The following is a 142,725-nucleotide window of genomic DNA, read 5'->3' as shown; positions in this document are numbered from 1 at the left end:
CACTGTAGGTTTGCAAAGTAAAATTCCAGAGAAGTTGACATGATTTTATAATTAAATTAAAGAATTTATCATTCATAATTAAATCAAAGTTTGAGTCTAGCTCTTTTGGTCTGTATTATATGCAAGAAACTTCCATGCATGTGCAAAGAAGACCCATACATACTGTCCTGATTTTCTGCAAAATCTAGATTTTACTGCACAATCTATCCCTGGAGGTTTTCTTAATGTGGGATAATGGAATAACTGTGAATTAGGCAGAAAATCAGCTCTGAGGCACAGCCCTAATATCTATGTGAAACTGTGCATCTTCACCCAGGCAACCATAACAAATTCCAAGTTGAAATAAAGCATGGAGCTGTGTCTATATTTATATGGGTGTCTGGAAAAGACCTGATCTCATCTGACCTGATGAAACATTGCTACCGACCTCATAAGGCTCTGATAAATTGTAACTTTCCAAGGATGATTTAATTTCTCTCTAAGCTTAGTTGGAAAGCTGGAAAAACCTGCCTTATAAAAGAGAATGGTCTCATCAAAACGAAGCTCTCCCCAAGTTCAAAGACCTGAAGGAGTAACGAATTATATCTTCCCTTCGCTTTTTTAATAAATTCATTTCGTTAGAGAAAGTTTAAAGTGACAGCTTTTAAAAATCACTTTACATTCTTTGCCTGTTCTCTCTTTCAACAACACAATCACACCCCAATTAACTAACTGTACTGCTTACAATAAAGACTAATGATCTTCCACTGGCCCCCACCTCCATTAGCAGCTTCAAAATCCCACCAGAATCCCAATTAACACATTGATTTCCTTAAAAGGGAAATAGTGATCTTTGGCTGTCCATTCTACCAGCTGTGTGTTCCATCACCCAGTCTCCAGCAAGTCCATTGATTTCCTTAAAATAAAACCAGCAAATGTCCATTAATTCCCCTCCCCTAACTGCAGGGTCCCACTCATTCTTCTTTTTGCCAGAGATCACTGGGATGTTTTATCTAAGAAGCTTAAAGACTAATACGCCGTGTTTCTCTTCTGCTGGCCCATTGGCTCATCAAACTGATTTCAACTGACTGCTAGTGTGGGACTGAAGGAAAATGCTCAGTGAGGATGTTAGCTGCGTGCTGCTAGTTCCAACTTGGTGAGGCATCCGGATAAACAGGGTAAAGGAAAGGGTCATGAAAGCCTGTATGTTAAGGTTGTGTCCTCTACAATCACACTCTGATAATTAGACTTGGTAATGAGGGAAGCCCTCATTATCGGAAGCTATAGAAGGACTCCGCAAATGTTATTCTTGAGGCTGGCTGGAGGTCAGGAGGGAGCACATCCACAACGCTGACTTGCCCTGAGGCCCAGCAGAAGAGCGGCGGTTCTTGTGTGCCCAAGGGGGTCTCTGCTTAGGGATCTCTTGTGAGAGAAAACAGCAGAAGTTTGATGTCCAAGAAGTTTCCCATTTGAAAGTACTCATCATGCTGTGCAATGCACTGCAGATAGAGGTTATAAATAATTAGGAATGAGTGACCCAATTCAGATAATAAAGCCAACCTGCCTGTAAGCCCTTTCAAGCAATTGCCTTCTGCCTGGGCTGCAGTGTTAGGAACTTCTTCAGGACGTGCATGAAACAATAATGCATATGGCTTTTTGAATAAATGACACCGGGCATCTTTTGATGTTTCATCACAACATACAGACTTCACAGATGGAAAATACCAACTTCTCCTGGCCACCAAGGTACCTGTTTTTCACCGGCTGGCTACAGCGACGGAAGCTTGCTCTCCGATTGCTAACACCAATACCCACAAGACTCCTGTAGTAAAAAGTGCAGTAAAACCCACTGTGAAATAATAACCAAGTGATAAAATTACAAGTAGGAACACATAAAAAAAATCATATGCACTGCAGGAACAATGATAAAAGCCTGCCTCTCAACCTGTCTAATCTCACAAGCAAACCACACCCTTGGGTATTGCCAGCCAGCTGAAAGCAAGAGTAGGAGCAGAGTAAGTGAAACCACATGAATGTGTGATCTGCAGCAACCGTTCTGAATCCATATTATAGTGGTTTTCTTTTACTGCTTATACAAGATTTCATGGAAAGGTTTCCTCCCTGGCTGGATTTGAGAACCAAAAGTCAATGGGACATACACAGCCATCTCAGGGTATTCCACAAAATAGGGTCAACATACTATAGAGTTATTAGTGATAGCTGCATTGTGCCAGATTACTCATGCAAGAGACTGTGATAGTTCCTAAGAGAAGGGTTAGGCTGTACTTTTTGATATATCCTTCAGGAGACAGCTTCTGTGAAAGGGAGAGAACAGAAAGCATTGGAAGGGCCTACAGGCACAAGGAATAAATAAAATAACTATGGACACAAAGTACATCTTACAGATTTTATTGTAAAATACATTTTCCTCTTGCTTTTCTTACTGACTGCCCAGTCAGAAATAAAGATCTGTGTTAATTTTCAATCAGAGTTGAGTCAGTCTTGGCATCTTGCTTTAAATCTCCTGTGTCAGTATAACAGGTTAAGGCACAAACCATCCAGCAGTGATACCTTATTCTTAGTGAAGTCAACAGAAGGTTTGCTAATGTCTTAGAAGAAGTCAAGATTTCACTAGCCTTATACTCCAGGCTTCCTGAATGCAAATTTCCTTCCCTACAAGGTGATTTTAATAATGTTAACCTTCACTTTTTATGGAGAGAGCGCACTGGGGCAGGCCAAATCATATGTGGTTATTGAATTCGAAACCAATACTTGCATCAATTTTAGTTTGGTTTTGTGGTGGAGTTTTTTTCCTTTCTGAGCACTTACTGGACTTCAAATGCAAACATAGAAAAAGCACATGTAAAACCTGGCTGCATTCAGCCTTTCCATTAGAAAGATCATTCTCCGTACTGAACGAGATTAACATGCTGCAACTTGAAAATCTATGCAGCTTTTAGGTTCACTACTGGATGCCAGCATACTACTAGAGATTTGGAGATAACGACAGGGCATTAGACAGTCTCTAAATCACAGCAATTATTTTTGATGAGAATAAAAAGAAGATAAAGCTGAAAATAGCACTGCACTTTCAAAAGAGTGATTACAGGGCCTAAAACCTGGGCAGCAAGGTATACGTATGTTAGCAGTATGCAAACTGAATGCTAAGCAAAGCCTTGTGTTTGTCATCGTTGCAGCCAAGCCCGAAGCCAAGCACCCATGGCATGCACATTTTGAAACTCACCGTTTTAAGGGATTAGTGGGGTGATCATCCCAACCACATCGAACCAAATGCAGCATTTTCTTGCTTGGTGGATGAAAGTGCAGCTTCTGCTTTCTGCATTCTTCTGTACACCCTCGTCTAAAGCCTACTTACTCACCAGAGTGCCAACTCCAATTACGAAGGCCCAGCCTACCTCAGAGTTTGCCAGTATACCTGGATCTGTGTTTGTTTCCTTCTCACTCCCCCCCCCAGCGTTTCACACTAGAAAATTATTGCCAAGTGGTTAGCATTTGCAGTAAGAAAATGGTGGAGTTTAACAATTCAAGTTTTAATTCTGTTCCAAAACATGCGATCATTTGCAGAGCTTAAAAAGAATTACAAACACTAATTGTGTCTGACAGCACGTGTGTGATGGCAGATAAAGAATATTAAAGCCATTTCACTGATAGGTAAACAAAAGTAGGTAAAAGTAATATAATTTCCCCAAGCTCACGCAGAAAATCTGTTATGAGGGTGAGATGAAAACTCAGTGTTTCTGGTTGTCTAATACCATGTCCCGTGCAAGAGAAAAGCTCTCCATGAAATTGCAATCTCTAGTTATTAATTTCTGTACTGTGAGGAATTGGGATCTTGTTTTCAAAATAACATCTGCTAAAATACACAGGCTAATAGATACATCTGCATTCACAAGGAATAATGTAGCTCCACATTCGGATTTCCACATGCAAATCTTGAATTAGTCTTGTAACAAGTTCATTATGTGAACGATGTCTAATTTGCACATGCTGTTTTGGCAACTGTCTGTGCAATTTTCAACACGCAGAACTGCATGCCTGCCCTTTGGAAACTGAAGCTCTTTAGCAACCCTTCATGTAAAATTCCCTATTTTTCTTTCATCGAATTAAGCTGATCTGAGAACTGTGAGCTCTTTTTTTTTTTTTTTTTTTTTTAAATTATTATTTAAAGGGAACCAATAGAGAATATTACAAACGTCATCCTTAAAAATGAGTTAAGAGTATGATTGACTTTGAAATCACTTTAGTCATCTAGTGTTTAAAGAGGTTTATTCTGATTAACTGACCTGAATGTTAACAGAACTGGAATTTTAATTTGTATTCAGACTGTAAGAATATCATCCACTCAGATGAGACAGTGTTGTTTAATTAGGTCTAGTAGTTAACTCAGAAGAAAGTAAATGTACTGCTAGAGGTTTGGAAGACTGCTACAGGCTCCTGGGATTTGCAGGAGTTTGGAGAAGCTTAAAAAATAAGAAGTCAGTAGTTTTAGGAATTAGAAATGAGTGCTTAGAAGGTATTGGAAAGGTTTTGCAAAGTCTGTAGTCAGCATCTTTTAACCTTGCTCTTCCCATTAGCGTAATGACCTTGGAAAGATTTAAAATTGTGCAATCCAATAAATAAAGTAAATCATAGATATGTAAGGTCCAATTTCTGTGATTCCAAAGAAAGCACTCAGATATTATGATAAATGTGACATCAACCATGTCTTCCACAGGATTCTTCGTGTTTCATTTATGATGCGAATGATCTGTGAAAATTAGAAGTAATGTAGATGCTACAGACAGCAGCCATTAATAGCAACAGGATATTATCTTTACAATTATATTTTGAATCTTTGCAGTTTTTTCTATAGTTGATAAAATAAATTATACATATTCTTTCAACTTACTATGCCCACATAGTTTAATACATTGTTGAGACTTTGCTTCTGATTTGGGGAGTTTTGGTGGTGGTTGTTGTTATTTTGGAGCATTTTGTTTTTAATTGAAAGAAACACTGCAAATTAGACTCACATATTTTTGATGAAAATAACAAGGCAAGCACAAAGCCACACTGAACTGACAAAATGAGACAGAAAAAGGGAACTATTCTTTAAACTTATAAATGTGAAAATTGATTCAAGAACACTAGCTGTTTTCAATTTTTTTATTACAACATAGTTTAAGGACACCCATGTTCTTACAAACTAGAGTTTATGTTCTGATATGAAAATATAATTAACACTTAAATTGACACTTTATGTCCTGTGGAGTGGAATTTTTCTGCTCTCAAATGCAAGAAATTTGTAAAGAAACATGGTGGCAGTAAAACATCTAAACATCTTCAGTAGGGGTGCCCTCCTAGAGGAGCCCTGGCATGGGTGACTAATTTGATTTCGCTGAGTAGCTCACTTTGGGCTTGCCTGCACCTGGAGGAGCAGGAAGGGTTTATCAGATGGGGCTGCCTAGGAGGCTGAATGCCCAGAAAGGGTTGTGTGTCACCCTGCAGCAAGTCATCTGCAGATACTTGTTAAGCATCTACCTAAGGCACTTTGGGGACAAGGCTGCCGAGTGGTTGGTTGTGAGCAGGCTGACATTTCTGCACCGTTAGTTCGTGTGGCTTTTCAAACACACTGAGAAGAACAAGTACTTGGCAATGCATTTTAAGTTGTCCACTGGACTCCCCTGTCACCTCAGAAGAGTATTTGGAAACAGTCATATTTTCAAATTCACTGTTTTCCTTATGTTCATGTTTAGTCCCAGTGGTTTGCTGGCTGGGTTATATGAAAGCCTGTGTTGCAGAAGATACTTGCTAGACCAAAAGCTCTTTCTCTAACTGCCTCAAGTAAATAGAAAGACTCTCTGTAGCAAAGCAGCAGAACAAACCCCTCCAAACAAACACAGCTGTCATTGTTGTTACAGTAATGTTGAGAAGCTCAGCTAGCTGAAGTCACAAGTGAGATGTATTTCTATAAATGACACTGCAAACACCGTGCACAGCCACTCCTGAATTCTCTGTATAGAGTGTGTGCAGGGAGGGCAGGGGCTTCAGCACAGCTCATCATTTGCTGCAACAGTAATTTTCCAAAGCCAACACAAAATGTCTCTTTAAGAACTAGAAAGGTCTGGAAAAGGTATTCTTGTGGTTGCTTGGAAAGGTACCTGTAGAATCACAGAATATGGATTTCATTGCCATTACATTCTAACGTTGCAAGCTTCATTGTCAACATCTACAAACACAGTGTTCAAACAAATTACTCAGTGGGGCTCTTCAGGGGCTTTTTAGATTCAGTCTTGTAGGATTGTACAGTAGCTTCATCTTAATACCTCTGCTTAGGTAGTAGTGAAATCATGCACTACTTCCATCAAGGTAGAAAAGAAAACCTCATTTTGCTCAATAGAGCAAAGAAAGAAATCAAAGGTCATTGTTCTCAGGTGGCAACAAATTTCTACCAGCTCGATACAGATGACAAACACAGGTTTCAGCTGAGAAGGATGACCATGATGAACAAGGACAAACTGCATCCCATGCATTCAGAAGAACGATACTAACTGGTAACACTCCACACATTCACAGTATGCACTGCACCGGAATAGTGCTCAACTGTGGTCTTCATTTCCCAGATGTTTCAATGGATTGCTACTAAATCCCTCCCTTCTTTACCATATAATGACAATAATCTGATCGACATTTAAGAGATATTCCTCCCCCACCATACTGGAAAGTCAGTGCAAATTAAAGGGTAGCCAGTAGCACACGGAAAGCACAGCTGAGTGCTGAACTGTGGAAACACTGGGCAAAGCTAACAGAAATATTTCCTTCAGGGTACGCTGTGCATCGTTACTCCTCTGGGAAGCTGAGGAGGTATAACGTCTGGCTGTTTTTTCTTTGCATAAAGGGTCTCAAACATGGATGCTTTCTCAACAAAATGTCACAAAGCAGGAGACTTACATAGATGACATTCCCCTCCCTAGCTTTTATCAGCCCACGTTCGCAGAAGAAATCGCTGCTCTCCTTGCCTGTGCTAATGAGGAGTGTGAGAAGATGCAGCAATATGCTGGTCAGCGGTGCAACACACTAGGTCTAGTTCTGGAAACTTTCAAAAAATGGAGATAAAATCCCAGGGAAGGGATAACAGGAACTATCTGATATTTCAATACCATGACTGAGAAGAAAAGATTGAAAGAACCCGATTGGTTTTGTCTAGGGAAAGAAGATCAACGAAGGGCATGATAATAGCCTGGTACTATGGAGAAGGTTGATTTACAGAGGGTGATGGTTAGTTATTTCCCTTCTCCACCAGAGGTTGGACATAAGCTGAAGAAGAAATGAACTTAATTTGCAGCAAAAAAAGACTTAGATTGGATATTATGAAAAGCTTTCTGCTTATTAGTAGAGTTAGATAATGGAACAGACTTTCTAGGTTAGTTTTAGATCTTATTCTGTGAAAGGCTTTTAAGACCGTGTTACACAGGCAAAGACGACAGGAGTACACCGAGGATAATGCATGTGTAGATGTAACTTAGACTGTACAGCACAAGGAGAGGACATGCAAAATTTCCCTCGGTCCCTCTTTGTGCTCTCCTGGTCAGAAGTGGAGGTAGTTCAGCCTAGGGAAGGTATGTACAGCTGCTCAAACGTGCCACTAACCTGACACAATTTCACTGAAATTTTGGTTTTATTTCATAGAAAAATGGGAAGCGATCAGAAAAGTTCCATTTCTGGAACGAATTCTTTCACTTTTAATTTTCTTTATGGTAAATCATATGTTTTTCTACGTATTTTCAAAAGTCTGCATCAAAACATACATTTTGGGTTTATTGAAATAAAATATACAAACTGAGTAAAAATTATAGTTACCCATAGTTTTCAGGGAAATTCAGGAATTTAGGTTCTTGTTTGGAAAAGAAGCAAACCTCAGAAGTGCTAAGTCATTTGTATCTTGGACCGGCTCTGCTTTCCACAGCACTTGCGTGACCTTGGGCCCCTGGCAGCTGGCAGGGCTCCGCAGGGTGCCCGGGGGAAGTACGGGGGACCTGCACTGCTCAGAGCTTCCAGAGACTTGTGGGCTGGATTGGGCTTCCCGTCTTGCTGCCTTGCCCTCAGCATTGCCACTGCCCGCCTCTCCAGGGGACCCGTGGAGGACAGCCTGTGCACATCTTCTGCGGCTTGTCCCCTCTTCCCCGGTTTGACAAAGGCTTTAATCGTCCCTGTAGGTTTTGCGAGACTCTGTATTTCATTTAAGGGGAATGAGAGAAAGGGATGAGAATCTCAGAGGATTCTGTATCTGAATCATGGCTAAAGTTCAAACAAACTACTTCATGCACTGGAGCGGCCAGGCTGCTGCAGGCACTGCAAGTCGCAAAATGAGACCTTGGTGGGCAAAAGGTAATGTGTTCCTGAGCTGACTGACATTATGGTGGTTTAAGCAGCTTCCTCCAGAGCAAGCCCAGACTGGAGAGGTCCGTTTAAGACATCAGCCATCTCCTCATGAAGTAATCCGCTAAAGAAATAACACTGGGCAGATGAAAACCTGGGAAGGTAATAGAAGCTGGGGGAATGGAAGCTGGTGCCTGAAACAATTAAGAGTTCAGAGGTGAGTCAGAGAAAAAACAACTGCTTTTTATTAAAAATTCATTTCAATTTCATGGGCAGGCTGGAGAAGTAATTCCAGCACAGTCTGACTTCAGAGAAATGCCTCCCAGATAGCAGCATACAGAATAGCTAAACAGTACCAAGAAGACATAAGACAGAAGTATTATCATTAGAGCAAACTTGTACCAGCTAGACATGCCCCGGCCAAAGAACGCTAGAGAATTGAAGTGAAATGTCCTTGGCGCAGGGAAATTTACAGGCTCTTCTGCACAAACTCCTCTCACCAAACTCTCCAAAATCATATCAAGTCTAATATCTCGGATCCAATGATGCCCCAGGTTTGGAGCATTACATCACCCACACCCAGCTCCATTGGCTAGTCCTACCCTGCGGACAAGACATTCCTTCTTGCACCTTTTCAAAGCTGCTGCTTCTCAGGATTTAACTCTTTGAAGGCTGTCACCTAGGCACAATCTAAATTTTTGACTGATACATATATACACGTATTTAATAGAAGAGGTTTTGTTAGCCACAGCTTGAAACTCCAAAGGAGCAGCCATGTCTCTTCAGATTATTCCTCAGCCTTCACTGCAGAAAAATGAACTACGTATTTTTTGTCCTTTGGGAAAAAAAAATCAAGTTGTCAGCGATTATATAGAAAGCAGAATACGCTGGATCAAGAATACTACGCAACCTTGGTAAACAAGGAATTTATAAGGGGAAGAGAAGGGCTGCGTCTGCTGCAGTGTAACACAAAATTCCTCTAACTGGTTAATTAGATTAATCGGTGGCGCTGCAAAAAAAAGATGCTGCGGATGCAGGTTAGCTCTGCCTTGCTTGAATTTGTATTGCTCTATTTCAGTTTGCATCCAAAAATAGCTGATAGATCTAGACAGTGTTGCAGGAAAAAGAGTGGGGTACATCTGTGTGTATATATTTGGGGTGTGTGTGTTCTTTCCCCTTTCCAAATTTCCAGTTAGCCTTGTAAGTGTGAGAAATCAGTTTCATAAGATTACTGCCCAAAATCAGTTGATGAAACCCATTGCATTCTAAGTAATTTGGTTATATAACTTTAAAAAAAAAACCCACAGGGGGAAAAAAAAAAAACCCCACACACAGAAAGATGCAAGGAAGTTTCTGGAAGATCATATCTTGCCTAACTTTTCTTTCTTTCATTTTTTTTTTTTTTTTCCTGAAGAAATGTTGTTCCAGGGAGTGTCTGACTAGTTCTGCAGCTTGGCAAAAAAGCCAGACGTTACCTCATAGCTGCGGCCAGACAGCCCATTTCTATGCCAGGCAACCACTGCAGAAGCACACAGCACAGGGCCCTGCTTGATTAGCACTTCTGCTGTTTCAAGAGTCCTGGAGTGTTTTGTTCAAGGTGGGCTGCTGAGTGGGGACTCGGTGTGCTTTTGTGCAAATGAGCTTGCAGGCAGGGGGAGGCATGTGGGGCGCGGGGAGCTGGGGGGAAGGGAGGCAAAAGGACACAATAGGGGAAGCCTGCATTAATATTCCACATTCGTGTTATCTTTGGGAAACAGGATCTATTTGATCTGACCTGGTCAAAAAAAAAATAATAAAAACAACCCACAAAGTACCACATCCTAAAGGTCAGAGCAGAAGAAAGAGATGGGGAAACAAAGAGCTGTAATGACAGAGCAGGTCAAACTGAATTAAATGTTTAATTGTCTCCCTTGTGCCTCATCAAATAGCAGTCTTTAAAGCAAGAGGGATCTTTTCTCCCATCAAAAAAATTACCAATTCATCAGTGAGTTAGAAGGTGACGAGTGTTTGTAAACATTACAGGCAATATAATTTTCTCATCCTCTCCCTCGTTGATTTACCATGTTAAACTGTGCCATTTACCTAGTAAGGCTGTGTCTGTATGCTGTGTACCTTAAATTCTGGGGTCCCTGCACAAAATTACAGCTGTCCAGCATTACTCTGATGTGCTTTTTAGCAAACTGTACCATTTACACGAGAGAAGGGCAAATAACAGGGCACCAAGTGGGCAGAGATGCTCAGCCCTGGGCTACCGCACCTCCTCCTGGCAGTGTCCTAGGGTGACTTCTTCCAGCAGCTGAGATGTGGTTCAGTGCTCGGGAATGGAGACAGTCTGTGCAACGAGCTGGGACCGTGTAATAGCCCAAGTTCACATACTGGTGTCGCACGTAGCTGTGGCGATGCTGTAGGGCACTGGAGCTTCATGACCTGTCCTGATATATGGCCTCTGTTCTTGTAAACGATGGTAGACGTTTCTGTTTGGAAGACAAAAAACACATTTTAATAATTTAACTTTATTTCGCGATAACTACTAATAAACACACCCTTCAGTCTGAGAGTACTGCATGACTGTTATCAAATTTGATACTAGCCAATTTTCCTGATGAGAAAAGTTATAGATAAAGAGGTAAAATTAATTTATTTTGGTCACATATAAGATCAGCGGCAGGATCAAACCCTTATCAGCTCTTGACTCAGAGTCTTGTATTTGACCCCTAATGTAGGATGTTCACCCATGGGAGACGTGAATCAGTCCTTATTCAGGACGTCTCCTGAAACTTCTTTAAAGCCTTTTTTTTTTATTATTTTTGGGGACTTACAAAGAAAAGCATTTTCCCAGATTTTTGAGAACGTCAAACGGAAGTTGGAAGAGGAGTGAGAGGAACTCAAATGTTATGCTCATGGACCTAGGGTAAAAGTGGGATCCATCTGACCCAGTTAAGACGAAGTCCAACTGCTGTATTATAGGGCCCAACAGAATGTATCAACACCAGGGATAGAGAAACCACAGTAGGAGCTTTTCCAAGATTTATAAGAAGAGATGTGCTCTGCACTTTCCTAGCTTCACACAAGTGGGCTAACAGGCTGGTAATTCCAGTCTCTCTCCAGTTACTGCACTGGAGTACCATTGCTCCAGCCAAATCCTTCTGCTCAGGATGTCACACACAGAGATCTCCTGGAGGGCTGTGCTCTAGAGGTATTACCTAGGCTGTGTGCTTGCTAGAAACATCACAAGCTCATTGGGGCCAGAAGAGAAGGTGATGGAGATTCCACCACTACCAGCAGTTCTGTCATCACACAGCCAGATGTGCAGCTACTGGGCTTTGGGTCCGTTGGTGCATTCTTAGGCAACCTGACAGCTTCAGCTGTGGCCCAGTTTGCAAAACCAGCACCAGTTACAGCTGGGAAACTGGACTAGCCCATGAAACTGAGGAGAACAGTGAACACTCGCTGCATTTGGTTTTCTTGGGGATTTCCCAGAGCTGTGTTACTGGCTCGTAGATCATGGCCTGGCTCAAAACCATTTGGCTGCTTGGCTGCATGTAGGTAACATAGTAGTGGTGTTTGTGGGTGCAAGTGTCTGTACCAGTAGTAACCGTAGTATTACCAGAGCTTTCCTATGCTGCAGAATACAGCTGGTTCCCTGGACTCCAGGGAGTCCCATGGGGCTTTGTGGAGACTCCAGTCACAGGACTGCAAAAGAGGAAAAGAAGGAAATTGCTTTTCTCTTCCTTTTTGGCAAATACGAAGTTGGAGCAGTGAGGATTGCTGGGTGCTGTGAACTGTGCTGGCTATGTCCCTCTGCATCCCTCCCAAGCTCTTCTCCAGATCACTAAAACAAGTACATTTAAATCCCATTTTACAGTCACCATAGGACCAAATCATTTTGGGTCCAAATTCCCTTTTTAGCAAAGTTAAGTTTAGTGTAGAGTAAATTTCCTCAAACTTTGGCCTGGTGCTTAAAAACACACCCTTGGCACATGGGAGCAAATGCTAAGCCACTCCTCTCTGCTCTGGCTTTTCCCCCAGTGTGAGGGGATTTGCTCTTTCTTACGGTTTCTCATATCAATGATGACAAAAGAACGTGGGCATCCCTGCTTCCAGGGAAGCTCTGGACTTCGGGTTGTTCACGAACTCCTCATTTGGCTCCTTTAGATTTTAATCTTGCTGAGGACACCCCATGTGGAACTCCTGCCAGGTGAAACCCAGGAGGGGATTTTGCTCACACTCGGTCTGTGCTGCAGCATCCTTGCACAGGTTTGGTATAGGAGGTGAGAAGGCGATTGGTCACACCTCTCCATAGAGCACATGCAAGTGCCCTGCGAAGTGGTTGCGTATGGCAAGTGAGAGCCCATGGCTTTGTTCAAAGCTCTGTCTGCCCCCATATGACTACAAGTACCAGAAACAGCTGCAGAGACTTGGCCAGGCAGAAGAACCTCATGAGCTACCAGTCACTCTCCCATGCAGCAGAAGCATGTGCTAAGAAAATGCAGTTGGGGGAATTTAAGGTGTTGGAGGTCAAGGTACGCAGTGAAAACCTCAAGGACAGTTTCAAACCCAAGCACTAGGTTCATCTTACCAGCCTACACCACAACACAGATGGAAGGATGGTTTGTACAATTGGAGTGGGAAAAAGTAGTTAAATATATTTATGGGATACAGTGGAAGAAATGCATTAAAGAGTAGAAATCCTTGACTTTAACCAGATCCTCCCCTCCAGACAAATTGGAAGCAGTTGGTGGAGACTTGCAGGGTGATGGACAGAAATAAGAACCAGCCCTGCTTACCCTGATCTGGAATGGCAAAGCCGACTGTCCCAGATGTGGTGAGGAAGAGGTTCTATTTGTACAGGGAACGGGAGGAGGAGGACACTTATTGTTGTGTCTCGGTGCGGATGCTGGGAGTTGAGCTGTACATGTAGGCATTGCCCATTGGGAAATAGGTATGGATGGAGCTGCAGTTTCCTCAGAAGATAACAGAGGTATTAACATTAAAGAGTAGAGATTGTTTGGGGAGGAAGAGAAGGGAATGAGAGAAGAGAGAGCTATTTTAGAAGGGAAAGGATTTATTAGCCTTTGAAAGTGGCGATCTGAGAGAGGCTGGAATGGGGCTGCTGTGTCATTATGGGTTGCAGTTGGAGATGTTTCAGAGAGTAAACTAGTAATAGAAATATTTTATAGGCCACCTGACCAGAAAGAACAACTGGACTGTGAAATGACTGCGCAAATAAAACAGGCATGTAAAAAGGAGAGAGTGGTAGGAATTGAAGATTTTAACTACCCAGGCATAGACTGGAATACATTAGGGGAAGGAAAATAAGGCTGGAGGTATGTTTGCAGATCAGAGGCAGGCCTGCTTTCTAATTCAGCCTGAGCATCAATTGCACAGCTTGGGTATTACAAAGGGACTGCATGAGGACATGCACAATAGGGGAGAGCCCTGGGGAGGCAGCTTTGACAGGCTCCAAGGAAAAAAAGATTTTAAAAGTAGATTGTGAAGCAAAGGATAAAGAAAAAAAAAGAGAAAAGAAAGGAATAGTGGTTTTGGTCTGAGAGGTCTTAAAGCTTGAATTTCAAATACTCCATTTTTATTGGGCTCACAGTTCCACAGAAGCAATCAGTGCTGTGTCTGCAAGTGTCAAATTATGACCCACTAATGAATTAAATCCTGCAGCAACCCAGCTTTACCCCAGGTGAAGCTCTGTCTGCCATTAGTTAGGCCTGGGGAAATGGCACCTATAATGAAACCCTGGCCCTACTGACACCAGTGGTAAAAGTCAGACTTGATTTAACGAGGCCAAGACTTCGTGCCTGATGCTCATAATCTCGTTGGGCAGGAGGATGATGAGGGGGAGTGGGAGTATAAAGCTGGTTTGAGGAGCCAGGGAGGCTCCCTAGTGGGAAGTGTGTCTAGGGTTTCATCACCCACCATGTGTACCTCTGAAAGATTCATCAAAGCGTGGGAGACCTACCATTAAAGGTAATGATTTCAGACCACTATGAGCAAAGCTTGAGGCCGTTAGTGTCTGTGTTTCTGAGCGCACAACCAAAAGGATTTGGCAAAGATTCATTCACCAAGTACGGCTTGGGTGGCCCTGTGCTAGGTCCTGGGCCACGCGCTCCTGGAGGCACAACCATCTCTCTATGCTGAGATGAACACCTGAGCCTGGGGTCAGCTGGTGCCAGGGGCTGGTACCTACGAGGGTCTGGCTGCACGCTAGGGAGCCCTGCAGTAACCTTGCAGGGACAGCAGTGCCTCCAGAGCCGCAGTGCTGCAGCCCAGGGACCTGCTTGTGCTTAGAACTTAAAACTATCACGCTGCTCTGAAGGTGTATTGGATTTTTGTTTGGGCTTTTTGTTTGGTTGGGTTTTGGGGTGTTTTTTTCTATAACTTTGGAGACTCCTTGCTAGTTTGTTTTGCTGGCTGATTCAACGGTACTGTTACCAGCTACATATGAATATGAACGATTTTTGAACTTTTTTTTTAATCGGGGGAAAATTTGATTTCTTCTAGGCAGGGTACTGTGTATGCACATGTATCAAATGGACAAGGAATAGCTCATTTTTGAGCATTGTGAGAAAGGCTGTCATGAATCATGCACGCTTTCTTGTAGAGTGTACGCATGACTTTACCTCCCATTTCCTATCTGACTGGAAAAACCCAAAGATCAATAGCCTAGTAGGTAAATTTGAGAGGTTTTAGGACTTGCAGATAGGTCTGAAATAGCTGCAGGTATGACACATAGTAAGATATGAATTTTACTGCAACTGTGGAGCTATTGCCAAAAAATAGCCTTCCTATTTTATTCCTTTGTATTAAAAAACCCTAAAAAACCAAACAAAAAAATCCCAGTGTGTGTTTAGGGGAGGCGGAAGGAAGAGGTTGTAAAGAGTGAGAAGAAACCTCAAACCCCGGATACCAAAAGGTGCCAATGAATCACAGCTCTCTTAGTCACCATTGATGACTGCATGAATCAATAGAAGACTGACTATTAAATAAAGATTCAGTCTTTATATAAAATATTACCTGATAACCAACCATTCTGTAGTCAGTGAATGCCTCATGAAAGAGTCAGACTGAGACCTCCAAAGAGAGACAGCTCTGTGTGCAATCATTTAGCAGGAAAAGCAAAAGCTGAGTATTAAGAGCCTTTAAAAAAAAAAAAAATTATTATTATAAACAATTAAGTTTTTAATTGAATGAGAATGAGCACTCCTGTAAAATTATTTGGTGCACAAAGGCTACCAGAGAGAAAGGCAATTATATTTGTGTTGCAAATGTTTGCTTAGGGAAATGAAGTGTGCTGTGATGGGGGCCCAAACTGCTGGGGAAGCTGTGGGTTGTGAGTGATTCAGGCTGTGGCACAGAGGGTGGAAGCAGACCCTGTGCTGGGCAGCTCGGTGCCCGCGTGCGGCCAGAAACCCCGTCTTGTGCAGGCTGGCATTGCCCGAGCCCCCAGCCCTCGGTGCAGCTCTCAACAGCAGCCATCGTCAATCCAAACCCAGTAATTTGCAAACTATGTGGGTTCCTATTTGTGCACGGGAATGGGTGCTGCTAGTGTCCAGAACCAAGGACACATTCACTGTGACTACTGCTTGCAAAAATGTTGAATCAAATACAAATGCCCCTTCCCTCCTTTGGTGCCTCTCCCAAACTTTTCAATTTGGCAGACAAAAGTCACCATGTCTTGGCCTGTCGTGTCGCCCCAGTGCCACTGAAAATAGTGACTATTCAAACAGATATTTTTTTCAGTTGGTAATATTTTTTGGAGATGAGGTGATGTGCATTTTTTCATTAAAACTGAGATTTTGTTTTTCAAGAACAAGCATGATCTGTGACAATTGTCCCAGAGTTGCTAATCCATTTTTCCATCTCCTTTACTCTTTGGTGAAGAGTTTTCATATGTTCTCAATAGAGTACTCACTAAATGAATATTCTAGAAGAACCGGTAGGGTGCAATAAAGAGATTTTTAATCCCTTTTTACCCCAAACAACATGGGACAAGCAGATATTTTCAGTTTGATTCACCTGGAGTTGTTGTGGGGGCTTTTGAGAATCTGGTTGTGCTTCTCAGATCTACTCAGGATTTTAAGTGGCAGCTGATCTCCTAATTTCTAAAATATAATTTGTGACAATGCTTTTGAGATGCTTATACTTCCTAAAAGGCTTCTGACTGCTAACTCATAGTCAAGAGAGCAAGGCATCCCTGACCGGGCTGGCATGGCGGGGTGTGCTGCTGTGTGTGGTGGGACACAGGGGTGAGTGCTGTGCCAGCTGCTGCTCGCTGAGACCTAAATCCTCTTTGGCCTCTGCTGTCTGCAAAGCTGTACCTCCTCCTCCTGCAGCAGGAGCCGCCGGGATGCTGCAGTCTGTGAGAGGGCTGTAATTTGTTCTGCAAGAGCCAAATGTTGATCTGTGCTGCTGATGCTTATGATAATTAAAGAATAGAAGCAAAATGATAAATCAGGTTATTTTCTAAGGCATGGAGAAGGCTAAAGGCCTTGAGAGGGGCCACTGAATTTGACTAAAACTTAGCAGTATAGTAAAATTTTAATCAATTATTGGCTTTTTTTTTTCCTCAGGCTTTCTAACCCATCGCTTTAACTTACTGGCTTAAGTCACTCCTTACACCCACATCACATTTTGCCTTGGGCCATTCTGCTGCTCTTGACAGCTGTCTGGGGCAAAAGGAAATCACCCAACCACAAATGTTGTCTCCTAACTTCATAACAAGGGGATCTGAAGAAGTCAAACCCTTGATGGTTCAAACCTTGCTTTAAAAAGCGAGCTAAAATTAGGACCTGAAAACCAGGCATTGCCTTCTGCCACCCCAGCTGTATATCTCGTTGGGCTGCTGTGTACACAAATTAATAGCAATTAGCAGCAATTTGAAAATGGTTACCTGAATTGCTGAAGTTAAGGTGATAATTAGAAGCCAAATCATGGCCACTCGGTGCTGCTGTTTTGTATCTGTTTGGCAATGCAGATCAGTGGGGAAGCACTGGGATGTGGCTGACCTGTGCAGGGGCCAAGTGCCAGCTGCTGATGGGTGGCAGGGTCTGGGGACAGGTCAAGAGTGACAGGGCATGTGGGCAGAGCGGTTTGCCCCCTGGCACTGCCAGATGGGCAGGACAGTCTCAATAGGATGATTTCAAGTTAAAGCTACATCGTGTCTGGCACTGATCTGGCTGCTGAGCACCCCAGGGTAGGGAAAAGGGAAAAGTGCCTTTGAGCCCACCCAGCCCTTGTGGACTATGCCAGAAGATGCAGAGCCAGGGGCACACAGCTCGCCGGGGAAGCAGGTCTTCCTTGTGCAAGCTGCTTGGTTGACTTCATTGTGCACATGAGTTGTGAATGTGCCTCCTGTGCCTTGTTCACAGAATCGTGTACGTTGGAAAAGACCTTTGAGATCATCAGGTCCAACCGCTGTGTGTTTGTGTTAGCCCTGCCCGCAGCACAGCTAGTCACACTGGTGACAGCTACTCTCGTGGCACATTTTTGGATGCCTAGTGAAGATTTAAGTTCTTAAGAGTTTTGGTACAGTATCACCTCTGTACTATAGGTGTTCAGTTTGGTATGCTGTACATCTGAAACATGCCAAGGAAAGGGTGTCTGGGAGGGAGTGGCATTAAAGGGACTGGGAATAGACTCAGGCCCTGACACTGTGCTTACAGACATTACAGATCAACGATGTTCAGCTTGTGCTCAGTTGTCTGCCAATGGTCCCTACAACAGGTGGATCAAGTAATGACTGAAAAATAATAAAAACCTGCTCTGTCTTCCTACACAGACAAGCTAGCAGGAAAAGAAATGCAAAATAATGAGCTGGAGATGTTTAGGGTCTTCTGTTTTCTCTGCAAATGGGTACAAGGGAATCTTGGGGCTGCCTTGGGAAGGTCAAGGGTCCTTTAAATATCAAAAGCTTGAGGGATCCAGCTGGATCTCACTCAGATAGCTGTCTGAAGACAAGGCAGACAATGAACTGCCTTTTAATTGTTTCATGTTTTATTTAGACCTCTTCTTCCTTTGAATCTGTTTAGAAAAATGTACACTTAGTCATTTTTCCACACCCCTGTCCACTTCCACCGAGAGGAAGAATGGGGAGGTGGTTGTGGTTTTAGTGTCAGTGTGACTCTGCCTGTCTGAAAACTCGTAAGAGATTAAGCAACTTGCCCAAGGTCACAAATAATTCACTGGCTTTCCTGGTGATTTTCAATGCAACATGTGCTCCAGCACCAGTCCTCTTTGGAGAGTTTCTATTTCATTTTTATTGTGGCTACCTGTATATGATGACTTTCTGCTTTTTGTACAATTACCAGTGCACAGCCTGAAAGCCTGGTTTGAAGGAAAGTTGGTATATTATTCCTGTTTGAAAATGGTTGAGGATATGGGTCTTTCCATCTCCACTGTTCTTTCTCTAAATGTGTGTTGGAAAACCTTGAAGGGTTGTTCTTGTGGCCCTGAAATGTACTGCCCAGTTCTGATTTCAGTTTTCAGCTATGACATGTTGCTGTAAGCTCAGCTGCCCACATCCCTGATCCCATTGCTAGCTGTGTGGTCAAACTCTCTAATCTTGAGAAGAACAGTTGGAGGTTCACGGTGTTGCTCCATGGTGCATCCAACAGGGACAGAAACAAAACTGCAAAGCAGTAGCTACTGGCTATTAAAAAGAGTAATTAAAAATTTAATTACTTCAGAAAATAGTAGTGTCACTGGCTTGAATTGCAAATCCCATGGCAGGCCAAGTAAGAAATTTAGGTTTCCAGGAGGACTCTTGTTGAATGTACTTACGAGAGTGGAGTGAGAGGATGGAATCTGGGTAAGATGGGCAATGGGTGCCAGACCTATCCCGGTTAGATCACCCTCCCCAAACTGCCTTCCTTCCCTAGCAGTCTGCCTGCCTCCCATTGCTGTACTGATCTGATGGTCGAAGTCACCTACTCTTATTTACATTGCCCCCAGGGCTTGTTGGATTGGAGCACATTTCCTCTCTTGTTACAGTTGATGAATGCAGCCCTATTAAAATATCATCTCATCATCGCACTAGATTGCAGTCTAAGATAATATGTGTTTTTTCTATATCATTTATACAAGAAAGATTATGTTAAATGCCAGACCCAGTAAATATTTCAAGATCCACTGCATTGCTGAGAACAGTTTCTCCCCGGGCATATGTTTCGGAGCCAAAGAAAACTCTTTAAAAATTTCCTTCCTGTTTAATTTTTTTTAAAGGGCATTTTCCCTATATCTCTTACTGAAATGACAAGTTGTCATGTTCCATGATCTTATTACAGTTGCAGATGTAACTCAGCGGGGAATCTGCCCAAGTTTACATTTAAAATCAGAAGACCCTGATTCTGATCTTATTTTAATCAGTTTAAATCTTTCTATGGTGTAGGACTTCCAGCTTTACCTCATTGTAATCAAGATCAGAATTGCTCCTAATTATAACACTTAACTCCTGTGTAGTGCTTTACACTTTCCAGGCTCTCTATATTCATCAATTAATTAATCCCCAAAGCATTATTACATTCCCACTAAAAAAATGGGAAACCAAAGCACGAGGGTGAGAAGAACTTGCCAAAAGGTGGAGGTGACAGAGCTGGAGCTGACACCAGGGACGCAGCAGCCTGGGTCCTTCCCTGCCTCCCCCCAGCTGCCCTCTCCTGACTGCTGTCATCACATGAAACATCACCCAGAGGATCCTGGAGAGATCCCACAGTGGGATCTGGATTCCTCTGGATATTGGGTACTAGGTGACAGTTTAGAAAACCAAAAGGTTGGAAATCACATCTTTCTGGAAGAGCTTGTCAGGTGTCTCGCTGCCGCCTGCCAGTCCATGCGCGTTGCTGAGCTTTTATCAGGATGGGGCCAGGGAGGTGTCCAGGCCTAGAGAGAAAACCTCAGGCCACTGAAACCTTCCCTTAGAGAGAGATACATATCTCTGGAAAAGCACTTTTAGAAGTGGCCATATGTCTAAAAAGCTTATGGATCTGTACACCTAATGCAAGCAAAGGTGATGGTCTTTAACCTCAGGGAAACCAGATTTGTCCCCTATTTCAAGCATTTGCTCCATGCTCTGATGACCTCGCTGTCCTGGGCTGATGTTAGGCAAGGTTAATGGTAGTGAGGAGCAGAACAGCTCAGGGAGGAAGAGAACGGCCCCAGTTCTAATCCCAATGTCTTTTTGCAGTTCATTTTCCCTCAAGCCTGTACTGGGCCGATTGTCCTTCCTAGCGTGTCTGTGCAGGGAGATTCCCTTGCACAGTTGTGTCACAGCAACTGCCCTGTGCAAGCTGCACCAGGATAAATCCCTGCGTGGATTCTGGAATAAAAGTCATGGCTGCACAGAGACCTGCTTCCAGAATAAAATAAATTTTTATTCCAAAATAATATGCAGGCAGGATATATTACTGGCCTATCTATAGTGGATTAATTATTCTAGTACAGCTGTTCTGGGAAGGTATTTCCCTGTAGACAAGCCCACGGAGGGTAAAGGGGAAATGTGAGCTTGTTGAGGGATTAGGCAGAAGGGTGGGACGTTGAAAGGTTCAGCTAAACTTCAAATAAATGAATTCAAACCCTTGGAGGTTTCCCCATCACTTCTCATGGAGATCAGATCACTTTTTATCAAAGAGAGAATAAAAAGGACTGAGATGCAAATTTTTTCTTGCTAAGTTGGTTAGTTGGAGAGGGAAAAAGAAGTGACTTCAAGAAGAAAAGCAGGTTACATGGACTTTAGATTATGTGATTTTGGAAGGTGTGAGTCATTAGGAAAGAAGAGGGGAGAAAAAATAATTTTCTCTGGTCGCTATGCAGTAATGCAGAACAGTTGTTCCTGTGTTTATTTCTCTGTTTTCCAGCATGGAAATTGTTGGCATGCACCGTTGTGAGATAGGGATTGTGCAAACTCAAATAGAAAAACAAATATTCACTAATACAATAGCAGCTGATGCCAACTGTAACACCTGATGCAAATATGTTAAACGTATCAGAGGAGGGATCATTAAATGAAACAAGTATTCTTTTAACTTTCATTTCCTGAAGGGTTTTTGATTTGTTTGGGGGTTTTTAAGAGTAACTGGAACAACTGCACTGGACTGGAGGTGCACACCAAGGAAGGGCAGAGAGATTAAATCTTTGATTTCTCCTTTTCTATTAGAGTCTGAAAGCAGAGAAAAGTTCTTCATTAAAAATAGGGGCAGCAGGAGATTGAATGGTTTCTTCTTCATACAGTGTACTAATGTTTTGAATCAATATTTCATTAATATAATTCATTCTTATGTGCCTTTCTGCTTTTTCTTAAGAAAAATTGAAAATCAAACACAAGCAAAACCAGCTGTACTTTGTGTCCCCCTGAAGGTCCTCTCTCCTGTGCATGTGGGTGTTTGTCCCTTTCCCCCATATTGTTTTCTTTTTAAGCCTTGAGGCTGATAAAAGATTATTACCAAATTGTTTATCTTGTTGCCTGCACTAAAATCAGCCCTTTTCAAGGAAATTAACTTAAAAGTAGTCAAGTCTCCTGACATGGTATTGTCTGTTGAAAATGCCTCCGGTCATGGCTGCTTTTCTTAGATTGGTTACAGGTACATGAATCATTGCAGCATTTTCCTCTTGCTTTCTCTAACCTGGCTTTTTGTTTGTTGTTTGTTTGTCTTTTGGGTGTTGTGAGCAGAGTCACGCAGGACATGTTGCAGCATTAACCTGGGCTGCCAAGTAGCTCTTCATTACACACCTTGTACACAGAGTGTTCAGTGCGCAGCTGCTCCAGGCCCTGGCAGAGTTTGGATCCCTGTGGTTGTTGTTAACTGCGTGTAGAGAGCTCAGTGGCCTCCTGCCTGTGTGCCATGTGAGGCTGCAAGTTCTCCGAAGCTGGAGCAACCTCAGCACTGGTCTCTGCTGTATGGTGGCTGATGGTTTAGCCTGAGCATCCTAACACTGCCATGGCAAATCCCTGCTCGGGTGATTGTGTCCTTGGTCTTTCTTTGTTTACTTCTGTGTATGAGGGCACCCTCTGGGCAGAGGCAATCTAAAGCTCACCAGACTGAGAGATGGTTTGCTCAAGGACCTGAATGCAGAGGTTCTCCTGCCACCTGGCCCACCTCTCCCCTGTGGCTTGTCTTCCCGTTGCTTCCCTCCCTGAGGGAAGCAGCTGCTATGCAGACTCGGGCTTTGCCCTCAGGGGAGAGCTGAGAGCACAACGGAGAGATCTCAAATGTTTCTGGGTTCACCAAGTGCAGACACAGTACACAGCAGGGGAACATCTGCCTACAGGGAGTACTGTGAAAGGCTTGTAATGCTTGAATTGTTTTTGACTGCTCCTCTGGTGCAAAATGGACAGATCCCAGTACATAGCAAAGTCAGATGCTGGATTCTCTACTGGCTGAATGAATTACCCCTGACTACAGCTCCTTCCCATCCTGGAGGAAGGCTTTGCTTTGCAGACGGCTGGGCAGCAGCACGGTGCTCAGGCAGACTGCGCTGCAAAGGATCTCTGTGTGGGATGTGTGCCTTGGCGGGGTCCCGCATTTGGAGGCTTCTGACCCAGTGTGTTGGTCTGTCCCAAGTCTCGTGAGAGGGACAGGAGTGGGGCTCACATCCACTAGCATGCAGATGCTAGTCTCCTGTATAAAGAAAAAAAAACAGTGTTTGGGGAAATTTCTTTTCTTGCATATCTAGTCCCAGCCTTGAACTTTCTCCATCCCACAATTACTCCCTCCGCTAGCACGGATGTATTTGTTTTTCACTAGTCCTTCAGTACCTGCATTTCTTCTCTCTCAAAGTTTAACTCTTCTGCGACATAGGCTGAGACATGTTTTCTGTATGTTCATGGTTAGGCTAGCAGAGCTATTCAGGCAGGCTAAGAAAAGCCAGCCAAGCAGGTCAGAGAAAAGAAAGCCTTCGTATGCTTTGTGGATTGCTCTCGTGGTTGGTGAAACTGGCAGGGCAGGAAAAAAAAAAAGCAAAGCCTGTCTGTGTGTGTGTATGTGGAAACCTTTGCAGCTCCAGTCTAGACCTTCCCTGCTGTTCAGGGAATGAGGGAAACTGCAGCCGGAGCAGCGAGGCTGGGTGAAATCATAATAGTCCCATTGACATCAGCCTGTGCTCAGTGGATGTGCAGACCCAACACCCCGTCAGGGAAAATGTCTCACATCACACTGACACTGTTGTGGCTGAGGGACCCTGGCTAACACCAGTTGTGCTGCTTTCTCATGCAACAGCCAAAATACCAATCGGGACACTTCCTCTGAGCTTTAAGTATGTCCAGGAGAGCTGTAGATCAGATGTTGCATAAGTAAACAGCACTTTAGCACCCCATTTATACAGGAACATGTATGAGGTACAGTGAGAGTAGCTTTTCTTCCATCGTGCCATCAATGCTCTCCACTTCTGATGTGAGAAAATCACATACGCTACCCTGGAGACTGAAACACGTTGAGGTTGGCCAAAGATGGTGCGTTGAGCCATATGTTGACCCAAATCATCAGGAGATTCTGTGGGTTTCGTGTCCCAGCTTTGTTGCGTTCAGGCCCTCCCTTGTGTTTGTCAGGCTTCCAGGGACTGATGTCTGGCGTTCCCACCCTGTCTGTCACCCAGTCCCAGCGAGCTTTTTGCTGGAACAGGAGCCTTTGATTTTTCATTTTGAAATAACTTTGGGGCTTGCAGTTTCTTTCCTGGGTGTTCTTAAAGATTTCAAATTAAAAGAATAAAAAGGCTGTATCCAAAACAAAACCTTTTATGTTGGGGGCAAATGAAATGTTTCCTGTTTTTTCCTCCACCCCCCTTTCCTTTCTCCTAATTTGATAATGGTTTAACACACAAACCGGAGTCAACCAGAAATGACATGACAGTGCTATTATCCTCTTTTTCCTTCCTGTCCTTGGCACTGATGCATTGCACTGCCTGCATGCTGACTTCCCCAGAAGACACTTCCTGGAAGCTTCTTTTTCCTTGGAACTCCAACCACAGCTCCCCAGGTTGTTCCTGTGTGTACCAGATTAATGACATCAACTCCACCGCTCTGTATTTGTGGCTGCAAAAATCGCGAGGTGGTGACTCAAAATGAAAAGTGCTTTCCAAGTGGTTATGTTGTATTTAGTATATTAACCACCACCCCTCAGAGGAGGCGGATGAGCGTGGAGGAGGAAGAGGTTGTTTTGGAGATTTTGTGCAAAACTTCTTTTGACTGACAGCGTTCTGTGACAGTTCCCAAAAGCATGCTTTTTACTGGCTCCGGAATTCACTTATCCTTTGGCAAATCTCCTCCCCAGCCTGCTGCCTCTCTTCCTTGGGATACTGAGACATTGTAAAGAAACAACAAAGCAAACACCTGGCATGCTACCCCTGTGGCACTGGCAGGGGGATGCGGGATGAATGCTGCTCAAGAGTCAGTTCTCAGCAGATGGGCTTGCAGCAGAGCGACGGCTCCTGCAGCCTTCAGAGTCAGTTTGGCCCTGGTGACCAGAATTTTGATCATATGTCCCTGATTTTCTGAGCTCTTGCTGAATTTTAAGACCTACTGCATGGCTAACTGATGGAAAATAAAACCTTTATAAGCGCTACCGGCAGCAAGGGTGGGGGAGGATCTTGTTATGAAAGCCGTATATGGCACACTGGCTTGTGCTGTAACTGTGTATTTCAATTGTGCTCTGCAAACTTTGCCCCTGCAGACTGATGGAAAATGGCTAGATGGAGCATGGATTCATTTTCTAAAGGAAATGAGGATATAAATTCATTTAAGAAATGACATGCCAATTTTTCTTGCTCCGTTTTCCTCTCATAATAAACGGTACAGCTGCCAGGAATTTTTGTGAAAATAACACTTGCTTTCTTCTTCTTTCCTTTTTTTTAAATCCTGCTCAAACGTTATAAAAGACCCAGAGCCAGATATATGTAAGATCTCAGCAGAGGTAAGCCTCACTAAATGAGTGAAGATTGGTCCCTGTCCCCATTGACTACTGACAATGATAGTGACATAGGCTGCAACATTACTTCCTCAAAACTTGGAGAAAATATATAACCCATTTACTTAATGGACTGAGCTATAATGTCATCAGTTAAGTGACTCCCGTGAATAAAGAACAAGATGGAGTAATTGCTTCCAAAACATTTCTGGAATGAAGTAAAGCTTCACAGTGACTGGTCTCCTGGGGTCCCATTGATAACCTCCTTTGAGCAAAGTTTGTTCTTCTGTCATGCAGAGATCCTTTTCCAGGTGTTATTAAGGACTTAATTCACTAGCCAGCATTAAAGGGGGCAGCTTGATCTAACCCCACTGTGACTGGGTTTGTGGATTGCCATCTTGGTTTGCTTTAAAACACAGCAGCTGGAATAAGAGCCCCCTCTAACCACACTGATTAAAATTGTTACAGAGGCGTAGTGCCAAGTGCTGTTAAGCTTGTAAGGGGGTATAATAAAGTCTTAATGCCTCCAAAATACGCTGCTCTAATGATCTGAGCACAACTCCAGAAGTCAGGCTATTTGACCTGTGTCCCATGAGTGCTGTGCAGAGCTGGGAGGGCGTTACTGGTATGCATACCCCATGCTGACTGGCGCAGGCTGAGATGCATGTACCCTCATGAGGTTGGCACTTGCAGCAGTGTAGATCAGCACTGGAAGAGCCAGGGACCATCACCACAGAAAAGTGGCTGCTGTACCACTGGAATCCAAGCCCATGTGGGCACAGGGCTGCTGGCTTCAGCCTGTAACCCAGAGCTGTGCCGTGCACTGTGGCTGCAGCTTTGAATACTGGCCCCATGCCTCTTGCTCTTTGCTTTGCTTCCAACTCCCTGCGTGGCCAAATTCTGGGGGAGAACAATCTGAAGAGTGCAAACTGGCATGCATATACTGTATTTCTGGAGGTGATGAACACCTGCAAGTCCTGTGTACTGCAGTTACGAACATAGCCAAGAAATGATACAGCTGAGACAGTTTCAAAACAAATGAAGAAACTCTGCTGGTCTAATGTTGCAATCATCACTCCTTGACTGCTGTGGGAGACCAGCAGAAGCAAGGTCTGCAGTGTTTGCAGCTTATCTTTCACTTGGCTTTGGCTTTTTCCTTAAGAGGTAAACAAACTGTAGAGGAAAGCCTAGTGTGCCATCCCACAGCAATAGCAGAGAACTAAAGGGTTCCCTGTTACCAAGGCACTTGGCAATCTCTCTGTAGAGACCCTCTCTTTGCTCCAGGATTTCACAGGTGTTGAGCCCCAGGGATTTATGTTTAGGTCTTTTTCTGATAATGAAAAGAAACAACTGTTGGAAATGCCGTTTTTGTAGTCCACAGGACAGAAGCGTTGTTTTCCTGAATCTTTGCAGCTTTTACAGGTGACCTGTGGCAAACTTAGAAGACTAGGTTGGAAGGGACGTCGGGGGGGGGGGGTCAGCTAGTCCAACTGTCTGCTCAGGGAAGCGCTGTTTTCAAAATCAGATCAGGTCATAATCAGTTCAGCCCTTGATTATAATTTTTAGAGGTTTCTGCCTCTGTAGCCACACAAAGAGCTAATCTGGCATTTGGCACAATGAATTAGGCAGAAATTTCCAGCTCCAGAGCTAAAGCAAGACAGAGGCAAGAAACTCCTGAGGTAGGTCAGCCATGGGCAGGATAGCTCATTTCTTTGTCTGTGGCAGATCCATTTGGCAATGTTCCCACCCCTGATTCCCATCTTCCCCCCTGTCCCCACTGTCTGGCTGGCAAAGGTCATGGGACCCTCACGGTTGTGCAGTGTGAAACGAAGTGTTTGTGTGGCTGTGCGCCGGGGGTCAAAAACCTTGGGGAGCGGGGGCAGGAATGGCAATGATAATTGTTCGCCAACTGTGCTTACAAAGCAAAATTAGCAGCAGCCCTCCCTTGTTCCTGACTCTCCTTCCTTATCCTTTGCACAATGCCCCTATCTGCCCTTCTCATGTAATTTTTTTTTATTTCTCTCAGCACTTTTGTTTGCACAATGTCTTTTTTTCCCCAATGCTTATTTTTCTGGCTGTTTCACATTGGCTGAAATGTTTAGTTCTTTCCATCTGACTTAGAGGTTTCTGGTCTTACAATTACTCTGGAAAAATTTAAGTGCTTAATTAACATGCAGCTACTGGAAGGAAAGAGAAAAAGGAAATACACAATCACATTCTTTTTGTTTGCCAGAGGCGAGACCCCTGTGGTACAAAATACACAAGCCTGGGTTTTATCAAAAGATCTGGATTCTCTTCCCATCCCAGTGCCCTGTTCGATTTCCAGCCACTGCCTGATGTCTCCAAGCCTCCTTGCCTGCCTCCTGCTATTGTATCTCCTTTTCTTTCCCGTTCACTTATTTTCTGATCTGTTGAGGTGTTAAGCAGCCCAGGGCATCATCCAACTAGCACCATCCAACCTAAAAAATGCCTGTGTCAGCTAGCAAAGCACCTGCCCTGTGATCCCTTTGCACTCAGTGGGGAAGAGAGACACCTCAGAATGATTCAGATCTTAAGTGGGATAAATCACAGCTCTTAAAAAGCCTTTTTCTCTCCATTAGCTGCAGTGGGAACTACTATGTCGCCAACCTGGACAAAAAAAAAGCTGGTGGGAACCTACACAGGTTGGAGCATATGCAGTGTTTGTCACAAGCAGCTCAGCTGTAAACTTTAACACCTAGCTATAACAAATCATAATGCTAGGAAAAGCTACTTTTCCTGGGTTTCTTTCGCACAAAGAATCTTGTTGCTGAATATCACTAGCAAAGCAAGCAGAGCAGAAATTACTTGAGCTCTTTTTTTCTGAAAGCAGTGAAGGACTGGTAAGCAAAGTCAAGCAAAATCAAGCACTGTTCTTCTGGGAATAAATAAAAGAGCAGGGATCTGTGTTAGAGCAACCCTTATGGAAACTTAGAGGAAACTTAAGGCCTGATACTTTGTTGGCAAGGCGAAGAAGGACAATGAAGGTGCAGTGATAGCAGTGGGGAGTTTGCCCTGTCAGGTCATTCTTTAGTGGAATGAGCACTCTGCTTAGCTCTGGGCGATGGGCAGACTGCCTCGTTACAGCCCATCTGGGTGGGAGAGTTACTTTGGAGGGGAAAAGCACTGCATGGTGTTTAGCTACCTGGCTTCTAAATGAGAAAAACTGGTGGGATTAAGATAGCAAAATGTTGAACACCAACAAGAAGTCTCACTTGAAAAAAATAAAGAACCCCCAAGCCTCTCAGTAAGCCAAATGGTCTTTTGAAATGTGGTATTTTATCTGAGAACTGCAATAACAATGGAGCATGAAATTCCATGAGGGGTTTCTGAAAGCAGTTGTGGCTGCTGGGTGTGAGGATGGAAGAGCAGGTCTCTCAGCTGATCTGGTGGAGTCACCTCTCTTTGTCCACCCTCAAAATTTTCCATATATCCTCGCTGCCCTCCCCTCCCTGCCCTATTCCCTTTTTGCTCCCATTACAACTCTTTCCAGTTGGATTTTTTTTTTCTGATAATAGGCTTTTTCGTCAAAAAAGCATGTGTTCATGAAGATAGTATGTCATTTGCCACTATGACTGTGTGCTTTGGTTTCCTTCCTACTCTGTGTTAGGGTCATCTTTAGCTTTAGCTCTGGAAGATAGGAGGGGTTTTTTCTTCTCCTGCTGCCCTGTGCTTGTGCAGCACCTGGCACTAGGGCACTGTTCTGCTGCCATAAACCCTATGAAGAACCACTCCTGCGTGTGCTGAGTTGTAGGACTCATCAGCCAGCAATGGGTGACAGTGTCTACAGTAGCAAACAATGCCACTGGTTAGGTAAAATCACTGGTTAGGTAAAATTCTAGTAATTATTTTGCTAAAGCCTTTTCTCCTGGACAGATTTGCTGCTACAAAACTATGATTCAGGCATCACCATTTTCAGTGGTCCATTCTTCAAAGGATGAATGTTTTTCACCCAACAGGGTATTGAATCCATTCCCTAGGATGTGTTAGGTATCTGTACAAACACCATGTCGAGGTGGTGTTGTTATGGTAACTCTTCTGTATTAGTCTTGATTCCGCATATAGTGCAATTATGAATGCTGTTGTTTTAAAATAATCCAAGCTGTCTCCTGTCCAGGGAGCCAGCATTGCTCAGTAAGACCTGCACATCCACACTGAGGCAGAGCTGCTTTACCATATGTTGTTAAAATAAAAAGTTGATGAGGGAAAATAACGCATCAGAAATACTTGTGTGGAAAACCAATGGAGAAGGCCATATTTCCCTTGAACTTTTCTCCACAGCTATGAGACACCTTTTTTTTTTTTTTTTTCCTTTTAAATTAATTCAGCCTTGGTTCTCAGGTGATCACATGAGTCCAAATAAGCAAGACTGCACTGTACTAATTGAAATGATTATATAAGCTGTGAGCTTACACAGAGGTGCTTTAGAAAAGCCCACTTTCACCCAAGTCTGTCAAGGTCCAGAAACTGAACACCCGTACCAGACCTTCCTGAGGATATCCCCAAAAAGCTTGGGGGGACAGCTGGGAAGCAAAGGGGCGTGTGCAAGGAGATGGTGTTCCCGTGCAGTTACTCCCAGGGTCCTGGGGTGAGGAGGCAGGGCCAGCTGGAGGCCCCAGTAAATCCCACTGACCCCCAGCACTCCACACAGAGCGGGGAGGGATGTGCCTCTTGCCTTCTCCAGCAATGCCTGGCTCTGCCTGGGGCGTGATGAAGATCTCACAGCCAGCTCACCTCGGGAATAGCCCCCTCAGACCTGGTCAGGGAACTGTTAACTTTTACCTCTGTACTAGAGATGGTCCAAGTGGGCCCAGCGTGCTCAAGCTGCAAGCAGTTTCCTCAGATCAAAATCTGAATTTCACAGCTCTGAACTTCCTCAACAGCATCCAGCCCAAAGCCTCTTGGTCCTGGCTAGCAGCTGCCTCTGCCCCCTTGGCCATACACGGCCCCTCCTGCCAGGATCATGCTGACGCTGACGCAGCAGCCCCCCATGCCAGGGCCACCTCCTTCCCCCTCCCTTTCCAGGTTTAACGTGCTCAGATCTCCATGCAATATTAAGGACACACAAAACCGCAGAGGACTATGGCTCCAGTGTCCACAATTTGCCTCAAGGCTCCAAAACATTCTCTAGATGTTGCCCGGGGGACTATAAATCCAATTCTATCTATCCAGACTTTGAAGGACAGACATTTTCTCTTAAATAGACCTTCTCTGTTTTCATTCCCTTATTTATCTGGAGCTGACACTTCAAGACAGTAGAAGCAGCCAGGCACTAAAAACAAAGAGAAACTCGAGTCCTTGACTTCTGAGACTTGCAGCCTGTGTTTAAGAAGAAAAAAAAAAATCTAACAAACAAAGAAACTGCTTTTACAGATTTGTCTCTTTGGCTTCTCTAAAATATCAGACAGGCAGAGCAAAGATTAGCGGTTTCTTCTACTTCATGAGATGCTAAAAAAAAAAAAAGAATAAAAATATTCACAGAATAAAAAAAGAAACTAAGAAACAAAAGATTCAGTACACAAGGTGTTCCTTCGGTTTCCTGGGAAAATGTGCAGTGAGGCTCGAGATTGTCTGCATTGCAAACCTTCGCATTGAGCTTTTAGACGAATGTTTCATTTAACTAGATACTTGACCCTCTGTGTGGATAATGTGTCTCCAAAATGAAGGGAGGAAAGGAGGAGGCAAGGAAGAAGAAAGGAACTGTCTTTGCTCCTGTTATCTTCAAAGACTGCAACATTTCTGCAGGGTTTCTAGAGAAACTGTGAGGGAGAGCTCTCCCCTCCTTCCCCCCTGCTCTGGGAGATGATGTCCTCCCCCCGGCTGATGGAGGGCTCATTTCAATTTCTAACCATTTGCTGCAGCATGTTTTACCAGGCCTCAGCTGAAATTAAACCAGATTACCCAGCTGGGCTGGCCTCAGCAGACACTATTACCACTTCCAAAGACTGAAATCACGGCTTCACATTCAAGTACTGAAGAAGGCAGAAACCAGTCACAGGGGAGAATGGCAAGATGGCCAGACATCCAAAAGTGTTCCAAGCTGCGTGGGATAAACGGTGTCTCTCACTATGGTATTTTCCCCTTCTTGGGAACCTTTGGGTGGAAGTGCCCAGTTTGCTTTTGCTGGTAGCACCGCGATGACTGCTGTGGGCGTGAGCATTGCAAGTCCTGAGGGGATGCCGAGAGCAATTGCGCTACTCTCAGGGTGGGCAGCGGGATCAGAAATGAGGAGAGCAGTGAGCAGAGAGGGAGGCAGCTGCAAGGACACAATTCAGCCCCAAAGCACTTTGAAGAAGTCTGAAAAGCAGCTTGGGCATTGGTTTGGCAAACGGTGCGCTCGTCATCCGAACAGGCCTTGCCATACCTTTCCTACATCAGTGAGGGCTTTACAGTTGCTGTAAACCCCAGCCGTTTATTGAATCACTCAGATAAGGACTTGGGGGAGTTCATGTTGCAGGCAGCCAGGTTTGAAGCTCTTGGCCCTGGCCTTGAAGAGGAAAATGAAGCTAGTCCTGAACACAGAGGGTGGTTCTCACGTGGGTTTTTCTGTCGCCACCATGTGAGACTAGCGCAGGCATGCAACAGGCACTGAGCCACAGCCACCAAACACATCCAGACTGCCAGCTGGACTTCAACCAGACATCCAAAGGTGAAATCTTATCTCCATGCCTGAGAGAAAACAGGAGGAGATGCAGATGGTCCCAATAAACCATTGCAGGAAACAAAGTACACTTGATAAGGAGCAAGGGAAAAGGAGGACGAGAATTCCTAATGTCAGTGATTCTGTTAAAGACTTTGACCATGCCTTATGGGAAACTGCAAAGTTAAAATATAAATAAACTGACTTTAAAACCTCAATATTGCAACAGTAGCGGCTGAGTTGAATTTAAATTACCTTCTGTAATTCTTGGAATGTCTAATGCTCTAAGAAAGTGTGATGTTTTTCTTACCTCTTACATAACTTTTTTTTGGTCAGATTTCTGAAGCAGTGTCTTGATTTTATTTTTTTAAGGCAGAGATTATCAAGCCTGTTATCAGCTGCTTGTAAATACGATGCAAGGGCTAGGCACGTTAGGGAACTCATAATTCAAAGAGTAGGGGATTCTTCACAAGGTCTTGTCCAAGGATCCTAACCCTTTTCTCAAAAGTCGCTGAGTATTGAAGAAAGATATGGATGGAAACATATTAGTGACTGTCATTTTGGTTTATTCATCTGCTGAGTGCAGTGTAGAGAGGGAATAATTTCCCAGTTCTAAATTACTGTAGGTCCTGTCTACAGATATGGCCTAAGTGCTGCAGGCTACATTGTGCATTTGTTCTTTGCATCCTGAAAGACCCGTTGGCTTGAGAAAAAGGCAGTGGTCTATCTGCTCATAAACAGTGAAAACCAGACAGCTGCATATGTAAGATCTAATTTGAAGGTGTAGTTTTTTCTTCACCATCTGAATAGGAATGAGTATTACATCAGCAAGAGCATAGTCTAGCCTCCTCAGTGGCTCAGCATTTTGGGATAAGTCCGTGCAGATCTGCAGTATTCTGTCTTACTGATTAGAATTAATGTAATAGTACAATTGTGTCTCTACTGAACACAAAATGATTCTATAAACCCTGGTGGGCGGTTTTTTTCCCCTTCTAAAATGGTGTATGAGACAACTAAATCTACGGGACACTCTTAGACTGACTGCTGATGCATTTCTGATTCATAAAAATAAACAGATAGCAAGACATATGTCTGAGCCAAGCAGCATTTACTCTGTGGGAACATGTAAATGTAATAACACTCTTTAATGGGGTTAAACAATATTAGTCCTCTGATTTGTCATTATTAGTGTCACTAATTCTAGTTTCATGAACATCATTGAAAATATATGGCACACAAAAAACAACTACCATAATGTGAGCACATGCATCTGTCTTTCCAGAAGAAAAACAGGCTTGGCAGGGATTGCAGTTCTGCAAGGATTTGAAACAACAACTTTTTATTCATTAAAATGTGGTTATGGTCTGAAAATGGACTTGGGGGAGAGGAGGACTGAGGGAAAAAATGATCTCTCATTACAAACAGCACTGAGCCATTCCAGTTTGTCTTCCATTGGCAATCTGCACTGACAGATACAATGGCTTATTACTGCCCCCATTGAAGCAAACGGAAAAATTCCCTGTTGAATTCAGTGGGAGAAAGACCAGACCCCAAATCTGGACTGCTGTCAGCAGTGGGGAGCCAATGTCAGTCTGAACAGAGCAAATTTGGTTTCTTTTCTGCCCCATGCGTCTTCAACAAATTGCCAGCTAAGTGTTGAATCCAGACTCTTTATAGCTCTTGAGGAGAGCAACTGGTCAGGCTTTGCCAAGCTTGTGGAGTTTGAGGTTTTGTGAACCTTGTGAAATATTTACTAGCCTTGCAGAACATGATTGACTTCGCAAGCCAGTTCTTCTCTGATTTCAGGTCGGGGCTCACCTCTTTACCAGGACGCTACAGTTTTGCCTGGGTGTCCATGTGCACATGCACATGAAGGCAGCGGTCAAACCGTGGCACCTGCACAGGGACGTGCTTCCCTGAAGCCGCAGCCTGGACCAAATCTCTTCTCCAGCATGTCCCTGCCCTGCTCCCCCTCCGCTCACCTGCTGCGTAGATTGTTTGTGCTGTGCCCATGAGCCTCAGTTTGTACAAAGCCTGACGCAGCGGGGCTTCCCTTCGAGCTGCGAGGGGCTAATACCAATAAATAACAGTACCCCGAGCGGAAGAAATGCCTCTGCTGCAAATGAAGGGCCAAGCTGTGATGAAGCACTGAGCTGGAAAGACAGACTGAGCCGTCTTCTGCCCCTGCACGTGCCAAATAGGCCAGCGGCAACCGCAGCTGGTGTGGGAGCTTGGGGGTACAGGGGTACCGTCCGAGGCCGGAGTTACCCCCAGATGGTAACTGCACCCTGATGGTCAGCATTTCCCAGTGGGGAGCTCCAGCTTTTTCCCCAGCCCTACCTGCAAGAGGACAGGGCTGCTCGGGAAAGGAGGGGGGATGATGGACACCACCCCCCCAGTGGATGTCACCGATGTCTGGCTGCAGGAGCTGAGCACGGAGCAACGGGGCCAGAAGAGGGTTTCAGAGGTACATGGCCTCTGCCTCATTAACCTGTTCTGAAAGCCACCAGTGCAGACAAGGCACCGGACCTGCCTTTACACAGGCTGGTTGAGGATTTCCCTACTCCTGTATGTAGGTGGAAAGATGTTTTCCTAATGCCTGACATCACCTTTGCTGTAAATGAGGTGATTTCTTAAGGAACAAGAAGAGCAGTTGATCATCATCCTCTTTGTAACAAACTTCTGCATCTTGGAAGACTTTTATCATAACTTTCCTCATTCTTTTCTTTTCTAGACTAGACAAACCCAGTTACTACAACCTTTCCTTACAGGTCATGTTTTCCAAATCTCTAATCATTCCTGTTTATTCCCTGGCTTCTCACCAATCAATCTACATCTTTCTCAAATTATGCTGCCCAAAGCTGGACATCCTGCTTGTATTTTGCTGCTTTGGGTATAGGAGGACAGTAAGGCAAAAAGAATTAGCATGAGATGAGGAGCTGGTTTTTAATCCCCTCCATTATCCCTGAGCTGGATAGCACTGCTGCAGGGTTTTAGGAGAAAAAAAGAGCCAAATGGGAGCTCACTGAAGCACTGAACATCAAATTACGTCAATTCTAGTTATGACCAACTCTTAAATGATGCCAAATCCTAATTAACCCTGGGGTTATTACTTTGCTCAGATAAATATTCACCTGTACATTCACCTCGGGTGGGGTCTCGGGAACAGCATTTAAAGTTTGCCTTGCTTCAGCTCAACTCCTGCCAGCACCTCTGCCTCTGCCCTGCGTTCCTGCAGTCCCACTGCTGAGTGGATCAGGACAGATATTGCTGCGCTGGCTGCCGGAACAGGGGGAGGACACTGTTGTCATGTCCATGTTCTATCTGTCATCTACTGGTAGCTATTTATACTGCGCTTATCACTGTGGTGGGGATAAGCATGGGGTAATGGTAACACATTAGAGAGCCTTCTTTGAAGCAGAGAGCTGAAAACAGAAAGCCACTGTTGGTTTTTTAATGTGCTAGACTGAGTCTGGGAGGGAATAGCTACCTGTCACAGCACGGGGACTGCTCCGCAGGCAGGGTGTCTACACAGACCCACGGCCTTCCAGTGGCACACAGAATCCCTGAAAAATCAGTCTGCGCCAGAAAAATGCAAATCCCTTCAGGACCGAGCTCCAGGGCTTTAATAGCAGCATGTTTTATTCAGCCAGCTTCCCCTGTGCTGTATGTTGTCCTTTATGTGTTTTCAATATTTAAAGCCTGTTTTTCATGACAGTTTTTCTTCTAGAATTTCCACCCAGAATTTCTCTTTTGCTGTGCCTCTGCATTCCAGAAAATGTGGTTTTGTGCACTGTCCTCCTACAGTTGTGAAATCTCTGGGTGTCCATTAAGATGAAGAGAGTGACAGAAAGTTGAATTGGTTTTATTATCTATGGTAGCAGTGCTAGTGAAGAGGTGGGAGCTGTATCTGTTTGGGCTGTGTAGCACAGGTAGAGCCAGAGAGCAGGACATAGCAGCACCTGGATTATTAATTTTCATTTTTTTCTTAATTCTATTTTTCCTCTCAATTGATTTGTAAGGAACCATCATTGTCTTTTATTGTTATAAACTAAGCTGTGCAGGAGGTTTCAAATGAAACCATTTAATTTTTTAATCCTCCACTTCCTTCACAAAAAAAAACATTCCCCATTCGGTGCTACTGGTGATGGGAAATCAAGGACCATTTTTAAATAGATTAATTTCTCCAGACAGTCCTGCCGTCGACAAATCCAGTTAATAATACTATGCAATTTTAGAGAACATGGAGAAATGTTATATCTACTCATTCACCTGCGGAATAACTTAACACTGCATGTCAGCATTTAAAGTGGATTGTCTGTAATTAGGCTGCTATAAAACATAAGTATAGTGGTCACAGACAATAAAACCCAAGGAAGTATCTTTGCAGTATGTCTGAGCACAGGCAGTTATACATGACCATAACAGACTTTCACAGGAGACTTGTACAGAAAAAGAATAACATGTATGTATATATAAAAATGTATATACACGCAAGCGTACACACACTACAGAGAGTAGGTCTATCAGTTGTATTAGTTATGTATCACCTACAGGGAAAAAAAAACTTGGGTTGGGGGGAATATAAAGGAATTATTTTTGACTGATGATTATTACATCTACGTCTGTGATTGTGCAGGACACTGGGGTTTCTCTGTCTTCCTCTGCGTTTTCCCTGGAGACTATGTAGGAAAATGAACAGAGCAGAAATGCAGAGATCTGGGGCTGCTCTGGAGACAGAGGCAGCCTCTTGTGTGGCATGGGAGGGGAGAGCCAACAGTCTTCTTTCCATCGGGAGTCCAAAGCCCTTTCATAAAGACAGATATGCTGTTGCTCTGCCAGTGCAGAGGACATCCTTGAGGGCTTTGGAGTCACTCTGGACACCACTGGGCAAGTGCACCCAAAGTGCTTAACCTTGCTCAGCCGAGTCTAGCTGCAGCTTATCTACAGCGCTCACGTCTGTCAGCTGCCTGTTTAATGGCACTGCTCTCTGGAAAGATGAAATATATGGTTGGGAAATAAAAGAAAAGCTGGAAAGAAAGATTTATAATTTTCCCCTTAAGCCTGTCATTCATGTCATTAATATAGATGTGATTTAGGAGGGCAACAACTTTTTCTTCTTTTTTTTTCTTCCTTTTTTGCTAAAAGCTTTGTGTATGTACCCACAGTCTGACAACCAAATGGGTCTGCCTTTCTTTTTCCCCCTCCAATATGTGGATTGCTTCTAATTCTGTCAGTCAAATGGAGCAGCATTTTCGGGAAGGGAGTGATTAAGGCTCCCTCAGAATAAAGGACTGCATGCTGCGCCTCTGCTATTCATCAGAGCTGGGGATGGAAGAGCGATTCCAGGCTCCTGAATACCGAGACTTTTTCAAACACACAAAACACACCTTAGAAATACTGTACAAACAAAGCTCAAAATCTCCAAGTGCCATGCTTATTTTCTGTTTATTTCTTCATGCTTTATTTTCACTTTTCATCATGTGCTCCAGGACCTCCCTAAGCCCAGGTGCTTGCTCAGTGCTTGATGGCAGGCTTGCTCAGCAAAGCATTTGGCAGTTCCTTAATTTAAGTCTGTGCTTAACTCACTAAAATAAAATGAATTTAAGCTTGTGCTTAAACTAAAGCGTTTTGTTATATAATTTGCTAAAAGAAACTTCCCGATGAGATCTGAATGCATGGCTTTGGTCATTTGGGGCGGGGAGCAAAAAATGCAGAGTAGGTGATACTGCACAGTTTCCCAAACCAGTGTCAGTTTACCAAAATATTTGTGTAAGGAAAAAGAAATACATAAAAAAAGGTGAAATGTGTCTGAAGGTGTTTCTAAGCAAAAAATTTCCATTTTTTGCAAACTCTCATTTTGCAATTTCTTCCAGCGTTATTTAGAAATGTTTAAAACCCACTTATAATATGGGGGAAAAAAGCACCTTTATTTATACTCAAGCAATATCTGTAGTTGACTTCAGATATTTTCTCTTTCCTTTCTAACTCCTCAAAGATTTTTGACATTCATTTCAAGTTCCTCTGAAACAGAAATACCAAGTTGTTTTTAAATTAATATTATCAGCATTTATTATTAATAATATTTATTCTTGACTACCAGGCAAGACTTTGTTTCTTTATTTAAGCTGTTGCCATAAAAAACAAGATAAAAGCACTGGTGGTCACCCTGAAGCAGGAGCAGTGTCTGTGCACCACCCCCCCCGGCCTCTCAGGGGTGGCCAGCCCAGGTGTGCTGCGTTCCAACCGCTGGCAACTGCTGGAGGAGCTGCTGGAGGAGCTGCAAGACGAGCTGGTTGTGTGCAGTGTTTGAACCCAGAGCTGCATCTCTCCCCAAAGCCAAGGAGATGTTTCAGACTTCGTTTCAGTCTGGGAACCCTGCCGCTTTTCAGCTCCACCTCCAGCAAGCCTCCAAAAGCATTTTCCAAAGAAAAGGCAGAAGAGAGGAGCTAGTTCTTGAAGGCACAAAAACAAACACACCAAAAAAATTCAGAATTGTCTTTAGACATTAGGATTAAAGTGGGTACATGTACTGATTATTTTTTTTTTGTTTGCAATTCAGTTAAAAGATAAGCCCCATCTCGGTGTCATCAGATACGCTATTGTCCTTCAGGGGAACAAGGAGGTACCTGTCCTGGCAGCCCGGCTGGGAACGGGCTCAGGGCAGAGGAGCAGAGGCTTTAGTGACTTGTTCCGCAGATGGGAAACCAAATGGCTGTGACTTATCAGGAGAGTCAGGGAGTCTATTGCAGGGCTGGTAACTGATCCACCGTCCCCCAAATATCAGTCCAGCACCACTGTCATAATACTAACTTTTCCGTGCAGTTAAGATAAAAAATATAGATGACTAGAAATTGTACTCCTACATACCGAGTGTATCAAATGGATGGTGGAGGTCCTTAGAGACTGAGCATTTGTTGAAATGCAAGATATTCCTTCCTGATTCCCCACTATGTTTTATGGTGTGGCAAATTTATTATGGAGATAATATTCAATGCCCACACTTAACTGAGTTTAAATCCAGGAGAATGTATCCAGGTCAGGTTTTTTTCTCATCACTTTTAATGGCTGCAAACATCCTGTACATATGAGTGACTGTAACAGCATGTCGGCTGTGTTTGCTAAGGTACAATGGAGTGAACACTTCGGTACAACGTGGTAAATGTTTCATGAAAAGAGTATCAAATGGACTGTCTAAAACCCTCAAAGACTGTCTGCTCTGCACTCAAACACAGGACATTATTTCATGATTCCCTGTGATCCCTTGGCATTGTAATTCTAAACTGTGCAAAGAGAGGTGGATGAAGGCGGATTACAAATTCTAGTCCATATAAAGAACCTGTAATTATTTGTTAAACTGTTGTGTTTAGTCTCCTGTTCTGCTCTCTCCAGACTGGGCTATGCAGTATTTTCCAGTTTAACTCCCTGACTGTATTACTAGTTTATAAGAACTATTTATACCTCCTCCTGTTTTCTCACAGGCCTGCAGATAAGATTTCTCCTTCAGATCCCAGGCAGCAGATAGCCCGACCACGTCTGAAGGCGGAGGATAACTGCCTGTGGGATACAAGCTCCGGTCCCACGCTGTGCTGGCAGGACACTTTTTGACCTGACAGCAGACATTTCTGTATGAGCATTTTACATGTCTCCAGACATCTTCTCGTACATTTTTTCTTTAGCTCTTGTTTCCCCTTAGACATGATGGGATTTGTTTTGCTTCAAGATAGAATTTCCCCTAAACTGCGAGAAAGTATCTGCTTCTGTGTCCATCCTTCCTTTCTCAGAAAGTGTTCCCTGCTTCATCTGGAGAATGTGTGTATGTGTGTGTGGCTACACTTATATATATATGCATCTACCTATACGTATATTCTTTCTTACCCTGTTCCACTGTGATTTAAAATAGCAACACTTTGCCAGTCTCTTCTCTCCCACCAGAGACAGGTAGGGCTATTTTGGAAGGTGTGAGGGTTGTTTGTTTTAATTTTTCTTTAAGTCACCAGAACGGCGTTAAATATAATTTTCATGAAATGCTCCAAACCCACTGCATTTGCCTGGGTGTATTGTTTTTCAGGCTCTCTCCCACCTCTAATCAGCTATGATTCGGCACAGTTGGCAGTCTCTGCTCAGTAAGCAGACTGTCTGAATCACAACTCAGCCCTAGAAAGGACGGTCTTTCTAGGTCAGGGCTAAATATACTGAGTATGGGGGTGAGGATGGAAAAGTTCCCATTCCAGCTGCTATTCTGCACTGAGTCTGCAGGGATAAAACCCCCCACCTTGCCGGCACATTGGGAAGCTTCATTCACTGGGATCTGCAATAGGAAGACGGAAAGCCCTGCGGTGTTCCTGCCCCAGCAGCAGAGAGGTCCCCTGGGGACATGGTGTTCAGAGGGGGTCAGAGCAGCCTTGCCGTGGCTCTGAGCTGGGTGGAGAGAAGGGGGATCAAAGCAGCCACTGGTCACCTCAGCATGAACCAGGCTCATGTCTAAACTTAATACCCCTCTTTCCTAGAACTCCCAGCTGTGGTGGTAGGATGAAGAGGCCAGGGTTCACCTCCTCTTTGTGCCTAGCCAGGCAGGGTGCCCTGTGAACACGCTAGCTTGCAGGATCCTGCTTCTTCTCCAGTAGCCACCCATCCTCAGGCAGCGAAGGATAGCTACCAGATCTTTTCATGGTCTTAGGGATACTTCCAGGCTGGCTGGTCAGCAAGGAAAGCAAGCTCAGGCAACCTGGCTGGGATATGGCTGTGGTGCAAAGGGCAGGGTATGGATGACATTTAGCTGTGTTTGGATGAGGATGCCCCAGCTACCTCATGAAGCACTAACGCTGGTGGTACAGGGAGAGCCAAGTGCTTTCTTCTGGGCTGATGCTGCATGATGCTTTCTGAAGCACATCAGCTATGGAAAGCACTCACAGGATCTCCCTCCGCCCTGGTCCAGCTATTCCTCCAGCCCATGGCTGAGACTTGGCAATCTGGCTGGAAAAATTAAAGCACAAATCCATGTGCTGTTTGAAGTCAGTAATGAAACAAACTGCCTTTTCCAGGAGCGGGACTACATTTCCATTGGCCCCTTCCTGTTAATTCTGTAATACCATCTTTCATTTTTATATAACACACTAGCCTCCTGCAAGAGTTTTCTTTCCTTTTAGAAGATGAAGCTTCAAGATTGTTACAGTTGCTAGAGGCAACTATTCTGCAAAATCTTTTTATAAAATGTATTTATCTAATTAAAAATCTTTTAACAGCATCATGCCTGCAGGATCAAATATCTCATTTATACTGTGCAGGGCTGGGGCAAGTGTTTGCTGCTTCTGTAGAACCACAGATAAACAGGGACTGGAGTGGCATAAAATGGCTGCCCCGACTCAGCTAATCCTAATGCACCTTTTCCAATAAAAAAGTGGGATCTAAGATCTCTCTGGTTTATTATTGGAAGAAAAGTAATGGAGAGGGGGCAGGAGTAAGCTTATAATGGAGGCAATTCAATGTAGTTGGCAACAAGAGTAGAACAGCCTTACATCAGTGACATTTTCCAGTGAAACAAACCTGTTGTACAGAGAACAATTTTTAATTAACTCTGTATCTCATGTGTTGAGGAACGTGAGCAAACTTCTTTATGACTTTACTTTTGGCTGCAAAGTATATCCCAGTTTTTATTCTCCAAGAATAGATTCATGAGGTGAGTGGCAGGGAAGAGAGGGTTTCTAAATATGCATGTGAAACTCGGTACAAAGTAACTCTGCAAGCACTTTATTGATTTTTTTTTTATCTGTTTCTTTTACGTGATATAGAGCACGGTGTATTAAACATTAAATGGTACTCAAAGGATCTTTCAGAAGACAAAGCTTGGTTGAAGTTGGTATGGAGTTTGGAGAAACCAAACGGTTGATGCTCAGCCTTGAGGAGACAGCCCAGGAGTCTCCAGACGGTGGCACGGTGGCCCCGGCAGCGTGGCAGTGCCGCTGACCGGCCTCGGCATCTCTCACAGCTCAGGAGAGCAGCCCAGGAGCTGCCGGTGGCCCCGGGTGGACACCCCTCCGCTCTCCTGTCCCCACTGCGAGGGCAGGGCCGCCGGCAGCCTGCTGCAGAGCCTGCTCCTGTCTCCGGCATAATGAAAGGCGAAACCCATTTTTTTCTGGTGGCGTTACCCTGTCCTGTGTGTTCGGCTCCTCTCCAATGGGGCACGAAAGCTGCCTGGTAAAATGTGGGGGACAAAGCTCAGATGGGGTAGTCGGGGAGGTGGCTGGTTTCAGGTTGGGGTTGGTGTGAGTGACTTCCCAGAGGTGAAATCAGGAAGAGACTGGACGTGACTGTGCCACGGCAAGGCTTCTGCTGCAACGTAGGAGCCATACTGAAACACGATGTAATGCCTGGAGATGTTTCTCCGGAAACTGAAGCTACCAAATCACAAAATTAAACACTTTCTCTGTGTTTTCTTTAGCCTACCCTAGCAAAATAACTTCTGCTCTTAATAAACTTACCCAATCAACACCAGAAACCGATTGTTGCTAGCTATTGGCACATCTGGTTTGGCTGCATCTCTCCACGTTGCTGAAGGTGCGCACAGAGCTCTGCAGGCAAGAGCAAGGCAGAAACTTGCACTGGCTACAATCTGAACTAGTGTGCAGGCAAAAAAACAAAGAGAATGAGTTTCAAAAAGCACATAGGCATCTCTTTGGCTTTGCACATCTTTTGACATTCCAGGAGCATTGTTCAAAATACAGCTTGCACTCATGGCCGCAAAAGGAGGTTGATGATTTCCAGTCAAGCTGAAAAAATGAGTATTTCGTGGGGAGTTGAAAAGGAATTAAAAAGAACTATCTATAAACCAATTGGTTTCACTTATGGTTCTGAGGCTCACCAGAGCTCAGGTATTTGTCTCAGTGGGGTTCCCTGCTTGGCCTGTACCCCTCCCACTGCTACTCCCGCTAATGTCTATAGATTAGAGCTGCGTTGCAGACATAGTAATGGCATGTTGAACAGCATAGATCATAGGCAAGCTGAATTTGTATGCTTTAGCACAAATTAGATTGCATTTCTAAAATCCTAATAAGCATAAAGATGGATCCAGAGGGATTGTTACAAACCAAACCAGAATAATAAGCTCATCCAGAATTTACCTAATGGACAAAAGGAGAGACGGTTCTCAAATAATGGGCACATCAAATGAACGGAAGAGCATCTCAGCAAGAAGAAACATGATCCTGTTCTGGGATGCTGGGGCCTGCAGTGGGACATGGAGGAACTTTGCAGCTTGTAGCTGTGTTGGAGAGAGATACCGATGAGTGGGTAGCAGGCTCTCTCTCTTAAATACAAGAGTCAAGGAAGTACTTTATGTATGGATGAATAATTGCTTTTATGAGGCCAAGTCCTTCATTGAAGCTAATGGAAAATTTGTCATTGACTTCAATGGGATCAGCACTAGACCCGTAACAAGAAAATAATAATGGTCTTGTCTGTGATATAAAGCCAAAAGAAAAAAACAGAAACCCAACCAAAACAAAAAAGAGCCAGCATTCAGAGCAGCCAAGAGCCTTCCGCATGGATCTAGGAATACTGTACTTGGTGAATCATTTCTTTGTTGGATAGAGCATTTGTTTGGTTCCTGATTTATCTCCAAGCAAATTTAGACTACTCAAAATCGATTTGCTCTTTATAATTTTTCAGTGCCTATGGGCAAACTCTTGGCTTCTGCTCTTTCCTATTGTTATTCCCACTGAGTGGTTGGTTGCCTGGCTCATGTGGGTCTGCTCTTCCTGCCGGCTTGTGTGATACAACGTTGTAAATAGAGGGCTAGCAGAAATCACAGCTACCCGTGTTTCACAGAGGTGGGTTGGCATGGCTCTGAAGTGCTTTGTTACACCACCTGTTACACGGTTAGCCCCAAAATTCAGAGATTCTTAGGGTCACTTCAAAGCACCTGTTCTTTAAATAAACTGGGTGTACATGCAAACAGGTGATGAAGAAAAGCAAATACATAAGGCAGCAGCTAGGAAGACCTTAAAATGGTTTCCCTGGGAGAGCCACTGAATCAGGAACCTTCAGATCTCCGTTAATAAAAATTATTTTGCTGACACAGGTATTTCAGAATAATTTGATTGAGTTGCATTGGTATTTAGGAGGAAGAGACCTAAAGAACATTACTGGAAATGATCTTGGGGAGCCTGCTGAGTCTTAAGGCAACACCAGCTCAGCGTCGCTCCGTTTTATGGACACTGCTCCAGTTCTTCTAGCTATTTTCTGGGTGGGATTCAAGCAGTAGCCTGGAGGGGATTTTACAGACCTCTGGCCTTTTCTGTTGAAGCTGCTTCTTACCCAGGATCCTGTCCAAATTTTATTTAGATACTCCTATTTGGCTTCCCTGTTTACAATTTTAATTACATTTGGTTATTCTGCATCTTGCCCAATCCAGTTTTGTGCTTCACTGTGTGCTTTTCAACACTCACAATTCATTATCTACAGGAGCCCTGAATGATCCTTTAGCCTTTATCATCTTCAGTTCCTCCAAATTCTGGGGGTTTCCAGCCCTGCCTATCCCAGAAGACCTTTCACAGATGTCCCACTGCAGAAGCAGATCCACTGTTCATAACCAGTGTCAGAAGCCCTGTTCAGCTGCACTGCCTGCAAGGCTGGCTCAGGCTTAGCTTAGCTCTGTTACGTACAAGTAAGATGCGGTTTCTAACTCACACAAGTAACATACAACTTTGTCTTACATCAGAGGAAGCAGCCCACCTGACACTGGGTTTAGTGGTGAGCCAGCATGCCATTACTGGGATCCTTTGTTCCTGCAGTACCTTGTACCAAAGAAATTTTTTGGAAATGCTAAGAATTTGCATGATATTAAAATGCATGTTCCATTGGGCTTTCCAGTTAATTCTTTCCGCCCTTTTTTTTTAACAAATAGGGCTCAGTTTTACCATTGTTCAATTTTTTCTTTTATTTAAGCGAATTTTTCAGCCATTCAGTGCCTCTGTTGAGATTTTTTCTTTCATTACTTTATGGCAGATGAAAGTTAAGAGGTCCAATTACTAACATTTTATGATAGCACAGAATATTATTAAAGCACTTAAGAGGTTATTAACACCTTTTATGTACCTCATTATTTAAAAGCCTGCCATATTTAATCATTTTAGCACCATTAAATTGGCATTAACAACAACCCTATGACTTACACTCAGAAATGTCACCATTTGACAACACTAATGCAATAAAACATCTCACAGAAACCTGGGGGCACCAGGTGAACTATAATGCTTCACAAAAATCGGGCTTTTTCATGGCTTTCAAACACAGAGAGCTGCAAGGAGTGCCACGGGGGTCCCCACTTCACCCTGCTGCTGGGACAGTGTGTGTGGCAGGAGGGCTGGCTTTGGGATAGGACCATCTGCAGGGGGTGAGCAGTACAAGGCGCTGACTGAGGTCTTTACGTGTGGAGAAGCGGGAGCTAATCCTGATTCAGTCCTCCCTGGTGTCTGAGCTGAAGGTCACAGGTCTTACCTGTGCGATGTGGGTCCTGGGAACCCTTTTGTCTCCCAGCAGGTGCTGCAGCACCTTTGCTGTCCCCAGTGTCTGTGCCAGTCACGGGCTCAGGCTTTGAGGGGCCTTAATTCAATGGCTGTTGCACTCCCACCTCTGCTTGACGATGGATGAATAACTTTGACAGATAAACAAGGGAATAGCAGAAAAGCTCTTCATTCCCTGTCTTGCCAGGTCCCCTTGTTTACAGGAGCTGTTGCACATGTGCTACTCCCTCTTGTAAAGTTGTAAAATTATTTCTCCCGTGACCCCCCTCTTGGATCCCTTTCTTTTTTCCTCACTCCCTTTGCTGCAGAGGGCTGAGGCTGACATACTCTGGTGGCTAGCAATTACACACTCCGCATCAGCCTCTACCCACTGATTGTCAAGGACAAGTGGCTAAGTGGAACATCACGTCAATCAAATCAGAAATATTATTTTTACGGGCTCCTGATTATTTCTAACAACCTGCTAAAAGCCAGTTGGACTGGGTGGGTTGGAAGAGCTCTGGCAACATTGGGAGTATTCCAGCCCCTGCTTTTCAGCTTGCAAGCTGAAACTTCAGGAGCATGATTCAATTCATATAGGACTTTTTCCCAGCAAAATATGGAATGATTTGTGTTTTCTCGGTAAGGCTTACAAACAAATACCTTTCCCTGTAATCATATTCATAGATGAGCATTACTAATATATTTTGGCATTTTAAAGCACATCATTGAATTTACTCTGGCAACTGCTATACGGCTGAACACAGAATCAGGGAAATCTATTCCATGACTTATCTGCCCAGACTTCAGTAGCATTCCCTTTCTTTGTGATTGTCTAACAGGAAAAAAAATAAATGGAAAAGATCCCAAAAGCCTCAAGTTTGGAGCTATAAAAGGCCTCCTGAGATGTTTCTCAGATACTGGCACTCAGACAAGTGACTGTGTCAAAAACCCCAACAGGTCTATGTACAAAACATATCAGTCCCATCTGCTGGAAGGATGCCACCACCACTATCAGTATATTAGTTCAGCCATTTGGGAGAGTAAATGTCAGTGTTTTTAACTTAGAAGGGTCAGGGCTGTTAATGAGGCTGCCTGTCCACAGCCAAATCCCCCCTGTGTACATGATCTGCGGGCGCTTCCCTATTTCCATTTCCCTTGGAGAGATGGATTAATATTCCAGCCCAGCCACACTTGGGTTTGGTTTGCTGTTTGTATTACATCTATATCTGCAGTAGTTAAATGCTGGTAGGTCTTCAGGTCTGTTAAACAAATTATGAGAGCCTTTAACCATCATGTACTAGGCTTGATCCCCCCCCAGCCAGCATGCAGATCGCTCAGGTGTGAGCAGAGAGAAGTGAATAAGGCTTCCTGCCAATCCCCCTCTCCAGCACAGCCAACTCCCTCGTTATCTGGAAAGGCGGGGGGGTTAATTAGTATGTATTAGTGCAGGGTTTAACAGCAGTGCCCTGGCCCTGAGGATAGAGCTGTGTCTTGTTTTCTCATCCAGGTCTGGTTCCTATTTCCCCAGGTGCCTCCAATCTTTCTGGAGTTCCCTGCCACACCTTCCTGCAGCTCCCCCACCTTTTTTAAAGGCTTTTTTTTGGTGTTTTCACTAGAAAACTCCTGATAATAGATGGACTGAAGCAAGAGAGAGGTGTAACGCACTTTATTTTTCAAAAAAGCTTAGAGGTGAGTGCAAGTTTACTGGGATTTGAGCTCTTAATTAATGTGGCCCTTTTAAGAAGCATCCCCTTGCTGCCCTTTGCACAGTCCAGGGGTTTATTGAGCCTCCTGCAGTGCTGGCTTTGTTGTAACCTTCTCCCCTCTGCCTGCTCTGCTATCGTGATGGATCCAGAATGCGTCCCTGGGACCTGGGCATTGTTGCAGGATCCTGGTGAGGATGGCTGTGGTTGCCCTCTCCAGGTGCTCATGCCAGCTGAGGCGGGTGGAGAGAGGAATGTCTCTGCGGGGCCAGCAGCAGCTCATGCAGTGGTTCTAGTGGCAAAGTGAGTGGTCAAAGTGGGTGAGGACCAGGCACCAAGGTGGGGGAAACCAGAGGTGAAGAGCTGCTATCTATTTAGATACATATTATGCTGTATAATACTATTCTTAAAACGGCAAAGCCCAGGTGCTGCATATGTGAGCAGATTTTATCTGCTGTATCAATACAGTTGCAGCAATGTGTAAGTGTACTGTATTCAATGCTGTAGAATAGCTCCCATGTGCCTTTTCCTACTAAGTCTTCATTGCCAAAAGAAGTGTGAGTTTTATTTTTTTTTTCTTTATGGGCAGAGAGCTAATATGTGCTAACTATTTTCCCATAAAATCCAGTGGTGACAAGACTTAAAGGCAGTGTTGCTAGGTGAGACTAGCTATGGGCCACAGCGTTGCACAAGTGAAATGGTTGAGTCCCTGTGGTTATTTCAGACTCGCTATTGCTTTTTATCTGCTGAGTTAACTTAAAAACCTGTCTCAGCACCTGTTCTGCTTGTGCAAATGCACTTCACTGGGACATTCATCCCAGCCTGTGTAGCCAAGCCAGCAGAAGTTTCTAGTTTAGCCTGTCCTTCATCAGTCAAGGGGACCATCTCCTCAACAAGTGGAGCTAGGCAATTTGGCTGGGTTTTGCAGAGTATCAGCCCAGGCTGGTGCAAACCCAAGATCATTTATCATCTGGATGTATGATGGATGAGGTGATATGAATTGGTGGCTTTGGTCCATTACTGTTGGAACCAACTGATCTCCTTACGGGCAGCCTCAGCGGGAAGTCTGGGAAAGACTCTTTGTGCCCTGTGGCACCTTTCCCTCCTTGCAGAAAGCTGCTGTCCTTTAGTGGGGACTGCGAGCTATCAGCACGGTGACCCTTGAGATTCTGCTGCCTCTACATCCTGGAGCTCTCCTACTCTGCCAGAGCTCAGTGGATGCTCCAGGTTGCCTGCTGTGAGGCCCCAGAAGCTGGCTCCCTGCTGACTGATTGCCCAGGACCCCCAGGCAGGTGATGCAGGTCCCACAGCTACTTTCCAGCCTGAGATTTGCATGTCTGCTTAGTGGCTGGTTTGCAGCACTGAGGTATTTGCATTTGTGAGAGTGTCTTTTTTTCTGCCCCAGATCCCACAGCGAGCTCTGCTCAGAACTGCTGAGTCTCGCATGCAGCGCAGGCGAGGCTGGCTTGCTTGTGCAGCTCGCTTGGTGCTTGGCCACAGCTTTGGCATTTCAAGTTAAAGTTAGATCCCTGGCTTTTAAGGTCTATTCCAACCCATTTAACTCCTGAGCTTTCTGTGGAAAAACAAGATGGGAAATATAAAAGCTTACATCAGCTCCTTTAACTCCAAGTAAATGGGAAAGCTACAATAAATTTACAGTCAGAGAAGGAGTCATGCCTTATGTGAATTCTCACTTTGTTCAAAGACAGTTTATTATCAAATGATGATTTTTAGGTGACAGTTGTTGCTGTGGTGTTTTGTGCTGTTTTTATAATTATTACTACTTTTTTTGTTATACAGCACGATTCTTGAGCAGATACTCAAACAAGCAAGATTGGCTCATCATTTCTCTTTAATTCCACATCATGTCACTTTGGAAGGGAAATGGCTTGGTAAAAGCCAGAGAGTTCAGATGTGATGCTGGCAGATCGTTATGAAATATTCACAAGACATTTAGTTTAACTTGGTGCTAATTGAACACTGACAGCACAAGTTACTCCTGCCTGCAGCAATAGTCTATCACGTTTAGGCAAGTGGCATTCCTTCCCCTTTGATGCTCTCCTAGATAGGAGGCTGCAGGGAGCGCAGTTAACAACCATAAACACTTGGGCAGCAGCAGCAGAGACAGGTCCTGCGCTAGGGTGCAGGGAGAATCCTCCAACGCTGGCGAGAGTTTATTTGCACAGGGGCCGTGATAAGAAGACTTCAACTCTCTCTGAAAATACTCAGTATTATGTGAGGGGTGAATTGAAATTGATATCGGTATTTTATTTTTTTTTTTAATATCTTCCTTGGTGAAGGCACTTGAAAGCCAGGCGATGTGCAGATTGCCTCATGTCACTTTTCTGAACCCATGGCCCCAAAGCCCTCCTTGCCCTGGGATAAGGAGGTTTCCAAGGCAGTTGTAGCTATGCTGGTGTAACTGTATTATTTTTATTTTTTTTACGAAGACGTGGCCTTACTTACTACTTTCATTTTTATTTCTATAGCTCAACATTCTGTTTCCTGATATTTGTGAATTTGTTTATTTGTCAGCTCAGCTTCCCCATGGACATTTAATAACAGGAATCTTCCTACCATTTTAATTGTCTCTTATTCCAGAGCCAAGCAGAGTTTGAAACAGTACTGATGCCATCATTTTAGTCATCAGACATGATGTGTGGTCTAAATAGCTTGGATCAAAACTCGGTACCCAGCTTTGCCTGAAACCCTCTGCCCATCTGTGGTTTAGATGCAGTCATCTGCCTTGGGTGCCTCAGTCTCCTGGCTATAGAGAAAGGCCAAGTTGTTAATCAAGGACTTTTCTCATCTCGCCATTTGGGGGGAGTTTGCTCCAGGCTCCTCCTATGTGGTTAGCACAGGGGGCACACAGCGGGAACGTGCAGGGACGGCTGCCTCGGTAGGGACCACGCTCCCCTCTTGGCACCGCAGTCCGTGCCAGCCACATTTTGTCACTCTCAGTGTAGCTGCAGGACTAAGTGATTTCTACTTATAGCAACACGTTAGAGAAGTGACCCAGAACATTTTTAATCCACTGGGGGAAACATCCCCATCTGCCAAATTCACCTATCCCGGGGAGTTAAAACTGGAGATGGAGTCACATATGAGAAGGTGTTAATGAAGCTGTAACCGAATATTGAGGTGACAGTGCCTTAGATTATGTGAGTTCATCTAGCAAGTGGCATGGTGACATGGAGCTCTGGCATGAGCACTTGCTGGCTGCAAAAAGGCAGGCAGCGGAGCAACCACCATGACTGACCAAAGCAGTAGTACAACTAGTAGTGACCATCCAAGAGCTGCAGCAGCTCGAAGGAGTGAAGAGCCGTTGTTCAGTGCTTGTACAAATGCATCCCCTTCCCCATACTCCTGAGAGGAAGCTACAGATGGGTGTAAACAGCCAAGGAGGACAAGTTAAAATGTGAGTAATATTGCAGGGGCAGTAATCGCGCACACAGTGGTGCTGAGGCTTTGTTTTGCCCTTTTACACAGAAATCATTGGAAAAGAGGAGTGTTAAGATTTAAAGGAGGCAACTGTGACTTCTTTGAAACTTGGGGTAGGGTGAAGGATGGTCTCTAAGCTGGGCAGACTGGAAGCAGCAGCTGATGACTTACCGTTGGGGTGATCCCCTCGTCACTTACCTCCAGCATCAGGACTGGCGCCAGAGGAGAGTCTAATAGGGATCACCCCAAAGGAGGTTCTGTCTGGGGTGGGGGGCACCCAGCTGGGATTGTAGAGACGGGTGACCAGGTAAATATAAGCAACTGAGGAAAAGATCTTTTCAACAGCAGGAGATCTTTTCAGCCTAAGCAGCATCTGGATATAAGGTCACAGCGGAGCTGAAAGCCACAGAAACTGAGCTTTTCTGCCCTAGAGCGTTATGCGAGTTGGCTAGTTGCTGTAGATAGCAATCTGCTGTAAAAGCCCACCTTGCTTTCAACAAAGACATGGTCTTAAAAATATTTTCGAAATCCAAAGCTGCGATGCTGAACTGAAAGAGCTCAAGTTCCTTTCTGTGAATGCCTCCCCACTGCTGGATTGCTGAGCATCACTCTCCTGGTAACACTGTCCTTGGGAGGGTTGAATAAACTTCCAGTCCCTCTATGTCTGTATAAAACATCCTTAATGGAAGCAGTGGAGGGAGGGACATGAAATGTCCTATCCACAGAGTCCAGCTCTGACTGGCTTCCATAAGCATTGCTCTTCAGGAGGGAAAATAAATGAGGCTTTCAAAACTGTTTTACTTTATTAATTTCTTTCTGGGGTAGAGCAAGGCAAATAGACAGTGGGAGGACTTAGCTGATAAAAGGTTTTTTTGGCTTTTTTTTTTTTTTTTCCCAAGGCAGAGAATACCAGAAGATAACACAACAGCAAATTACTGCATATTTTAAACCCTTGTAGCTAAACATTCCCTTTTGGGGCTGCGCCAGGTATCTCGTGGTGCCAGTGAAAATGGGATACAGATGTTCACTTGTTTGGATGGAGACACTGCAATAATTCATGCCTCCTACGAATGATAGGACGCCTCATGCTCACAAAAGAATACCCTGATACTTTTGTCAGTAATGAGAAAATATATTCTCTACCTATATTAAGGAAAATAAGGCCAGTAAAAACTGTGAAGCACATTTTTTCAGCTTCTAAAACATAACATCTGTGTAGTGACGCAGCCTGTGCCGGTAAAAGTGCTAATGCCACCATACTAACCCGAGGGTGTCATCGCTCAGAAGGGAGTGAATCTGTCTGGGATGGGTATACAGAGTGTTAAATACCTGCTGCTAAATGTGTATGAACAGAGGACCTGAGCTTGCAGAACAGTGGGGGTTTGGGATGTTGTCTGAGACTTCACGCACTCACACCCCAACTGCAGCTTTGAATACTTGCTTATTTTTATAAGATGAATTTAGGTGCTTTCAAAATGTTACCTCCGAGTTTGAGCTCACTTGTGGTGAAAATAGTCTTGGTAAAGACCACGGTAACAGTGTTCAGGAATGTGATCTGACTGTTTTAATGGACACAATGGAAATGGGAGCTGTATACCCGCAAAATACATAGGGATGGGGTAGGGAGAAAGGCGAGCTGAGCCCATCGCGGCAACATAACAGCAGGGCTGACGCTCACCTTCTGCTTTTTCATGTGTAGCACATAACTGCAAAACTGGCATCTGCCAAAAGAATTTGTTAGAATACTTGCACCGCTGGTTTCCCCCTGTTGTGCTGCTGTCAGGAGAGGTACAAACAAACAGGTTCACACCTGCTGTATAGCTTCAGGTCGAAGGGATGCATGTGCAAATTTGGCAGGTAGAAATTGCACTCTTTAAATTAGGCTCCACTTCTTGAAATCGGAGCTCTCTGCTCTCCCTGCCTGCTGTTCTATTTTTTCACTTTCTTCTTGCAATGCCTGTATTAAAATGAAGATATTTTTTTTTTTTTAAACAACTTAGTTCATTTTCATGGTGGAGCTGTAACCACATCCAAAATCACACTTCTGGGAATCCAGCACTGATGTTGTATGAAGGTTTTAAAGGTGTGCACAATTTTTTCTCTCGCTCCCCCAAATGTTATTTTCTCAGTAATTTTTATGAAGTGGGTTTGGGCTTGACACAACTGGTACGGTTTGGGATGTAATGACTTATTCTTCTGGTTTATTTGGGAGGCGTTTAACCATTTGCTCACATTTTTCAAGTTGTAGATTGACTTTTAACTGAAAAAATCTCATTTTGAAACAAAAATCCCTGAAAATCTTTTGATTCAGTAGCACTTAAATGCAGTGTTTTATTTCTCTAATTATTTTTTTGTTATTTTTCTTGGCTTAAACCATTCACCAGCTTTTATTTTTTTCCCCCAATTTAATGAAAAGTTTGGCATTCTGAAATGGCATCTTTTGCAGGACTGTTGACTGATTGTTTTTCGCTGTTATTGTTTACTACACTGGATTTTTCACATCAGTGCAGACCATGGACAGCCCTAGCTAGCCCTATACGTTAGGGTAGTGGGTTTTTAGTCCTCATCAATATGCAGACCGTTCAGAACTTTCCAGGGGAAATGCAGGTCCCTGGATAGCAGATTTCAGGCTCCTAATAGCTGAATACCTTTTCTCCTATCTCTGTGGACCCCTTGGAGTCCTCAGCTCCCAAGAAGTTCACAGAGCACAGCTAAAAACTACTTCAGGTTCGCTCCCACTTGCTCACATAATGTAGTAGCTTAGCAAATACGCACTGCCCCACTGGTATTGCTTCAGTGGAGCTAGTCTCAGCCAGAAATAAAGGCAGGGTCTATTTTTTTCTTCTGTAAGTATGTTCAAAACATGAATTTCCATGAGTTTCCAACATAAGACCTATATCTGCATGGTAAGTAGAGTCACTTTCACTTGCAAATGAGGTTGGATCTGCTAAAAAATCTGCTAATTTGCAATAAAAATAGCATCCATCTTTGCTCTGCAAATATAGCCTCTTTGAAAACTGTCCCATTTTCAGAACTGTAGCAGCTTGTAGGATGGGAGAAAGGGGAAGGAGGAAATACCTTGCATTTGAAGTCACTTCGTATTTCTCCAGGACTATTTCACACACCTTTAGTCATTATGTTGCATTTTGTGTTGTCACATTAATTTTCACAGCAACAGACTGATATAAACATTGTGACTGCACTGCAGAAGCTGGGGAAGCTGGATTGATTGGGAGGGAGAAGGATTTGTTCAGACATAAATATCTCCTGCCATATTGAGGGGAGTTTAAAAAAAAAAAAAAAATGGCCAGCCAAGAAATTGCTTTTTTGTAGGAACGTTCTGTTTCTCTTCTTTTTTACCCCCCTCCCCCGCCCTTTTCTTTTTAATGTGTGCTTCAGTGTGAGAGACCTAGAGCAAGGAGGAACCAAGTGGCTATTTAATGAATCTGGGATGCTGAATGCAGCTGCTCTTCCGGGGGGTGAAACTGCAAGGAATGGAAGACAAGGAAGGTGAACGTGTATGCAGAAGCTGGTATTAAATAAGGAGCCCTGGTCATGTAAGGTCTTGTTGGGGAAACTGCTGACTTTCTTGCAGGTTAAATGCTTGATGGAATTGCAGAGTCAGGCTCTAAGAAAATGAGGACATACACCAAAAAAACAGCACCTCAGCACACAAACAGGTGAAAATGCCAGGTGCAGGGAAGAAAGCCAGTGCAATATCTTCTATCCCAATCCTCTTCACCCAATGAAGGATGCAGAGATTGCATAGAGAAGAGCAGGTATTGTACCTATAAAGCAATGCCTACCTGGCTATCCCTTTTATCCCCTATGTATTGCTATATGCATGTCTAGAGGGCTCCAGACTTTCAGAAACCTCCTGTGAGGGCGGGATGAGATGGATTTCTTGCAAGGTAGTTTTCCTGTTGGTGATGGTTCTTACAAGAAACTTAGTGCTCTGGGAAGCGTGTGGCACTAATCTAGGATTTCAGAGTAGCATAGACAGTGTCAGTTGTATCTTCTAAGATACAACTCTGTATCTTGGAACTCGGTCTGTAGGACCAGGACCCTCCCTGTTCTAGTACTGACATCTGCCTGGCTTGGCAATGCTGCTTTTGGCCTGCCATGGCCAGTGTGATGATGTTCCATGCAGGCTGGAAATGTTCCCAGTGCTCCCATGGCTTTTCCTTTCAGGGAGGGGCTGAGAGATGCCTCCGCTTTGGAGCTGATGATTTGAGTTCTCTGTTGCTCTCATCACTGCTGGAGTATTTTGGGCTAGAGCTTGTGGAACTGGTGTAAGAAAATAAATCCACCTGTATGGAAGAAGTATGAGGAAAATCCCAGTATCTGATCAGAGGGTTTGGCAATAAGGATGAGATGGGTGGCAGCTCTGTGAACGCCTTATTGCTCACACTCCTGTGCTAAGGGCAGCTGTAATGGGTCACACCATGCTTTGTGCAGTGTCTGAGCCTTGAACTGAGGTTTCCACCTGGTATGTCCAAGTTTCTGACACCAAAAGCCTTGAGTGGAAACTTGCTTATGTCTGGATGGCTTGCAGCAGGCACAACTCTTAAAAGAACAGCTAATTGCATATTCATAATGGCACATACAGTACTTGAGAGAAGCCCTTGATTTCTACTGTGGTGGGTCTGGAAATTCACCTCTGGCCATGCTCAGCGACATCTATCCCCAGTCTCTGAAGAGCATGGATCAAGAGGAGCTTTTTGGCCCTTTTCCTCTGAGAAAGAACCACTAATTTCTTCAGTTTGAGCACTTATTATTTTTTTTTTTAACCAAAGAGCATGATACAGCTCTATACACCAGTTGGAAGCAATGTAATTTGTGTCATGAATACTAATATGTGTTTGACAGTATCCTATAAATTCAACATGTTTTGAAGAGCGTTTACAAGAGTTGTAGGGACCGTACTTAAATTTTTCCCCTAGTTCTTTTTTTTTGTTTGTTTTGGTTTTGGGGTTTTTTTTTTCAATTAAAAGAAAAGGAAACTAGCAAGAGTCTATATTTGTATCCAAAACAAATACGGCTTGGGTCACTGCAAGACTTCTGCACGCCATGCTAGACCTGGGTCTACAGCACATTCATTGATTTTTGTCTCCATGAATCACCCTAAAGCTATAGGCAACAAAAGCTGAAGCAATGTAGATGTGATTTCTAGTTCATTTGTTGTTCATTAGAAAGATTTTCTCTCTCTCATTTGTGGCACCCCTGCTGCTGCGTGTTCATTAGGAGAATGGAATGTATTCCAAATATTTCCTAGCTCTGGCAGGGCAGATGGTGGAAAGTAATTTTCCAAACTCTTCTGGAAAAGAGGGGAAAAATATACCCAAATAACCCCACGTCACCCCCTGAACACCAGAAGAATTTGGTATTTGAGTGCAGACGCGCCGTACACTTTCTGTCTCTCTGGTTGTACAGTGCTGTGTGGTGAAGTGGTGGGAAGTGTGTATGAATGGGAATGTATCACATTACATGTGGGATGTTAGCAAGGCTGGGATTTTTTTTCACAGGAAACTGCATTTGCAAAGAGCGCACAGCAACATGCGGTACCCTAAAAGATGTATGTGAAGGAGTGAGCAAGATTCATTTCCCTAAATCTTTTGGGCAACCCAATGCCTAAGGGAATCCCAAGGAGGGAGGACAGAGCCTGGGCCATGCTCCAGTTTCTCCAGCCAGCCCTGCAGAGAGGCATGAAGCAAACTGGAAGCTCCTCAGCTGTCCCATCCCCTGCCCTTCACCAGCGCGGGCAGAAGGATGTCCAAGTGCTCAGACAATGGTGGAGGAAGCGGCTCTGGCTGCGTTTCCCTTCTGCTCCCGGGAGAGCAAACAAGCCAGGGCCAGATTTAGCTCTTGGATCCACATGAAACATCTCTGTGCCGGCTGCTCCCTTCCTTCATGCTCAGCCTCTTGTCACGGGAGTGGAAGTCGCGCACACACACACAAGGGGAGCAGAAAAGCCGAGTCAATGTGCAGCAGGCAGAGCTGGGAACACAATGCGGGTGAAACAAAGAGCAGGGCTGTATTTACTGCCTTCCCGGTGCCATTCACTTCTCGTGCTTGGAGCTGGTTTCCTCTTTTCATGAGCCTCTTGACCTGCAGATCCCTCTCCTCAGCAGACAGACCCCACATACCCTGGCTGGATCTTCACGCCTCTTCAGAACAAACCAGCAAAACACTTTGAACACAGAGCCTGAACTGTGTGTTTGCATGGAGGCTTTAAGCTCCTTGGCGCTGGCACCTGGGGTTCCTATTTGTTTTCCAACTCCTGAGGACAGCAGTGGTGCTCTCTAAGTCAATACAAACAAACCAAGAGAGGCTTGAGGCAGTGCGGTGGAGCTTACCCGAGTGCCGGCATCGCCAGGGCTGTGCAGTGCTCTGGCCTGTGGAAGGTGCCTCTGGCACCGATTTGGGCTGTACCCCCAAAATCCCACACATGGAAACCTGGCAGAATAAGGAACTTGCTCAAAAGAAGGGCAGCAATCGCCCCCCATCTGTGCCACCGAGACACCCAGCCTTGGGGAGAGGCACTTTGACAGCTGCTGTAAAAGCCCGTCAGATTTCCAAAGCCTGCTACTAGTGATGGATTTTCAAGCCCCCTCTTCCTGCAGGCACTTGGGCGTTGCAGAGCGTGTGGGTGCAGGTGGAGGTGTTGGGGCCTCTCGATTCATTCCCACGGCGGGGCCTTTGGGTGCAGATCTATGAACAAGCAGTTCACAAGCAGATGTTTCAAAGGGCACTGTGGAAGGGTGTACCCCCGAGCACCAGGCAGGAGACGCCCCTGAGCCTGCCCTCAGCTCCCAGGCAGCTCTGTCCCCTGGTGCCCGACCCTGTGCTAGGCTTGGTTAAGCATTAGTAGGGTTGCGCATGTTGTACGACGGCTTTGCGGAAGCGGGGTTGTGCAACAGATGCCTTTGGTAGCTGCCGTGACCTTAAAACCCATTGCTCAGTTGCCTCGCAGGAAAAATCCGAATTCCTTCCGAAGAGCCAAGCGCTGGTGCCCTTCGGGAGCTGGCTTTTCCTTTCTGGCTAGCCAGAGCTTCCACCCGCCGGGACTGTCTCACGGCACCGTGTCAGCTGAGATTCCGGAATTTAAGCTACATCTAATACCTATACCTGTATTTCTCACAGCCTGGCAGAGTTTTAAACTCCTGTCAGCTATGGCCAGTAGCCTTCAGAGATGAGCAGTGGCTGTAATTGATTCATCACGACTCCTGATAATTATTTTTTTTTCCTCAATTGTTGCAATATACTTGATTCCCAATTATGCTCTGGAGTCAAGCTTCTTTTAGGTAATTTACAGTGTAGCCTAGGTATGTGTAAAATATTTACCACAATTGTGGTTTTAATTAAAATGCATACAATACTACCAAAAGGAGAGAGGGGGAGGAAGGGAGGTAACCCAGATTAAGGGGGTTTTTAATTGTTTTAATAGTGAGATTTGTTTCAGTGAGAACAGGGCATATTGGTTTCCTTGGAAACATTGGCGATGTATTAGCTGTATAAAATCTAGCATAAAAGATTTGCGAAAGTGAAGCCTTTAGGTTTTAACTGATACTATAACTTTTCATTTAGAAAATCAGATTCACATGTGGCCCCCGAAGTCCCGAAAAGGTGTCTTTGTTTGTTTGTTTTCTCTTAAACCTTAAAATTAATAATTTCACAGATTATCAGAATCATTAGAAATCTAAAACTGTAACAGCAACAACAACAAAACCCCTTCAACAATTCAATATCCCTGATTCATACGATTTAATTAGATGTGCCTGTAAGTTCTCTTTGTGCTCAGGCTCAGGCAAGACTCCACGTGGTTTTGAGAAAGTACGAAGATTTGGCTTTTTAGATGTTCCAATCAAACTAGAGATTATCGATAATGGAGCAGTAGGTGCTGTTTTATATACATCCATGTCTGCTTACTTTATCGTACACAACACTGTTACCTGGCTATACAATATGCAACACACTGCAGCCAGCTTCACGTCCAGAGAATCCCTGTGGCTGCTGCTCACCATCAGCCTCACACAGAGCCTTGGATGCCTCTCTTTTCCCTGGTGTATGTCTTAGGAAGCGAGTACCCCAGACCCTCAGCCCCTGAGCCAGCACCGTGGATCTGGGGCTGCAGCACCCCAAGGCATCCCGGCAGGTCAGGGGCATGTCTTAAGGTTGTTCTCATCTGAAGTCAAAACGTTTTCTTTTCATTCCCTCTGGAAATCAGGCTCTTATGATCAGTTTTGGCTCTTTCATATTAGAAAATCAAGCCCTGTGAGGGAGGATTCAGCTGCCTGCAGTTGAGTGGGACTGAAACAACCAGCGCTAATATCTGTGATTCGCCTCCGAGGCCAAGCTGCGATGGCACGGCACATCTGGGGACCAAGTAGCACAGAAACTCCCTTTTAAACAAAAGGGGGGGGGGGGGGGGGGAAGACTGCAGATAAAGTACCAGATGTAGGATGTTGGGCTATCGGAGAAGAGAATGGATGGCTTGGTTTTAGCACATAAGACTAATCACTCAGTTGAAATTATTTCAGCAGCTGAGTAAATAGACATAGGGAAAAGGCATTTATGGGAGCATTTGTGCTCCAGGATCCACCCTCTTTCCCAGCCCTCCTGTTTGTTTGTTTTCCTGTCTCTTGGGTGTTGTAGCTTCCCAGGTCACAGGTTTATTGGGGAGCAGCTGTGCGGTGGGGCAGCCCACACGGCCCGGGGCTGCGCCGCTGCCCAGCGAGCCGAGAGCAAGTTCAACATCCCGGCCGGCAACCAAACGCCTCGCCGGGGCCCTTCGGCTGCGGCCATGGCTCGCTGCACCCGTGGCCATGGCCACTGCAGCGCGAGCTCGGCCCCGACCACACACGCGCATCCCCGTCCGCTTCGCCCCCGCCCGTCCCGGGCGCAGGCGCCGTTCCCACCGGTGCTCCCAGCGCCGCTCCCGGGGGTCGCGGCCAGGCGCCTCGCGGGTGTAAAGCAATTAAAGCCTGAAGGGAACCACCGCTCGGGGCAGGGTCCTGGCGGCGGCGCGGCCCCCGGCCCAGCCCTGCCCGCCCCGCACCGGGCTGGACCCCCGCGCCCCGGGAGGTGCCGCCGGATCCGAGCGCGCGCCGCGGGCGTGCTGCCGGCCTCGCCGCCCTGCGCGGGAAGCCCCACGCATGCAGAGCGTTTAACGGGCACCCCCCTAACCCAGCACGGCCGCCGCAGGCACCCCGGCTCGTGGCGGCAGGACCCCGGCCGCGCCGGGCGCGGGGCTCTGTCTCTTTAAGGCGGCGGCGCGGGAAGGCGCGAGCCGCACCTTTGTCACGGCCCCGGGTCACCGCGCGGTCACGGCCCCGCCCCACGTGGACTTAGAGCCCACATGGCCGGGTGCGCCCCGCCTCCCTCCGCTGATTGGCTGCCTTGCGTCCGGCCGCCGGCTCTCCCGCTGCTGATTGGCTGAGCGCGCGCGTCATTGACACGCGGGGGGCGGGGCAACGCCAGTCCGTGACAGCGGGCGCCGTCTGGGGCCGCCCCCGCGGCGTCTGGGGCGGGGGGGGGTGGATTTAAAGGGACAGAGCGGCGGGGGGCGGCCGCGGGTTTCGCCTCTGTGGGCCGGGCTAGCGGGCAGGTGTGGCAGGCTGCGACCCCGCTAGGCGCTCGATGAGAGCTCTGAGGGGGCTGCCCTGGGACGAGCCGCGGCAGCCGCGGTGTGAAGGCGTTTGCCTGGGCGTGGGGTGCGGGGCCGGGGAGGGGGCAGCACCAGGGGCCGCCGAGGCCAGCCCCCAAGCAACGAACCCCCTGTGGGAGCCCCCCACCCACGGGGTGAGGAGGGCGAGGGCTCGCCCTGGGCCGGCTCTGAAGGGCATCCCCATCACCACCACCACCCGCCCCCCCCCGGCTTCCTCCCCTTCCCCGTGGCAGGGCCACCCCGGTGGGCACCGGCCGTGATAGGTGGGCAGCACGGGGCAATAGTGGCATTTGCCCCCACAGGGCAGGGCTGCCCGGCCTGGAGCTTCCAAGGCAGAACACCACTGGGCAGAGCCTGGGCTCCTCTGGTCCCTCCTGTCATGCAAGAAACAAAACCTGAACACAGAGCAACTGGTTTTTTGCAAATACGAGTAAGTTCAGGTGGCACTTACGTGTGGTTCAAGTTCATGTATGGCACTGCGTGTGGGTGTCTGTGGGCACCGGGTCAGGACAATGCAATCCATGAACTGTTTGCAGCTGCTCCACTTCTAAACTCCTCTCCAGAAGGAGCCGGCAGTGAAGCTGCTGTGAGTGGTTCAGAGCTGGTTTTCAGAATTACTCAAGTGCTTCCTCGGATGAGATTGGAGTCTTCACTTCAGTACGTCAGCTCCCCGTCGGGGAGTCCACGGTCACCCTTGTTCGCTTTCCAGTGTGCCATTCCTCTCGCCAAAATGCCTGTTGTTCCATCAAGGAAACTCAGGGATTTTTTTATGTTTATGCATTTAAAACTCTTTCTTTAGCACTGTTTTATTTTACATCTGCCATCCTGGATTTCCCAGCACGAGAAAATTAAATGTTTTCAGCTGGGGAACTGTGAATTGAGGGTGATTATTTTTTTGTTAGTGAAGTGATACATTTCCTACCAGTGCCTCCAATAAAATGTAAAGGTAGGGTGGAGTCTTTCCAGTGACGTTAGCTGGAGTTATATCAGGCCCCAAATGAGACAGAACGGGTTGGAATAACATTTTGGTGGCTTCAGTAAAAATTTTCATTACAAATACTCATTGACTTTTTAGCCCTTCTGGTTGGGAACAAAACCTCCTCGACGGGACCCAACCCAGCGCTGTGCAGAGATGGAAAAAAGCACTTGGATGGCAGCAGTGACCTGCCGCGGGAAGGAAGGAAAAGGGGTCCTGGCCTCAGCTGGGGAGGAGGGAGAGAGCAGGGGGCTGGGGAGGGGATCCCAGCGAGCAGGAGGGAGGGCAAGGGAGGGTATTTCGCCACCATTTAGGTGGGATATTGTTCAAGATAGGCTACTGACACTGAGCAAAAGGGGTGAAGTCTCCGAAAGAAAATGATTCTGCCATTGCAAACAAGGATGAGGGCTTGTCTACCAAAGATTTAATCCACAGTATCCTGTAGACTTTAAATGGTACCTGAGATGTAGCCGTACTGACTTTCAAAGGCAAACAAACCGTTAGCTAAGACTGGCGAGCATCCGTGTCCCTGCCTGGCTTTGTTCTCGGACACAGCAGAGATCTTGTTCTAATTGTTGGGGAGAAAACGCGAGTTTCTGGTACCAAACAGTTAAAAAATATAAACTTAAATTAAGAGGTTAGTCACCAGAAAGTGGAAACCATGTCTGGAATTGTTAGAAATAAAGCTTGCTTGAAAATAAATATAGAATTATTCACCATGGTAACTATTGCCCTATTGCGTTAGTGCATATCGATTTAACATTAATCCAAAGACTAATGCTGTGAAATATTTGGTCTCTTTAATGGACAACTGTTTAGTTAACAAAGCTTTGGGGAGTTGTGGAGTTTTTTGTTTTGTTTTTCCTTAGATCGCCTCAACCACTTTTGGAAGAACATGATTTGACTTTTAGGGTTACTTATTTCTCACATGGATCTCTCTTTCCAATTACATTGTATGAATTTACCCTTAGTGCCACGCTGTAATGATTGTGCGGGGTCGCTCAGATCTTTAACTAAACTGTTGCAGTGAGGAGTAAAAGGAAAGATTTAAATGTGGCTGCCCAGGGAAATGCCTGTACTTCTGGTCTGGCAACGAGTGAAACTATATTATAGTCCAAAACCTTGCCAGAGCAGACTGATTTTTCCGTGTCGTTCAGTTTGTCCAAGGACCTCAGATGTTACTGCAGCTCCTGCGCGTCCCTTTCCATGGCTGCAGAGCCCGAGGCACAGCAAGCAGCCCCGGCTCACCCTGAAATTTTGTGGCAAAACCAGGAAGCGAAGGGAGATCTCGCAGTGCCAGCCTCGTCCTGGAGCCGTCAGAGGTGTCTCTAGGGAGAACATAAAAAGAAACTGAAAAAAGCAGATCAGTTACAGAGTACAGGAGCCAAAATCAACAAAAGTGTATTCTGGAAGTATCCCCCAGCTGAGCAGTACTTGCTGCTGGTACAAAAGAAACTCCTACAAACGGCAGCGGGCTGGAGGGAGAATAGCGTTATTACAAAGAACAGGGTGAAGTGTTTAAGTTAGCTGATGTACTTTTAATTTTTACAAGCCCATCTGGGATGACTTTAATTATTTGTTCTTAAATCATGGTGGAAAAATGCTGATTGTTCTTAAAGCCACATGAGTCGTTCAGATGAAATCGGGATGGTGGTAAACAGTGCATTTTTAAACCAGCATCAACTTGCAAACAGTTATTTTCCTTTTTTTTTTCTTTATTTTTAAAGAAGGTTAGGCAGATGTGTGAACTTGCAGCAGCCTGCATCTGAAACTGGAGCCTTTATCCACCACAGCTTTGCAAACTTGTGAAAACTCCCCCTAGAACAAGCTGGCTGATTCACGGGGTGAGGGTGGACGCCTTTTCCCCCACCAGAGCCAGCTCTTCCAGGGCTCCAGGCCCCCCCAGCCCCGGCTTGCTCAGCCCTCAGTGCTGGTTAGGGTCTGTGAGATGCCTCCACCAAGCTTCCTTCTGCCACGGCGCCCATCCCCAGCTCGTCCTGCCTGTAAACAGGTCTTTGGCCGTGGTCTTCCACGGTGCTGCCCTCTCTGCCGTTCCCTGGGCCCATGGGTGATGCGGTGCCCGGCTATGGAAGGCAAAGCCATGCGTGTTGCAGCAGAGAGAGCCCAGAAGGACTCTGTAACCCACCAGTCAAGGAACTGGCCTGCCACAGAATAATAATATATTACTTAAAGCTGCACTTACTTGCTTAAGACCATTTAAGAATGCACTGTGGCTGTGGCTTAAAATGCACGAGTTCTGAATCAAATGAACTGTGGCTGCATCCGCACAGCTGATGTGCTCGGAGGGCTCGGCAGCAGTGGCGGGGCTGGTGTCCGCCAGCATCTCACACAGCACGAGGAAGCGTGCAGTGTTCACCTTGCCTTAGTCATGACAGTGCTATGCATTGTGAGTGCAAAGGACTGTGCATTGCAAGCTGGTGGCCTCCCTTTAGCTTACAGCCACCTTTTCTGGCCAGTCAAGCAAGGTCCATTGGAAAAAGGGTCTCTAATATGCAGCTGCCAAGTGTTTGAAAAAGAAAAAAAAAATATTTCCAGCTAAATAAGAATAAAAGTGGGTTGATTGATAAAGCTATCTGAACTTTATTTATTGATAAAGCGTTAGTCTTAAGTTATGACCGTGTGCTTGCCTCACTTTAATTTTCAAGCTGGCCCTTCTGGGGCTTGCGGGCTCCCACCTGCCCGAGGCCCACAGCCCTGTAACAGGGGTGACGCTGCTTCACGTTGTCATGACCCATTTCTAGAAATTCGCCTGGCACAGAAGAAACTTGAGACTCCAGGAGCAACCTAAAGGAGTCGGCTAGAAGGCCGGTAAGAATTACCCCTCCTGTGCTGCCGATGAGGAACCTGAGGCTGGGAACAAAACACAAACGCACAACTGGAAATGCTTTGTTTCCAGTTCTAGTGTAGATTTTTTCCAAGCAATTGCCCCCCCCCGCCCCACGCTGCCAGGCCTGCTCGCGAGCCCCCACCTCTGGTGCCACCCCTGGCACCGCTGCCCGGCGTTGGGGGCAGGGCACTGGTGTGAGAAGTCACCTCTGCTCCGCACGGGGAAGCACAAACTTCTCAAAGCTCGTTTCTATCTGAGCCGCACGATCCTCTTCCGTGTTTCCTTTGGATTAGTAATTGTTGGGAGTTGCCATCTGTCAAGTGGCAAAGAGTAAAAGATTAAACAACCTGGCAATTCCTTGTTCCTTCTCTTCGGGCATTTTCGCAGGACCGGACGGGGCCACAGGAGCAAAGCGCAGGCGCGTATTCAGCAGTGGTTTGTAAACAGTCATGTAGAAGCAAATTCCATTTTTTGGGAGGTGGAAATAAAGGTTAAACCTTACCAGTGAGTGCCAGCACGCCTGACCTGGCTCCCGGCACCACCATTCTGTGGTGTGCAGAGCATTGTACAAACTGTGGGCTGGGAGCCTGTCCCCTCAGCGGTGGCTTCCCGGCAGCATCTCTTGGGAGCACAGGCCCAGCTGGGGACTCTTCAGACACTTCCAAATCCTAAATCAGAGCTATCAAGAATGATGGGAAAATATGCTTTCTTAGAAGATAACCGAAGCTGCCTTTATCTCCCAGCCACAGGATTCACCAAGGATTACAGGAGCTGCTATGCACCACTATGGTTAAGCATGTTTCAGCATTTTTATTATAAACCTCTGTTTTCACAGGTTTATTTCCCAGAGAAAAAAAAAAAAATAAAAATCTGCCTTGACTAAAACTGGGCACACCAAGCACTTGGAGAAGAGATGATGGCTTTTTCCTTTCCCCTGTCTAAAATGTGAATGGGGTCACTCATTTCAAAGCGGGCGGTTTGAAACAAACCTGGGGATTTCTCTGCCTGAATCGCTCCTGCGCCGTGCAGAAGCCGCGGGAGCACGGGCAGAATTTTCACCCGGTTCAGCCGTGGCCAAATCGACGCTTGCAGGTCACCCCCCCACCCCCCCCCCCCCGCTTCTTTTCCAGGCTTTCCCATTTTTTCCTTTGGAGCGCTGCGTTTGGGAGCGGCCGGCGCCAGGCTCCGCGGCTCTGCGCGGCCGTGCCCGGGGCCGAGGGCGCGTCGGGGGGTGCCCCCCGCAGGGCGGCCGGGCCCGGGCGCTGTGGGGCCGCCGTGCCGTGCCGTGCCGCGCCGGGGGGCGGGGGGGGGGGCGGCCCGCGCGTGCAGCTGGGCCCCGCGGGCAGCCAACGCAGCAGCACATCTGAGCGCGGGGCGGGTGGGGAGACCCCCGCCCCGGGAGCCGCCGCGGTGCGCGGTACCTGACCGGCGCCCCCGCCCGCGCGCGGCCCGGGGGGCCCAGCCTGCACGAGGCAGCGCGGATCCCGCGCGGGGCAGCCCGGGGCGCGCGCGCCCGCCGCCCCCATCCCCCCCTCCCGCCTCCCTCCCTCCTCGCCCGGCGGCGGCGCGGGGGAAAGGGCAGTCCCCGTCTGGCGCTGACGTCACGGAGCCCGCCCGCGGCTGGCGGCGGCGCGCGGCCGCGTCCCCGTGGCCGTGAATGAGCGCGGGGGGCGGGAGCGGAGCGGGAGCGGGGAGCGGGCGGGCCGCGCTCCCACCGCGCTCCCACCGCGCTCCCACCGCGCCGCTCCGCCGCGCCCCACAAAAGTGCGGGGTTGCGGCGGCCCGGCCCAGCCCAGCTGCTTCCCGGGCCGGAGGGGGCGCGGAGCAGCCGCCGAGCCGAGCCGAGCCGCTGCGGGGGGCGCTGCGCCGCGCCGCGCCGCGCTGGGGTTTTTATTTCCAATTTTTGATCGCAGCTGCATTTCCCTCCCCCCGCCCCCCCGCGCCGAGGAGGAGCCCCGGCTTTATGTGGTGCTGCCCGGAGAGCGCTCGGCGGCCGTGAAGTTCTTTGTGTCGCCGTCGCCTTCTTTCTTTTTTTTTTTTTTTCTTTTTTTTTTTTTTAAATGTATAACTTAATGGGTCTGAACAGCACGGCCGTAGCTATTCAGCCCAATGTGTCCTGCACATGCAACTGCAAAAGGTCTTTGTTCCAGAGCATGGAGATCAGTAAGTACTTGTCCTGCTGCCGCCGCGGGGCCGGCCCCGGCCTCCCCGGGGGTGGGTGTGAGGTGCGGGCGTGCCCCCGCCGCGGGCACGGAACTTTCCGCGGGGGCTCCCGGCAGCGTCGGGACCCTGCGCTGCGCTTTCCCGGCGTGTAAAGGTTGCTTCCCCCCCCCCCCCCCTTCTCCTCCGTGCGAGCTCTGATCGCTCATCTGTTGCTGGTGGGATGTCTGGCGCGGGTGCCACACGGCGTGACAGTGCGCGGCACCGGGCCGGGGGCGGGCGGGACGGGCTCTGCCTCCCCCGGGCTCAGCCTCCCCCGGCTGCCCGCGGAGCGCGGCCGCTGCCCCTCGCCCGGCATCGCCGTGCGGAACCCCCGCTCCGCCCCGCCCGGGCTCCGGCCCCACCCGCGCCCGGCCCCGGCCCCGCGGCTCGGCCCCGGCGATGCTCCGGCTGGCGCAGCCCCTGCCCCCGCGCTTCCCTCCCCCGGGGGCGATGTCGGGGACCCCGGCCCCGGCGGTCTGCACTAGCCCCGCTGTAAACCCCCCCTCTCGTTACTTGGTGGCGGGGGGACACTGCTGTCCGGACACCCCGGCTCACATTTGGGGACCTGTTCCCCTGCCCCCAGCCGCCGGGGGCTTTTCGTTGCGAAGGGCTACTCGCCTTTTTTATTTATTTTATTAATATTTCCCAATTCTCGCAGAGTAGCAGTGAGTGCAGTGCCTGACCTAAATACCCACTACTTTCCTCTTTGCTCTTTCCCTCTTGGAAATGGAGCGCAGCGAGGTGAGAGAGAATATTATTGCTGAGGCGAGAGAAGGGAGTTAATTTTTGTGGTTGTGGAAAGCGAATGGTGTTTTCTGTAAAGGGAAGGTTTTTTCAAGGCGTCTCAGGCTGGGTGGGTTCTCAGGGTTGTACCCCGCTTAACACCTTCTTCTGTGCCGGGAAATCTAACCCCAGCACAGACTAATGCAAAATGGTCCAAAATGCAAACTTGGGAAAGAGTCTGGTTTTTGCATCTATTCCTGGCATGGCGATGGGGCAGCGCTGGGTGCGTGTAGGGGAGAGTCAGCTGAGCTGCGCCTGTTCCTGCTAGTGCAGGATTTGCCCCGTTACCTCCAGCAGGGTTGCAGAGCAGTATTTTAGAGCCAGCATCTGTCCCTTGGTATTTTGGATGGCTTTTGTCCAGTGTCATCTGCCTTTGCCTTCTCCAGTTTCATCGTTCTTTAATTCAGGTGTCTTGAGTCCTGGAGAAGGTCTGTAGGCATTTGTATACTGGGTACTAAAATGCATTCATTCTGAATTTTAGCATAAACCATACCCTTTGTACTGTATGCACATTTAATCTTGATTTAATCTCATTCGTGTTCAGACAAAACTAAGCTGGATTTGCCTGATTTTATTAACACTACCGGTACTGAATAGACCATTATTCTTCCCTGACTTTAACAGGCCGGGCTAGATGTGCATACCAATAGCAGTGTATAAATAATGAAGATACAGTTCTTTTTTGTGTCAGCTGGTTGGTGAACATAAACTGTGTCCCACAGAATTGCAAGGATGAGAGACTTTACTTTGTGTCTGATCAAGGCTCATGATTATGATAAAAGTTGTGAATTAAAATGTATAATGCCTTTTGAAGAAAAAGCTTCTCTTCCTGTCCAGCTCTTGGCTTAAGGTTTTGTTGGAACAACTCAGACTTTTGATTTCATTCCTTGACTTTTCAGAAATAGTGTATTTTAGATTCCCCCCCCCCCCCCCCCCCCCCATTTTTTTCAGCGTATGAAAGGCTTGGTAGGAGGCAGGTGCCGGTTACAGATGAGGGTGTGAGAGGCTGGGGACAGAGAAGTATGCTGGAGGACACCTTGCCTGAACATGGATGGGGTTGGCGGGAGCCTCGTGCCTGATGCCATATGGCTCCCGAGGTCCTTCCCCGGCTTTTATCCGCTGCCACCACTGTGCCTGTTCCCCTGTGCCAGCCACTCGGCTCTGGGGTCCTGCCACTCAGACGCTGAGTTCCCATTAGCTCCCGAGAGCCTTGGATCGAGCTCCCTTCATGCTGCCCTTCCTTATTTTATTTTCAGATAGGTTGCTTTATCGCCGGTGTTATTTATTTATTTCCCGCTGATGGTGGGCAGCGTTAGCTCACCTCCATGCTACGGGAGGGCTTTGGTTGCACTGCAGGGGCTGTTACCTGATCGCTTCCTCCACCGGGGTTCAGTGGAAAGGATAGACTTGAGCCTCCCTGACATAAATTCATTATACAGCTTTTCCCCCCGTCCAGTCGCTTGATTTTATTTCTCTTTTTCTAATATGACTTTTGAGGGAACCTCAGAGCAGCCACCACCAGATGCTGTTTAATTTTCTAGCCAAAAGTTACCATGCAGGAATGCTTCAGGAAAGTGGCATAACTGTAAACTCTTTTAATTTAACCCTCTAATTAGGTTAACTGTACAACTGATACCCAAAAATATTTCTTTGCAGGCTTTATTCCGTATGGCAGGCTGTGGCGCTGCGGTGGAGGAAGCAGCTGGTTTCTGTGTGTGGTGCTCCCAGATTAGGATTATAAAAGGGCTTTTTGGGGGCGGGGGCGCGGAGTCTCCAATATGCCAGGCAGTGTTAAGCAGCCAGACGTCTGCAGCAGTGGTCTCTAATCGCTTCGGCTGGGTGAAAGAGGTCAGGGGTGATTGTCGTGGCGGAAGAGGCTGCAAATAACTAATTATTTGGCGCAGGGAGCGGAGCAAGGCAGCCTGCCTGCTTCCCGGGGCAGCTCGGTCCTGCTGCCGGCTGGGTGGGAGCGAAGCACCCGTGCCTGCCCACTGTGGCCAGCGCCGTGGCCATGGTGGTGGGGGACCTCACACCTACCCCAGGGTGCCTTCGCATCCCGTGGGGGCTCCTCCTGGCTGGTCTGACGCCAAGGCTGGAGGTCCTGCCTCTGCAGGCACCCGGGCATCCCTGCGGGAGGGTGGCTTAAGGTGCAGGTCTTGGCTCTGGGCTGGGTGGCCCTTGGCAGAGGCTTTGCTCGTGCGGTAACGTTAGCCGAGGCATTCGGGGGTTTGAGAGGTGTCACTGCATCTCCCCGTGGAGATGAGACCATTCCCCGTGCTGGCAGCAGCGCCCTGACGCTGGTGTCGCCGCGGCGTGCTTGGCCGGTGGCGGACTGGGGTGAGTGGACCGTGAGAGCGGGTTTCTGTCCAAGCGCGGACTTCTAGGTTTTCACATTCTTTGGTTTAATAACAAACCAAACGCAGGTGGCTCAACCAGGGATCACATCTCCTTTCCACTTCAGCCTGCCTTTTTGGCAAATGCATTTCTTTCCTGACACTGTGTCAGCGGCAGTTACGGCTTCTTCCAGGGCAGAGTGGATAATAACGTGTACTTCTTTATTCCCCCCCAAGTTTTCCTCCAGGAGGTAGGGACGTGGAGGGAAGCCAGAGCTGCTACCAGCGTTTCAGCAAGCTAGAGAGTGTTTGCACAGAGGATGTTCAGTTTGTGGCATCTCAGTTTGACTTCAGCCAAACCGGGGAGTTCCCTGTGTCTGGCTTTGGCTCTGTGTCCATGACAGGCGCTGCTTTTTGCCGAGATCAGCATCCCAAGGTACGACTGAGGAGGAGCGAAGCAGGGATGGCTTGTGCTTATGGTGGCCTGAGAACTGCCTGTGTGTGCCCTTGGCTGTCCCCAGGGACCCTGGCTGTCTGCAGTCCCAGCTCTGCTCCCGTACCCAGGGCAGCAGGGACAGTCCTAATTCCCTGAGCCTGCAGAGCACAGGGGTCGTACAATTACAGTTTATTTTGTGCCTTCAGGCAGTGATTTTAATCTTAGCGTTTTATAATCTGTGTTGAATTGGAGAATGAAAAGACACAGAGGAGGAAACGGAGGGAAAATAGTCACACTTTGGGTTTTTCCTGTGGGTGAACACCTGGGCTGTGTGATGCTGCACAGCAGGACCAGCACACATGGCAGCAGAGGTGATCCTGTATAGTCAGAGGTGACCATATATAATGTGGAGACGAGATGTGGCTAATTCTTCCATTTCAGTCAGTATCAGGGTATATTCAGAGGAGAATGTTTAACACAGCAGGTCCTGTCACGTTCTGCCAGGAAGCAATCCTCTCTACCACTTGAATAAGCCGTTGGTTTGCCTTTGTTTTATTTATTAGTATGTTTTCAGATCCTGGTTGTGAGAGGACTGGCACTGAAGGGCATGTGGGAAACAGCAACCGTGTTCCTTTCCTTAAAGCCAGGAATTCCCAAGGTAGTGCCTGGGATCACCTCTGAATTTTCAGGATACTGAATTAGCCGAACTACCTCTGCTTCCTTTGCAGATGGAGAGAAGAGTACCTACAAATGTATGTTCTTACTTCATTTGCTGTTGCTCACCAACTATACTCGTATTTTTAGATTTCCCAGGATGACAGTTGGTGGCTGGATAAATCCAGTTTTAGAATGGATTTGTAAACCTAAATTATAAATGGATAGATGTGAGGAGACCTTTCCAAGGGAAGTACCAAAATACATGGTGTCACTAATAGACAGTAATTATAATCCAGCTTCTTTCCTTAGTAACTCATTGTACAGTCATGTCTGTTGGTCTTGTTTCAGGTAATAGCAACCGTCAGAATTTGGTAACCCTAATTAGCTAAAAAAGGTCATTTATTTGCAATGGCATTTCATGTAAAAACTGACTACCAGTCTGCTAACTGGAAGGAGATCCCGTGTGTGGTTTGTCTTATCAGATCCCTCAAGTTCTCCGATAACACGGTGCATCTGTTGTTGGTGTGTTTCATCAAAGTAATAAAGTGTGGCTGGAAAGCTTGCGAGGAGAGAGGTACAAGGGCCACTTTGCTGCAATTAAGTGGAAACTTGGTTCACACCATGAGCACACTCCCAGACGTCCATAAAGCAAAGGATTCATTAGTGTCGACGGGGTTGTTTTATGCAGTGTTCTTCCTGTCTGTGTGGCTAAATTGCCAGGTGATTATTTTATAATTATTTTTTGGGTGGCAGAAGGTAGGTCATTTGGGCAGATCCCAGGTGAGGAAACACATCAGAGACCTGCTCTGGCTGCAAGCAGAACAGCCGAGTCCGGCCCCGAAGTGGAACAGGGAGAATTTCGGCACAAGGCTCCCCTCTGTGAGAGCAGGATCTGACCCATCATCTCCATCGCTCAGAGCTGATTATGTGGGCTCTTGCATTGCTGCTTCCTTGCTGCACTAAACGTAATAGTGCTCTTAGCTCCTTGAGGAGCGATGCACGAGTTGCAGGGTGTAGTGGAACAGCAATGCCGGCGTTGAGCACGGTGCTGCTGTGGCAGGAACCAGCACCTGAGCTGCTGGTGCTCACAGGGTGAGCCCATATACATACACACCCCCAAGAGCTGACAAGTTTTCAGTGCTTGAAAAAGTATCGGGGTACCGTCTGTGTGTGTGTACAGGCAGTAACACATTTGTGAAAGTGAAGTGGTTTAATAATACAAGTAAGTAGTTCAGAACGAACTGGTCAATGAAGTAGTTGGTAACCAGAGAAAGGAGTTGTGGGCTTTCGGCTTTTTGTTTGTTTGTTTGTTTTTAAAGCAGATAAATTTCAGCTGTAGGAGTTTATCATCCAAATCAGGATTTGGGGAGCTATTGAGAGTAAAGAGAGCTTTGATGGTTTGGCAAGGAATACAGCTTCTAAGGCAGCACTTTGATCTGCATTTTAAATGCTTCTTTGTAATGACAGTTTCACAATTTCTTTTCTCATTTCAAGTCAGTTTTGCAGAGGTATGTTTTGAGAGAAAATAGTAACAGCACACATTATTCTTGTTGGCTTCGGAGCCAGCTAGAACTTGTAGTTCATCCCAGATCTTTTGGCTACTACAGTAAATCTATGATTACACCAGAAAGGAAATTAGTAGAGATGTTAAATATTATCAAAGCTTTGCAAATCTTTTGAAATACCTCCAGTGTGAAACCTAAACTTGCATTGGCGTTTTTGCTGTGGTGTGCTGTACAGTATTTATCTAAGTATCCACCTCATCTTGCAGGTTCCTGATTTAGTTTTTTTTTACCTTCTAAAGGACATGTTACTCTTTAGCACATGCATCCTTTTAGTCTTGCGTTGCACCTGAACACCTCGATTCTAGTGACTCAAGCTTTCTAAAGACAACCCGGAGCTGCTGTAGTGGTGCTACTGAGAACCTTTTTCTTCCCCTTCTACCTACAGTTTATCTACATCCTTAGATAAACTCTCACTGGAGGGAGAAGGTTGTTGTTGTTGTCTACGTATTTTTATAAAAGAGAGCTTGTTTCATTAAGTTATGTAGTATGGGTAGAGTAGGAGAGAGGGTAGGAATTGGGAATGTTTATTAAGGTTTTCATTTAAATCTTGCATAGCATCTTTCATTCTTGCAGCCAGTTTGGGGTGGGGTTTATACCTCTCCTGGGAAATCAGCAGCCTTAAGGGGGGAGGACAAGTTTTCCCAAATTGATTTGGAGTTGTGTGGTAGCATTTCTGGTGCTGGTTTTGGACTCTCCTGAGCTGTGACGCTAAGCTGTACCAGGCTGGCAGCTCTCTGCTAGTGGAACCAAGGTCAGCTGGTGTGTAGAAGAGGGCACACATTTCATTTGCAAACTAAATTAGCCCATGAAGTTGGGTCTTCAGTAACATGTAAAGGGTAGCATCACTGGAAGGCCTTAGACAAATAGCATCCTGTATATATTTCTTACATCCTTTTCCAAACTGTCAGTGACTTCATTCAGTTGGACGTTTTCCTTGTTATTCTGCATATCTCTCTAGTACAGGATGCTGGTTTGGAGCATGTAAGACTGCATGGCCCTGAGACTTGTACATTCAGCTATCACGCTCAGAGATGCTACAGCCAGTGCACTGGTGTGTATTGCAGGCTCAAGTTGGCACCACGTCCACCATCACCTTTGGATTTTTTTGAATTAATGCTACTTTTTCACTGCATACAGCAAGTTAGCATGGCTGATGTCATAATTAGTACAGTAACCCCTTTTTTCTCCCAGTAGTCATACTTCCATTTTCTCCCTGATGCAAGGCTAGGCTTATGCTCTGTCTAGAAGAGGGTGTGTTTTTCTCTGTGTGGTGTGTGTTATTGTTGTCACAGGCTGTGGGGTAACGTAAAGATACCTTGCACGTCTTTTGAAACTGGCCTCGCAGGTTGTCAGTGTTGGTGGATGTCCATAGTGCTTTCAAATGGTTCACAGATTTGTGCTCAATGTGTTCAGTCTCACATGTATCTTTAATAAAATGCCTCAGACTGACTAATTTTTCACTTGCAGTATGTATTTGAAAATGTGCATTTAGAAAGACGGGTGCTTTTGCATGTGGTAGTTCTCTCATCCGTTCATGAGACCCTGGTCATGGCCGCAGTGCTGAGGAATTGTGCTGGCGTGAGGTTTGTGCTCTTCAGCAGGTGCAACAGGATTTCCCACATTTGCAAACTTGGCCCAAGCAACCCAGCAAAGCAGAATTTAGCCTTGGAGGATGAAAGCTGATTAACCCCTGGGCTTGGAGCATACCGAGAATGAAAAGACGTACTTGCACAAAAATCAATACTACTTTTCGAGAATATATGCAGGACGTGGTTTGGGGATTTTTTTCCATCTCTTCATTCTGTCCAATATGTTAAGTAGCTGGTTTGTTACTCTAACCCCCTACAAATGATTGTCAGTAATAATTCTGTAAAACTATGAATCAACTCTGCATGACTTTGTGCAAATAGACTGAGTAATTTCTTTGTTCTTTTCTTCTTACTTTGTAATTGGAGTCTGTAAAAGCCCAAAGGTTTGGTCTTGTGGAAAGCATGATTCATTTATTGGTGTCTGTGCCGACTAGTTATCTTTCAGTAATTCCAGAGTGCTGCTACAAGCCAAGAGTGATTCATACATGGCTAAGTGCACAAACAAATGGGGTCATGGCCATCTGCAGAAACTTTTCTAACCTATTTATGGTATCAGAGAAAGAAGTGGGTGTATTAAGGATGATGGAATAGGTGTCAATTACATTAGTGAATATAACCGGTTAAGTAACGCTAACCATTACTCAAAACCACATGTGCTCATTGCTAAAGATCAGTAGGTCCTATTTAAATGTTAACATAGGTCTGATATGAGAGATGGATTGAGTGCCCAGCTTGTCTGCTGAGGAGCTCACCACCGTAACTGCTATGGTAGTCTCTTCTACCTTCCTTGAGATTTAGACGTCAACTTGCCCTGTGAATGTTTGTAGTAACAAAGTCTGGCTCTTTGCTGTTGCAGACCTCAGTCATTATATGCTTTATGTGCAGAATTTGGGCTAATACTAATTAAGGTGCTGTTGATGATCAGGGGTAGGGTTTCTTACTTGCACACCAGGCAAAATGGCAGTACATCATCTTAGTAGAGACAGCGGTGGTCAGGCGAGTTGGTTTTCCTTCCAAATGCATTTTCAGTGCTTTAAAATCTCAGAGGGAAGACAACCTGCATCTTATGAGGTAGATTTCCTCTACTTTCATCCCATTTCACTAATTGAGAGAATTAGTTTTCCCCTTTGTCACTCTGATAACAAAACAGCACTGGCTGCAGCCATGTCGGAATTGCTTTGTTTGGATTTTAGTCTTTTGCTTTGGGGGAGGCAGTTTGCTCCTGCTGTGCTCGCAAGTAGGGGAGCTGGTCTCCAGGGCTGGCACTTGGGTGCCTGAGTTGGTCACGAGGAGGAGGGGGTTTGAGACTAGCAACAGAAAATAGCAGGGGCAAGAAGCACTCCTGGGGTGTATGGATGAGGGCAGGGGGTGGGCTCGCTCCCGGCCACTTTCTGCCAGTGCCTGCCCGCTCCTCAGTCTTGTGCACTGCAGCTGGTTTTGCACCTGAGACAGGTGTATCCAACAAGATCTTGCGCTTGCAGAGCGCATGGTGGTCTCATGGTGCTTTAGAAACATCCCGTGTCTGCAGGACGGATGAAGGTTCCTGCGAAGGCAAGCTGGAGGCACGGGTGGGCTGGTGCCACAAGGTTCAGGAGCGGGCATGGCCCCATCCGAGACCCCTGCGGTCACCGCTCTGTTCCGTTGGATTTCTGAGGGCTTGACTGGAGCAGAGTTCATGGATTTACATTTCTGTAAATCAAACTTAAGCATCAGTGCTGGCTAAAAATATGGAAGAATTTGGCAACATGTCGTTGTTGTCCTTGTACCGGTATTTTGAATGCTGTGACCGTTTGTGCTGCACCCGCACTGCATGTGCTCTCGTGGAGGCGGACGGGGCCCTGGCCGACACACCGAGCATGCTGTGGAGGGGGAAGTGACCCAGACTTTTGCCCAAAGGACTGATGAGCCTTTCCTGATGTCTGAACAGCTTTCTTCTTCTGCCCTTGCTTTATTTAAGTCAACAGATTGTGTAAGCCACATGCTGGATTTACCTGCAGGGCAAGTGGGAAGGAAGCAGTGCCATTTGGATGAATTCCCAAAAGACGTCTAACCGCTGAGCATTAAGACTAACATTTCCAAGCCCGAGTCCCTACAGCCATCCTCCTGGATCTGCTTGCCACCTCCTCCATCCGTGTGCAACGCACCTGTGGCCTCGGCTGCCAAGGACGAGTCCCGGGGAAGCTGCCCGCTGCAGCCTTTCGCCGGTGGGTCTGCTGCAGGTTGGGCTCCGTGCTGAGTGAGCTGGGAAATTTTCCCCCTTAGTGTTTTTTGGTTTAATACTACGATTGATGTTATTTCTTATAAAAACAAAAATCCCCCCCTGCCAAGCTAAGCTGTGACCTGAGCCTCCCTCACCTTCCCATGCTGTGTTTTCCACGGTGCTGAGGATACTGGCTGGCTGTTTGCACCGCAGGGATGAAACCCACGGCTCAGCAGCTTGAATGACCCAGGCTTGGGCTTGTTCTGGGTGCACGCTCCAGACCTGAAACCAGGCTGGATTTCCTTGTGCCCTCCACAGGTATCGGTGCAATGAGACCCAGTTAGAGAGTCGGAGAGCATCAGTACTCCCTGCACTGGCTGTGCTGCATGGGCTGAGCTTCGCTGAACCTCTGCTGCGTTCCTGGAGGAGCAGGTCCTGCTCTTTTTGTGTTTTTTTTCATTCTTTCCACCATTATCCCACCTTACCAAGGGTGGTCTCTTGGCTTCAGTAACTTTGAACAGCATATACAGACTATGCTGTTTAGCACTGAGCTCTGAAAGTCCCTTGGCCTGCTAGGTGCTGCCTTTAGGACACTTAAGGAACAACACGATTTACGGACACTTGCTTCACACAACTCTGAGCAAAATTATCTTAAATTGCAATGATTTCCCATATATTAAACAGTAATCTCACTTCTATTGTTACGCTTATATTACTGTAATGGGACTTTGCTTGAATTGGAAAATGCATTTTTGAGTGCTGTGTCTCCCTCTCCAGCGTGCTGACACACGCATGAGGTGTGTAACACTTAATGATACTGATTACTGGTGTGTGATGCAGTGAACGTTTTATATTTCTGTAGTGTGACTTATTCGTAGCAGTGTATACAAATTGCACCTTTTTCAACTTTTGCTGTGGATGCAGGTGATGGCTGTCCTGTCAACTGATGCGCCAGAGATGGGCTCAAGAGTAAGGAGAGGGGCAGAGGTCTCTGGTGGGAGTCCTGTATGCTCCGAGTGAGGCATGGAGCAAACTACGGGGTTACAAACGTGTTCTGTCTTGCCGATAGCTTTTAATCCTCATCATTCTCATGGGTTTTCTCGATAAATACTTCTCAACAACCGCTGACTTGCCATCCAGGCCTGAATTGTAAGGAACAATAAACGTAATGGACAGCCTCAATTTAATAGATTCACTATGAGCTTTTTATTAGTGGAGCTCTTCTTTTTTTTTTTTTTTTTTTAAATGACTGCATTTATTTAATTTAAGTTCAGAAAGTAGCTCTTTCAAATCTGAGGGAAGCATGCCTGAGTGGGCTCAGTTCAGCTAATTTGGTTATGCAGCAAGGAAAGGATCTGTCCTGCTGTGCAGCCTGCACAGTGCTGGCTGGTCTCGAGTGGGTTAACAGCTGCGTGCAGATGTTCAGGAATTTCTCTTTTGACTTGACCATGGGGTTTTGCTGCTCTTCAGACCGCAAGTGCACTCCAGTCACAGCAGGTTCATGGGTTAGGAGATGCTTTTCATCCTCTCCTGTTCTGTTTGCTCAGGAAGGGATCACGCTGTTATCTTGCAGCCATGCGTCTTCCTTGGTTACGCTTCTAGAGATTTGGAGACCCACATTAAGCATCTATTAAATTAAGCAAAATGGCCATTAGAAAGCTACATTTCAAGTGGAAGAAATGCTTTATGTAATCTAAGGATATGTGAGGGGACCTAAATACAGGCTTAAATTGGCTGTTACGAAAATAGGTATAATTGGGTTTTTGCACAGTGATTTTATGGCTTCTGAGTTTAATGTCATGACGAAATCCCGCATCCAGTCCTTGAGCAGACGAGGAGATGGGGGTTGAGAAGCCTGAGTAATGGGACTTGTTCTAGGAACAGCCCTGCGCTCCTTTGCAAAATTGGACATACCTGTCATATGCTGAGGCTCTGCTTTGTTTGAAAGTTGTCTAGAGCTGTGGTTTCCTCTCGCCTGTGTTTGCCCTTGGGTCTCCCTACAGCACTCAGCCACCCGCTGTCGGGGCTAGGCAGGCGAAGGGGTGTCTCTGGCTGTGGTTGTAACTACCTGCAGCTGAAAAATGCAAAAATCTTGCAGCTGTACCCTCCTAACTGTGCACATGCCAAGAGCTGCAGCTTTGTTTTCCAGCCTGATCTATGCAGTTAAAGTCGTTGGGTAATTTAGTAGCACTTCTGTAGGCTTGGTGTGAGGGCAACTGCTTTGCTACCTGCCTTGGGCAAGGCTGGAGAGGGTTTCCCTCCGAACCCGAGGCTTCCCCAGTCGCGGCTGGGGCCAGGTGATGCTGTGGGGCTGTCAGCCGGCTGTTCTGGGACCGGGAGCCTGAGGAAGTGGAGGATACCGCATTTTGACCTTGCATCCTCATATTAATCCAGATAGTCTTTCCTGTTTCTATATTTAAAGCCTTTCCATTCTTCTGTCTAGAGAGACAGAGCGTCAGCTCTCTTGGGTAAAGACTGGCCCATCCCCTTTTGGAAAGCTGGTCCCCAAGTAGCTTTTCTCCATAGAAAACAAGGCTTGTCTGAATGTTGTTGGCAGGAATTGGAAGAATGATTTTTTTGTTTGATGTATCTTCAACCAGTTAGCATTAGAGCTATTCTTTCTAGCTAAAGGTCTTGCAAGGGTGAAGAAACTCCATTGCTTTCCTGAGAGTGTCTTAGCCAACACATGGGAGAAAAGCCTGGTACTGTGAGACGGGGTAGAAAAAGCTGAGATAGGATTTGCTGCTTCTTTGAAACTATCCCTTTTTAATTGTCCAAACAGCATTTCAAAGAAAATCTCTGCTCTTCTCTATCTCCTTCCAGCATTATAATTCTATATAATCACTTTTCTTTCTCAAAAAGAATAGGGCGTGATTTATTTTTTTTGCAGAAGGAGGAAGGGATACATTCCAGATGTTGCTGGGATACACTTTTTGCCTCTGTTTAATGTTTAGTGGCTTTCGGTAAATAGGCTGTGAGAGGTGGGGCTGATGGTTTTATTCCAGGACGAATCATCTACAATAAATCCCATCTGCTGACGGGGGAGCATATCTTGGGTGTCAGGAACTGATCATGTCTTTCCTGCCTTGAAGAAAGGCAGCAAAAGCTGAGGCTGGCCCAAGTGCTCCTTTAGGGTCTTTGCCCTTGGTCCTTTGGGGTGTTTGCCCCCACCTCGCTGCTGAGCTGTGGGTGAGAAACACCGTGCGGGGTCCAGTCCCCTGCCTGTGCGGGAATGGGCGCTTCTGCTCTACAGTGACTCGCTGCTTTTTCGGGAGCAGCTCCGACCTGCAGGCAGCCCTGGGCAGGCAAGGGCTGCCATGTCCTGTGTGCTGTTTCGCGTGGGGTGCCCAGTTCAGCGGGACTCTTCTGTCTGTGCTGCCAGCAAGCTGGGCTTTCTGGTGCTGGTGTTGCAGCCCAGCAAAGAGCATCCAGGTGGCCTGCACCACTGTGTGAGGCTGGGCCCAGGAACTGGCCTCTGGTTACAGGCAGTCCTCTTCCCTCCTCCTACGGCTAAGACTTGTTGTTTCAGTGCATGCAATGCTTCTACCTGCTTTTGGAGCTTTCTTTCACACTAAGCCAAAAATAATTTTCCAGCATGTGTTGCACACAGGCATCGTGGGACAGCGTGGCAGCTCCATTCCCTGTTTCATGTTTTCACCTGTTTAGACTAAGTACATCTTTGTTTTGTTGGCAGCCTGTTGCGTTGCACAAACAGTGTAAGACAAAACCACTAGCAGGTGTTGGTCCAGCCAGTATAATTACTGGTTCCTTGCTGCTGCTGGTAGGCAGACAGCGTGAGCCGCCCTTCGCGTGGAGTCTTCTGGCAGGGCTGTGGCTGCAGGAGTGCTCCGGGCGCTGATCCACAGGGAGTGTGTGCCGACTGCTCAGCCACTCCTGCATCTCTTCCTGGCTGCCGATTGCATAAAAAAAATAAAAATGTATACATCTGTGGAGGAAGGAGGGAGAGCTGAGTGTGGCTCTGGTCAAGTTAAAGCACTGACTTTTAAGTGCAAATTCTCATTTACATTTAAAAAGATGGCAAAATGCATGGCTGAACCAAAAAGGCCAAACGTGAACAGTTGAGAGCCAGGCAAGCTCAGAGAGAGGAGAGAAGCAGCATCCTAAAATCCTGCAGGACTTGAGAGGGTTCAGGCTGGCTTCTCCCACACATCCCGGGCTGTTGGCAAAGCCGGGTGAGCTGCCATGTGCCCAGTGTGCCAGGGCATGGCCGTGCTGCGGGGCTGCCGGTGCGGCACGGCGGCTCCTTCCCACCCTTTTGGAAATTTAACCGGAGAACAGCTGATCCTGATCTGGCCAGCTGCAGGCACAGAGGCTCTTTTTCTCAACACCTGACTTCCCTTCGGACTCCCATACCTTTTGGGCCTCCCAGGCCTTTTTGGCCTCTTGCTTTTGTTGCAGCCTCTACTTTTCCTTTGGCCCTGCACCCATTTTCAGCCTCCACTTTTTCTCAGCCTCTAGTTTTCCCTTTTTGGCCTCCCATGCCGTTTTGCTCTCCTACCTGTTTTTCACCTCCATTTTCCTCACCCTCCGATTTTCCCTTGGCCTCCCACCCTATTTTGGCCTCCACTTTTTCTCAGCCTCTACCTTTCCCTTGGCCTCTCACCCCTTTTGGGGCTCCCACCCCTTTTCGACCTCCACTTTTCCTTAGCTCCTACTTTGCCTTCGGCCTCCTGTGCCTGTTCAGCCTCTCATTCCTTTAGGGCCTTGCACACCGTTTTGCCCCCCACCTGTTTTCAGCCTCCACTTTTCCCCAGCCTCTATTTTTCCTTTGCCCCCCCGCTCCATTTTGGCCCCTTACCCCTTTTCTGCCACCAGTATTCGGCAGCCTCTACTTTTCCCATGGCCTCCCAGCTCTTTCTTGCCTCCCACCCCTTTTTGCCCCCCTACCCATTGTGAACCTCCCACCCCCTTTCAGCCCCCGCTTTTTCTCAGCCTCTCCTTTTCCCTTGGTCTCCCACCCCTCTCTCCGCCTCCACTCTTCTTTTGGGCCTTTCATTCCTTTTGCCACCCCTCTCTGGGCTCTGTGCAGGAGCTGACCAAGGAGGAGGAAGAGGAGGAGGAGAGGGGGGGGTCACCATGCGTTGCTGCTTGTTGGTGTTTGGCTGGGCCCTTGGTGTTTGGCTGCCATTCCTTTCCCATGGGATTGGTGCTGGTGCCACCTGCGGCAGGGATGCGCAGGATGCTCTGGGTTGCAGGTGACGCCACACGTCATGGTCACTCTGAGTGCCTCCCGCACGCACGGCATTGATTTGTGATACATCTGAACTTTTGCTCTAAACCAGCCCGACTAAAAATCAGTGAGCTGATGCCGCGCCGGCGGATCCCGGGGTATTTAGCTGCTGCAGTAATTTACAGCGACTCGCTGAGCCCTTCGTCTTTTCCTGGGGTGAAAAAGTTGCTTATCGCTGTTCTCTTGGGTGCATGGGAAATAACTTCTTAAAGCTTTATTGGGGAGTGAGGAGCCCCCCAGCCTGCTCACCCGCGGCGTGCGTGGGCGCCCGAGGTGAGGCAGCCTGGGCTGGCGGTGCGTGCAGCTGGGAGCCTCCCTTGGTCTCCAGTTAAAGGCCACTTTTACAGGCCAGTAGGAGGCCTTTGGCATCAGACTGTGGCAGGTACTAATTAGTACCAATTAACCATTATCAGTGACAGACAGCTCTTAAGGGCTTCATAAAAACGTCCAGTACGTGGGTTGTCCCTGCAGAATCCCCGGCGGGGCTGCGGTGTGCTCACCCCTCCGACAGTGCCTGGCGGCCGCGTCAGGTACCCAGCTTGGGCCGGGGTGGTTGGGGGTCCCTGTCCCATCAGCCCGTCAGTTCTGCAGAGAGTCGCGCACAGCTCGCTGACAGGCGAGAGGGAAGTCACGAGCTGTCTTTTAATCCAAACTCTTTGCTGCTTTGAAAATCCACCTACTGGGCGTTGCATCTGGGGTGTTGTGTGAGGTGTTGCTGTGGGTCCTTCCTCTTCAGCACCCTGCAGCCCCTGCTCCCCGCTGGGGTGGGGTGTCAGGACTCCCACAGCTTTCGCTGCGGCTCAGTAGCCCTTGGGGCTCAGCTGTGTGTGTTTGCAGGGGGGCAGCCCATGGCAAATAGCCTTTGAAATGTGCAGCACTGCCCAGAGCCACGGATGGGTGGTCTAGCAGCGTTGGACGTGGCAGGAAGGCTTCTGGGGTGGGCTGAGCGATCCCCAAAACTTTGCAAACCTTTGTAAGGCTTCGGCATGTCATCAGGCGAGTTGGCCGCGAGTGCTGGAGGAGAGCGGACCCGAGGGAGCCCGTGCAGTGGCGTGGCCGGAGAGGAATGGGACCTTGTGCTGCAGCTTCTGGTGTGGGAGAAGCATGGGTTGTTACTGGGGGTCATGACACCCAGCTTGTAGTGCTTTTGGTACTCCTGGCTACTGTGGAGGTGGTGGGCTTGGGTGCAGGTGTCAACCACGGTTGGCTGTGGGGGAGCTCTTCAAAGAATGGGACCCCAGGAGGGGAGCTGGGGGGTGTGTTGCAGCCGGTCGGAGGTGGCTGCCATCACTGACGGATGCTTTCTGTTTTCTTTCAAATGTCTCCAGGCACTGAATGTTTAGGTCGCACCTTTCCAGGTAAACTGGGTAAGTGAAGTATTTCAAGAGTTGCCAAGATCTAATTATGAAGGCTGATTGCATGATTGCAGCTGCTGTACTATAAACACCCTGGTTACTCGCCTGACGGAACAGGTGGTACCTTGCCTTGCCCTGAGAGCAGCAGGTACCTGCTGTTCGGGGTGCGGACAGGGATGCAGCAGTGTCTTCAGAGGCTGATTGTGCAAACCTGATATTTTCTGTCTATCAATAGCTGGCTGCACTGTGGTAATCCTGGATGGAATTTTTTTTCTTCTGCAGTTCAATGTAGAAAGAGCTTCAAAAGCCGATGTCTTTTTAAGCATGAGCACTCTTCCATTTGCTGTTACTCTGGGAAGCTAATGAGCAGCATTACATCAAGGAAAAAAACTTTCACTGTATTTTGTGAAAGTAATTTGACAACCTGAATCTTTTTAAGACATGGCATGTTGGACTTCTGTCGAGTGTGGGGCTGCCGTGTTCAGAACAGACAAAACCAGATGTCAGGAGCCCCGTGGAACCAGGCTGCTGGATTTGAGCTGAACCTGTTTGCAAAAGAGCCGTTGCTGGTTTAAAAAGACACTGTTGTAATATTTATGGGTCTCTCAGTTTAGAATTGAGTTTATGAGAGTACCTCAAAAGTAAGGCGCCTTTGCTCACATGTGGTGTCCCAAGCCTGCTGGGGGAGAACAGACTAAATAAAGTGTTAACAAGTGGTGAATAAACGATTTTAATAAATGGCTAATCAATTGTTACAGAGCCTGCGAAGTCAATAGAGTTTATGACCTTGGCTTATAACCATGCTCAGATCTTTAATGTGCTTGTAATGCCTACAAATCATTCATTAGGCTTTTATCAAGCATCTATTAGTGAAAGTCATAATCTAAAACAAGACAAAAAAAAGAATTATTTCGGTTGTTTTATTTGAAGCCTGATGGCAGAATTTGGTTGCACAGTACCATAGTCCTTGCTTATGCAAAAAAGCCATGAGACACCACCAGTCCCACCAGCAGCGTTCTGTGGTGCAGACATCAGGCAGGGGAACAGCAGGAGCCCCAGGCTGAGAGCAGCCTGTGGATGCAGGGCAGATGCAGCCCGGGTGCTGGGACACTCGCACCAGTCTGTAGGGAAACTGTCCTGCAGCAGTCAGTGATTTTTTTGTATTTATTTTATATTAATGCCTTAAACAACAGATTTCAGCAGATAAGCTGGGCGGATGGAGAGAGCACCAGTGTCATGCTGCTCTGAGCAGCGTAGCTTGGGGTGTTTTCACTCTAGCAAAAGGTGTTTGCTGTTGCTTGACTGTTGTAAAACTTGCACCCATTTTCTTGTCCTGTGATTTAGGAAAGCGTGTGAGTGGGGATGTCCTCTTGTTGTGCTGCTCTTCCTGCTTTCCCTGGTCTTCCCTGTCTCATTTTGTGTGTATGTTTGTGCCTCAGGGAGGGAGGCAAAGATGCATGTGAGAACATGCAGTTTTCTTAGAATATAAATAACATAAAATTAAATATATTGGGGTTTTGTTGTAGAGTTGTTCCCTGTCGTCTCCAGTTGCTTGCTCCTTTGCTGAACTCCCTTACTCTTTGAGGTTTTTTAATCTTACTAGATGGATACTATTTGGAGTATGGTGTAGCACACTGTAGCGACCTTGCTGCTAGCTTACTGGTGCTCCCAGCGAGGGGCTGTCTTTGCAGACATCAGTTCGTGCCCAGAAAGTCTCCCCTGGCTTCTGAAAGCCACGGTCTGCCAGAGGCGGCTGCCTCTATCAGATGGCTTTTTGCCTCGCCTTTGTTGTCTGGATCCTTGCGTGCAGCCTCAGCCTGGGCCAGTATTGCCAGACATCGCCACCTCCACCACCTGCTTCCTCGCGGAATGCCCGGGTGCTGCCTGCGGAGTCAGGACCCTTGGGGAGAGATGTCCCTGCCCATCCCTATGCTGCCTGGGCTGAAGTCCTGCACACAGGGATCAAAACACAAACCCTGGGCAGGGAGCACCATCCGAGACCACAGCAAGGCAGGTTTAGCTTTCATTGTGTTTTTTTTTTTTCTCTTGGGTTTTTAAACTGTTCCAGCATCTTCCAGGTAACTCCTAGATGTCTCTGGTGTGGATGCCAGACTCTTGAATATCTATAAATGACTTGTGGATCTCTCTTGCCTGCTGAGAGGGGATCGGTTTGGCTGAGCACAGCCTCTGCCCAGAGCTGTGCACCAGGGCATGGTTAGGCACTGCTGTCCCCACGGGGAGCAAAAAGGGAGGCTGCGATTTCTGCCAGGTTTTGTGGTGGCTGTCCTGCTTTTTGCAGGGGGTGGCTGGGAATGAGTACGGAGGGTGAAGGGGAGATGCCCTCAGCAAGGAGCCACTCATCTGATGTAGGAGTCGTCCTTGAACTCTTTAAAATTAAAGGGCAGGGTAGAGGGTTTTCACAAAACAAAATTCATAAGGCAAAATACATAACTAGATGAAAATGCGTGGTCTGCTGATTTCGTAGAGGTCTGAGGGAATTCTGTTGGGGTGGACACACAGACCTCCCCCATTTCCCAGAAGCTGGGTCAGGCTCTGTGTTCACTGCAGTGCTCCCCTGGGAAAATGCCCATGTGCATCGTTCTTTTATTTTTATGTTGTGGGCATTTTGTTATATTAGTCTAAATGGGTTTGTTTCCATAGCTGCATTCTGCTGATAAAATCCCAATGTAGGATCTCTCAGTCTCCCAGTGCCTGTGTACCAAAAATAAATCACATGCAGTTGTCAGAAGATGAGCTGCTGCCATGGCGGGTGCCAAGCTGCGAGGAAGTTCGGGCTCAACCTCGCTGAGACTTGCAGGTGCATGGCATCTCGCCCTGGTGCCACCACGCAGCGTCCTGCTGCAGCTCCCAGCTCTGCAGGCAGCATTGGTGCCAGGGTGCCCCGGGGAAGGAGTTGCTGCAGGAGGGGTGATGTTTGGAAATGGGGTAAGAAGTGATGGAGGCAGGGGAGATGCAGCTCCCTGTCCCTCACCTGCTTTACAGGTAGAAAGGTATGGATGAGGCAGGGTGCGTTGGTGAAGGATTGGTATCAAGTGGCTACCAAGATAACGTATCTCCTGGCTTGTTCTTAGTGCTGTGGTTTTGCCACCAGCTGCTAATACTTCTCTCATCAGAAGAGAGTGGGCTTTTAATGGTGATATAAACTATCTCAGCTGCCGGGGCTGGTTTTGCTTGGCTTCAGGCTATAACTCCACAGGTCCAGCCTGGGAGGTGGCACAAGGAAGGAGGATCCCCTGCAGCTGGCTGAGGTGGCTGCTGGTTGTGCCCAGGGTTGTGGGTCCCTGTGGAGTGATGCTGATGGCTGGGGTGGTACCACAGCAGTGCCACCAGCTTTGTACACGTGGGTCACTCTGATTTTGCTGTCTGTACAGCTGGGCTGGAGCACATCTGGCAGAAAACCTGGTTTCTAAGAGGTAGTTGCCTTTCCTTTGGGAAGAGCGAAACTGATTATTTTTGTTTTGCCAGAAGTTCTGACCTACGGGTTGGTGTGTTTCGGTGTGGGACCAGCCCCGCTGCCTGCTGGCACTGCTCGGGGCAGGTGCTGCTCCCACTGTCCGCAGCGGCACAGGCAGGGCATGGCCAAGGGCATGGCTGGGGCATGGGAGCACCCCCGGGGAAACCTTGTCCTGAGGGTGCACGGGGTGCATGGCGGGTGGCTGGCCAGGAGCGCTTCCCCTTGCTGCTCTGCCAGCGGTGTCCTTAAACCCCCGGCTGATCTTTCTCCTTTAATGCATCTTTTTAAGTACTGGGTAATAGTGTTTTCGTTCTGGCAGAAAGGAAGGAGAGCTTTTAATAGGTCTTTTGTTTTCTCTCCGTGCAGTTCCCTGGCAGTAACCTGCCATTAGCTCTAGCATTTATTTGGGGTATTTGCATTTTCATCTGTGGGGACCTACAAGGCTGAGAAACCAAGGGGCTCGTCCAGGGTCACACAAGGAATACGTGGCAGAGCTGAGTTTTGGCTTCAACTTTTCTGACTGTTGAGCTGATCTATAGGTTTAGCGGAGATGGAACGTCTTGGTTTGCCCCCTTTTAAGCAAGACAGACAGAGAAAGCAGAAAATAAAGGCTCCATGGAAGGAAGCATATTTTTTTTGCTGTCTCCTGTTAGCAAGCTTCATGGAGCTGGAATTGCAGGATGGCTGCATTTGGGAGTGTGAGGATACATGGAAGCAAAGGGAAAAGCCAAGGCCAGTCATGCTGGAAGTCCAATGAGCTCCTTCGTCTCCACTGGGTCCAGCTGCACTGGGAACTGGGAGCTGCCCCAAGAGCCGTGGCTAACCCGAGCGCTGGCTAGGGAGGGTGGGCTGCCCGTGGCCTCGCTCCCTCAGCAGCCTGGTGCGTTTGGGGGGCGATGGCTGCAGCTGGGTTTGCATCGCTGCTCCTGTCCCGCAGCGCCTGTGTGCCTGCCTTGTCTGAGGCAGCCCCTCTGTGCCGGCAGCACAATACTCGCCTTCACTCGCCGTCAGACTGAAGGTCTAGACGCTCTCCCTGCCTTTTGTTATCAGGGTCACAGGTTAGGGAGCGTTCCCAGCTCCTTTTCCCTCCACTGGTCAGGAATCCTTTCTGGAATTGGGCACTCCCCTTGGGACTGCGGCAGAGCCTCCTGGAAGGAGTCACCCGACTCCCCAAATTTAAAATTATTGTGGCAGCTCCCAAAAAGAAATGTGCTTTTGAAATGCAGTCAGGATCACTGCCACTCCAGTTCTTGCAGGCACAGATGCTCAGCTGACACCAGCTAAATAGAAACCTTTTAGCCCTTGCCAGTAAGTCTAGAGCAAACTGCCAAAAAGCATCGAGGACCAAGATACAAAACGAAGTCAGGCCTGAGCAAAGTACTTAAAAATGAAGGATGGAACTGATGTGCTCTGTCTCTTGATTTTTTTTTAGTACGTTAGATGCTTCAGTCTTGGGGTTTTGTTAAAATGCAACGGTGGAATTTTAAAGGTTTTCAGCAGATACAAAGCAAATAAGTCCCCTAGCAACAAAGGAAACATTTTTTCCCTTAATGCAGACTTTTTTGACATGAAACATTTGTGAAATCCTCCCCCTCCCCCTTAAATCAAAGATAAGTTTTGCTGAAGGAGACATTTTTAATGGCTTTTAGACATATTCAGAGATGGGACTTGAACCCTTGATGTGCATCTGCTTGTTCCCCTGCTGCAGCCCACCCCGGCTGGCTGGGGGCTCCCGCAGCCTCACCCTTGCCAGGTCTGCAGGGTGCCTGCGTGCTGTGACCCCTTGCTGGGGGGGGAGGGGGGGGGGGGTCGGGGAATGGTGCAGTAAACAAGCTGGTAGCAAGTTTCATGCATGGTTTCGTCTTCTTTTTTTTCTTTTTTACTTTTCTTTTTTTTTCTTCCAGGCAAGAAGGCTTAACAAAAAATTGGCAGGGTCATACTTTTTATTATTGAATTAAAATCTGTTAAGTAACAACAGTGAGCCAAAACCTGAAATCGTTATTAGGCAGCGCTCTTGGTAAAGTGAAATGCTTCTGGATCTGGCTTGCTTCTGCATTTTGTGTGTGCTTACGTAGTCTGTGTAAAGAATGAGTGTATGAAGCTCAAATAGAGCTTTTAAGTAGAGGTGACACTGGCGGCTCCTTCTCCGTGACTCCAAGGCCATTATGTGTCTGGCTCTGGCCAACGTGAATTGCAGAGGAAGTTCATGTAAACGCCATGGCTGATTTGACAGCCGCAGAACCGTGGCAGGTTCAAAGCCTGGATGCTGTTGAGCAGAAGCAGTGACGTTTTTCTATGCCTGGTGATTTATCTCTTTGCAGAGGGTAAGGGGGGACCAAGGGAGCCCGTTTTACACCCCAGTCCTGGCACCTGTGGTGCTGCGATGGGCAGGGGCTGTTGGGCAGTGGTGGCACTGCGGGCAGCACCAGCGTTTGGTGCTCCATATCTCACCGAGCCGCTGTGATTCTGGAGTCGCCAAAAGCCGTGACAACAGAGGCACGCAGGGTGCCCACAGCTGAGCGTTCCTGCGGCCTTGTTCTATCCTTATGGCAAAACCCATGAGTTATGGTCAGGCCAAGGCTTGAACTTCTTCCCTAGAGCTTTGTTGGGTCTTGGATACTTCCACTCCCGGGTGAACATCACCGACTTGCACTGCCTGGAGGATGCAGGGGGGACGTGGGCCATCCCACTGGTGGTGGTGGAGAGCCAGGTTAGCTGGGCTAACCTCTCCTAGGACAGTGGGGCTGCTGCAGAACTCTGCTGCCTGCATCTGTGGAGGGGCTGCGCTGCGGAGCCCAGTGGGTCGGGGGGGGTGTGGGACACCCTTGGTGCCAGCTCTGCAGCCCCCAGAGGCAAACCTGCGCTTTTTGCCCTGTGGAAACCCTAGCGCGGCGTGGAGAGCAAAGCACACCTGTACGCACCGTGGCCACGGGAGCAATGTAGGGTTAATTCTGCAAACCCGCAGTGTTCCGAATGATGCTGCTTGTATGGGGCGTGGGATGGAATAATGTTAAATTACACTCTCCATAAGGGAGGAAAAGCATCCAGCCCCATTCTTTACTGCTCATTTTAGTAATTTCTTCCAGATAACCTACACATCTGTGTCAGTGCAATTAAAGCAGAAATTCTGTCTAATGAACAGTTGTAGCCCTTGGGCTATTGCGGAATGAACAGTGAAGTTGGAAACAGTCTTATTAAAATAATAATTAAGAAACAAGGGTGGGGAGACAGAGGGAGGTGCAAACGAGGTGGTGGTGGTGGGATGCTGTAGGGTGAGGAGTGGAGAGGAGCTGCAGTCAACCTGGTTTTGAACTTCCAGGGCTGACTCCACACTGTGCCCCCCCGCCCCTGGGAAGGACTGGATGGTGCGGGGGGACCCGGGGCTGGGCACACCCTGGTCCCCCTCCCTCACCTGGGCATCTGATGCTGCCATGTCACAACAAAACAATCTTTAAGAGCCTGTCTTGCACTTTGTTGAACGTGGCTGTTTGTAGGCTGGCTGTAGGCCTGCGGGCGCTTGCTCTGTTGTGGGCAGCGTTCGCTCTCCTGTGAAGCCAGATCAGTTATTTTGTGTATTTGGGTTTTTTGGAGATTTATGTTCTCCAAGGATAAAGCTCAGGAAGGGAGGAGAATTTTTCTTGTGTTAGACAGGATTACACCTGGTTTTGCTTTTTCCAGAAAACTCCTTTCTCAGTAAAAAACCCATGCTGTGCACACGCGCAGTTTGCTTTAACTTTCTGTCTTGCTCTCCCGAGTACAGTGACTGACCAGGCTGAACTGTGTCTCAGTGATGGAGACCAGCTAGTTCTCTCATGTGAGATAGTTTATGCTTTTGCTTTTAAGTAAAAATAAAAAAAATCATTTTCATTATTAACCCTTGGAGTTATAATAGTGTCTCTCCACAGGTCATCACTTTATATCGATAAATCAATTAATACTTGGAGCTGGCTTTTTTGAACTTAATACACTGCTGTTTAGAAATGCATGTGCTGCAAAAAGCTAGTGACATCTCAGATTAACAAAATAAAAAAAAATAAGCAAATGCCATTTAAAAAAAAAAAGAGGCCAAACAAATCCCACTGGAATGATACATTGGAATGATTTTAGTGGGATTTATATCTATGAGCTGTGAGGTTTTTGTGGTTTTTGTCTTTTGAAATGGTTGTGAACCAGAGTGATTACTTATCATTTTCATTTTAACTCCATCTGACAAATCGTTTTAGATGGAGAAAGCAATACTGCATCTTTAAATGGCTACTCTGTCAGCGCATCTTGCAGGGCTTTAAATGCCCTTTGTTATCGCAGTCTAGACAGGACGCAGGCGGAATATTTGATATGTTATAAGGCAAAGATGTGACAAGGTTGAATTAATTTACTGGCTTATTTAGAACTGAATTTCAAAACATTTTTCCTTACAAACTTGTCTTTCTCTATCCTATATATATTTTTTCCGAAGTTAGTACAGTATGTTTCAACTGTTTAGACTGGGAGAGGAGACATTAGCTTACTGCAGCCTGCAGTACTTTAATTGCCCTTTTTATGACTGTCTAGACATCATGCAGATGCATGTTTGTGGTGAGAAGACATTTCCCCCCTCTGGTTATACGATAGTCTGAAACCTCCACATTGCCTATCTCCTTACCCCCCTGTCTCGGAATGCGCTTTGCTTCCTCCATCTCCGAAAATCACTTTTTTCCCCCCGTTTTATTTTTTGAAGGGCGCTTCAGCCCCCGTGTTTCTGTTCTCTTCCCCCTGCATGTTGGCAAGCGCTGATGCTGTCGGGGGGCTGGAGGTATGTGGGGCAGGAGGCGGGCGGGGGGCTGCGTGCCCGGGGGTCCCCGGGCCGGGGGAGCGCAGACTTGCGGGCCGGGTTTAAGAATGAAAATATCAGCAAGGTTTGAATGGGTTCGGAGTTTTAGTTATGCAAATGAGATGCATTAATTAACCCCGTTGCTATAGCTACTGCTTTATTGTTAAATGCAGTGAAAAGGGGACAGGCGGTGTCCGTGGATAATCCGCCCCTCCGTGCCCCCCCCCGCCCCCCCCCCCCCCCAATCCCCGTCCCCCCGGAGCCGCCCTGCGGCCCGGTGCGGGGGCAGCTGCCGCGCTCCTCCCGCCGCCGCGCAGCCCCGGCCCGGGCCAGGAGCCGCCTCCGCGGGGCTGGGCCAGCTGGGGGGCTCTGCCCCCGGCCGCCCCTTCCCCGGGCCGCCCCCGGCCCCATTGTGGCCGCTGACCCGGGGGGCGGCTCTGCGCCTCCGCCCCGCGCCATCAATCTGCCGTCGCGGGGCTGCGTGGGGACGGGGTGCGGGGCACGATGGGGCGGGCGGGAGGGGCCGCAGATGGGCCAGGGGACGGGGATTGGGGGGGGTGGGGGTGGGGGTGGGAACCCGGCCCCGTGCTGCGCTCCGAACCCGACAGTGCTGAGCCAGGGCAGCCGGGCGGAGCGGCCTGGTGCGGGCTTGGACGCGCACTACCGCAAAACTACCGCAAAACTACCGCAAAACTACCGCAACACGGTGCCTTCCCGGCGACCTGCTGTGGGAGTTAGACCTTCCTCAGGCTCTTGCTGCAGCTGAGGTGCAAGTACATTTATTGCTTCTGCTTTTGTCAGATTTGGGGCGTTTTTACTCACCTCCCCCATTCGCTCTGCTGTGTGCGCGTGTATAAATATAAATATTTTTTTTCACGTCTCTGTGTGAGCACGCACATGCACTCACTCCCATCTGGTGGTGCTCGGACCGGGGCAAGAACTGAACTGGAATATTGCAGTGACCAAACACGGTGTGCGTGTCTCTGCATTTGCATGCGTTTTGCATATTTGTTTCTGCAATGCATAATTATCTCTGTAACTTAAGACTGTCCTCATTCCATGGGAGTAATCTGTCTTGTGAAAGGTCGCTCCTTTTGTAAGCAAAAGCTGCGAAATCATACGGATGATAATGGCACTTAAGAATAGGCGGAGAAGGGAGAGGTGTCCTGCTGATGGGCCCTGGGCAGGGCTGAGGAAATCCGGTGGCAGTTACAGCCCCATCGGTGACCTGTGTGGCTTTGGCCAACTTGCTTAACCTGTGTTTCGACACCCGTCTGCAAGTGGCGTGTTGTGTCCGGGCAGCCCCTGGCGCTGCTGCCCGGAGCACGTGGCCCGGAGACCCCGGGGGAGCTGCAGCGCCATGGCCTGGGGCTGGGGGCACGGCTGGGTCCCCCCGCATCCCTCCCAAATTGCAAGGAGAGTTGGTAAGCGAGGTGGTGTGGGGGGAGCCACGTATTGATTCACACAGGAAAAATGCCAGAGGAGCAGAGGTTCCCCAGCCACGGCTTGTGACGTTTAGTGGCTTCGCTGTGCTGCTGCCACATCCTGGCACTGGGTGAGAGTCCGTGGGTGTCGTGCTTGGGGCAAGATGGCATGGGCACTGCTGCTTGTCCCTGTGTCCCTCTCGGGGTGCTGCTGCTGGAGCGCGGGTCCCGCAGGACTTGCTGGGCACTATGCCAGGGTTTGGGTGCTGGCACTGGGGCACCTGAGCCGCAGCTGGCTCTGGCGGGGCTGTGGCTCACCACGCTGGGAATTGGCTGATGGATGGTTTTCCCATGAATATGTGGAAATGGAAACTTTCTAGACAGCCAGGGTGGAGGGAAGTGGAAAGGGAGGACACTGGGGAGGGAGACCTGGTAGAACTCGGTATATACTGTGTTCAGTTGGGAGAGACTGTAGTCCGTGCCGATGACAGCCATAGACCTCCATCCCTGTGCCACTGTGCCAGCGCTGCTGGCTGTTTCACAGTGGGGTGTCCCACACAGAGCGGGAGAACCTGCGCCATCTCACTGCTTTGCAAGCGAGGAGGATGCTTTGCTGCTGCCTTCCTCTCTGTGTGCACAACAAATACAGCGTATGGGATCCTTGTGACCTGCAGAATTGAAGTTGCCTTGTTCTGATGGGCCTGGTGACTAATGAAACGCATATTCCTTAGTGCCTCCGCAGCAGCAGGAGGGGGGAGCAGGTACAGCAGGGTGGGCAGGTCGGTGGTGTGCACCAGGTGACGCGGTGCGGGCGGCTGGCTGTGGCTGACTGTGAAGCTGCAGGTGCCCCGTCGGTGCGAGGCAGCTCCGTTGCAGTGGGAGACAGGGCTCAGACAGCGCTGGATTCGGAAACCCAATCCCTGTAATTGCTGTTAGCTTTCTGGAGAGGTGGCAAAGCCCTCCCTGGATGGAGCACTTGCTCTCCTTGGAGCGTCCGCAACTGGCAATTTGTCTGTCGAAACAGATGTGGGCAGCGACAAACATCTATTTCTATAACTAGAAACAAATTTGGTAATTGCCTCTTTCAACAGGACTTGCTCAAGCAGGAAATGAAATTCCTAAATGGCAGTTAGCAAAAGTATTTATAGCTAAGTTCATAAATGAGATGTGCTTTCCTTTGTCATGAGTTTCTGCTGGGTGGAAGGAAAAAAAACAACCTCTACAGTAGCAAGCCACATATTGATCAGGAGTGTTTCCAGGGTATACGAAAATACTTACTTATTAATGTGCTTATTTTTACTAGCTGTAGAAATACCCCTGACAAACAAAACCTCTTTGGTCTTTCCGGGTCGGCTGGCAGGGTTTGATCTGGATAGTGTGTACGGTGTTTTTTCACTCGCTTTTTTCTAAATTTTTTTTCTTGCTCATGCTATATGCGATTGCAAATGGTAAACTCTTGCTCCTGTGTCCCTCTCTGGATGCTTGTGTTCCAGGTGGCAGGTGACGTGCTGCCCTCACCCCAGCCCCAAACGTTGTCTTGGCCAGACACCGTGGTGCTGCCTCTTGGGGAGCAGGAGATACTCTGGTTGTTCTCAGCTTGGTGGGCCATGAGCCTTGCTCGGCATTTTCTAGTCAGCAAGCAAATTTGCCTATCTTTTAAGTGCAAAATCAGAATTACTTTATTCTTTTAATCCAGTTTAGCTGTTCTTACCCTTGGGAGTAACTTCAAAAGCAATGTACTCCTTCCAGTCATCTCAGCAGGCTGGGATCAGGCTGACTGTGTATAAAATACGTGGTCGCAAAATCCTGGAAAAGGGGAGGGTGAGAGAAATAGGCACAAAAAGGGAGCGGAGGGGTTGGCTCGTGCAAGATTTTATAGAGTCTGAGTGTCCCAAAGAACCTCGTTAGCTCTCGTTGCTCTGAGGGAGCTGGTTAATGTCTTCAGGAGTTTCTCTGAACCAGTCTCCAGTTGGTAGGTCTCTGCTCAGAGCCGGGAGGTGTCCCAGCTGAGAGAGCTGCTGACTCCAGCTCTCACGTTTGCAATTTCCATGTAAAAGTTGAGCGCTGCTGTGCTGATCCTGCCCTTCTGGCTTTTGAATGCAGGTCCCGGTCCCCGCAGCTGCCACCATGGCCGTGCTAGCTCAGGAAGGTCACCTTTTAAAAACAGGTGCGGTGGTGTGATCAGGGCAGTTACTGTGTTGGAAGGACTGAAGTATTTTCTGAGGGCTGACCAGTCTGATGCTTCGTTGCTGCAAGCATGATATGGGGGCATTTCCTTTAAAACACACAAAAAAAGGGGGTGGGGGTGCGGGATGAGGCCATCCTTTGCCAGTGACTCAGAGGATGTGATGCTTGATTACCCGGGGTGGCAAATGAAGAAAACTAACTATATGAAATGCACAGTTATGGCCCACGGATTGACGCTATGAACGTGACTTCTTGGGGCCCCATCACCCATTTTCCAGCAGTTTTTTTGCTCAAACTGGCTCCTTTTCTGAGTCCCACTTGCTCACTGCCCTCCTGCCCCCTTCGCAGCCTGCCATCGCTAGCTTGCACAGCGTTACTTCTGCTTGCTGCATCAGAACAGGCCATGTTGAACCTGGAAATGCAGTTCAGCGTTTACTGATGATGCATGAAGCAGGACCATATCCAATGGGCTCTTCCCAGCTGCCTGTGGTCACAGGCCTGATCCTGCTCTCTTTGATGCCTTCGCGTTGCTGCTGCAGCTCCAGCTTCAAGATGCTGCTGCTGCGTGCTAGCAGTGGCAATATCAGTATCAAGATCATATTCTGTGTCTATCTCCAGTACTTTCCGTGCTGCCTTGTAAACAAATACAGTTGTTGACAATCTGATGGGCTTGTGGTTTTATGGAGGTATTATTTAGAAGATAAATGTAGCAGATGCTAATGCAGGAATATTGCAGTAATGACTTCGCCTGGTCTGATTGTTTCTAAGATGACCTAACAGACAAGCGGCGGAGGGTGAGTAATTTGCCATCTGAAGTTCTTTGCTCTTTTATCTCTTCTTCCCTGACCATGGCCTCTGAGAGAGAGAACATTGGTCTCTTTAACGAGTGGAGCTCAGCATCTGGTGGATGAAATGGCCTCTGTAAACCAGGAGCAGTGTTCGGTGCTGCACCCTCTCTGGCAGCCTTTGGATTCCAGCTGTTGCCTGGAGCTGTTTTGGTTCTTGCTTAAATTAGAGCAGTGCAGATGTAATGTTTAGCATAATGGGCATGTCCCTTTTCCAAGCAGGGTGGGAAGGATGTGCCAGGGCAGAGCTGCTTGCACTGGGCTGTGTTGCTGCTGTACCAAGGTATTTTCCTCCATGCCGTATGTATGGACAGGAGAGGACGAGGAACTGTTGTCAGACATGTCCCAAGTGCTGACCCTGCTGCCTCTGCTGTGGGATGCTGCAGAGTCCGAGCCCCTGCAGCTGCTCACTGAGGAGTTGAGTTTATTCCCTGCTATAAAATCGTAGCTGAGAAGGGTGAGTAGATTCAGATGGCTCTTCTCAAATTCACATTCTTTAGCCTTGAGTAGAAAAAATGAGGTCCACTCTTTGGCTACGTTGCTTAACCCACATCCTTTTACAGAGGCTTTGATGAGCATCTGGCATAATGACCACGATTTGGCTGGACTTGATTCTGCTGACTTTAACCCTTGGGTCCTTCCAGGGAGCCACATGTTGCTCCAGAGTGTACCCAAATTTTGCTGTAACTTCTATCCTCTACTCTCTGAAAGTATGCTCGAAGCCAGCAGGCAAAAATGCATGCGCCTGGGGCAGGCAGGGCTCTAAACGGAGCACAAGGACTGGGTAGACATCAGCCCAGTTCTGTGGACCTTGCTTTGGTCCAAGCCTGCTGCAGACCGGTTCAGTAATGTCAGCTCTGGCCTTTCTGGTTCTCTGCTTGCAAAAGACGGCGTGTCGGTATGTGTAAAGTGAGGCAGTACAGGGTGTCCTCAGCTTTCATTTTCCAAAAGTGATTAGGACTTGTGTTGTGCCCTAATTATTGGGGCATGCAAGGTAGCGGTAGGCTCTCAGCTGTGCATGGCAAGGACTGTCCTTGTGCGTCTCCTTGTTCTCAGTGGTGCCTCTGGGCACTGCTGAAGCTGTGGTGCTCTGAAATGTCAGCAAAGACTGGGGAGGGGAGCAGGCCGGGCTGTCAAGTAGCTGACAGAATGGATAAGGGTGTCTCTCCTCCTCCGCCTCCTCTGCAGCACTGCTGGTGCCCAAGCCCCTGCCCTTGTTGCTGCCTTCGGCCGGAGATGTGGGTGCTGAGAACTGCTGAAAGTCAGACCCATCACTTCTAGTTTAAGGCAGTGTCTCTGCCTACCCATTGGCAATGAGTTTCGTGCAAAGACGGCAGCCCAGGTCTGTTGGAGAAAATGCTGGGTCGTATCCTCCTGCCTGTCAAAGCCCCTGGGTGCGTAGGGGAGCAGGCAGGGACCTCTGGACCAGTGGCCGAGAAGGATGCTCGCTATAGAATGCTAATGAAACAGCCCAGGTTTTGGGTGCTGACAGATATTTACTGATGCTGAAAGAAGGGGACCTTGGTCCACCCCTATTCCAAGACTAGTTTTCTATTTGCTCTTTGTGGAGCTGCGCAGACTTGTTGAGAAGCCTTTAAGGTTACTAGCCTGAAACTGTTCTTGGCTGAAATCCTTCGACATCCCTGCTTGGCATCCCACGAAGCTTCTAAGTGCAGAATTTGGGGAATCACAGACAGGGAGGAAGGATACATGGATGCTTTTCATCACCAAGCTTCAAGTTATTGCCAGTGCCAGTCTGATTTGGACACTTCTCCCCACCACCTTCCTGATTACTCTTGAATAAACTCATCTGCACGTGCTCAGTCGAAAAGTAGCGGCACCCTTATTTGTCTTTTACATGCTTTTTTTATGTAACTAGAGTGCTGCCATCAAGGGCTACAAGGAACCTGTTCAAACAGAAGATACCCAAGGGTGGGGGTGGATGAAAAGATGAGAAAATTGGGAGGAGAGGGAACTGCGGTTGGGGCTGTGTACAGCTCTGCTGTGTCTTGCTCTGAGTCATGCAGCCAGGGCAGCTCTGTGGATATCAGAGGTGTTAATGGAAAATTGGGGATGAAAGGGCTCGCTGCAGATTTGTGAACGCTTTTCATTAATTCATCTGGTTAATTTTGCTGTGTCTGGAAAGGCTCGTGCGTGTGTGTGTGTGTGTATAGAGACCTTCCTTTCTGGTGAGTGAAGGGTATGCATGGAGGACCGGGCGTTGCAGTCAGTTGAACTTATCCTAAATCCCCAAGGATTATGGAAGAAGCTGGGACATGCGGCGTGACATTACAGTGACACCATATTTAGCTAACGGTAGGCAGCAGTTCATTTACAGACCTCATAAGCTTCAGAAGCAGACATGGCCCGACTGTCTCCAGTCCCCGGGGGCTGTGCCGGAGGCTGGTGCTGCTCACCAGGCACTGCTGCGGGATTGTCCCCACCAAGGTGCCCCACGCCACGTCATTTGCAGGCTCTCGACCGGAATCTGTTGAATCACAGTGTTGAGTCACCTGCGTGAACCAGGCTCCCTAATTAACCACAGGCGCTCCATGAGGTGGCCGTGCGCGCTGAGGGGCAGAAAGTGCTGCCTCGCAGTTGGAGCAAGGCTTTGGGGGCAGAAAGGAAGATGCTTTTCTCACTTTCTCTTGAGCATCACCTAGCTCTTTGCACGGTGTCGGTAGGTCTCCTGCTGTCACCCCACAGGAGGCAGGTGTTCACCCAAGGGCTGCTCGCTGGCAGAGGGGTCACATCGCCTGTGCTGTGGGTTCCCCATTCATGACAATAGGTTTGTGCCCAGTAATTGTACCCTGATGAGCTCTTTGGCTCCATGCCTGCACCAAGGGCCATGCTTCTTCTGCAGTCCCGGGAGGAACTGTGTTCCTCAGCCAAGGCAGAGTCAGAACAGGGTCTCGTTCCTGGGCTGAGTGACCCAGGGAAAGACTTTGTCCCTCTGCGGCGGAGGGCTGGGAGCCTGGGCTCACTGCTTGGCAGCTGAGCTAGGTGCCTGGGGTCAGGGTGAGCAATCCTCTGCCTTGCTATGGTGCATCTCCTGTGACAAGCTGTGCTCCAGCTGCTTACCTTCTTTGGCTTCCTAGGGACCTTTACATCGTTCCCCACGCCAGCCCCCTATATCTGTGCATTGACTTCATCCGCAGGCTGTGGCTCTGCTGCCTGAGGCTATAATGGCTCTACTGCTGTGGCCAAAGCTTGGCTCTAAGACCTCGCTGGGGTGGTCGGGGTGCTGCAGGGGCAGGATGGGGCCAGGGAGCTCAAGGTACCTGCCATTAAAAGTCATCCTTAGCCTGGGTCTTCTGGAGGATGCACAAGACCAGGTTTGCCCAGATTTGTGCGAGACCTCATTACATCTCTTTGTACTTGAAGAGGAAAGTTAGAAAAGTCTCACTCTGTTTCTGCGTGTTTTATTGAGGCTTGTTAGGCAGCAGGAGGAATCTCTGTACAAAACGATCCCATTCGGTCTTGGTGTAAACGTTGTAAGTGTCTTGGGGAAAGTGAAGACCAGAGATGAAGGCACAATGCGCAGCGGGGTTCCTTGGCTCTTGTGTTAAGCGCTTACAGGATGTTTCTCTGGGAACGTAAGTGACATTTAATTAAAAATAGTCTCTATGTATGGTGGAAAATGGCCAATCTGGAAATTTCCATACAGCTGGGTTGCAGAGTAATGTCCCAGCATAGACAAGGACTCTCTTAGTTTGGATTGCAGGTGCTTGTGGAGGGTCTTCAACAAGACAGTCCCTGCGCTGCTGTGGGCTAAAACCCGGGGCTGGGTCAGCACCCCTCCTGCCCAGCCAGGAGCTGGGCTGTTGGGAGCAAAGGTCCGTGTGGGTGGTGGTGGCACAGCAGAGATTTAGGGGGAAATACTATTTCCACAGTTCTCTGAAACTTCTGAAATGGCACGGTCTGCATTGTTCTCAGCCCCTTTTTAGTCTCCCTGACTCTTACTCACTTCCTTTTAGATTTTTCTGCTTTTCAAGTTCACATTAGTTTCTAGACTGGGGGAAACCACTGGAGTTACCTTTCATTTTAAACCCAATATTTTGCCTTTTCTGTGACCTGTGCTGTTGCGGATGTTGGAGCAACACTGGAAGTTCCCCCATAGCAGCAGGCTGTGCCCAACCCTCCCGAAGCCTGGTGAGGGATTTGCCTGCCTCTTACCAGCTCTCCTTTCTGTCAGGCATGTGGAGCAACCTCAAAACACAGTTCTAGATGTATTTTCCCAAAGAATGCTAATGGAATGAGTGATAATGGGGCTGTGATGCTGGGGGACTGTCACAGGAGAATCCAGAAGCTGAAGTGCATATCCCATCTGTCCTGGGTAAAGGTTAACTGGTGGCTCAGGAACTCTCAGCAGCGAGGCTTGCTTGGGAGCTATCTCCTCGTCTGGTGTGAAGCAGGGCATTGGGTTGCCTCACACCAGGCTGATGTCCACCGGAGTGTGAAAGCAACAGCAGTTTTTCTTCCACACCCCGAAAAGCATATTTTTGATACTCTGTGTGAGCTTGTGATTGGCCTCATTGTGCTTGAAGTGTCCCAGCAATGTTTTGAGTCAGAACTAAGGGGGGCTTTAATGGTAAAAATACCCAGAGGAAATGAAACCGAACATAGGAGAAGCAAAGTTTCTGCAGGGGATTCTCCGCTTGCTTTAATTTTGTCTCAGCAAAACAGGCTTAGGTTTTAGTACAGTGTACCACAGAATTTATGATGACTGGCGTATTTTTTTTAAACTTTTTTTTCTTACGAATTGTGGCTAGTGCATTTGTTCAGCTTAGCCATTATCTCCTGAGTAATTTCACTTCTCCTTCTCATTGCTTCTCACACGATATGCGGTTCCAATATATATAGAAATTGTAATTGAAGCTTATAGATAACTGTTTTGATCTGCAGATGTGTCTTATACCCAGCTGAAAGCGAAGGTCATCTTGGCTGAGATCCTGTTTGAAAGTTGTTCTGTCCACTTTAAATGACAGCGGGAGTACCTGTAATTGCAGCAGAATGCAGGTGTTTGGGGTTTTTTTCCCCTCTTTATACATGCCAGTGCTTTGGAGCATTTATCTTCAGCAGTGATACTCTTATGTGGGAGGAAGAGCATTAATAAAGTTTATCGTAAGCATTTTATGAACTGTAGTTTAGCTGTAAAAAGTAAGGGAATACATTTGAAGTGTATCATAGCCTCCCCTCCCCTGGGGCCGCTGTGAACCGCCTGCGTGTGCGCAGAGGCTCGGTGCTCCCCGTGTCACCGTTGACTCAAATAGCTCTCCCTCCTTGCAGAAATGCTAATGAATTTTAAACCCGTGAGTGCCAAGTATTTTGTTCGTATGCACTTGAGGAAGCTCCGAGGTGGCACCTTGCCGCTGTCAAGCCCTGAGTGTGGTCTTGGGTGGGAAGAGTGGGGCTGTGTGCCCCAGGAGCTGTGCCACTGAGGTGCCACCGAGGTGCCCCTGCACCTCCGCCAGCAGCACCGGCTGCTGTTTGAACAGGTTTCAGACACTTCAGTCCCTCGCCGTCTTGGTGGCTGGTCATCAGCCTCCTGCCTTCCCCAAAAACCCTCTGAGCAGGAGAGCGGCCACAGCCCGCAGGCTCCGGGAAGTGGCGGAGCCTCCCATCATTCATTAATGTAACGCTATAATCTACTGTGAAACCCTCTTTCAAGGCCGCATGTGGTTTAAAGTGGCAAGTGAGTAACGAACGTGAAGAATACGACATGACAAGTGATTTTACTTGATCACGAATATCCAGTTTCGGGATTAGGAGAATCTGGGGGAAAAATGCTTAGTTGCAAAACAGTTGCACGCATGCTGACCAACTCCCAGAGCTGCAGCGTCTAGACAGAAAATACAGAAAAGCAGGTTGTGTCACTTCAATGTGATGTCTGAACCTGTTAGTTTGAAATGTGTTCTGGAATAAGAATTATGCAAAATTAAATTAGTGTGACCTTACTTTGCATTTGGAGGCTGAATATGCCCATCTTGTAAAGCCTAGTGCATTTATAACACTTCCCTTGGGGAAAATTACAGAGAGAAATGGAATGAGGTCTCTTCTAATTGAAAAGTGACAATGATTAGGAAGCCAAATACAAAATGTGTTGAGTATTTTTTTCTTGTTTTGTTGTGTGTGTTGCTTTTTTTTAAGAATACCAGTAGAATTATAAATTATGTGCTTTGCAGTTTGGCTTGTTTTTCATTCCCCAAAGGCTTTTTATTAGCATAGCAGCTGAATTGCACTTGTATAATAACGTATTAACTGAAAGTTTGGGATTTTAATGATCTTTCTTCATTAGTTTGACTGAGCTGCTTGGATAAAATCTTACCAAGTATATCCAGCTTTTCAGTGCGTTGGGGTTTGTTTCCCCCTTCTGCAAATGAAGCCCACGAAGACAAGTTAAAACAGAGGGAGAGTTGGCAGCAGCTTTGATGCCTCGAGTGGGTATGAGTCTCTTGAAACTTGAAAAGCACAAATTGAGTGTGTGGGGACTTCTCTTGGTTTGGTTTGATTTTTTGTTTTATTTTTCCAAAGGCCAGCTTGGGCAACGTGAGCATTCTTGGGATTAAACCCTCAACATACCCGATGTGTTTGCTTCTAGGTGCTGCAAGGCTGTGCTGCTCCTCGCAGGCTGGGCTTGGGGTAGAGCAGAACCCTGGGCACCGGCTGCCCTCTGCTCCTCCCTGCGCTCCTCCTGGTGCAGAGCGGAGGTTCCTGGTGGGTTTGGCCACTTCATGTATATGTACAGCATTGGGAAGAAGTTCTCATTTCAGCAGCACCGCCAAAGAAGACAGGGGCAGATACCTTTCTCATATATGGTACTTAAATGCTCAGGCCCTCATCTGTGTTGCAGGACATGGGTAGATCTCCTCCGCTGCAGCGATTGAGCTGTTTGCTTCCCCATGCTGACGAAAGAGATCAAAGAAGAGTCAGGCCGTTGGTATGAAAAGGCCAAGGTCCAAGTGGGGGGAGCTGATCAGGTTTTATCGTTCAGACACATTTCACCAAACGCATTTACAGAATGTTAATTTGCAGCTTAATTGTTCTCCCTCCTCCCACAAAGTGAGATACGAAAATCGCTCCTCTGCTGACAACGCCAGTGTGATGGCTGTAATGTTTAGACTAGATTCAGTGTTGAAGTAACGCAATTTAGAGTTTGAAGAGCAAGGCATGAAGCATGGCCAAACACTGCCTGCACCTCCTGGCCTCACCCTGTGGTCTCTGGGGGGTCCAGCCTGTCCAGGTGACCAGGAGAGATAGGGCAGGAGCAGCATCCTTGCGGGAGAGCAGTGTCCCCTTCGTTCTGGTAATCGTACTGTGACTTACCTTGGCAACTGTTCTGTAACACCCAATTACAGCAGTCCCAGAGCCGGGATAACCAGCGTTCAGGACTGGATGGGGATGGATGTGATGCCGGTGTTTTGTCCTGGATCCTGACAGAATTCCCACCCTTTCTTCTGCTTCGGGCACTGCTCATTATATGCCTGTACATGTGTGCAGGAAGCTTGGCTTAGGTCATTTGTAAATGACCCATCTTGTGTGTGCTCCTTCCTAGGAAGGAAATAGGGCAGCGATTCCTGATGGCCAAAACCTCACCTGTCACAAAGCAGCGTGCGCAGTTCAGCAAGGAAGCCAAATACAAAATGTGTTGAGTGGTTTTTTCTTGTTTGTTCATGTAAGGGACCTCTTGTCCCAGGAAAGGAACTTTCCTTTACAGCTGCCTTGGTCCTGGCTTTCTTCAGAAATATAACCTCTTTCAACAGAAAAGGAAGTTTTCCATCACTGGCTTAATTTATATTTTTTCTTGTGTTTTCTTACCGTGGCCAAAGCACATGCTGCATTTTGAGGCTAAATTGACTCATCTTCCTAAAAAACTGTGGTTGTTTTTTGTTTTGTCTTTTCTGTAATTAATTCCGCAAAAAGCTGGGTGGCTGTTCTCCAGTCTGTGGGCTCTGCTGCCCACGTGTAGGTGAGGCAGAGAGGCTCTGGGTTGGTGCCCCCCTGGGGTCTGGCTTTGTGGGTGGCCTGGAGAGCACCCAGGGGAGCTATGGCTGGCTGGGGTTCTGGGGCTTCACCCTGCTGCTTGGGTGCTGGAGGTTAGCAGGGATGCTCTGGGTGCCTCTGGGTGCAGCTGGAACTGGACGTGCCTTTGGGCTGTGCAGGGACACTCCTACGTGGTGGGGGCAACATGGGAAGAGACACTGTGCCTTTTTTTAATGGTTTTGCATCATCCTCTTTTCCCAGCCTTTTAAGTTTTGGCGCGTTTGTGTATCTGGTCAATCTCATTTGTGTCTAGAAGGAATGAGCTCCTGTTTCAGCCCATTCTTCCAGCACAGGGCACCCATGGCAGCTCTTGGGTCTGGTCACCCATTGTTCCCACGGGCAAGCTGTGCCGCCCCTTTGGGGCTGAATCGTAAATTGTTGGGAACATATTTTTTTCCAGGATCTTCCCCTCACAGTGGCATTTGGGCACCTTGCTGGGATTGCTGGGAAAGACCCAGAAGCTCCTTTTTAAGAAGATGCCTTTAGCTAAAAGGCATTTTTAAGGCAGAATTCCTTTGCGATGTTTCCTACCCCACATGCAGTCTCACAGTGTAGAGGCAGCTGCGTTTTAGGGGTGCTGTAAGGGTATGGGCTCCAAGTCATTCATACATCTAACTTTGAAGTGACAGACAAGGCTCCTGCTTTCAAGGCATAATTCTGCTTTTTGAAGGTGGTGGGCAGAGCTGGTTAAGCATTTTGGGCAATGGCAGAAATAGCTGCTGTTTAGCAGAATGAGCTCCCAGGTAACTGGCAGCGCTCACCACCTGGACTGTTGTCCTGACATTTATTTGCTTTTACTGGCACTTAAATGCCACCTGCCAGGAGAAAACTTTCCATTAAAAAAATAAAATTAAATTTGCCTGACTCAGCAGAAGCCACCCCAGCTGGTACGAGCGGTGTGATGCTGCCCTTTGAGGCATGATGTGGCTTCCGATGTATCTACAGATATATACGTGTGTGTGTCTGTGTAGATAAAATACAGATGGCAGCATCTGTGATAGCTGAGGGCACAGCTTTCCAAAACTGGATTTTATAGTTGTCCCTACTGAGAAGCAAACAAAGTTTAAATCCCCAGAATGATTGAATTTTGCTGATCTGGCTCCTCCTTTATGATGAGCACTGGAGTTGCTACTGCCCGGTCCTGGGCAAGAGGGGGCTTGAGGGGAGCAACTGAGTGGTTCAGGGATGGCATCTGCTCTCTGGGTGCCAAGTGCATGGAAATAATGACCCCAGTGCTACGTTTGCCTGCAGTACTCAATTTTCCATAGCCTCAGAGAGGTGTGAGGAATTATTTCCTTAGGAAATTTTAGGAGCGACTTCTTACTGCCTCCTGCCAAGTGGCTCCGGAGTTAACTGGACAGTCTGTTTGCTTGCTCTTGTTTGTTTGGAGGATTTTTGGCAGTTTTCCTTTATGCCAGTTCAAGCCACTCAAGCTGCCACTGTCAGCTGGCCGAGCCCTGAGCCGAGGGATGTCTGGAGCTCCGGGATGTGGCCCCCATGGGCAGCCATGTCGCACCCGTCTGGCATCTCACCAAAGAGCAGGAGGTCTCCCTGTCTGCACCCTGTGGCAGATGGGCTGGCGTCAGAGGGAGGGGGCTGCCCACGCTGGTGCCTGCTGTGCTGTGCCATGGGCTCCCTGTGCCACTGTCCAACCCTTGTGACAGAGCGGACACGTGCCTGTGCAAGCGTGTGCCGAGGAGGATTTCAGTCCGGTCCTCCATGGAGGAAAGAGTGGTGGTGATGGGAAGAGAATTGCAGAAATTTATCTTGCATTTAGCTAAATTGTTTCATCAGGATGAATTACGCCAGTTCCTGGCTCCATGGCCCCGAGCAAGGCACACTCAGCACTGAGATGCTGCTGGTTTTGTACCCGGCAGAGGGGGCATCCTGCAGACTAAAGCTGGGAGGGCTTTGGGAAGTCCTGGCTGCACAGTAGCATGGAAACACCCTGCTTTGTAGATTGTTTTTAAAGATCCCCCCTAGAGACTTTTCTGTGGCAATGAAGAAGTGAATTAATGAGTTTTTTAGTAAGTAGTTGGGTTCAAAGCATACAGAGCCCACACAGGCATATGTGAGAGCTTTATGGGGGAAGGATGCAGGTGTCATTGGTGTCTTGGCTACGTTAATTCTTGTGCTTAATTAATGCTGCTTTTTCTGGTGGCTTAAAGTGTCTCTCTCTCTCTTGCAGCGGAGTTGGAGTTTGTACAGATAATCATAATCGTGGTGGTGATGATGGTGATGGTGGTGGTGATCACATGTCTGCTGAACCACTACAAACTCTCTGCGCGATCCTTCATCAGCCGGCACAGCCAGGGCAGGCGGAGGGACGAGAACCTCTCATCAGTAAGTCACACTCTGCTCTTCCAACCCATGTTGTCCCGCGCCGTTTGCTCAGTGATGTGACACTGGGGAAGCATTGGAGCCAAAGGCATTCATTTATGGGGTGGTGTTTGCCCACGTGCCACTTGGCACTGCACAAAAAGGCACCCTCCAGGTTGGGTCTGGCATCATATTCTGTCTCTGTTATTGGGGGTGGTCGTCTCAGGGATGCTTCTGGCTCTTTAGGGTGCTGTATATTGTAATGTATGGACACCCATAGCCTCTGGCTTTGCCCTGAGCTTTGCAGTCTGGATTTCACATTGGTCAAGTAACAACATGAGGCTGTTCTTGGTGTGTCCTGTTCCTGAAACCACCACGTACCCTCAGCTGGTTCGGGTGCATATGCCTTGCCCTTAACAACCCCAAACTATTGAGTCCTTTGATGGCTCCAGTTGGAGTGTCTCAGATGACTATAAAAAATGTATTGCCTGCCTCAAAGAGACCAGGAAATCCTGAAAGGCTTTCTGCAGTTTTCACCAGCAGTGCTGCCGTTACTGTGATGCAGGGGTCAGAAAACACTGGTCAACCAGACAAGCAGAAATCTTTCCAAAGGGATGCTCAAGAGGTTCCCTGTGTAACCCAGACTCCCTGCTTCATAAAAGCCTGAGGAGAAACATGTTAATTGTACCTGTGATGGGGACCCAAGGGGAAGCCTCCCCAGCCTTAAGGCAGATGTTGGTTTATGCAGTTTCCTCAAATGCAGCAGCTCAGAGATTGACCAGAACCTACAGAGAAAAGGCATCACGTTTTCTTGGAGGGCTAGCATGTACTGTTCACCGCTGCTTACATGGCTCTGTCTTCAGTGCAGGGATATCTCGTACTGATACTTGGTTTTTTAGCTTTCATGTTGAAGGCTTTTAAAGCTCTTTAAACGATAGGGCTTCCTCAAGGTCACTGACTCACGCCCTCCCCTCCGCAGGCTTCCATGGCAGGCTGGGCGCACCGGTGCTGCCGTGCGGTGGTCTGAGTGGGGCTGTGCTCTGTTGTGTCAAATCCATGCTCACTGCAGGAAAAAGCTGAAATACTGGGATAGCTTGCTTTTTTTTTTCTTATATTTTTTCTTTTCTTTTTTTTTTCTTTTTTTGTGAGAGAAAGATATGTAGCATCTTTTATTTAATAAGTCTTCAGTACAGCACTGCTGAAGGCTGCCCAGCCAGCAGACACCCAGGGTGCAGCCTTTCCCTCTGCTCTGTAGCTGCTCTTTTTGTCACGTTACACAAGCTGGCGAAGGTCCCTTATCGAACGCTCTGTGCCAAAGTGAGGAAGACTCCTCTTGGGAAGAAGAGCTGTGCAACCCCCAAGCTCAATTCAACCACCCTTTGTTTTGTGGGTGATGGAGCATGTCTCTGGAGTGAGCTCAGCTCATGGTCATCTATTGATGCTGTGCAACAAGGTCAAGGTGCTGGGAGTGCGTGATCCTGTGTTAAACCAGCCGGTGCGAGGGTGGTGATCGCTCGAGCTCCTGCCCTCTTCGGGGATCAGAGCTAACCCCCGCGCGTCTATCCCAGCTCCTCCCGGAGTTACAGAAATCTTCTCTCTTCTTACCACCCCATGCACCCGCTTCCAACACTAGCAGAATGTTACAGGCACAGGAATTCTTAAAAATAGCAGAAAGATTGTTTTCTGCTTTCAGATTTTTTTTCACTGTCTTATCATGTTCAGAATGTTTTACTTGAACAACACAAAATTGTTTCATTTTACATTTTCAAAGCAAATATCAGATCAAGCCTTTTTTATTTTGTTATACCAATTTCTGTTTTCTGAAGTGGCCTGTTTTGTATTTTCTTTAAAAAGAGGAGAGAAGGCTAACATGGAAAGAGAAGAGAAAATCACGTGGAGATTGAACAAAAATTTCAAGTCGAATCAATAACTGTTGACTGTTTAAAAAACAATGCCTTTTTTTCTTCTAAAATTTTTTTCTTTCTAAAACTTTTTTCTTGTTAATTATTTTTTTCTTTATAAAATATCACCAGGTCAAAATTTCCATGCATTTTTTTGGCCCAGTCCGCACACCGAAACAGCTTCATTACTTACTCAGCCTTCAGACACATCAGCAATTAAATGGCTTTTCAGCAAAGGTTTCTCTCAGCACCTCTGCTGGACCTCAGTGGGGATGTGGAGTCTTCAAAACCTTCCTCAGAGCTAAGGAGAGAAACGGGAATATACCATTCTGGGGCTTTTTTTTCTCTCCTCTTTATAATTCTTCCCCTTCTCCCTGCCGCCGTCTGTGCTGCCAGCGCAGCGTTGATGGGGTGGCAGCCGGGCTTCCTTGTGGCCTGAGCACCCTCCCGGTGGGACGGAGAAGCCCCTTGTGTGTTAAGTGGGAGCTCGGTACAGTGGGATCAGTTATAATAAAGATCTTAAAGGTAGTTCCTTTCAGATTCGGCACAGCATGTCTTTTTGTAGAAAACAGCTCCAGTCTAAATAATCACTGAAGGCTGGCAGGCAGAGGCTGTGCCGAGCTGGATACCAGTTCATGTAAGCCATTAAACTTGCACTGAACTGGTGTTGGGCTTTTTAAATCCCAGACTTCATTTTGCTGTTGTGGCCATGGGCGGGCACCGGAGCAGTGTACATGCTTTTCATCTTTTGAAATATTAAAGTAGTTCATCCCATGGTCAGGACGCTGCTAGGTCTGCTGGAGTTGTCCTTCTTTGTTGTTGTAGCTCAAAAATTACAACTGAAGGAGAAGTTAATTTCCCTAAAGGTTTTTTTTAATGCGGTTCTTGCTAGCGAGGAATTCTTGTATTATGTCATGTGTTTCTCCATCACTGTTCTCAGTGTTCTCATACTCTGTCTCCTTATAACAAGTACTTTGTTTTTCCAGAACTAAGAATACTTAAGAAATGCCACTTAAACTTTTTTACAGTAAGAATGCCACCGTCCCTGCACCTTTGGAACAGTGATATCCCACTCCCCCAAGAAAAAGTGGTTTAAATGCAGTTTCCAAACATACCTTTGGCCCCCAAAATGGAAAATGTAAGTCCTCCTGAGGGCTCAGAGGCTTAATCTGCACCATGCAGCTTTACAGAGAAAATTCTCTGACATTACTAAAACAAGCGGTTCTATAAAAGTCGAAGATTGATCTGTAAAAAGAAATTAAAAAGTAATTTTAGGTTCTGCAGTGAGTCCTGGAATACTTGCGGAGGCTTTTACAGCCGTATTGCTCATCAGACAGCAGAATCTCAGCTTTCATTTCAGAAAACCATAGTCTAGAAAACTCAGCTATTGTTGAGATGAATTCAAGTCCTAAATATTCTGGAAATCAGGGATGAGCAATGAGAACCCCGAGGATGAGGATTTACAGCGGTACTGCTCCTTCATGTGCAGCGCAGTTTTGTATGGCTCAGTGGGGCTGTGTAGCCATCCCATGGCCAAAGCATGAACGCTAAACGTATGTATGTTTTCTGTCTCTGGGGCTTTGCCCTCCTCTGACTATCAATTTCCAGCAATTTTAATCCCACTATCGAGTTTTTAGGAGAGATGTGCCGTTACCCAGATGGGCTTCACAGTAGCGTGTGACGCAGCAGGTCTGTGTCGGCGAGCGTACTTGTGGTCAGTCAGCCGTGGGGATGTGAGCCTGTTGGGTCAAACCCCGCAGTCCCGGGAGAAGTGATTAATAACAGCTGCAGAGATACAGCTCCTGCAGAAAATGGGTCTGCCGCCTGCTCCTTATCTCACTGTGGATCTCATTTTAATGGTGTTTGTAGGGGTTTGCTTCTCTTGCATCCACGTGTCACCCGGAGCCTCGTGCCTGGACCTCATCTGTACAAACAGATGCGCTGGTGTGAGCCAGAGCTTTTCTTCTCCGTGCCTGGGTGGGATGTGGGGTGCGGGCTTGGGGCAGCAGGTACATGGGGGTAGGGGACTGCCTGTGTGGAGCAGCTGGGGTCGGAGTGTGCACGTGCCCTTGCCGTCGCCAGCCGCAGCGGGCAGCCCCAGGGGAGCGCAGCGATGCTCCGCACACTGGGAAGTGCCGGGCTGCAGCCGCCCTCGCGGGAGCTGGCTGACATCACTCCCGGGAAAGGGGGAAGCAGATGGGATATTGCCATGGCACTGCCCACTGCCAAGTTAAATATAAAACATCTAGCAGAAGGCAGCGGGGTACTCGCTGCTTAGGAAGTCTGCCACGGGGGCATGGCAAAGTAAACACAATTTTGGGAGTGCTTCCCGCTCCTGCCCACTGCTCCGGCATCCTTGGGGATGAGGCAAAGGGCTGGCAGGGCAGTGTGCGTGGGAACGCTGGAAACCCTCCCTGTGCCTTTTGGTGTTGGTGCTGTGGCTGAGCAGGGGGTTAGGAGCAAGGACTTGGTCTGTGGCATATGCAGTTTCTCTTGGGTCTTTTGGCTGCTGGGGGAATTTGACTGTTGACTACCCCTGCAGGCAAGAAGTACATGTAAAGCGGAGCAGACTAAACAGTTGATGCCTGTGTAAACAGTTGCATAGTGAAGTCTCAAGGTCTGTATAAAAAGCAGCCTTGCGGTGCTCAGGAAGGGCTATGGTGCTCAGGAAGGGCTATGCGGCACACAGCTCAACTGGCGCATTCATGAGCTGCAGCGGGGGATGGATGGTGCCGGTATTGCGGCACTTAACCTCTGCTGCTCCAAGGAGATGTTCCCTAAAAAACCCTGAGAAGTGGGAAGAATCTGGGCCATCTCATTTCCATATAAATCACTGTTTTCCTTGCACTGGCAACAGGACTGCCTTGAGGTTTATGTGCAGAACTGAGCTTCAAAAACAGGAACCTGATGGGATTCTCTCCATATCTGATACCGTGTGCGATGCCACAAGAGAAAATATATTCCAAAGTTGGGGAGAATAAAGAAGAAAAAGGGGGGAGGGATATAATGGGCAGACGTTTTGGAGATTGTAATGCAGGGCTGGTGCTGCGTTGTGGGATGCGTGGGTACGCAGGCTCCTGCCACAGGGCTTGGGGTGTCTCTGCCCCCAGGGCCCCCCACTCTGCCCACTGGTGGGGGCACTGCTGGGGACAGCGGCCGTGCCAAGCAGCTGCTCACCGAGGTAGCCACAAAGGTGCGTGGCAACAGTTCCCATTGCATGCCGCAGCCTGGTACGAGGCCAGATGTGCTTCACAGCTGGGTGAGGTCCAGGGAGCATCAGGCAGGCAAAATCCCTCCTGAGTTTATCGGTGAAGGTGTCCCTGGGGCTGCGGTACCATTGCAGCTCTTCACAGGCTCTCACCGCGGCACCAGGCTGCCCGCGCCACCGGCACCGTTATTGTAGAAACGGGCATTTTCATGGCAGCGGCAGTTGCGGTTTGCTCCTCAGGAGAGCCCTGCTGCTAGGCTGGGCCTGGGGATGGCCTCTGGGTGGGATGCTTTACAGGGAAAAAGGGGAAGAGAAATGCCCTTGGCATTTTTTTTTTTCCACTGGTGGTAAATACTTCTGCCTGACTCGCTGGTGCCAGAACTGGAGACTCACCTGCAAGGAAATGAGCAGTGCCAGCTATTCCAGGTCGTAATTCGGAGCCTTCTGGCTTGTTTTCCTCCAGCCCTGCCTACCGAAGGGATGTTGCTCTATTTGAATATTAGCAATATTTAAATATTTTAGTTCTGAAGGCAGAAGCATCTAGGGTGAACTGTGTACACTCAGAGTATCATCAGCAAATGGGAAGAACCTTTGTTTGTTTTGATCATGAATTGTACAGTAACCTCATGGTTTGGGGGGAATTGGCTTTGTGGCTTTATCGTGCCTGGGGTGGTTGGCACCTGGGTTCAGATCGCAGGATCAGGGTGATGCTGGCAGCAGTGCAAGGAAGCCTCTAGACCACGGTTTCTCAGTCTGAGCCAAGGGCCAGTTACCCTTTTGGGGAAAAAATACTCTAGAACCATCCTGTTGCTACAGATATTACTATTTATTTTTTTTTTAGCCAAATCAGATTTAGACTTAACATTTGGTTATTCACTCATTATCTTTATTTTCCCATGATTTCCTTGATTATGTGCATCAGAATGTGGGTGTGAGGTTTTTCTTTTTTTCTTTTTTTTTTTTTTTAATTATAATCTTGTCATTATTTCGTGGAGCATTTTCTGATGTCTTGTGAATCACCCACGGCTCATGGATCACAAATTGAAAAATACTCCTATGGCATGTTTGAACCAGGGAGAGAAACATGCTGGGTGGGCGTGGGTGAGAGGGGGGAAGTCTGCAAATGGGAGAGTGTTGTTTGCTGGTGCCGTTCTCATCATTCATTCTGCAAGTGATCTATTAAATGTAAATGGAGGTGAAAATGGAGGGAAATTTTAATCGGAAGTGTTGTTTTTGGTGGCAGTACACTAGTACCTGTAGCATATAGCCATAGGGTGCCCAGCCTGGGCAGCAGTAGCTGATGCCCCGCTGGAGCTGGCTGCCTGCCGTGGGGAGGGTGGTGCTGGTGCTGTGCGTGGCTGCAACCAGGGCACCGGTGTGTTGCTGGCGGCCGTGGCCCTGCCTTACCTGGGCTCTGGTGCAGGGTGAAACCTGGCGCGAGCTGTTTGAAGGAGTTGAACCGCTGCCCGCAGTCAGACTCACTCTGTGCTCTCTTCTCCTTTCCAATGCAGGAGGGAAGCCTGTGGCCTTCAGAAAGCACCGTCTCGGGGAATGGAATAACAGAGGTGAGAGCGATGCGGATGCGAGTGCTGCCTTCCCAGCTGTCCCAGCTTGCGGTGGCTCGTGCTTCTTGCCCTTTTTCTCATTTTTCTTTCCCTTCCAGCAGCAAATCTACACCCCGAGACCCAGCGACCGCCTGGCAGTGCCATCCTTTCTGCAGAGGGACCGATTTAACAGATTCCAGCCAACCTACCCCTACATGCAGCACGAGATCGACCTGCCACCCACCATCTCGCTGTCGGATGGCGAGGAGCCCCCCCCATACCAGGGACCCTGCACGCTGCAGCTGCGAGACCCCGAGCAGCAAATGGAGCTCAACAGAGAATCGGTCCGGGCCCCCCCCAACAGAACCATCTTCGACAGTGACTTGATAGATAACTCCGTGTATGGGGGGCCGTGCCCCCCCAGCAGTAACTCTGGCATCAGTGCGACCTGCTATGGGAGCAATGGTAGGATGGAGGGACCACCGCCGACGTACAGCGAGGTGATAGGGCACTACCCTGGGTCGACATTTTACCAGCACCAGCAGAACAACAACGGGATGCCCTCTATCCTGGAGGGCAGCAGACTCCATCATTCACAAATCAATGGCCTTGAGAGCACAACCGCGTGGAACAAAGAGAAGGAGAAACAAAAAGGGCACCCCTTTTAAAAAAAAAAAAAAAAAAAGAAAAGAAAAAAAAGCAAGAAAGTAAATGAAACACTCTGCACTTCTGGGTAAAAGAAAAAGGAGAGAGAGAGAGTTGAGGAAGATGAGCAAAGAAAAAAAAAAGCCCTTCCCCATCTCTCCATGTATAAATATTTACTTGTTATGTCTGGTCTGAATGCACAAGCCTACCAAGCTTGCAAAAACATTTCTTTATTGAGCTGTGTCTAGACGTTTAAAAAGGAAAAAAAAAATCAACTGTAGTCCATTTTTTTTTTGTTTCTAGTTGAGCTGTGTGAATGCTTTTTTTTTGTTTGATTATTTCACTTATCTTTAAAGACAAAATATTTGCACAAAAAACATTTTGTTTAAAGATCTGCAATATAAATATATAAATATATATTAAAAATAAGAGAAAGTGTATGTGTAAGGAGCAGGAGTATTTTTGTATTAGAAGAGGCCTATTCAAAAAAAAAAAGTTGTTTTCTGAACTAGAAGAAAAATGGCAATTTTTTGAGTGCCAACTCAAAAAGCGTGTATTACATTGTAAAAAAACAAAAAACAAAAAAAATCAAAAGCAGGGGTTTAGAGTTATTTATATAAATGTTGAAATTTTGCACTATTTTTTAATATAAATATGTCAGTGCTTGTGTTGGTCAAAGCCTCTATCATGTCTACCATGAACCTGTTAAGGGATATATGTCGAAGTGAAGAACAAAGTAGCTGGAGGGGGTGGAAAAACGCTGAAGTGGAGATGCCAGCCTGGGGAGGAGCGGTGAGCGAGACTGCATCTTATGCAAATCCTTAATTTCCAGAGTCCCTGCGCGTGGCCGCTGACAGTCACGGCTTTATACATTCCCTACAAAGCAAGAGGAGTTGGTGTGTGTCTGTATGTCATCTGGTAGGATTATTGGAGTAAAAAGGTAAAATAAAAACTCCCTGCTTCTGAGAGTCAGTAATGGCTGAAGCAGACAAAAATTACTTGATTTTTTTTTTTTTTTTTACAACCTCTAACTTTTTGGAGGGGGGGTGGTGGGGATGAGAATAAACTTCTGTGTCTGAAGGAACAAAGTGTTTTTTGGTTTATTTCTTTCAATGTTCAACTGGAGGGCCCTATTTGGAGCTAAAACGGTGATTATGGAAGTTAATGGGAGTAAATGGTAATGTACCCACTGGCTGCCTTTCAGCGGGGGTTTAAATATCTCATGGAAAGTGTCGTGGTGGTGAAAGTAATTTTCATTTTGTATTAACCTCCCAAACCTCTATTTGGGATAAACGGGCACAGCCATGTCTCACAGCTCGCTGCCTCTGGCCAGCACTACTTTTTATTTTACTATCCTAGCTAAAGAGGCATCAGATACAGTAGATGGAAATTAATCTGCTCCTGTGATATATTAATTAAAGGCTAAAGAAATACGCTTAATGCTTTAGAAGCAACCCCCCTTTACCTCTTCTGAAGAGCCCTCATCCACAGCAGCACGGTCCCACCTGCCCTCCCGCCCGCCGGGTGTTGTGCGTCTTTTAATTTATCTTGGTTTTGGAAGCATTTTGTCTTACTATGCTATTGTTTACATTTTTATATTGTCTGGTAGGTGTTTTACCCTCATGGTGAATTTGTATGTGATGGAGTGAGAGAGTGAGAAACCGGAGAGCACGAGAGAGAGAAAGTAAAAGGGAAAAAACCTGTTCCCAGTCCCGTCTCCCGGCTGGGAGAGCATCTCTCCGAATGTTGGGAAGGGTCGGTAGGGGAACTACAGAGAGCGAAGATTTTACAAGGGGGTGTGATTTCATTTTCTGCAGGATGCTATCTAGTAGAGTGACATAAATGAAAGATATAAAGGCAATAACTATTATTTTTAAGCAACTTTTCTATTACTTGAAAAAAAAAAAAAACAAACCATGAGAACGGTTTTGAAGTTCTGACCATTTGAACAATATTTATATATATTTTAAAGAAGATGATGAATAGCTGAACTTGAAGTTTGATCATCATTTTTGCTTTTTTTTTATTTTTGCCTAGAAATAGTCGTGTACCTTCTCAATATTTCAAACTGCTTTTCCACAGCTCTTGAAATCTTCGTAGCTTTACAGTCATGTACCCTAAATTTTGAAGACCTAAAAAAAAAAAAAGAAAAAAAAAAGTGCAAAGGAATAAATAGTTTGTCACGAAAAGGAATAATAGTTTGTCACGAAAGGTACAAAACTGATGAGTTTATACGAGTTTTTAAAATGTATCTTTCCTTTATGTAACATGTCTATTTAGTGCCTTATTAAAGAAACAGTAACCCTCCCTTTTTAGGGAGGGGGAAACAAAATCATCCTTAGCGTCACAAGTAACCAGCGTCTGGTCTCTTGCTCCTTTGGACCTTGCATTCAATTTTCCAGTCCCTTCTGTCCCCGGAGCAGCTCGATGTGCCTGGCCAGGCAGGCTGCTCCCCCTGCCACCGCGCTCCCCCGGTCCCCAAGGGAACTTGAACACGTTTATGCACATTATCCTACCTGCAGAGGTAGGAAGCTGTGGTGGATATTATAAGTGAGGTACCAACCAAAAGAGAAACAAATATAATATCTACTGCCCTCTTGAGCCAAAATGCGTGAATAGTGTTGTTGGGGTTGGGGTGTTTGTTGTGGGTTTTTTGGGGGGTGGGGGGTGTTGTTCTGTGAGCTGAACTAGTTTGTTTGCAACAAAAAAACCCTGGTAACCTCATCAGGTTTTGGGTGGAATATGCATCACACATTTAAAGCCGAGCAGTGAATATGGAGGTGTCAGTGTCATGGGGACCAGAGGTTTGTTGATAACCGGATTGTCTTTGTCGTGTGGCATTGCCTGGCCACCAAACCCCACGGAGAGCTCCGGGAGGTGGGGGGGTCTGGAAAGGTGCAGAGGGATAGTGGGAGAGGATCTAAAAATGTAGTGCAATTAAACCCAGCTCTCATGTCCTCAATATTTCAACTGATTCTCTGGGTTTTTTTCCCTGTTTTTTTTTTCTCTCTCCCCAGCCCACTCCTAGTGAGAGCTTTTATTTCTCAAGCATCACCCCAAGCATCTGCAGTTGAGTGGTCAGTTGGTTGAGTTCCTGGGTCCAGTTTCATTTACCTCTTTCTCAAGTTTGGGGGATTTAATGAGTATGAAATGAGGTGGCTCATTGACACCAAATTTCTGTTGCAAAGGATGCCTTTCCGTCCCCGCCGTGCACAAACATGCCAGGCTGCCACCTTTCCCACTGCCGGTGCAGTGCCCTGGGGGGGGAGCCGGGGTCCCAGGCAGCGGGTGCAGCTCGAGTCCACCTCGATGGAGCCAAGTTGTCACCTTTTGTCTTTCTTCTGCCCATCCCTCTGTTTTGCAGTCCCAAGAACTGTGTATTTCGAGTGCAGATACCAGATCTGGGGCCCCGATCAACTCCAAGTTCTGAATGGGTGTTTAGAGATAACGGTGTGTTCTTTTTTATTATTGTTGTTGTTGTTGTTGCTGTTGTTATTATTATTATTATTACTATTTAATGTTACTTTTTGGCCTCGGGGTCCATTTCTTCCCAATCCCCATGTCCCCGTATTGCCAGCGAGGCAGAGGATTTGCGTTGCACACCCTTGCTGATGTCTCTCCTCGTTTCCTTCTGGCCTTCGTGCAGCTCTGGAGAGGGCTGGGCTGGAAGCTGGGCTGCGGTCCTGCTCTGTAGGAGTCTCTAGCATCTTGCAGCTGCCAGCAGGGACATTCAGGCCCCTTTAGAACAATTTATTTTTAAACAAATAGAGAAAAAACAAGGCATTGCTAATGCTTAGCAACCTCTTGTCCTAGCCTGCCTTTTTGCTCAAAAGTTTAAGTCATGTTAGCTTTAAAAGGGGTTGTTAATCTTAGTTTCTTGGCATACAGTACGGCAAACAGCATCCTTATAGTGCCCCCAGATATTAATGGCCTGGGCTGAGAATGTGGGTCAGGATGGTGAGGAGGGATGGGTTTCCTTTGGGGCTGACACTGGTAAAACTTGTGTTCCCTTCGCAACCCTCGATTTCACCGGTTTGAAGATTGAGCTTTACTAATCTAGTGTGTTATTTCCGCAAGTGTTACGAAATTCATTCTGTCTTAAGTGGGGGTATAAGGAAATCTCATTGCTTTCTGGAGAATCACCCTTTTTTATGTGTATTGAACTATAAAATTGCACTAAAACTGCTATATTAAAAACCAGAAAAATAAAAGCCCAACATTTTTACTAAGGATTGGGAAAAGACGGAATCCAGATGTGTAGCATTAATAATGCTAGGCGATAACAGAATGAATTTTTAATCTCTTCTGTCTCTGTATCGCTCAGAGATTTTCTATGTACAACACAAAGCTATAAAAAACAAAAAGTTTTCCAGAAACTGCGCTTCAAATTTTTGCTGTACTATAGAAGCTCATGAAGGACAACATTAAAGTCCTAATTTGCCTGCCTTATAGACACATTTCATTGTATTAATATTTTCTTAAAATTCCAGTTGCATTGCGTTGGCTTTGGAGTTTGTTATAGGCAGTCCTGTATCCTGAGTTCTGTTCAAGTTTAAACTTATGTAAACTATTGACAGCACATGCAATGCAGTACTTATCTATATTTTGCTGTTTTAGTATGAATATGTACTCTGATGCCAATTTACAAAAATCTGTTGTAAACGCTTATTGTGTAACAGTAACCGATAGTGGCAATTATATGTCATTCTAAAAGCTGCAATACTTATACAATAAATTTTACAATACTTTGGAAAATTTGCCTTCACCTTTTGCTTTGTTACCCAAAAAATCAAAGTTTGCCAACACAATGTAATTTCAAAAGCTCTTCCAATTATTTTTTTTTTAATATTGGAAAATTAATATTCTCAGTTTTTTATATTTGTGTGGGTTTCCCCCTTCCTTGTTAAGTAGCCTTCTGAATAACAGGCCAACCTCTATATTGACACGACATGTTTTTTCCCGTGAAGCTGTAGCTGGTTCCTGGTGTATTTGCATGCTCGGTCCGTGTGTGCATGTACGATTCTGTTTTCTTTTGAGTAGACCAGGTGTCGCAGCTTTAATCCCAGAAGAAGCATTCCTGGTTTGCACCAATATGTCCAACACTTGCGCTCCTGCCTTTCAGCCAAGAACATCACTGATGGTCAGAAGGTCTTAACTTGAATAACCATCAATCAACAAGAACTGCGTAGATTGACCCAAATCTAAGCACAGATAATTTGTGTGACTTTTTTTCTTTCTGAGACTGTGGTCAAATTGCAGTGATCACATTAAAATGATTGAAAACTTAACTGCTTGCAGGGGGTTTTCTTTTGGTGTTTCTAAAGGGTGTCCCATAGATTCACCCAGACCTTGGGTTCCCTCTTGGGACTAAGGAGTGTGCAGTAATTAATCCCGGGCTTTGCTTGAAGCTGTTGGCTCTGCCTAAGCCCTTGGTCTCCCCAGCCTCCTCCCCGCCTCTCTGGCTGATCGCAAACCTCTGTTTAAGGTGGCAGCATTTTTGAAAGTGGCCCCTGGCTTTTACAAGTAGCCCCTCCCGTTGATTTGGGTGGGCAAGTGGTGGACACTTGGCTTCAATTTGGGGGCACCGTGAGCACCCGGAGGTCCTCTGGACTTTGGTGGGACGTCTGGATGCTCTGCCTGGCCAGTTACTTAGAACACAACCCCAAGCTGATGGCCAGTTGGGAAAACATCACTAGTAATAACTGAAAACAGCTTAATTGCAGCCCAGGAAGGGCAACGCCAAATCCAGCTCTCTGGTTGTGGCTCTGGAGCTGTGCCACTCACCTCCCAGTTGCAGTTTGTTTTGTGGGATGCCTGGTGGCCTCTGTGCATTGCTGCTGGAAAGACAACCAGGGCAATACAGTACTGGAAAGAAGCTGCCCTGGGTTGGAACACTGATGTTTCCCCATGGTAAGCAATCGGCTGCTTTTAATGCCATGCCATTGCCTGACTCGTCGGTGGGGCTCTCCTGGCTTCAGGGAATGCTCACCAGTAACTGACCACAGGATCTGGTGGGGCAAATACCCAACACAGTTGTTTGGAGCTCTTCTACCTTTAGACCCAGATTAGCCAACATACCTGGTACCAGCAGCTGTACCATGGCTGGGGGTGTTTGGCAGGGGACTGTCCCCACCTGCGCTCAGGGCCCTGGCAAGCGGTGGGGCTTCAAGCCTGGTACCATCCCCACGTCCCGAGGGAGCCAGGGGTTCCCGAAGAGCTGAGGTCCTGCTTGGAGGAAGAGCGCATTGCCATGCAGGTGAGGTTCATGAGCAGCATGATGGGTTGTCACTCTCATTGCCACTTTACACCCTGGGACAGCGGCCCCAGCAGTCAGCTCAGGGTGACTCGGTGAGTGATGATCTGGAGGTGCGAGTGGGCTTCTTGAGGCATCACAGAGCGCTTAGGCTGGTGTATTGGAAGCACTGGAGAGAGTGCTGTACGCAGAACTGCTCCGTGCTGCCAGCATTCCGTGCCTTCCAGTCCACTTACAAACCAGCAGCCGTTAGCCAGGAGCCTTTACTCCTTAAATTGTGTTTTAGATGAGCAGAACCCTGCTCGCTCCATTGTAGCGACTAAGCAACTTCTACATGAGTGTTTGGAGCTGACTTTTTAACCTCCTGGTCATCAAGGGTGATGCTTTGTCCCAAAGCCAGGCTCTCCAGGGCTGGATTTGTTTCCTCGTGGGATGGTACCTTAGCTCCAGCAGACTTGCGACGAGGGCAGCAGCAGCTCTGGCGGGGGCTATGCTACAGGATAGCTTTTAGGAAGCAGAAGCTGTGTTTCAGCCTGAGTGCATGGATCAAAACAAGCAACTCCCCCTGCTACATGTGTTCAAGCAGGTAATGAAGACGTGGGTTTTGCCTTCATTGCAATTTTCCTTAGCGCTGCTCCTGCCTCAGCTGCCACACATGTGCGAGCATGGCCAGGATTAACCCTCGGTACAGTGGGAGCTCCGCAGGAGCTGACAGCGCTCATGGAAACCGAGGCCCCCATCCTGAACAGACACAGATGTCTCATTTCATGCACTGTGAATAACACGGATAAAAATTCCAATGGCTTCCTTGGTATATAACAGTGAGCATGGGAGTTTCGTGGGATCAGGGCCGTCAGGACGAAGCAAGGTGAAAGCCCCCATCGCAGGGGTGGATTTGCTGTGCCAGCGCAGCGCTGCAGCTGACCGAGGTGATGCTGCGTCTGCGAGGGGCAGCACGGCCCCGCTGCCCAAGGAGCTTGGTGACTGTGGCGGGATGCTGAAGGTCCCAGCGTTGGCTCGAGTGGCTCCAAACCACTTTTCTGCCCCACATGGAAAGAAACACTGAAATACTACATTCCTGAGAGGGGTCAATGCCCCTGCCCCAACCTCAGGATCACAAGTGTCCCAGTGGGAAACATCCACCTTGCTCCGAGCGCGGTGAGGCAGGGGAAAGGGCAGGCTTTGGTTTGAATCACTGTTTCGAAATGACATTTTTCATCTTCAGATTCATGGCTGAAACCAACATCTTCCCACAGAAAATGGGAACTCAGCTGAAACCACATTTTCCAAAGGGGAATTTTTTTTAAATGGAAAAAAAATAAGCCAAGTTCAACCAGTGCAGTGCGTGGGAATGGGCAAAGAAATATTGTTACTAAGTTACCTTTCCGCAGCTAATGAGGCGATGTGGGGACACCGAAGCAGGGCTGATTGGCAAACGCACATTTTTAACCCTTTTTCTTTTATTTTTCTTTCTCTCTCTCTTTTTCTTTTTTTTTTTGGGGGGGGGGGTTGGGTTTTGTGTGTGTGTGTGTGTGTGTGTGTGTGTGTGTGACTTTTGGAAACCACAAGTGGCAAAGCCTTTGATTTTAAACAGATTTCTGTGCTGCAAATTGAATAGGACTTAAGAAATCAGATTCAGCTCTCCCCTGCGCTTCCAGCATGGAAACCCTTTTTGCAGTGCTGCTGGCCCTCCCTGGCTGCACTCGCTGGAAGGTGCAAATTCAAACTTCAAAGTGTCTGAACTTCACAGCAGCTTTTTTTTTTTTCCTTCGCTTTTTGTCTCCATATTTTATCTGTTTGTCCTAACCCAAACTCTTCCCCTCTGTCTCTCCGCCATCACCCTCCTTGGGAGCCGCACTAAACCCCACTCCAGCTCCCCCAGCAGATGATTCATTTCTCGTGTGCTCCGGGCAGCAGCTTGTGCCTGGTTTGCACCTGGAGGGCACGAATGAACCCCCCAGGGCTTGTTCATCTCCAGTGCCGGTGCCCTGGGATGGTCCCTGCCAGTGATTCCTCCCAGCAGAGATGGAGGAGGTGGTTTGGGGTGCTCTCAGGTGGGGAAGGTGTGAAACCCAGAGTCAGCCTCTTGCTTTTTAACCTGCTCTGGCTGCTTTTCCCTTGGGTTGGTTTATCGGAGGTTGTTTTTCTCCGTGGTGCTGCCCTGAAGCCCCTGCGCAGGCTGAGACCTGCCTCACCATGGAGGGTGGGGAAGCCCTGGCCAGGGACAGAAACCCCCAAGTAAGGTGACTGGGACCACAAATTCTCCCTCATGGCGAGTGTCACAGTGATGGGTTATACTGAGATTTATTAAGAAAATAACGTGCTCTCACAGGAATCCTTGCAGTCAACTATCCTGACTGTAATGGGAATTTACTCCAAACACTTGCTGCTATCCTTTTCTTTTTTCCCTCTAAAAAAGAGTCTAGAAATTTCCACAGCTTTGGCATGAAACAGGACTGTGTAATGGCGTTAGGAGCAAAAGCAAAAGACTGGGCAGGAGAAAAGAGGAAATAATTCCTGCCTTGTCCTCCTAAACATGATCAGGCTGGAAAAGCACTGCTCAAGGTTCACTTCATTTAAGGTCTGATGGGGTCAAAACTGCTTCCCCCTCCTTTGCCCTTCTCAGAAGCCCTGCAGAGAGCCCACCCCTCTCCTTGGAACCCAGCACAAGGAAGACCCAGGGGCTTTGCTTGGTGGGTGGGCAGGCAGGGCAGCTGGCCCAGCTGGGGGGCTTCGACCCAGGTGGGCACAATCCTGCCATGGCTCAGGGGGCAAATTTAAGCAGCTCCAGGGAGGGCGGTGGCTGGCTGGGGGTTGTTCCTGCTCTTTTGCTGAGGTAGGAGCTAAAGGAGGTTTTGAAGAGGGTGTTTCCTGACTGCTTTTTGCAGCTCTGCAAGGTGGGACTGAGTTTTGGTTCTGTGATGCCCCAGGTTTCTGAAGCAGCCTGGGTAGTGAGAAGGAAAGACAAATCCTCTGAAAAAGCAGCTGCTTCAGTGCTTATTCTTTTTAAGTTGAGATTTAGGGCACCCAAAACTGGGCTTTGGGGTGTTCTGGAGCCATGTGTTTGCAGGAGCTGTGGGTGTGCTGTTTCTTCCCATGTGGCTGAAAGTGTGTTGGTTGCTGCAGCTCTGGGGCCTCCTCCCTGGCTGCCCTCCCCGGGGGGAGCATGACCTGCTGTTCCCCATGTGTGAGCGGGGCTTGCTGTGTGCTGGAGAGCATCCCTTGGCTGCAGGGTGGTGGCTGTGCCGCTCCCCAGCTTCCTCCCTGGCTCTGCATATGGAGAGCCTCTTGTCAGGGAAGATTAAAAGGTTCATAAATGAAATTCAGAGCTCTGGCTGACCAGACTGATGGCTCTGGACGAGGCAGTGGACAGGTGATGTGAAGCAGTCTACAGAGTGTATTTGGAGCAGGTTTTGCAATGCAGAAATGTGGGAGAGAGCTGACTGCTGGTCAGGAGTCATTAGTTGTCAGCTCTTGGTGGGTGTTCATTCCCTCCTTGCACAGTCCTGACTCAGTTCAAATGCACACAGTTGCCTTGAGATTGATTGTTAGCAACAGCAATAAATCACAATCACAGCAGCCAGTGGCGAGTTTTGGATGCCAGTCAAAATGCATCTCCTTGGATTTATCTCTTGCAAAGGCAGGGAACCTGGACACGGAACAATTAGATCAGTGTGGCTCTGTGAAGTTGCATTTGATTAAGAGAGTAACTGAAGTACAAAGCCTAATAAGCAGCCTGGTTTTAAAAAGAGAGGCTGGAGACCGAAGTATAAAGCACGTCCACCGCATTGCTCACTGAGCAGCATGCTGCACCCAGGCAGGTGGCTTTGCACCAGGCTCCCACCTGCTCCTGGCTGCTGTGACTATTATCAAGGCACAAATTGGAGATTTAAAAGTGGGGGTTGCTGCACTGGAAGCTTGTCATAGATGTTGTATCTTGTTTCCCAATGCCATGGAAGCTGTGGGGTTACTTCAGAACACCTCTAAAATGGATGTACCTGACCCGGGGAGTGGCATGGCTGTGCCATCCTGGGGACCGCAGCAGCTCTGCTGAGTCACTCAGCAGGATGTGACAGTGGCTTTAAGTCCCAGGCAGTTGCTGTAGTGTCACAGGTGGGTTTTCCCAGTTTGCCATGCTGTGTCCCCTTTGTGTTACCAGCAGAGGATGGGCTGTGGCCACAGCTTCTGCTCCAGTATTGTAGCGTTAATATCTTCAGTACCAAGTGCAGGCAGATACCTTTTTGCAAGAGGTGTTTACAGCGGTTTAGTACTTGGGGCCATTAAGATAAGAATTGCTCCAAAATGCTTTAGCAGCTTTAAAATAGTCACACAAGACCAACCTCTTTGGGGTGCTTTGTGGTGTTTTGAGGAGAGTCTGTGTAGGTCTGGGGTAGTCAGTAGAGCTGGTGTGAGTGCAAGGGGGCAGCTGGGCTGAGTTTTGACTCGGGGTGAGTGCGCTGGTGTCTTTATCAGGGAAGATGATGAGCTGTAAGCGTGTGTTCACTCCAGACACAGTGCACGCAGCCAGACTTCTCCCCCTTGAATCTCAACCCAATGCTCTACAAGGTTCAGGTGAACAGAATCAGGTTAAAAAGTAAATGATGCATGACACTGATGGGCCCCACTGCTTTCTTTTTCCCATCTCTGTTGTCCTCTTGTGAGAGCTGCTGTTGCTCTCTGCTTTGCTGAGCAGGTCTGTCGATTTTCCTGTTCTAAGGAAGAAAGCTTGAGGTTCCCCAAGAGCCTGGCCCTAGTGCCCTGCCTCCCTGCTCCCAGGGCAGCCCTCGCATGGGCATGGAGGAGATGGAGCTAAATATAAGCTGGGGAGGGGAAAAAAAGGGGAGTGGAGGAGGGTGAGCAGGAGGATCTGTTTATTTTCCCTCTGATCTCTGAGCCCTGTTATGTTTTATTGCTTTGCAAACAGGAGGTCTGGAAAGCTTCCTTTCCTCCTGTGCCAGTGCAAGGTCAGCTGAGTGCATAATTCCTGCACTTGAAGGGAAAAAAAACCCAACCAAAAGCTAAATATGACTAGATTTATAGTAATGTTGTAAGAGTGGCATGAAACTGAAACTCTATTTACCCTCTCCAGGCCAGATTTTACTGTAAATGCCCAAATAAACTATTTATATAAACAATTTCTGCAAATTTGCACAGTGCTTGGATGTGCTTACACCCTGCTGCTGAGACCTTAGATCCGATGAGTAACCTGTGGCGGAAGAGCAACTTTTATTGCAGAAAACCCCTACGGAAGGAGATGCAGGCAGGTGCTTTACGTGCAGCAGGTCTCAAGGAAGGCGAGTCACCTTCACACACTTGCTATTTATGTACGCATAAGGATGTGGTCGCTGTTGCCTATAGCCTGGCGATGCTTCAAAGGAAACCCTTCCATTGTGGGGTGCGTGGCGTTTGAGTAGCTGTGTCAGAACAAAGGGACACTATCAAGGAATATACCCAAGATACCTTGTGGTGTAGAAAAGCACATTATGAAGCAAAAAGCAAAGCCATAAAGAAGCAACTTTAAAAAAAATTGCTCAAGTTCGCTCAGCTCTTCTGATTTGGTGAGGTTTCTGCCCTGAATCGAGGTCTTCTCAGACTGAGTCATGAGCAAATGTAACTAGTTGTGAGTAATTGCTGGAGCCAAATGTGAGTTTGGAAAACAGGCTTTGTCTTTTCTCTTAAAATCTTGGTTTATAGGAAAAGGCATCGGGTTTGCTTTGCTGCTTGAGCTTCCAGTGCCATGTGTGGGTAAAAGCACAGCCATGAGTCACTGCTTCTGTGTGTGCTGCCTGTGCACAGGGGTTCTGACACTGCAGCGAATTATGCCCATCGCTCGCTCTGTCTTGGCCTTCAGCTTCTGGCCTGACTTTAGGACTTGGGCAAACAGCAGAAATGTCATCCAGCACAGATACATGTTGCTTGTAAAGAAATTCCGCATTATCAGTCCTACACAGAAATAAACTCCAAATCCTCAGGGACCGCATCACGTCATCGCCTATCCCCATGTCCTATCTGTGTGCACTGTCTTTCTCTCTGCTTCTGGGTTCCCGTTAACCCAGAACTTTCTCAGGGCTTGAGGAACAAGGTTCAGCTGCAGAATGAGCCCAGTCTCCCAGCAGCAAACTGACGGGCAGCACTTCCCACCACTGCGACCCCTGCTCTGCCTTTCCTGAATACTCCTGTTTCTTCTCCAGATTTGGCTGAGCTACAGGGTGGCAGTATAAGACTTCAGTGGAATCAAAATTGCATTTTAATTGTAAACATTTGTCCAGAAATTAATGTTTCTGAACTAATGTTTCTCTCCAACCAATGTGTTCAGAAACAAATGGCTCTCACTAATTGATTTTTCCCTGTATAACGGGAGATGTACATGTAGAAAATCAACCATGTGTAATTGAAAAGCCCCCTCTTTCAGCAAGTATCCACACAATCACTCAGCCAATGCATTTGCTTGTCCTCCGGCAGTTATCACCTAGAAGTTGCGTGGCTGTCTGGAGGGGGTTAATTTTTCTAATTTTTTTGTTTGTTTCTTGAGCCAAATGTTGAAAAATTGTTACGAACAGGCTTCCATGTCTAGTAAGCTTGGTTATAGTCCCAAGTAAGTGTACCTATATGGGGAATCTTATTGATGGCTTCCTCCTTTGGTTGGAAAGGTAGATTTGATATCTTCAAGCCTCTGAGATCTGTAATTCCACCATTTGTCCCATTATGTAAAACAATTTTGAGCAACATCCAAGAACCTTTTAGCAACTGACCAGTGACTCCTCCACAGTGAAGGTACTTGGCTCCAAAGCCCTTGTCTCTGCAGTGCCAAACCAACTGCCTCAAAACCCCCAAACCCTAACTGGCAGCCTGAGTGGGTGGGAGCAGAGTACAAAAATAAGTGTAAAATGAGTTGTAAAACGGAAAAGCTGTGATTCATTGTTTTCCATACAAGGCAGGTAAGATCTTGCCCTGCTGCAAACCATGTCTCAAAGGTGACAACAGATTTCAGTTGCTTTAGGAGGGTAAAAGCAAGTCCTCACCCAGCTGGTGCGTAGATCAGTGTGTTAAAGGAGAGCTGCAGGGTCAGTGGCCAGCCCAGGAGCATCCCTCACTTTTGCTTTTTTGGGTGCCTTAGCCCAGCAGTGGGCTCTCCTGCCAGTGGAGGGTGGTTTCCTCTAGGACATGTAGGAAAATGGTCAAAATGCAACAGCCGTGCTTCATTTTGAGTCTGTAGCTGCTGAGTGGAAGGCAGGAAATCCTGACTGGGGAGGGAACCGAACCAAAAGAAGAAAATTGGCTTTGACACGTCCCTGCAGGAGGGGGAGCAGCAGCTCCTGGGGAGCTGAGTGGGTGGCTTGGCCCTTCCAAAGGGCCTTGAGGCAAAAAAGACCCCACCAGGCTGGCACCTGGCCAGTGCAATTTGGAAAGCAGGGTTTGCATGTAGGGAAGCCAGCTCTTTACATGAGCTGTTTACATTTCTTGTGTGATGGAAAGGGTTACAAGATGTTTGGGGCTTTCTGTGAAAGGTGCTGTGAAATCCAGGAATTAAGAGGCTGCTGAAAGCATACTTAGATGGGACGGAGCACTAGATGACATGGTTATATTCAGTGGCTGCTTGAGGGCCAAATTCTACCTGTATGACATTTGTGAGTGGCCATGAGATGACAGGGCTTGGCTTGCACCAGGAGTGACTACACACACACACAGGTTTTTGGCCCCTTTGAAAGCTGGGGATTACATGGAGCAACTTCCCAGCCATTGACTGATCACTGAGGTCTGAGTCTTGGAAATGCTGAAATTCAGGAGTGTGGAGGAAAGTGAGACCACAGCCAGGGGCAGCTCAGGGCAAGTGTCCCAGCTACCTGGTGGCCGCAGGGAGGGTTTGCAAACTGGGCTGTACACCATGTTTACAACTGTCCCAGGCTGTGCATGGGATGGATATAGCTCTTGCAAGTGTGTGGCAACATCCTATCATGTCCGTGATGGTACTAGTCAACGTTGCTTCATACAACTTTCTCACTACACACCTTCAATAACAGCCCATGATGGGTCCTAGCAGTCATTTAGTATTTTACAGCAGTTTCCCTCTGTTGCTTTGACCTCTCTTACTATCAGCCTGAACAGACAAAAGTAATCAAGGTTTGTTCAAAAGTAATTTTGTGTTAGAGCTTCTCTTGAGAAGCAGATAATCCGTGCTGGGGTTTTTTTTTTGCTTGTTAATAAAGCTGCATAACAAAGGATTTCATCATTCCAACAATACTGAATGTAATGTGCTTGCAATAATTAATGCCACTACTAATGGCAGATTGGAATTTTGCCTTAATTATATCATTAAGATACATTTCATGCATTTAATTGTTTTTGTAAAATGACAGCTAAGCTCTCCTGCCTCACATTTCCCATTTCCTGATTCAATTACTCCACATGCAAGGGCAACCTGCTAGCAATGGCCTTTCACAGCTTTTGCTTTCCAGGGGAAATCAAGTGGGTTTTGGTTAGATATGCCAATACATTTCAGGTTAGCAAAGCTTTTCTGTGCTGTTTGTCAATGTTAGTGGTGAACAGATGCACTGAACTCTCCCCTCCTCCTTGCTGGCCTGGATTTCATGAAAATAGGAGAAAAAAACCACATGTCAAGACAGGCCTGGGAAGAACAAGAAGGTTAAAAATCAATCTGCAAGCCTTATCGCATGCCCTGCTGCAGCGGTGGGAGGTTACATTTGGGTAAAACATGCCATGTCTGGCTAAAGGCAGGAATCTTGGGATCAGGGACACCAGCCTCAGAGGGGATGATGTGTTGATCTAGGGATTCACTAGCAAAAGTTCCTAGGTGTTGATCACTTGAAATCCAGCTGCTGGAGCTGAAGAAGAGCTGGAAGCTCCAAGCAGGTCCATCCCCTGTCACAGGGAACAGACAGAGCTCATCTATGAGAAACAGGATAGGATTTCCTGGGTGTCCCCAACTTTGAAGCTGATATAACTTCACAAGGTAGTGTGACCACACAGGATGTCATGTTCTGTCACATTTTTGCAGGAAGACCTGGGAGATCTGCTCCTTTCCTAGCTTGTTTTTATGTGGCAGTGCCAATTTGTTAGGCATGATGGTGCTAACCTGTGGGATGTCACCGATGGGAGATGGAGATGCAGCTCTGGGCCTTCTAGTGGGGTGGCACCAGCCAGGAGGCTCGGGCTTCCCTCCTGGGCATGTGCCAAGTTTCCTGCTTGAGTTCTGAAATTGTCAGCTTGTGTCTTTGCAAGGCCAGAGCGAGTCACCCACAGCAAGCCCAGTTTTCTGGCAAGGCATCTAGGAGGCATGTGAATCAGTGTGGTCCATTGTGGTCCAAACCAGGACCTAGAGCCCTTGGCAATGGTGACGTATGTGGATTTGTTTTGGATGAGTAAATACAGTTTTCACTGGACAGGAATTTTTAGTTATGTTTGCAATTCCCAGCTGCTCAGAGGGATGGGAGTGGTGTGTACTCTCTACTTTGTGCTTTTTCTGACTGCAGGTCCCTCCCAAATCTGTAATCATTGTTATATGACTACACAAAGGCAAAATTCAGGATGAGGATGGTTAGGAAACGGGCATCTCTGCCTGAAATGATAGCTACAGGAAATGTTAAGTTGCTTTGGGGGTAGATAGCTTTTTGCTTGTCTTTAGCATCACTGCTGGATTTTGGACCATCTGAGAATAGTCAGAACTGCTCCAATGGCCATCCAGATTGCTGCTGCTGTTTGCATTGCAAAGCCAGAAACCCAGGGTGTTATGTGTGCTCTGTAATGAGAAGCAGGTAAAGCAAGCAGAGAAACGTGATTGGATTTGTGCAGATGACAGAGTGGGACTTTCCATGCCAGGTGACTGATACAGCAACTTGTGAATAGTTCAAAAATCTTTCCAAGTTGTTACCGCAATATTGACCGTGGGAAGCATTTGGAAGCAGGCTTTTGTTCTCAAGACTATAACTGTGCTGCTGACTCGATGAGTCCTTGACCTCAATTACTTGCATTCATTAGTTGAAGTCTAGTGGGGATGAAGTCAACTACCTCTTTCGTTCTCTTCTTTCTCCCCATCCTTTCTTGCTTGGTGTGTGACAGAGCTGAAACTTGGCTAAGGCATAAATCCCATTCAGCATTTGACGCGTTTTGCCCTGACGGTGTCCTGGGGGTCTGCGGGAAGAGGCAGAGGAACCTTTGGGCTCTGTAAAGCCACAGCCAGTGGAGGAGAGTCCTACATTGGAAATGTCCTGCTGGATAGGCTGCACATCTGCTTTGCTACTGGCCTGCTAGAATCCTTAAGCAAGAAACTTCACAGGTCTCTTTCTCATATTTTGAAAGTGATGGAAGACATTCACATACTACATCCTAGTCACACGAAGCTCACCAGGCATAACAACTCAGTTGCCATCTATAAAAAGTATTGTCAACCCCAAATGGTTTCAAGCCACTAGAACACTTGTACACTGTGACCTGTATCTTCTGGAACAGGGTCTATGCTGCATTGTCAAGCTCTGGCAGTCAAAAACCTTGATGTTTCTCAGGTAGAATAGTTGCCTGTATTTCTACATTGAAACAGACTTCAGAGGGTCTGTTTAGGGGCTGCTTGTTGGAAAGACAATGCAGAAGGATTTCAATCCATGTTCTACACACTGCAGAGAAAGGCTTGAGTTCTGATGGAACACACAGCAGTCACCTAATGACTGTGCAGCAGGTATTGTTCTGAGATTTTTGTTTTGTTGTTACATTGGGTGTTGGGTAACACTTAAAGGAACTGTGTCTTTTTGATAATTGCTACTTTCAAATAGACAACAAAAAGTTCCCTCCCAGTTCTCTTTGGGTTAGAGACCACTGACTACTCTTCAGTTTTCTGATGCTTTTCTGGTCAGGAGTCGGGGGCTGCGTCTGAGCCACCTGTGCTGTGGCAGGGAAGGGGGCAGCGGGTGAAAGGACATGGCAAAACCCCTGAGCTTCTCCTCCCTTCCACGCTTTGTAAAACAGGGGTAAGTCTGCAGCACTATGCATTTTTTGCTCTTAGGTAGGGATGAGACATTATGAAAACACAGATTTATGTCAGAAAAAGGAATCCAAAATTAACTAGAACTTCCTTCTGTTATCTGATAAGTTGCACTTGCTTTCAGCTCCTTCCTACAGACGCATGGGCAAACAGCACCCCAAGACACTAGAGAAACACTAGACACCAAAAAAAGCTAAACAAGAGGTGTGAGGAGCACTGATTTCCACAATATCAGGTAGTACAATACCATCTCACATCTTTCTACTAGGAAGCTGAATTTCCAGTTCAGTTTTGCTCATAGATTCTGTGTCTAGAGTGTTTTGCCAACAAATACCTTCCCCTTCCTTGCTGTCATTGTTAGTAACAGATTTATGTTGTATTTTTTTTCAAGTTGTCCAACAAATTTTGGACAAAGCTGAGCACCATTATTCGTTGTTCTCAGAATAAACCAACAACATAATTTATCAATGTGACAATAACAATAATGTTAGTATTTCCCAGTCTTGAAATACTTGGATTGGAAATGACATTATAATTGAAAATAATGGTAATTATCTCTCTGCAAACGTGTTTTGTTGCTACACTCAATACCTTCTTCAAAACCAGCCATGAACAGAAGTCACCATAACCAACAATAAACTAAAAATTCATTTTCCTAGAGATTGTTGTACTGCATCTGTTGTGTGGGAAATAACAACTCTGATTTTTTCTTTGTTTGGGATTTCAAAATGGTTTGTGGATGGGAAATTTCAAACCAATACCATCAGGAAAAATCAGCTGCTTCTATTTAACTAAATTTGAAATGTTATATGATAATATGAATGTTTTTAATGCAGTGTGTGTATGTATATATATATGTATGTACACCTTGAGATCAATACTAATATGGAAACAAGACACTTACTGTATCAAAATGAGAAGGAAACATCAACATAATTCTTCACACTTTCCTACTGAAAAATGACAAATGTGTGTTGTCAAATTGTGGGCAACATATTGAGTTGGGTATGATTGAGCTCAGCACTGCCTGAGCCCAAGGGAGCAGTGGTTTCTCCTGGAACCAGGACCCTCAGCACCCCTCGCAGCTGCCTTGTGCTCAGGGACCACGGGCAGGGGCTTGGTGAGGTCTCTCATGCAGCCCCAGCAAATTTTGGTTCGTTGGGCCAAAGCAGGTTTAAACTTCAACTACTAAAATGCATTCACGGTCCTTCCCTGGAAAATAATGCACCACTGCAGGGCAGAGAAAGGATGGTTTAGATTCTATTTTGTACTTATATCTGCCTTTTTATTGCTTATTTCAAGTAGCACCACTCTTTTGCATTGCTGCGGTGCCAGCAGGTGAGACACCTGCCCCAGCTCTTCCTTTCCAGCAGGGACAGGGACCTGCTGGGGAGAAGCCATCAAGCCACTGGAGAACATCACCGGTGGAAGTGAGAACCAAATGAGCATTTTGATGTTTCCAACCTGGATCCAGGGCTGGAGGAGGGAGGTAAGGGCTTTGAAGATAAGGGGGCACCCCACAGCTGGGGCTCAGGGAGGGACACCTGGTCTTGGGGTGGGATCCAGCACCAGCTCTGTGCAGACATTTAACACCTTCTCCTTAGATCTTTATTTCACCTTAATCTATTGAAATGATTCCCTTATGAACTAGTTCCTGATGTCCTTATTAACCAAGGACTAATTAATTATTAATTAAGCAGCCCAGGCTACTTATTCATTCAACTTGTTAATTAAGTATAGGATGCTAATGAGGCAGCTTGTTAATTGAGTTGTTGGGGGGGAGGTGAGGATCTCTGCCTAGTTCCTGTGTCAGAGCCAGGAACACGGCTCCTTGTGGGGCCATCGGTCATGGGAGCTTCCTGAAGTGGGTTGTGTAGCTGCAGCTTGGGAGAAGATTTATTCATGTTTATTCCTGCTGTTGACCCAAAGCAACCTGTCAATAAGAGATTGCAGGACTTGCAGGCCAATATTTCAGTGCTTCACGCAGGTTGAAGGTGTGCGAACGCTGGGACAGGAGCGGTGTGGCCATTGGATGAATGTAAGGAGGATGACTTGGAGGTGTGGGAGGTGATGGGCAGCGGTGGCTCCTGCTTTTGTCAGCCTTAATGAGATTCACAAATGGGAATCGTGCTGCTTGAAATGACTTCTGTCCCAGATGGGAAAGATCTGCAGTTTACAGACAATAACTAGAGCAAGAGACGAACAGGAGTCCTCGGCTTTGCCCGGAGCCTTTGCAGCAAGCAAGAGCCAGGTATCGCTTTCTGTGAACTTAGAGCTACCTGTGCTCTGCCCCAGCTCTGCTCCTTCTTCTGTGTGCAGGATCGGGCTGGGATCCATTAGAGACTGGAGCTGCTGCGCCGTGCTCCTGTGTCTCCCCAGAGCCCAGAGGGCAAGATCCTTCGCTGTTATTAAAGCTCTGTGAGATAACCCCACCCACACCAGCATCTCACTGCACGTTAGCATCAGGTAGGCAGCACTGATACAGTAATTTCAGCATGTTTTCTCTGAAAAGTTTGCTGATGGGCTACTTCTTCTTGCCAGCAAGGCTCTAACGTCATTGGTTTGTTCCAGTGCTAATGCCGTTCCCCAGGCGAGCTGAAAATGAAACCATTTCTAATCACTTTTGAAAGTTTCTGAAAAGAACTGGAGGAGGGAGAGAGCTAATGAGGAAAACACACAGCTTTAGAAACAGAAGTGCATTCCCTGAAGTCAACAGCCTAAAAAAATATTTTTGAATATTCATTTCTACTGAGATTTTCTATCGCTATAATTAATTTGTCACAAATACACTGACAAAGCATTTCTGGTGGAGTGATGAAAGCTACAGGCAGAGGTTTACTTAGTCCCTTTTGAAGAAAAATAACTAGCTATCAAATAACTTTAAACTCTTAAAGCTTTACTGGCCTGGTTCTGCTTTCATTAAAGAATGCTACTTGGCTTTGAAGACAGCTAAAGCTATTGAAAAATAGTTATATGGATTTATTTTTTGTTAATTCAGTCCCCTTTTGGTGTACTGCTGTATTATCCATGGACACTTTGACAGGCACTAGATTTTTGTTTTCTCTTAATTGAGAGGAAGAAGAGAACAAAACCTTTCAATCACCCACAGAGTCATTCAGGGCTCAGTTCTGCTGGTTTTCCCCTTCCTTTTTGCAGTAACGTCAGGATCCTTGGGACACTTACCCAAAGCAGAAGATTTCTGACAGCAGCCAAATAGCAAATTGATGCCGAATGTCTCAAATGACTGACATGTAACGACATCTGCCTCGTTAGATCAGATCACTTCTCTCTGCCAGGCAGGCTTGCACCACCAGCGGTCATCAGTTTTGGGGAATTAAAGTCTTCAAGGTTTCCTCCTTTGTCTTTCTACCTCCAAAGTAATTGCTGCATGAATCATGCACAGTACATCCTTGCAGGACCCAGCAACTGACTCAAATCAGCAGAAATATTTTTTTGATGGGAGAAGGATCAGACCTGATACTGTAACCATTACTCACCCCGAGTAGCACTAGTTCAATAAGTCTATTCATGTAAGTAAGCCTTCACAGACGTGAGTAATGGTGGCAGGTTCTGGCCCTGAGTTATTACATGAAACCATCTCAAGCTCAGGAGAAAGCTGCATGACTCAGATCTAGCTTTAAAAATAAAAGTTTTAAATCCCAAGTTATGATGTGCCATTTGGCTCCTGCTGAAGTTGGTCTAAAAAGGCTGCGCTGAATAATAAAAAAGATCAAGCTTTTGATGTTAAGTTGCATGTTCAAGCATAAAATCCAGCCTTGATGATGAAGCTTATCCTGGCTTATTTCACTCAGGCAAAGACACTAAACAAGAACCTTACACTATTTCTCACTTAGAGGAAATGTCTGTGCATTTTAGAAAAAAAAGAAAAGTTTTGACAGATAAGTAATTAGGAAACATCTGGCCAAACCGAAGGCAACAGAAGTGATTCCAATCAAAGGTGGTTCATTGAAAGCTTTTCATCCCTACTCCAACAGAAACACCAAACTTAGCACTTTAAAAAAAAAAATAAAAAAAATCCCAGCTTTCTGATGAAGTGTTAAAAAAATCAGACAGCAGAAAGTGCATATACATCCACCCAGCTCGAGGAGCTAAATGAAGGAGGAGAGAAAATACTGGGCTGTGTGTCCGTGGAGGTGTGTGCCAAGGGCCCAGATGCAGGGCCAGCATTTTGATGCTGTCACGGTGTTTTTGATCGAATTCCCAGCAGCCGTGTGGCTCCACGACTGACATCTTATTGCAAAGGTCGATTAACGCCTGGTGCTGTGGCTGCCTTTCAGGTCCCTGGTACCCGCTTCCAGCAGTACCTCCTGCACCGGCTGCTCTGCGTGCCCCTACCTGTGGGTGCCATAGGAGAGGCGAGGCTTGTGTGGGCGGTTTGTGGCTGCTCTGCATGAGCCATCGAGGAGGTCACTGCAGTCCTGACAGCCCTTGTCTTATCCCTCCCTTCCAAAAGCTTCATTGGAGCTGCGTGCAGAGTAATGGAATATCCTTATCAAGGATTTTGAATGAGTGGTGCTCCCTCTCAGTGGGCTGTGCTCCGCTTGGCATGGTGTTTTGAAGATCTTTTTCCACATTTAATGAACGCTGGTGGTTTGGAGGCTCCAGTCAAAGAAATACCGGAATCATGTGGATGCTTCCCTCAGCTAATTGTGTTGGAAGGATTTTGATGTGCTCCTTAAGAGGTAATGTTTTCTCATGGTGTTCTGGTTGTTGCGGTGCCTGCTAGAAATGGTCCTCTAGGCTTTTTACCATTTCAAACAAGTTTTATTTTGAGGTTTTTGGCAAAGGTTTAGATATACTTTTTTTCTTCAAACTGGCAGGTTTATGTATGTCCAACCTCTTCAGCCTCCATGGCCTTTCCTTCACAGCACTCACACATGGTACCTTGGCAGGGGCGGACAGGACCGCTACCTTCACGCTTTGCACTCAGAGTTGAACCCTGGGGTTGGTGGCAGCTATTACTGCTTTAAACTGCCCATTTTTATATTTTTCACACACCAGACTAAAAGCCCAGAGCAAAACCCAGTGCATGTCGATGCTCAGCATCCAGCTGCAGCCCCGAGCTCTGCCAAGCAGGTCAGGAGGGGTGGCAGGGCCCCGGAGAAGGGATGGGAGCGGCCGCGTGCTGGCCCTGCGTCCCCTTGCCTCCCTCCCTGCCCAGAAGAGGAGGAGGAGGAAGGAGAGGATCAGGGCTCCAGCACAACAGCCATTTTAAGCTGCTCCTTGCACAGCTGGAAATCATTGCAATAGCATCAGCTGCCAAGGAGAGTTATGAGATTTGGCAGGATTCAGAGGGAAAGAGGTAGCAGCTAAATCATTTGTGAATACTAAGTGCTTCAAAGACATAGCGAGGGGCCCTGGCTCACCGGCGGGTGCCAGCGCGGGTCCCGCTGCCCCGTGCTTTGCTGCCCAGCTCCACAGTGGGATGGAGCAGGACCCAGCACCGGCCCCAGGATGGCGCCCAGCAGGGCACCAGGCTCCCTGCGGGCTGAAGGCACCTGCAGGTCTTGAATTGCTCCTGCAGTTTGTTGCCCCACTAGTGTGTCCCCAGGCGCAGAGAGCTGGAATACCTTAAAACCAAGATGGATTTACTATTGGGTAAGGAAATATGTGCTCTGTAACCCCACCACAAAAAACCTCCATAAAGCAAGAACAGGAAGTGTACAATATATTCCTTTCCAAATTAATTGCTATTATTTTGATTAAAACACATTATCATATAAATATTTGATTAAGAATGCGATTAAATCTTTCTTGCTCATGAACTGTGACAACTTTAAAGTCTAACCTTTTATAGCTTGGCACCACATCATTATTTTGCTCATTAGCCGCGTTTAATAATTCGATCTCATAATATGTTTTGCCATTTGGAAACCTGCCTTTGTGTGCCAAGTTCAAATCGATGCTGTTAGTTATTTGTGCCACTGCAGATAATTAAACAAAAATTAAAAGCAATTTAACCTTGCAGTCTGGCTTTGGGTAGATGAGTGTTGGAGAAAGGGAGCTGATCAGAGAACACCAGTCAACAGGGGGTCTTCTGCTGTTGGCTGTGGTGGTGCAAAGCCAGCTGGGAGCAGTGTGGGAGAGCGGAGGTGTCTCCTGGGGTGGGCAGGGAGGCTCCAGTAATTCAGAAAGTCCCTTTCCACCATGTAAAGCTGCTGGGCATTGCAAAAAGAATGGACAAACTTGCTGTGGACACTTATAAATGAACGGGGTAGGGTAAACTGGTGAGTGGCTGGGTGTTTGGCGTGCGGGAAGGAGAAGCAGAGCAGCTCCAGCTGGGGCTGCCATGGGGTCACCTCTGAGGGGAGTGGTACCCCATTTCCCCAGAACCCATCTCCCCAGGATGAGGTTGCTGCCTTGCGGCCCTGGCTCCTTCTGCTGGCTCCAGGCTGTTACTTTTGGATAGCATGGTGCCCTGGGGGCTCCTCCTGTCCCTCAGCAGGATCCGGCCCTCCCAGGCTGTCTAGAGGCAGAAGGATGCCTCCGTCTCTCCCAGTTCACTCCAAACAGCCAGAGCCCACTTTCCTAATTTAAACTGCACACAAAAGCTTGCCTTACATGGTCACAGATGCTATTTTTAGGCTTGCCAATTAATCCAGCTCCGTTTGAGCTGGATTAGAAATCACATACCCCCTTAATTATAGGTGTATAAACTCCAGACTGGCAGCTGTTTTGACATTCTCAGCTGGGAAATTTGCCCTAAACAGCCGCCCCCCTCCCTGAGCCGCGGCAGGATTGCGGGCTCGGGGCTGCCTGCCTTCGTGCCCATCTGCTGCGATGGCACCGCGCCTGCTCTCGGCGCGCTTGGACGCCTGCCCTGGGACACAGGTGCCAGGCAGCAATGAGCTGAGCTGGGCAGCTTCCCTCTTTCTTCTTTCGCCTTTTTTTTCTTCCCCCCCACCCCGCAAGAAAATCTCCCCTGTGTCCCTCCGGCCTTTTCTTTCCACTGAAGACATCTGCCAGGAACGAGAAGGGGCCCGTGCCGATGCTTCCATGGCAGGGGCTGCATCGGGGGCTGAGATGAGCAATGGGTGGGCTCCTGGCACCACTGGGCATCGAGCCCCCGTGCAGGGCTGCCAGCCTGGCACAGCTGGAGCTCCCCACACCAGCAGTGCCAGCCCGTGCACCTCTCTGCATGCCCATAGCTAACGCGGGAGGCTGTGCCGCTGGGCCGCTGTGCGCTCCCCAGCCGTGCAGGGGCATGCAGGCAGTGCTGGGACTGGGGGTGACTCCCCCAGCCACCGCTCCAGGTGCTCAAAGGGCAGCGTGCAACCCGGTGAGGGTTTCCTCTCTGGGGCAAGGGAAACCTGAGTGAGGAGCTGCCTTACTTATTTTAATGTGGGTGGAGGGAGATTTTAAAAACGAGTGTCCATACTATTGCCCGTTTCTATCACCGCCAGTGCTGCTGAATGGTGGGTTTCTGGTGAGAGCCTGCTGTGACTTAAAGCAAAGAGGGAAAGTGCAAATTTTGGAATAAGTTCTGTGAGGGCTTTCCTTGGGACAGGGCTATATCCAGCCCGGAGGCAGGAGCTGTGCTCAGTCACTGAGGACCACCCTGTGTCACCTCCGCAGGCCCTGCGTGCCAGGGCAGAAGCAGGGCTGGGTGGCCAGACCCTGCAGTACTGAGTCCCTCATCCCACCCTGGGGAGACGCGCCCAGCGCAGCTGCTGGACCATCGCTGCTAATTGTGGCTCCCAGCCCGTGGCAGCCAGGGGAAGGTTTGTGGCTGAGCCATACCTGAGCAGTGAGCTAATTCCCCAGCAGCACTGGGTCAGCGTCCTTCTTCTGCCTGTCCTGCTCTGGCTCTCCATGGCTTTAAGCCTGGTGGTCATCTTGTTTCTTTTCTTCTTTCCTAGTAGCCGGAGGTTTGACAATAGCTGGTATGAACACTGTTTGATCTAGCAAATGCTTTCATTTCTTGTTTCAGTGTAATATTAAATGCTTTTGAGTCTAGTGAACCAAGTGCCCTGCTCACTTGAGCTCCATGACACTTCCCTCCTCTCATTTTATGGCAGTGTCCACAGCATTAGCACATGACAGTCCTGTGTCCTTTTCCTGATGACTTCACTGCACCTCTTGGATCCCTTTTAATTTCATGCTCCTTGAATCAGTCCTCCAGGCCACCCCTGACTGGAGCCCCTCTCTGCTGAAAACTGCACCCAGGACCATCTCCACCAGCAGCCTGGCATCCTGCCCCCCACAGAGGTGCTAATTCCCATGCCACAGGCAGCAGCTGTGCACTGCAGGTGCTGATACCAGCCCCCGACTTGCCTCCCTGCCATCCCCGTCAGCCCACCCACCAGCAGCCTTGCACTCTGCCTGGCAGGCAGCTAAAACATACCCTCACAGGGGAAAAATTACCCCTTCTTTAGCAATCTGCTTGAGTCACTCCACGTCCTCCTTGTTTATGTTAAAGTCTGGCACACTGCATCTCGTGGGACAGCTCTCTGACCAGGCACAGGCACCCAAAGTAGTTTTCCATTGAGGGTCCAGCCATATACATTTACTCATCATATTTTCCACTACCCATTGGAAAAAAAGAGGTTAGCGTTACAACTGCCAGTGCCGCCCTCGGCGAGGGAGAGATTTAATGCTATGTCAGTGCGTCCAACTGTTGCCTCCAAGCAAAGGTCTTCTTGGGTGCAAGCAAGGTAGAGAGTGCTGCAGGGAGCTCCTCCTGCCCCAGGGCTCTCCCAAGGGATGGTTTATGAAGCTGTGGTCCTTGATGAGCAATGAGGAAGGGAATGAGCTCATTTCTCAGGTCAGCTTTTCAACTGCGTAAGACAGAGAGGCCAGCTCTCCCAGTTGGCAGTGGCATCATGGGGGTGCCAGAGGAGCCCTGGGCCACCCTGAAGTGCTGGCAGGAGGCACAGCACCAGGCACACGCCACTGCCACAGCTCCTGCTTCTCAGCTGAGAGCTGGAAGGGAAATACGTGAGGATTTCCCATGCTCTGCTGCTGCTGGTCAGACCAGCAATGCCCTGGCAGAGCATCAATCCCACCTGTGACTTTACAGAGCTATTTGGAAAGAAACATGTGTGTCTGGCAGGGGTCGAGAAGGGGAAAGTGGAGGTACCTGCTTTTACGGGCTTTGGAAACTTGTAAAAGCTTTGGTGGAGTTAAGAAGAAGGCTTTGAGGCTGTCCTGATCCGACCTGCTGGCTCTGGAGTGTGGGGCTGCTTCCTCCCCCTGCCTTGCTGCAGCTCTTTTTGGTGGGTGCGATGCTTGATTTGCATTTGATGTCCACCAAAGCAAATGGGAGGCAGTTGCCAGAGCCTGTGACACTGGTGCAATAAACCCCGAGCCCCTGCTCTCCTCCGCGAGTCACACCACTGACACAAGCCCCTGTTCCACTGGGCGGCAGAGCAAGAAAGTAGGAAGGTTTCGTGTCTGACAGCAGTTACCGCAGAGTGAGTCACAGGGCAGCAATTCTGCCCACCCTCACCCCGCTGCTGTCAGTCAAGGACATACCTGTGGTGGATTCCTGAGGCTTTGCATGCCACCCCCCCTCCGTGACCCCCGCACTGCGACACCCAGAGACGGTTGTCAGATACCTCTGTGAATCAGCCCAGGGTGTGAGGGGCTGTCACGGTGTCCCAGGGCTGGACCAACTGCAGAATAGCTCTGCCAGCCGCTGCGTGCAGCACGCTGAGCGGTGTGGTGACAAACCAGAGGCTCAAATCTTCCTGCCCTGCGCTCCCTGGGCCTCCTGGTAGCTGCCTTCCAATGTGCTGCTGGTGTCACCTGCAGTGTGGTTATGGCACAAGGATCCTGCCTGGTTTGAGTGATACCGTGATGCTCTCAGGCCACTGCCCAAGACACGGCAGGTGTCCTGGCCCCTGGTGAGCACCAGCAGGCGAGGCCAGTCCTGCATAGAGATATACAGCTGAGCCTTGATATTTAAGCCACAAGAAGACCATAATTTGAATGTTGCTGAACTCAGAACTAATTAGTAAAATGAAGACTTTTGTCCCGCCAGTAGATCCCCAGATATCTGTGCATGTTACAGCCACATTTTTGAGCAAGACCCCAACCTCCCCACCATGAGCAACCAAGCTGCTGCCACCACAAGCCCACCCCTGCAGCCGGAGGTTTGTGCTGCTGGGGAGCCCCTCGCTGCAGCGCTGCCAGCCCTGCGGCAGCTCGTGCTGTGGCAGATCTAGCTCAGGGCCTTGGCATCCCTAAATGCACAACAGAGAGATGGAGAATGAACTTTTAAAAATCCTTTTTGCCTTCCCTCCAGGCTCTGAATTCATTAGCTGCTGTAAGGCCAGACACGGACCAAGAGCTGTGAGCTTCAGCCCTGCTCCTCCATGGTGCCTCCCTTCGATGTGCGTGCTGCCTGGGAGGGGGACAGGGAGGAAGGGACAAGGGGACCTCCTTCCCACATGCATTCCATCGCCCCTCTGCTAAGACTAATGAGAAAACCAAGCAGGGGAAGCAAATTTACAAATCCCTGTAGTGGGAACTGAACAGAGACCTGCCAACTTCATCCCAGCATGCTGACCAGCAACGGCCAGTCCCGATTGGGGCTGGCCACTGGGAGAGCAGGGCTTGGAAGCTGCTCACAGCACCCAGAGCCATCCAGACACCTCTTGTCTGCTGCCAACACAGTGGAGAAACCCCTCGTGAGATGAGAGAGGCCCTGCCAGCCCACTCCGATGCCTTCGAGTTCTCGCAATAGCCAGCGGGAACTGCAATTAATGTCTGCTGCAATTTCTTCATTATCATAATGACAGTGCTCAGCAAAATATACGGGAGACATTGACGGTGACGCCCAGATGCTGGAACCATATGATACCACATGGAAAATCATGGTGTGGTATAAAAACTAGGCTTTTATATGGTACAGCTGCCTCTGCATAATGCCCTTGTAATTTATCAGCATACAGCATCTGGTTCTTTGCTGTCATTCTTTGACTTTCAGACAACCATAATCTCAAGTGACTTAATAATAATACAGACCTGCCAGACATGGGAGGAGGGAGGACGGGAAGGGGGTGGGGAGCAAAATTGCTCCTTTTGTGCTGTTCATCCCAAATTAGAGGGGAAAACCAGAAAAAGGGTAAGTCTGGTGGGGGGACTGGGAGTGCTGGAGGGGTGGGAAGGGTGAGGGATGCCACAGGAGGGGCTGGGGCTGCACAGCAAGTCCTGGAGGACTCTGCCTGAGGAGGCACATTGCAGAAGCCGTTGCTTTGGTATCCAGGCCTGGAAGAGCTTCCAAGCATCTGCTCTTTCTGGGGTGAATTTCCCTTTGTAGGTTTAATGAAAACCATTTGGCCGAGCCTGCAATTTGAGTGTGTGCACAGCGGTGGTGCAGGGCCCAGCCCAGCAGCCTGGTGCAGGGTGGCACCATGGCAGAGCTCGCTGGGGCTCGGCCACCAGCCCCAGGGCTGCGCGGGCTGAAGGGACAATGCTGCGTCCTGCGTTGGCTGCCTGGAAAAAAACGTGCTGAAGGGGTTTGAGGCAGGAGCTTTGCTTTTGGAGCTTTGCAACCACACTGGTGGAAAGCTGTGCCAATGCAAAGCTGCCCACCTGCTGCCTTGGCGGTCCCCCCATCATGGAGGGGTTGTTGTGGCATGTCCCTCCCCCCTGCGGGCACTTGTGAGGGGGCCCAGCCCATGACACCTACAGCAGTTTTGGGCTCCCTGAGGGTGGGCACCCCAGACCTGGTGTGCTGGGGGCATGAAGAGCCAGACTTCTAAAATCCATTGCAAGACTGGGAGCGTGAAATCTCTGCATGGCCGACACACCATCACTCCTGTCATATTAATCTCCTGGGGTGTCTCCTATGGAAGTCGAGGGAAATTTCTGGGCTATGACTGAGCCCTGCGTGTGAGCTACTCCCCAGAGAAGACCTGTGGGCAGGGAGCTGAACCTCTGTCCTGGTTACATGGGTGTGAACCCACTGACACTGCTGGGGCTGGGTCACACTTGCTTTGGGACAAGTAAGGGGGGACCTGAGCAGTGCCCAGTGCAGACAGGTGCTGTGGGTCCCCAGCACCCCCTGGCACAGCAGTACCCCAGCCCCTGCCCCACCCCCAGCACACTGCATGCCCCATCTGGGAATCATGGGGTGCGGGGCTGTGGGTGGTGGGGACGTGGGATGTGGGGATGTGGGTGGTGGAATTGTGGGATGTGGGGATGTGGGTGGTGGAATTGTGGGATGCAGGGATGTGGGTGGTGGGGCCGTGGGATGCAGGGATGTGGGTGGTGGGGCCGTGGGATGCGGGGCTGTGGGTGGTGGGGATGTGGGATGCGGGGCTGTGGGTGGTGGAATCGTGGGATGCAGGGCTGTGGGTGGTGGAATCATGGAGTGTGGGGCTGTGGGTGGTGGAATCGTGGGGTGCGGGGCTGTGGGCGGTGGGGCCGTGGGATGCGGGGCTGTGGGCAGTGGGGCCGTGGGATGCGGGGCTGTGGGTGGTGGAATCGTGGGATGCGGGGCTGTGGGTGGTGGAATCATGGAGTGTGGGGCTGTGGGTGGTGGAATCGTGGGATGCGGGGCTGTGGGCGGTGGGGCCGTGGGATGCGGGGCTGTGGGCGGTGGGGCCGTGGGCCGGGGCAGGCTGCCGGCTGCCACCACGAGATGGCGAGCGAAGGAGCCTCTTCGCAGGCTGCCCTGG

At 47.6% G+C, this 142,725-nt stretch overlaps 1 protein-coding gene across 3 annotated transcripts; it reads left to right on the top strand.

The window, feature by feature from the left end:
* Nucleotides 1–65,666: 65,666 nt before the first annotated feature.
* PMEPA1 (prostate transmembrane protein, androgen induced 1) lies at nt 65,667–118,120 on the top strand. Of its 3 annotated transcripts, none has more exons than XM_055722676.1 (5): nt 65,667–66,223; nt 82,405–82,443; nt 105,404–105,558; nt 112,155–112,208; nt 112,310–118,120. In XM_055722676.1, exons 1-5 carry the CDS (start codon nt 66,121–66,123, stop codon nt 112,853–112,855), a joined length of 897 nt encoding a protein of 298 aa, XP_055578651.1. In that variant the 5' UTR covers nt 65,667–66,120; the 3' UTR covers nt 112,856–118,120. The 3 variants fall into 3 exon arrangements, with proteins under 3 accessions (XP_055578651.1, XP_055578650.1, XP_055578652.1); XM_055722675.1 differs by having other exon boundaries at nt 112,307–118,120; XM_055722677.1 differs by lacking the exon at nt 82,405–82,443 and having other exon boundaries at nt 112,307–118,120.
* The last annotated feature ends 24,605 nt before the right edge of the window (nt 118,121–142,725 follow it).

The sequence above is a fragment of the Falco cherrug genome, chromosome 10 (genome assembly GCF_023634085.1).
Source record: "Falco cherrug isolate bFalChe1 chromosome 10, bFalChe1.pri, whole genome shotgun sequence".
NCBI classification, from domain to species: Eukaryota; Metazoa; Chordata; class Aves; order Falconiformes; family Falconidae; genus Falco; species Falco cherrug.
The sequence above is the reverse complement of the archived record's forward strand: the minus strand, read 5'-3'. Positions and strand labels throughout refer to the sequence as shown.

Coding starts and splice junctions, on each gene's coding strand:
- PMEPA1 (XM_055722675.1), top strand. CDS start 66,121: ATGTATAACTTAATGGGTCTGAACAGCACGGCCGTAGCTATTCAGCCC. Junction 82,444..105,403: donor CACCTTTCCAGGTAAACTGG/GTAAGTGAAGTA, acceptor TCTCTCTTGCAG/CGGAGTTGGAGTTTGTACAG. Junction 105,559..112,154: donor GGGACGAGAACCTCTCATCA/GTAAGTCACACT, acceptor TTTCCAATGCAG/GAGGGAAGCCTGTGGCCTTC.